This window comes from Oryctolagus cuniculus, unplaced genomic scaffold, assembly GCF_964237555.1.
Source record: "Oryctolagus cuniculus unplaced genomic scaffold, mOryCun1.1 SCAFFOLD_69, whole genome shotgun sequence".
NCBI classification, from domain to species: domain Eukaryota; kingdom Metazoa; phylum Chordata; class Mammalia; order Lagomorpha; family Leporidae; genus Oryctolagus; species Oryctolagus cuniculus.
Window position 1 is genome coordinate 308,541 of NW_027208355.1, and position 144,179 is coordinate 452,719.

The following is a 144,179-nucleotide window of genomic DNA, read 5'->3' on the forward strand; positions in this document are numbered from 1 at the left end:
TGAATTGACAGCACAATGAAAAAGCTAACAAACATGGTCACATGCTCAGGGTGCTAGTACTGGTATGCACTATGATTTGATGATATAATTGGGAAATATTCAGAAACTCAAATACAGGGCCAGCGCCACAGCTCACTAGACTAATCCTCCACCTGCAGCACCAGCACCCCACGTTCTAGTCCTGGTTGGGGCACTGGATTCTGTCCTGGTTGTTCCTCTTCCAGTCCAACTCTTTTCTGTGGCCCGGGAATGCAGTGGAGGATGGCCCAGGTCCTTGGGCCCTGCACCCGCATGGGAGACCAGGAGGAAGCACCTGGCTCCTGGCTTTGGATCAGCGCAGCGGACCGGCCTTAGCGGCTACTTGGGGGTTGAACCAAAGGAAAAAGGAAGACCTTTCTTTCTGTGTGTCCCTCTCTCTCTCTCACAGTCTAACTCTGCCTGTAAAAATAAATAAATAAATAAATAAATAAATAAATAAAAAATAAACTCAAATACAAAGTAAAGCTTAAAAACCTTTTACTTATTAGATATAAATTACATTGTGGTTACTGAGGGTAGAAATGCTATTTTGTAGGAGTAATAATAAAGTGATAAACACATAAAAGAGAATTTGTTAAAAAATAGTTCATTCAATTACCTTTAAAGTGGAAAATAAGGGGAAAAAGTGAATGGAAATAAAGCAAAGGTCTTGGAAATTACCAGGAGCATCATAGAGAACAATATTCATATTTACAGGTATGCTTTGAACATTCAACATGGCAGTTTAATTTATAATTCTCTAGAATTTCAGCCAAACTAAAATAATATAACCTCTGGGAACTAAGAAATATTGAATGGGTCAAGATGACTCTAAGAATCTGGGGACATGAAATAGTTGCAAAGACACTTTTGATTATTTCCATGTCACAAAGAGAAAGCCCCCCAATAAGTCCTGGGATTAATAATAGCAGTTCTGATTCACAATCAGATACTAATGATAAAAATGGATCACACAAGTACATTAAAAACAATGATAAATAAAATAATGCATATTTAATAATATATAAGTTAAATAATAGTATGATCAGCAGATATGAAGATCCTTGTGGATTAAGAGTCTCATAAATTATTTTACTCCCAGAAAATGTTTAAAATCATAGATTTTTTGAAAATTTAAGTTTTTGTGAAATTGATTAAGCCACAATAAAAGTTTACCATGGTTATCTATAGTTTTATGTACTAGGATTGACTTGTACTACACATCATTGATGTATACATATTATAGAAATAAAAGTGACCTTTCTACTTTTTACTTGTTAAACCTTATGATAGCGGTGCATTATACTTGTAATTATACAGTAAATTGAAAGTATTTTATTGCAAAAGTTAAAGAAAAAAGGAAAAGAAAGCGAGAGGATTAAGGGAGGGAGGCTGAAGTATGATGGTCTTCTTAGAACCGTATCTATGAAATACATTAGATCTATTTTTTAAGGATTGATTTATTTATTTGAAAGTCAGAGTTACACAGAGAGAGAGGAGAGGCAGAGAGAGAGAGATAGAGATAGATAGAGAGAGAGGTCTCCCATCTGATGGTTCACTCCCCAGTTGGCCACAACTGCCAGAGTTGTGCCCATCTGAAGCCAGGAGCCAGGAGCTTCCTCTGGGTCTCCCATGTGGGTGCAGGGGCCCACGGACTTAGGCCATCTTCTACTGCTTTCCCAGGCCATAGCAGAGAGCCAGATGAAAGTGGAGCAGCCGGGTCTCGAACCAGCACCCACATGGGATGCCAGCACTTCAGGCCAGGAAGTTAACCCGCTGTGCCACAGCATCAGTCCCTGAAATCTATTTTCTTATATTAATAAAACATAAAAAATTAAAAAGGAATATGCATGTGAGTATATAACCTATATTCTGATGATGGGAAATAGCAGTAAGCAACAATGTAGGAGCAATAATAGCAAGACAAACACAAAAGAATTGGGTGAAGCAATATGTATTAGATATACACAAAACTTGAGAAATAACAGAAAAAAGTCAACAATAAGTAAAGAAAATACCATGTCAGTTACCAGAAAAGAGTCAAAAGTTTATCACCACGAAAGGGAGAATGATAATATGTGCCCATATATATGTGTGTGTGTGTATAGACACACACACACACACACACACACACACACGTGTGGAGAATCATTACCCTTTACTAAGGTGGCTCTGAGGCACTGTGAATCTGAAGGTTTCCAGGACAGCTTATAAAATGTTGGAGCTGAGGATGACCTCACAATAAAAATTTATGTTGTCATGACTACAGGTTCACAGGGCTGGAACTGGTCTAGATTAGAATATTTTGAAGAAAAGTGAGCTCAATGATTTTGAAGACCAAACAAAATCCTACATTTCTACACTGAGATTGTATTTCAATGTACCTGAATATCTATAAGGCTAAAATGCAAACTCCTCCTAATGAGGGAGATGAAATCAGCCATAGATTGTGCTTAGATACTAAGAACATATTTGATTGGACACCTTCCTAATCTATAGAACTGATGGCCTAAAACTGATAAAGAAAACTAAGGTAGCCTGAAGCCTCTGTGCAAAGACTGACATAAATTAGTTTATTGACAATTTACTCAGGTAGTAGTAACAAATTCAAATATAATATGAAAAATAGACAAATGTGTAATTTCAACACATTGTATTTTGATAATTGTGTTTATTAATGAAAATTTCAGTAGAAGCAGAAATAGGATCACAAAGAGATGTAATGGGTATAGATAAATAGTTTTTAAACACCTTTAAAAATACAGAAAATTTGCAGTCTCTTAAGTCACGGAAATGCTAAGCAGTTTAATTCAATAATATCTTGAAAATTTTATTAGTATAAAGGGATCTTTCATGTATTTCACAGCTACAAATTTGATGATAACCATATTTCCCTTCCCCCTCCCTCCATCCATTCACTTCCTTCTTTGTTTTCTTTAATTTTTTCAAAGACAAAATTTAATTCCACTCTTTAATCATAGGTTTAATTCATTGCTAACTTTAATATTCAACAAGTGAAAAGTAGAAAGACTAAAGTTCCACAGGAGTATGAAAAAGGGATAAAAATAATAATTATATACTAAGATGTCAGTTTCATTTCTGTATATTTTTGGTATCCTATGTTAATTGACACATATCAGAAAATATATGATATTTGTCTTTTTTGGACTGGCTTATTTCACTAAGCATAATGATTTCCAATTGCAACCATTTTGTTGCATAAGACAGAATTTGATTCTTTTTTTTGCTGAATAGTATTCCATATTGTGTGTGTGTGTGTGTGTGTGTGTGTATCACATTTTCTTTATCCAGTTATCAGCTGGTGGTCTGAAACCTAAGATAACAATGTCTTAATCTAGTGATTGGGAATTTTAAAGTGATTGGCCAATTATGAGTCTTTAGAAATAAAGAAAATGTAAAACCAGTGCACCCCAAGAAGGTCAAAGATCTCTATGATGAGAATTACAAAACATTAAAGAATAAAATAGAAGAATATACAAAAAATGGACCAATCTTCCATGTTCCTGGATTAGAAGAATCAATATCATCAACACATCAATACTTCTGAAAGGAATTTACAGGTTCAACAGGATATCAATCAAAAAATAAAGAAAATTCTTCTCAGATAAAGAAAAAATGTTGCTAGGGCTGGTGCTGTGGTGCACCATGTGGGCTCAGGTTTGGGTCCTGGCTGCTCCACTTCTGGTCCAGCTCTATGCTGTGGCCTGGGAAAGCAGTGGAGGATGGCCCTGGTTCTTGGGCTCCTGAACTCATATAGGAGACTTGGAGGTGGCTCCTGGGAGTCCTGGCTTTGTATCGGCATGGCTCTTGCCATTGCAGCCATCTGGGGAATGGGACAATGGATGGAGGACCCCCCCCCCGCCTCTGCCTCTGCCTGTCATTCTTTCAAATAAATAAATAAATCATTTAAAAATTATGCTGACATTCATATGGAAACACAGGAGACCCCAAATAGCTAAAGCAATCTTATACAACAAAAACAAAGCCAGAGGCATCACAACACAGATTTCAAGACATACTACAGGGCAGTTATTTTCAAAACAGCCTGATATTGGTACAAAAACATATGCATAGACCAGTGGAAAGGAATAGAAATGCCACAAATCAATCCAAGCATCTACAACCAACTTATCTTTGACAAAGGAGCTAAAATCAACCCTGGGGGAAGGACAGTATCATCAACAAATGGTTCTGGGAAAACTGAATTTCCACAAGCAGAAGTATGAAGCAAGACCCCTACCTTAACACCTTATGCAAAAATCCACTCAAAATTGGTTAAATACCTAAATCTAAGACATAAAACCATCAAATTATTTGAGAACATTGGGGAAATCCAGCAAGACATTAGCATAGGCAAAGAGTTCATGGAAAAGATCTCAGAGGCATAGGTGATCCAAGCTAAAATTGACAAATGGGATTCTATCAAATTGAGAAGCCTCTGTACTGCAAAACAAATAATCAGCAAAGTGAAGGGGCAACCAACAGAATGAGAGAAATTATTTGCAAGCCATGCAACTGATAAAGGATTAATAACCAGACTATATGAAGAGATCAAGAAACTCCACAATATCAAAACAGACAACCCATTTAAGAAATGGGCAAGGGACTAAACAGAGATTTTTCAAAAGAGGAAACCCAAATAGCCAACAAGCACATGAAAAAATGCTCAGGATTACTAGCCCTCAAAGAAATGCAAATCAAAACCACAGTGAGGTTTACCTCACTCCATTTAGAATGACTTTCACACAAAAATCATCAAACTTCAAATTCTGGCAAGGATGTGGGGAAAAGGCACCCTAATCCACTGTTGGTGGGCATGCAAGACAGTATGGAGAATTCTCAGAATCTAAATAGTCCTATCATAAGACAAAGCCATCCCACTCCTGGGAATTTACCAAAGAGAAATGAAATCAGCATATGAAAAAGTTATCTGCACCCCCATGTTTATTGCAGTTCAATAGCTAAGACATGGAAACAACCCAAATGCCATCTGAAGATTGGATAAAGAAATTATGGACTATATATGGATACTACACAACAGTAAAAAAAGTGAAATCCAGTCATTCACAACAAAATGGATGAGTCTGGAAAACATCAAACTTAGTGACCAGTCCCAAAGGGACAAATACCGTATGTTCTCCCTGAACTGTGATACCTAATAGAGAACCTGAAAGGCTCTCTCTCAAGTGAAATTGACACTTTGAGAAGCAGTGACTTGAACAGCCCTTATCTCGACTGTTTAGGAACAGTGTTTATTTTTCATGCTATTTGTCAAACTCTTTACTTAGCATAGAGTTAAACTGTGTGTATAAAGTCAATTGAAAATAGATCTGGGCCAGTCGGGGCTGCAGCTGAGGCGGAGGCTGAGGAGGAGGGTGATCCCCAGGCGACAGGTACGGCGCTGCGGCTCTGCCCGGTCCCGGCCTTGGCGCGTGGCCCGCACCCCTCCCGCGGGGGTCGCCATGCCTGTGGCGTTTCTGGCAGCGCTCAGGGCCTCGCGGGCGCCCGGTCAGGAGCCACCTGTGCGGCTGCATCCGCTGGTGCGTCCCTGGGACCCGCGGCGGGCGGCGTAGCCAGCGTGGCCCCAGCCACAGCCGCTGCGCGTGGTTCCTCTGGCGGTGGAGCGTGCCCGCGTGGCCAGCGCGTGAGGGGGGCGCGGACCGGCGCCGGGCCGGGAGTCTCTGGGGCCGCAGGGGAGTGGCGGCGAGGCACCCAGGGGAGTGTCCGGCGGGGCAGGCTCGTGGAGCCGCTGCGCGGTGGCCTCTCCGTGCGGTGTGCGGGGTGCGGGGGTCCCAGCGCTGTGTTCCGGAGGTCACGTGTGGGAGCCAGGCCTCTGGAGCGGTGGGGGTGCGTTTGCGGGATGACCGACAGCGGTCGGGGCTCCGTGATCCTCGGGGCGCTCCCCCGCCTTTGACCTCACCTGGCGCTCCTGCAGGTGGCTTGCCAGACTCGGGGACGCTGGGACGTGTCAGGTGTGCCCCTGCGGTCCGCTGGCATGGGGAACCCCGCAGTGGGAGGGTTTGCGGACTCCTGGGACACAGCCTGTCGCCTCCTGGCCGGTTGCAGGTGCAGTGGAGTAGCGAACCCTGTTTCAGGAAACCGACCCCGGGCGGCAGGTGCCTGTCGCAGGAGAGCTTGCGTACCCAGCAGGCTGGATTCAGGCAGAGGTGGAGCAGGCCTCTTGCAGGAGAAGCCTCGCTGCTCCCAGGAGCGCGCTGGATTCCCAGCTCCCTGACCGCTGGCCAGAGCCCACCGGAAGTGTTGCAGGGGGCCCGGCGGGACCCAGGGATCCCTTTCTTTATTGGTGCCTGTGGGATTGCTACAAAGGTCGCCCTCCTGGGGCTTGAGGATAAGGTTGTGCAGGCCCTGAGCTGTGAGAGTTTGCTAGGGCAGCGAGGCACCGTGAATTCTCTACAGGGTAACCCCCTGTCCGGTACGTGCTGCGTGGACAAACATCTTTTCTTAACGTGGGGCGGGGGTTAAGCTCCAGCCTGACCCCGCTTGCAGTTCCCACCTCCTCCTGCCGCAGGCGACCGCGGTTAGCAGCTTGGCTTGGGTCCCCTCCGTTCTGTTTTCACATGCCATCCACACGTGTGCCCAGGACGGGTGGGCCTCCTGGCGCTCTCCTGCCTGCGTTTCCACGGGCTCAGTTTTCTATCGCTGTGGGCAGGGCCTTGACAATAGGACTTGTGGTTCTGGTGGCCTGTGGGCCAAAACCAAGGTGTCAGCAGGACCACGCGTCCCTCCTGGAGCCTCCAGGCTGGAACCGGCTTCCTGGCCTTCCCAGCCTCCGACACTTCCTGAGCTCCTTGGCTGGCAGCCCGGTGCCTCCCCAGCACTGCTGAGTGGAGCCTTTTGCTGCCTTTGCTCTGGTTCTCCTCTCCCTTTGAAAGCTTCACATGAAAAACAAAAACAAAAACAACTGTTGCAGATAATGTCAGGTAGCCCTGTAGTTTTCAAAAAAGACTTATTCATGTGAAAGATCCAGTGACAGAGAGAGGGAGGAAGCTCCTACCCTCTGGTTCGCTCCCTAAATGGCTGCAACAGCCAGATCTGGGCCAGGCTGAAGTCAGGATCTTCCATGCAGGTCTCCCCCGTGGGAGGCAGGGGCCCAAGCACTTGGGCCATCACCTGCTGCTTCCCAGGATGCATTAGCAGGGAGCTGGGGCTCTCACCTGGGCACTCCCATATGGGATGCGGGTAGGGTATTCCAGGTGGTGGCTTACTCCAGAGCTGTTCCTATGGCTTCACTTCTGAGTGCCCACCCGAGCTGTCCACAATAATCTTTTCATGTGGGGTTGTCTTTTTTTCTTATTGGTTAATAGCAGTGTTTTTTCTTTTTATGCATTTGGTATTCTAAGCCTTTGTGAATTAAAAATCAAAATTATTATATAATATATTTTAGAGGGAGAGGGAGGAAGGTAAGAAAGGAGGGGGGAGAGAGAGAGAAGGAAAAAGAGAGAGAGAGAAATTTCTCAGCCACTGCTCCACTGTCCAGATGCCCACAACAGCCTGGGCTGGGCCAGGCTGAAGCCAGGAGGATCCGGGAACTCAGTCCAAGTCTCCCACGTGGATGGCAGGGACCCAAGTCCTCCACTTCCCATGGTGCACAGCAGCAGGAAGCTGGAAATCGAACTGCAGTGTGGGAAGTGGGTGTCCCCAGTGGAGTCTTACCTGTTGGGCCACACGCTGCCCCTCCCCCACCTGCTGTGGAATTTGTGTTGATTGTAGCTATCTGATGGCCTAGGACATCCTGTTCCCTGGCTGTGCAGGATACGAATTTATGTTAGTGCCTGACCAGCTCAGTGATTGTGACCTCGGAAAAGAATGGCAGGGACTGGCGCAGCTTCAGTAAAGTCACCGCCTGCAGCGCCAGCATCCCATATGGGCTGCTCTACTTCCAATCCAGCTCTCTGCTATGGCCTGGGAAAGCAGTAGAAGATGGCCCAAGTCCTTGGGCCCCTGCACCCAATGGGGGAGACCCGGAAGAAGCTCCTGGCTTCAGATGGGTCCAGCCCTGGCCATTGTGGCCATTTGGGGAGTGAACCAGCAGATGAAAGACGGATCTCTCTCCCTGCCTCTACCTCTCTGTAACTCTGCCTTCCAAATAAATAATCTATAAAAAAAGAAAAAAAAAAGGAAAAGAAAAAGAGAAAGAATAGCAGAAAAAAATAGATCTTAGTAAAAAATAACAATAGGAATAGGAGAGGGAGGAGGAAGAGGGGTGGGTAGGAAGGGTCACCATATTCCTAAAGTTGTAATTATGAAGTGTATGAAGTTTGTAACTATAAAGTAGTTCTACATACTTTCCATAGACTTACTTATAACAATACAGTTTAAAAACTCACTATGAGACCACAAATCTCCTTAAGCTGGGAGGTAAAAATACTATCTTAAGTGTTAAAGTGATCATACAGATAGGATTAAGGGTCTGGTAACAATCATAGATAGAATTAAAAAGGCGAGTGCTCCAACATGGGAAGCAGTCCACACAGCAGACTAATAGAATGACAGTTGCTTTAAGTAGCACTCAAACCTCAGAATCAGACCTTATAGCATTCTGGTCAGGCTGAAAAGTCCACGAGAGCATTTCAGGCACAGAAAGACACAATACTGTGGCAAAAAATGTCCTACATGAAGGATCTCCGTGGGTGAGACCCCAGTGGAAAGAAGTGGTCATCAAAGAACTAACTACTTTTCTCTGAAAGGAGGAGGGAACTTCCACTTTCCTTATGGCCCTGTCTAAATACTGATCATATTCTTAGAATTGTATGTTTTTAACTACATGGCATCTGTTCTTTTAATATTAATAAAATAAATTATTAAAAATATATACTTCATTCTGTTGAGTGTGACTAGGTATCACATTGAGGTTTTAATTTGCATTTCACTGGTGACTAATTATGGTGAGCATTTTTATGTTTTTTTTTATTTTTAAGATGTTTGTTGCTATTTATTTGAAAGCAAGAGTTACAGAGAGAGGTTTTCCATCTGCTGGTTCTATCCCCAGATGGCCACAATGACCAGGGCTGGTCTAGGTCAAAACTAGGAGCCAGGAGCCAGGAACCAGGAGGCAGGAACCTTATCTGGGATTCCCATGTAGGTGGCAGAGTGAAAGGACTTGGACATTTTTTAGCTGCTTTTCCCAAGCCATTAGTAGGGAGCTGGATTGGAAGTAGAGCAGCCAGGTCATGAATTGGTGCTCATATGAAATGCTCCATTATTGGCAAAGACTTTACCTGCTGTGTCACAATGCTGGCCCCTCATGTGCTCTTATTTATATGTGTTCTTTTATGAAGTGTGTTCAAATAATTTTTCTTTTTTATTGGTTTATTTTATTGTTGAGTTATAAACATCTGTATGTAAGTTGTATGAAGATGTATGCATTGCAAATTTCTGCTCTGTGTGATTTGATTATTTTTTCCTAACAAAGTATTTATTAATTATCATGTTGTGCTCAACATTAGATGATATGTAAAATGCAACTGAGAAAGGGATATCAAAGAACTGTGCTTTCTCTTTGAACCAGACATGAGTAATAATGAGATGGTAAATTCTAAGCAGAGAAGTATTTGGTTCATTGTGTTTTTTGTATATTTTCCTTTGTTTCAGTTTCCTGTAATAAACTTCATATCTATTTCTTTGTATCCTATCATTCAATTTAATTATCACATATCGTTAGGCAGCCTTTAAAAATTTTTCTATTAACTATAAAGAGCATACTCAGTTAAGAATTCTTTATCACTTTATTTTAGAAGAAAAACATCACATATTCATGAAACTATTGTTAAATCAAATAGACATAGTTTTCATTTACCCACACATGAATATAAAATGCACTCAATTGGTAAATCACACAGAGATTACAAAGGGAATACAATTTTCATGTAAAATGGTTGCTAGCTGCAGCTATCGCAATTCAGCAATAATAGTTATCAAGACAATGTACATTAAGAAAACAAAAACTTAAAGCTAATTATCTATAGTAAACCAAAAGAAATTTGAAATGGAATTATTTGATTTAAAGTAAATGAACCTGCTATGAATTTAGAAAAATAACTTTGATTTTAAATGGAATAAAATAGAATTAGTTAACCGTGACTTGTTTCAAAGGGGAAACAAATACAGGGATTGATTTACTTGGTGAGAAAGGCACATAACAATTCAATTAAAAATCTGATCCAACATCAGCTGATTCCTTTCTGACTCCAGAGTAGTTAGTTCCTATATATCCTAACCACTGCAGTTTTCTCCTTTCCTCTCCTCCATATGTGAGGTTATGTTATGAGTTTTGCAGTTTATATAGACTAGGTAGGAAATTTCTCTTCTGTTCCTCTTAAAAATGTTTATTTAAAAAGACAACCTGAGGCAATTAACAAAGCAAACATAAGCAGTTTTTATCCACTCCATTAAAACATAGACACTGCTCACACTTTTGTCACCAAATTATGGTGAAGTGCATAGATAGCCAATACATTCAATTTTCAACAGTACTCAAAATCCCAACAATATACCTTATAACAAACTTTTTTTTATTTTTAATTTTTGACAGGCAGAGTGGACAATGAGAGAGAGAGAGAGACAGAGAGAAAGGTCTTCCTTTGCCGTTGGTTCACCCTCCAATGGCCGCCATTGCCAGCGCTCTGTAGCCGGCGCATCGCACTGATCCAGAGCCAGGAGCCAGGTGTTTCTCCTGGTCTCCCATGCGAGTGCAGGGTCCAAGGACTTGGGCCATCCTCCACTGCACTCCCGGGCCACAGCAGAGAGCTGGCCTGGAAGAGGGGCAACCGGGACAGAATCCGGCGCCCCGACCAGGACTAGAACCCAGTGTGCCGGCACCGCAAAGCAGAGGATTAGCCTATTGAGCCATGGCGCCAGCCTGACAAACTCTTAACATTAGTAAAAATAAAATTTCAGCAATTATAACTTATCAAATCAAACCATAAGGGGAAGAGTAATGATTTAATTCTAGATGCCGTCCTTGTTTGATGTGCCTGGTACCCTAAGAGCATTTTAATCACAGCTAGAAAAGCCATTTCTAAACTTTCAAATTTTACATTGTTTTGGTATTAAATATGCTATTAACATGCTGTCTTTAGCACATTGGATTGAACAGTATATCCTGATTAGGCTGCCATTTATGATGCTATTTTTCTAAGGTTTTGTCTAGTATAGTAAATTATTTTGAGACATTAAAATAATTCTGCTGAAAATAATTTAACATAACAAAACTTCTCTCTTTTTTTAATTTTTTTATTTTACAGAGTTATAGATAGTGAGAGAGAGAGAGAGAGAAAAGTCTTCCTTCCATTAGTTCACCCCCCAAATGGCTGCTAGGGCCAGTGCTGCGCCTACCTGAAGCCAGGAGCCAGGTGTTTCTTCCTGGTCTCCCATGTGGGTGCAGACACCCAAGCACTTGGGCCATCCTCCATTGCCCTCCCGGGCCACAGCAGAGAGCTGGACTGGAAGAGGAGCAACCAGGACTAGAACCCAGTGCCCATATGGGATGCTAGTGCTGCAAGGTGGAGGATTAACCAAGTGAGCCACGGGCCAGCCCCCAAAACTTCTCTGACCTTGCTCTACCGTGATTGATTTTAGTGAAACTGCAGTGACCAAGTTACAAAATGTTCAACCAAGTTGTTTTTATGAGAATTATGTTCGCATATTCATTCATACAAAAATTCAAGATAGTGTAATAGAAACAATAGTTGAACATTGTGGCTGTATGCATCTCCCTTTATACTATGTATTTAGAAACTGTTAAAAAAATCTTAGGTACTAGCAGTTGTGGCAAAACTAGGCAAACTTTGTAGTTGAACCATTGAAAAGGCCCTTCTTACAAGATAGTTACATGACCTTTTCAGGAGTGTGCTTTTAATTAAAGAGATTAATAAAGTGAATAGCTGTTAAAAAATCCAGAAAAGCCCAAATTTTACATTGTGGCTAATTGCATTTATACATCAGGGTTAATGATATCTAATCCCTGTCTGCATAGATTTAATTCAATTATCCATACTGCATATTGCTTTAATAGCTATGTTTAAAAAACTACTCTTTACTAAGTAGGGTCAGTTATTGTAACTTAAAAATTAATTTTTAGGGGCTGGTGTTGTGGCATAGTGAGCTAAGCCTCTGCCTGCAGCACTGGAATCCCATTTGGGCACCATTTTAAATCCTGGCTGTTTTACTTCTGATCCAGCTCTCTGCTATGGCCTGGGAAAGCAGTAGAAGATGGCCCAAATCCTTGGGCTCCTGCACCCATATGGGAGACCCAGAAGAAGCTCATGGATCCTGGCTTTGGATTGACATTGCAGCCAGTTGGGGAGTGAACCAGAAGAATTGCAGACCTCTCCCTCTGCCTCTCCTTTTCTCTCTGTGTAACTCTGTCTTTCAAATAAATAAACAAATCTTTTTTGTGTGTGTAAGGGTAAGGGTTTATTGGGGACAACCCAGGAGACTAGAGGGAAGGGGCGAAGAAGGACAAAGAAGGTAATAGAGAGAAGAGAGGGGAGCAGGAGAGAGGAGAGAGGGAGAGAGAGAGACAGCAAGGATGAGAGGAGCTGAGAGAGAGAGAGAGAGAGAAAGAGAGAGAGAGGAAAGAGTGAGAGAGAAAGAGAAGGGAGAAGAGACCAATAAGCAAATCTGGAAAAAAAAAAAAAAGAAGAAGAAGATGATGATGACCGAAGTATTTCGATACTGCCACCCACATGGGAGTCCCAGATGGAATTTGTTGGTCTTGGGTTTAGACTAGCACAGCCCTGGCTGTTGCAAGCGTTTGGGCAATGATCCAGAGGATGGAAGACAGCTCTCTTTGTTGCTCTGACTTTCAAATAAACAAATATAAAAATATTTTTAAGGGTTCATAAATAAAATTAAATATATGATTTTATTTTGGTGCAGTAACAATTTGGAATTCATAAAATGCATTTTTAGCTTACACACTTTCCATATATTAAAAAAATGTCTTTTTTGCCAAAAAACTATACCAAAGTAAACTCATACTTTTAAGTCTCTTTCCATTTACTTTCCAAATCTCCCCATGTTTCACCCACTGCAATGTAGGGCAGCCACAACTGATGTTCCCATCCAGGCAGTAGACTTACATTCTGAGTATTTATGGAGCCTGAAAATAAATTTTGATGCAATTTTAATTTAGAACCAGAGTGAAAAGTTTAGAATACAGTGAGAGTGGACATGAGTTTTAAGTACTCTTTTTCTTTAGTTTTTTTTTTTTTTTTTGACAGGCAGAGTGGACAGAGAGTGCTTCCTCCTGGTCTCCCATGTGGGTGCGGGGCCCAAGCACTTGGGCCATCCTCCACTGAACACCCAGGCCATAGCAGAGAGCTGGCCTAGAAGAGGGGCAACTGGGACAGAATCTGGCACCCCGACCAGGACTAGAACCTGATGTGCTGGCACCGCAGGTGGAGGATTAGCCTATTGAGCCACGGTGCTGGCTTCTTTAGGGTTTTAAGCTAGTTGACTGAATAATAAAAAAGTATTTAGACAAATATTTCTTCTTAAGTGTTTTTATTGAGTTTTAGAAATCCTGATTAAAACCACTTGCTAGTTAAATATCTTCATTGTCCCAACTTGGAGAAATGAATGTCTAGGTTAAACTCCCATGCAGTGTTGGTTAATAGTTTCTGTAATGCCTTTCAAAAAGCTTATTGACTACATTTTGCCCTATTTGAAAAATTAAATCAATGAAAATGAAAGATAAATTATGTATGTGGGGATTGTCCATAAGAACACCTGTAAAATTTATGATCTGCAATCTCAGTGTGCAAAGTTTTCCTCATTTAGACTGTTTAGCCTTGGCTTTCTTTCCCCTTTATTATGATACATCAGTGTGAATCTTAGAGATTGTCATGCTTTCTCTTGTCCAATGAAAGCTGGGTTAGATTAGCACTTCTCTACATAAGATTCTAGATTCCTGAGTGCTTATTAAGCTAGTTATGGGGGTCTGTGTGCTTGAGTCACAATTTGAAAGAAAATAATTGGTAACTAAAATGTTAACATTATTGTCATTAGCAGTATTACTAAGTATTTTCTTTTTATCTTATTGTTCATTTTATTCTTATTGGCTTTTGATGTTTTGAAAATTTACAGCATAAAACTGGGAAACTATGGACTGTTGTGCATTTGAAGGTCTATATATTTATTTTAAATTTCATGTCTGTGAACAGTGCTAGTATTTCCTTTGCTTTGTTTTTAAGTACAATCAAATTACACAGGGAAGTGACAGCTCGCAATGCATGTACCTGAGTGTAGACAGGCAATCTAAACAGTAAAGTTGGGCACTCTGGGTTTATTGGTAAACAGTGCCAAGTCTATGAGGGAATGGATAACAAACATCTTTAGCTTCCAATCAGTGAAATTTCTGTTTAAAAGTCCAAAATTTGGGGATTGGCATAGCGGTGTGGTGGTTAATGTTGCTGCTTGTAATGCTGGCATCCCATATGGGCACTGGGTTGAATCCCAGCTGCTCCACTTCTGATCCAGCTCCCTGCTAATAGACCTAGGAAAGTGGTGGAAGATTGCTTAAGTACTTGATCCCCTGCATCCACATGGGAGACCCAGAAGCCTCTGGCTCCTGGCTTCAGATTAGCCCATTTCCAGCCATTATGACCATTTGGGAGTGAACCAGTAGATGGAAGATATCTCTCTCTCTCTTCTTCTCTACCTTTGCCTTTCAAATAAATAAATACATCTTTAGGGAAAAAAGTCTGGAAATGAACAAGTGCAGATGTGCTGTGTTATTTATTTTTAGTCATAATGTACAACCTTAAAATAAGAAAGAAAGGACTCTGAATCCTGGATGGTACAGAAAGAACATGGGATTCATAGGAGATTGCTTAGCCTGAACAAGGGCACATTGAGAAGATTTTGGAAATATGGAATTAAAAGATAAGTATTCTTGCAAAAATATTTAAATCCAGGTATAGTTTTTACAGTCCATATTTTCTATCAATTTTTAAGACTCATCATGTCATCCTAGAGCTCCTCATGAAAACACAGTATTATATTTTTCTAATATAAGAATATTCTATGAGCATCACAGTTACCTGATTTCATGAATATTTATTGTAATTTTTCCACATGTCAGACATGTCCTAGAAACAAAGTGGGGGAAGTGACTGGGTCTTTTCTTTGCCCATTCCTTTCATTTAGTCTTGCCCACTCCCTTTAATATTTCATTGACCTACTGGAAACAAAGGCCAGTTGCCCCAAACTCACCTCATTGTCATCTTTTTCTCTGGATTCTCTTAGGTTGTCCTTGAATGTTTTACTCTAGAGCCTGAAAATCCTTCAGAAATGTAGTTTTAAAGCTAAGTTTTACAGGCTTCAGTTAAACATGTTTCACTGGAAGATAATATATCTATGCAGTATGTGAATCACATACTGCATTGCTAGAAGAGTGGGTCTGCCAGATAAAATGCAAGACACACTAATACTGTGTGGAACATCATCAAACCAAAAATAACATTGCCTAGCAGAAATTCAAATTTAACTATGGGCTTCATCTTTCTAAATCTGACCACTTTGTTCAAACAACATATAAAAGCTTTTCAAATTAACTAATGAATTGATGACAAACTGCTGCTTATACTGTATCATGATTAGTCCCCTTTTAACCTAGGGTGTGAGGATATTTTGATATTTGCACTTCCATCAACCAGTTATCTATCAGTCCAATTAGTTATACTTACTATTGTGAAGTCTATATATGTATAGGCTTCACAAAATACTTTTTAAATACAGTTCTATCTGTATTACCACAGTAACATTTTAGGGAAGAGAAAAACTTCCCTTGCCAGCTGTGGCTATTAGTAATTTCAAACTATAGTTTCTAGTTGAAAGACAGGCTCAATGCTTCTATAACAATAATCACTTCTTTATCTTTTCTCGAGTGGCCACAGCTCAAGCACCATGATTCCAAAGGGTAGGATTCCTTGTGTGATGAGACTAGATTGATCACACTATTTGACAAAGTAATTTCATTTCTAGAAGTTTATTCTAAGGAAACAAAAGGAATAGACCACAAAGACATCTACACAGGGTGTTACTTACAGTGTTTCTTGTAATAGCAATCAATCAACAAATAAATAGAAAAACAGAGGACAACATTCACAATGCCATCAGAAATGATTAGCTAAGTCAGTGATGGCACATCCAACCAGATTTGTCTCCTAACTAGATCTTACCATTTATTCTTATGCAGCTACTATCCAGTCTCAGCAAGATAAATGAACTTTCAGAGACTAACAAGCAGAGACTAACAAGAGACCTTGGGGCTTAAAAAAATAGTATAGAATTATGTAATATGTGGAAACATTCTTATTATCAGTATTAAAAACCCCACAGAGAAATGAGTCAGAAATATGAAGAAAATGTAAAACACCAAAGCCAATAAATAGCCATTACACTCTCCCTCATCCTAAGCAGGTGGCTGCAGCCTCCAGGTGGGATTCTCCCAGGAAGACCCGTGGGGAGGCAGGAGGGTCCCAGCAGGTGGTAGGGTCCCACTGGTGAAAGGGTGCAGCCCTGGAGGAGGTCCTTGGCCCCTGAACCCAGGCCTCACCTCTACCATCTGGAGCGGCCTGGAGTTCCCATCTCTGCTGTAAAGATGCTGATTTGTTGCATCTTCTGGGTCCTGTGTGTTGACGGCTATGTGAGCTGTCCAATCAGGCGCGGTGACATCACTGCCACATAATCACACTGGATTGTGACACCACAGAGTTCCAAATTCCTGGAGGAGAGAGGTCCAAGGAGGAGCCTCTGCTGCTTGGAGACTCAGGAGCTAGTGCGGCATCCGCTGTTCTCTGACCTTTTCCACCCAACACAGCCCATCTCATATGCCTGGGAATGGTGAGTGTGTGGGGCCAGGTCACCAGAGTGGGGGAAGGGGAAGCTGGTGGTACCTGCTGGCAGGATGCGGGCTCCAAGAGGGCGTCCCTGGAACCTGTGGGCCCGATCTCGCTGTCCCCATAGCACACTCCTGGGTTCCTTGTGGTCTAGAAGATGCGATCTGCCCTTGTAGGCCCCTTCCCTGTTCAAAGAGATGTCTCAGCCTCAGAGGCCTCTGTGAGGAGCTGTTTCATGGCAGCCCCACGTCTCCCCCAATCGTGCAATGGGGACAGGGCGTAACCATGGAGAAACAGTGCTGTGTGTATGGTGTGCATGCAGTTGAGGAGTTGTCATTTATAGGATTGTCAGTTCCTCTGTTCTTTGTGTGTGGGAAGCAGGGTCTCAGTTTCTAGGACCCGGCCTTCCTGCATAGCTTTCCAGGAAATACCCCATTAGTGTAAATATATGGTTTTACTAAGGAGAAACAGCGTAGTGGGGCCAGGGCTGTGGTGTAGAGGGTAAGCTGCACCTGCAGCGCTGGTATCCAATATGGGTGCCAGTGTGAGTCCTGCTGCTCCACTTCTGATCTAGCTCTCTGCTATGGCCTGGGAAAGCAGAAGATGGCCCAAGTTCTTGGGCCCCTGCACCTGTGTGGGAGACCTGGAAGAATCTCCTGGCTTCTGGCTTCGGATCTACCAAGTTCAGTCCATTGCAGCCCTTTGGGGAGTGAACCAGTGGATGGAAGACCTCTGTCTCTCCCTCTCTGCCTTTGCCTCTCTGTAACTCTGCCAACATTGTAGAATGCCTAATGATTTCTAAAATTTACAAGGAGGTGGAAACTCTTTGAGTTTGTTAAAAGCTTTTCTGTGAGACTGTCAATAAATCTTGAGAAAAGTTCCACTTTATCACATAAAATTAATCCATTTTTAGGGATTATATAAATTGGTTGTTATATATTTCAATTAAGTAGCAAACATAGTAGAAAAATGTCTTGAAAAAAATTCACTCAGCTCATGAACAAGTATACAAAGAAATTCTCCTCTGTCACAAAACAGCAAGTACTAATTTTCCAACCTTAATTTTTCAGAAAGTATAATCTTTAACCCTAGAAGGAGTATAACAATCAGGATGCCTAACTCTATATAGAATTACCACTGTGACATGACCTAAAACAACTCACTTTACTTCTCTGGGACTTAACACTTAGCATCCTCATGTGCAAAATGAGATTTGGATAAGACAAGTTGTACTCAAGATAGACATCAAGGATCTCTCAGATCCAATAGACATCGAGGCTCCCTTAGGCTCCAAAGTGGCACTTTAAGGTATCGGTGAAAATGTAAATCAAAGCTTGCATTCTTATACACACATATATTTTAAACTATTTCTGCAAATTCAAATGTGTACCATACCACTTTTCAACACTTGGGGATAATTAATGCATTAACTCATGATGCTAAGTTGAGTTTGGTGCAGCCTTCTTTTCTTAACAGGTCCAGTAATTCACGCTTTTAGCAAATCTATACCAGATTAAAATGGTTAGGTTTATACAAACCTTTGTTTTAATGCAAGCAATGCCTAAATGTTCATGAAAAATTGAGAGTAGAGACATCATGAGAGCAGGTGCTAGTCAAATGACTCAGTTGAAAAACTTAGCAAAACCTAGTAGTTAAGCAGTGGTACTATTACATATTTTCCCAATATCATGTTGTAGATAAGATTGGTACTTCTTTGAATTTGTGGTTTATTCTTCTCTGACAAGCTGAGTGAGTTTAATTTGTCAGTAGAGAAGTGAAACTGTTGTAAACAGAATTATTGAAGTAATATTAATAATTAGATGAATTTAATTTATCACAGTTTGATACCAAAATATCAGTCTTTTTATAATGGCATTATTAATACCATGTCAATTTCCATTTAAAAGCATTTTTTGTAAACTAATGATGGATTTCTTAAAAAATAATTTATTTGAAAAGTAGAATCATTGAGAGAGAGAGAGAGAGATCCTCCATCTACTGGTCCACTGCCCAAATGGCTGCAGTTGCCTGGTCCCAGCCAGGGCAAAGCCAAGAGCATGAGGCTCCATCAGATTCTCCTGTGTAGGTGGCTTAGACCAAGTACTTAGGCCATCACCATCAGCAAGCTGGGCCAGAAGTGGAGCTGCTGGCCTCTAACTGGCTCTGATTGGATACCAGTATCACATGCAGTGGCTTAACCTGCTGAGCCAGAGGCTAGCCCCAAACTACAAGGAATTTTATCTAAATTGAACTTTTTAAATTATAAAGAATCTGTTAATACTGTGTCTCCCTGTCACCCTGAAAAAAAAAATGAGGCCAGTGTTGTAGCACTGAAGTGTAAGCCACCACCTGCAAGTCCCAGATGCTCCCGCTTCCATTTCAACTCTATGCTACTATACTGGGAAAAGCAGTGGAAGATGGCTCAAGTATCTGGGTTCCCACCACCACATGGGTGACCCAGGTCATCGAGTTCCTGACTCCTGGATTCAGTCAGGTCCAGCCCTGGCTGTTGCAGCCATTTGAGAATATTTAAACCATCAAGATGAGAGACCTTATAATTCATGGAAAAGAAGTATGCTTGTATTTCAAGAAAATTTTGCACCACAATTAACCTACCATTCATTCAATATTTCTTGTTTGATATTGCCTAATTCAAACTAACTCCATATACATGTAAAGAAATACTTTGTTTTTCTAATGTGAAACAATTTAAGATATATTACTCACCAATTTATGCAATGTACTGCTTCCTAATAGCTCCACTTGGCATTTCAAAATGTCAATTCAGGTATTTCTGGATTATAGTTGTATTAATATACTACTTTCAAAGATCATAATATTAGTTGTGATACTAATTTAAATATTTTAATATCCCTTAACCTTATACTACAAGTAAGATGGTGTTTTGAGTTTTTTTTTTATAATTAGATCTATCTATGTATCTATGTATGTATGTATGTATCTATCTATCTATGGGTTACAGTGTGAGATTTTAGTCCCTGGCTACAATATGTACCGATCAAATCAGAGTAAACAACGTTCTCCCTTCTATGACACCACACTTCATGATCAGAGCCTTGGAACACCTTTCTTCCATTTGCTAATAAAGTATGGAATACATTACTGTGGGGGTATAGTCAACCCATCAAGCTATGTAACATTGAAACTCATTCTCATAATCTAACTCTGATTTTGTAGAATTACTCCAAGTAGATTTTACAGATTTTTAATTAATTACTTTGAATGAAAAGGAGACACACAGAAAGATGGAAAGGAAGGAGAATGTGCCCACCCACTGGTTCACTTCACAAATGCCTAATAAAGGTGTGGCTGAGTCAGACCTCAACAACAGTTTAGACATGACACCCCATGCACAAGTGACAAAAACAGAAATAAGGAAGTAGGGCTGCAAAAAGCTAAATAAACAAATTCTGCATACTAAAGAAAAACTGAAAAGAGAAGGTAAGGAATGGGAGAAAATATTGGCAAACCTACTTTTATTAAGGGAGTAATGCAAAGAACATGCAGAGCTCAAAAGCAAATATAATTTAAAAATTGACAAGAATCTGATCATTTTTTCCAATGAAGACATGCAAGCAGCCAACAGGCATTTGAAAAGGAGTTCAGCACTGCTAAACAAGACCACAATGATTATCACCTCAGATATGTAAAAATGGTTATTAACAAAAAGTAAAAAAAGATAACAAGTATAAATTAGATGTGGAAAAAAGAGAACACATAAGTTGTGGAACTGAAAATTGGTATTTGCATTAATGAAAACACTCTGGACAGGCCGGTGTTGTGGCTTAGCTGGTAAAGCCACTGCCTGCAGTGCTGGTACCCCATTTGGGCATCAATTCTCAACATGTAATCTAACTATTCATGTGATTGTCGTCATCGTCTTCTTCTTCTTCTTCTTCTTCTTCTTCTTCTTCTTCTTCTTCTTCTTCTTCTTCTTTTTTACCAACCTGGATGACTGGTCTGTATATTTTAACCTATCTTACCTGTTTTATTATATCTTGCTGTTATTGATATATTTTCTTAAGAATTTTTTTTTGACAGGCAGAGTGGATAGTGAGAGAAAGAGACAGAGAGGAAGGTCTTCCTTTTTGCCATTGGTTCACCCTCCAATGGCTGCCGTGGCTGGTGTGCTGCGGCCTGCGCACCGCGCTGATCCGAAGGCAGGAGCCAGGTGCTTCCTCCTGGTCTCCCATGGGGTGCAGGGCCCAAGGATTTGGGCCATCCTCCACTGCCTTCCCTGGCCACAGCAGAGAGCTGGCCTGGAAGAGAGGCAACCGGGAAAGAATCTGGCGCCCCGACCAGGACTAGAACCCCGTGTGCCAGTGCCGCTAGGTGGAGGATTAGCCTAATGAGCCGTGGCGCCGGCCCCTTATGTAATTTCATTTGTTATATTAAGCCTTACTTGGGATACTTTTATCTCTGCTTATGAATAGGATACTTTTAAAAAACTTAAATTTTATTTTAAGTCCTTGTCCCCTGTTTCATCATTAAAGTAATGTTGATTTTCCAAAAGAAATTTAAAAAGCACTATGTTCCTAAATTTGTATATGTGAAATGTATAAACTATGTATACCTAACATAAACAGTTTCTAGGTAAAAATAAATAAAGTTAAAGAATAATAACAATAAAAATGTTCTCTATTTCACTTTGGTAGATCTGATAAACATAGTTTTGCTTTTTATCCCTTAAAATTTGGACCATTCTGTAAATCCAGACCCAAAATTTTGAGTATGTGACTTTCTTCTTGGGTGATTTCTTGGAATTTTCATAAAATGATTCAGCTTTTTTGGATTCTATAGGAATTTTCATATTTTATGTTATATCTGTTTTTTGGAAACTTAATTTTTAAAACATAGTAGATTTTGTTCTCTATAGTCAAATTTTTATTCCTCAGAATTTCAGGGGTTTGGTGCTGTGGTGCAGTAGGTTAAAGCTCCAGCCTGCAGAGCTGGGATTCCCCATGGGCAACAATTTGTGTCCTGGCTGCTCCACTTCCAGTCCAGCTCTCTGCTATGGCCTGGGAAAGGAGTCGAAGATGGCCCAAGTCCTTGGGTCCCTGCATCCATGTGGGAGACCCGGAAGAAGCTCCTGGCTCCTGGCTTTGGATCAGCTCAGCTCTGGCTGTTGCAGTCATTTGGGGGAGTGAACCACAGGTTGGAAGTTCTCTTTCTGGCTCTACCTTTCTCTGTAACTCTAAAAAATAAAATAAATATTAAGAAAATAGAATTTCACACATTTCTCTTAGTATCTTGGTAAAAGCTATAACATCTACAAAAAATAATTCTATTTTCCCAGAAACCTTTGATTTAAGGAATATAAACTGCATACATTTCATAATTACAACTTTAGGAACATGGTGATTCTTCCCACTGTAACCACCCTCCCACCCACACTCCCTACCCTCTTCCTCCTTCCTCTTCTCTTGATGCGGAATGCCTTACATAGCAAGGGTGAACATTTAACCTGCTTGGCCCTAGCTGGTTTCTGTTCAGACACTTCAACTCTGTGTATTTATTAATATGCCCTTTTTATGATCAAACTTGTGTCAGAACAACAAATTATATATTCACCTAATAGTGACAGTCATGAGATAAATTTCTATTTCCTTGTCTCCTCTATTAGGCTGTAGTTGGAGGGTAGAAATATTATTTATTTACTTTGCATATCCTCATTTATTCATTCAACTAAAAGACTGACTCTGTCAAGATGCTGAGTTTTAGTATCAAAGCAAATACGTTCCTTGTCCCCATAAAGTTTACAGTCTGGCAAGAAAGAGCAATCTACCCAAAGAATATTGTCTGACATAGTAAATACTGGTGTGAAGTCAGTGGATAAAGATTTAAGCATTCCTAATCCAGCACGAATGCTAATCAGAAACAGAAGTCCATGTTACCTAGTTATCCACTTGCATTTCTGCTTGAAAAATAAAACATACCAAAAACACACAAATACCTAGGAATGCATAATATTTATATGCTATATCTTGATATTAAAAATAAGAAAAATAACCATGAAATAATAGCAACTTTGAATCTCCTTTCTTTTCTAGACACGTTGTAATCCTACATGTTTCTCTATAGTGTAAATTATTTTTGTAGGTACTCTTTGTCTCTCTCACATTTTTTTCTCTATGAGAAATCTGAGATTTTAGAAACTGAGCCACAAGGCAAATAAACAATTTCTTAAACCAGTATTATATTTTCATTTGTTTTTTATAAAAGATTTATTTATTTATTTGAAAGTCAGAGATACACAGAATAGAAGAGGCAGAGAGAAAGAGAGAGAGAGAGATCTTCCATCTTTTGGTTCACTCCCAAATTGGCTGGAAGGGCTGGAGCTGTTCCCATCAGAAGCCAGGAGCCAGAGCTTCTTCCAGGTCTCCCACGCAAGTGCAGGGGTCCAAGGACTTGGACATCTTCCACCACTTTCCCAGGCCATAGCAGAGAGCTGGATCAGAAGTAGAGCATCCAGGATTCAAACTGGCACCCAATATTGAGTGCTGGCACTGCAGGCGGTGGTTTTACCTATTATGCCACAGCACTGGCCCCTTGATTTTTTTTTTTTTTGACAAGCAGAGTGGACAGTGAGAGAGAGAGACAGAAAGGTCTTCCTTTTTGCCATTGGTTTACCCTCCAATGGCCGCTGTGGCTGGCACGCTGAGGCCGGTGCGCCGCACTGATCCTAAGGCAGGAGCCAGGTGCTTCTCCTGGTCTCCCATGGGGTGCAGGGCCCAAGGACTTGGGCCATCCTCCACTGTACTCCCAGGCCATAGCAGAGAGCTGGCCTGGAAGAGGGGCAACCAGGATAGAATCCGGAGCCCCGACCGGGACTAGAACCCAGCGTGAGGCGCCGCTAGGCAGAGGATTAGCCTATTTCTATTGAGCCATGGCACCAGCCTCCTTGATTGGTTTTTAGCTTAGACTTTTAAATGATATTGCTATGGGAAATTTTTCTAAACACTTTGCACCAGTTTTTGCTATGTAAACTCCATGTAATACTATTCCCAGAATTAAATAAGGTATAAATGATATGATGTAAGCCATTTAGCCCCTTAACCTGCCTCCCTGAATACTCAGCTCTGTTAGCTCTGTGTCCCATTCCTTTTTTGTCTCTGTACTTGGTGAATTAAAAGACTGTGTAAAGTGATTTGAAAAGAACTAAAAGGGGTCAGCACTGTGGCACTGCTGCCAATTGGGGAGTGAACCAGCAGGTGGATGACCTCACTCTCTACCTCTCCTTCTCTGTGTAACTCTGACGTCCAAATAAATAAATAAATATTAAACAAAAGAACTGTAAACATCAGTAAAACACAAATAAAAAAGGAATTCTCAAAACTGGATGTTAAACCATGCCTTCTACACCTCTGTTAAAAGTTACATTGTATTCATAGGCATCCATGATTTGGGAGAAGTTTCCAGGAACAAGGCAGTAAATAAGATTTTTCTGGAAGAGACAGAGGTTATGAGGGAGCCAGGATTTGGGGTCAGTAGCAGCAGTGGGTGTCACTCTGTAAATTCTAATTCAGGAAAGGAAGAACAGCAACTGATCCTTGAGATTTTGGGGTGGGAAGGACAGGAAGGAGGGACTTAACAGAAGCAAATGCCCTCTGGTGGTGGGCACCCACCCCAGCCTGTAGCCCTTGGAGAGGGCCAGCTGGTGTCTCTGGGATGCTGCGGCCTGGACTTCATTTCCCAGAGTCCCCAGGAGCTCTGACGTAATCTGCGTTCCAAATGCCTGTGCGCATGCGCGTTCTAGTGCCTGCCTGTGGGGCTCTGAGTTGGAGCAGAGGGAGTTCATTCCCAAATCAGGGTCAGCCCTGAGGGCTGTGCTGCTCCTTCTCGGGCATTTACTGCCTCTCCTGCTCTGCACGTGCAATCCCAGGCAGTTTCCGAGCGCTCACCCCGAGTCTGCCTCCTGCTGCTGCTTCCCTCTTCATCATCCGCCTGTGAGTCCCACGTGCCAGGGACTCTCTGCCCCGCACTCCCCGCTTCACTCCTCGTGGGTCCAGAAGAAAGGGTACCTGCTCCCGGGACTTGCTGCAGCAGGTTTGGGGTACAGGAAGGGGCGGGGATGCGTGTGTGGGAGGATGGGTGCTAGGGTGGCTGGAGACCCACAGTGAGGCTCACTTCTCAGCGATCATGGCAGCTTTCCCTGAGGTTAGAGCTGGAATGCTCTAGGGATGCTGCGGCCTGGACTCCATTTCCCAGAGTCCCCAGGAGCTCTGGCGTAATCTGCATTCTGAATGCCTGTGGGCGTGGGTGTGCTTGTGTCCGCCAGGGCTGTTCTGTCTCCCACCTCTGCTTCCCAGGCTCCCAGTGCCCGGCCTGTCCCCTGCAGAACATCACTGAAACTGTTCCTAAGGTGCTTTATTTAGTGGTTACAGGAGAGAGAGGGCAGCGGTCTGGGAACCTGCACACCCAGGGCAGCTGAGAGCACAGGGAAGCAAGGCAGGGAGACTTCCACTCTCCAGTTAAATAAGCCCGGTTCGCACTGCACTTGGTCTCAGAATGCAGTCTGAGCCGGGCCTCCTGCTGTTTCCTGGGATGGTTCCTGTGGGGTGGGGCTGCATGGCCTTCAGCTGAGAGCCTGGGGCAGCAGGGGGTGGGGGTGGGGGTGGGAAGGAGGGTCTGACTAGGCTCTGCCCCACTGCTCTCATCCTGCACCTCATCTTCCTGGTGGGGGTCCCTGTGGACACACCTGCCTGGTGTGGCCCTGAGTGTTCAGCTTTCTCCCAGAGGGAGCAGTGTGAAGCGTGTGCAGTAGCTTTGTGCATTGATCCCATTTCTGTATTTAATTATCAGATTTTCCAATCTGGAATTTGAGGCTGTTACAGAAACCTGGGGTGGGAAAAACTCCCTTCTTTCAAACAGGCACAAAGAGAGTGGAGGACCCAAGGGGTTTGTATTGATGGCCCTGGGCTCAGCTGGAATGATTTCCTGAGAATTAAGCCTAAATTCAACTTTTACAATATTTATAGGATCATCAGCATCATACCTCAGCTGTTACAGTACTGGTGGGTTTAAATGCAGCCTACATGACTTAGGACCACATTTCCAAAGGTCGGTGGGTCCAGTATGTTTGTAAAAGAGATGCCAGGGACAGATTTATGAGGAAAGATTTATGACTGGAGTTTACAGAAGCAGAACTTAGGACATCTTCCCTCCCTAGACAAGATTTCAGTGGGCAGCTGTTTCACTCGTTAATTGTGAGCATCCACTTTTCAAGGTTTGTGTTGGATGGGGTCCACTGCTCTTTCTTTGTCTCAGGTTGTGGCTGTATTTCTTCTACAAGGCCATGGAATCATAGCTGATGATTTCTTTGGCTGCTTTTCATTTTCTGTCCTCAGCTTTTTTTTTTTTCCCCTGTTAGCAAGGCTGTCAACTGTTTTACCTGCCCGGATCCCTTTGTAAAGTGAGAAGTGAACTAAAATTAATGCCAGTCTACCGTGTTGTCAATAACTGGAGCTATGTTTTTAAAGAATTATTTATTCATTTGAAAGTCAGAGTTAAAAAGAGAGAAGAGAGGCAGAGAGAGAGAGACATCTTCCATCCCGTGGTTCACTTCCCAATTGGCAGTAACAGCCGGTGCTGTGCTGATCTGAAACCAGTAGCCAGGAGGTTCTTCTGGGATGGAGCTATTTTTTAAAATAATTATTTGAAAGGTAGAGTTACAAAATAGCAGAAGCAGAGATAGATGGCTGGAGCTGTTTTGATCCAAAACCAGGAGTCAGGAGCTTTGTCCAGGTCCTTTAAGTGGGTGCAGGAGATGAGGGATTTGGGCCATCTTCCCAGGCCACAGCAGAGAGCTGGATGGGAAGAGGAGCAGCCAGGATCCCAACTGGCACCCCTGCTGACACTGCAGACAATAGCTTTACCCACTATGCAACAGTGCTGCCCACTAACTGGAGCTCTTTTTTTTTTTTTTTTGACAGGCAGAGTGGACAGAGAGAGAGAGACAGAGAGAAAGGTCTTCCTTTTGCCGTTGGATCACCCTCCAATGGCCGCTGTGGCTGGCGCGCTGGGGCCAGCGCATCGCGCTGATTCGAAGGTGGGAGCCAGGTACTTTCTCCTGATCTCCCATGGGGTGCAGGGCCCAAGGACTTGGGCCATCCTCCACTGCACTCCCAGGCCACAGCAGAGAGCTGGCCTGGAAGAGGGGCAACCGGGATAGAATCTGGTGCCCGGACCGGGACTAGAACCTGGTGTGCTGGCGCTGCTAGGTGGCGGATTAACCTATTGAGCCATGGCACCAACTTAACTGGAGCTCTTTTAATCTGAGTTTGCATAAAGTGGAGAATTATAGCATCATGAATACAGATTAGTAACAGTTTTCCTCTGCCCAGTACTTTACAGTTCCCCAGTGATCCACTGAGAATCTTATATTCCATGCTGTGTAATTAAGAAGGCCAGTTACTTGTCTTATTTTGGTTTCTGTGTTTAAACCCATGACATTTTTGACATGGGAGGATATTAGTTCTATGTTTTCATAGAGACTGGTCTGTGGAAGCATCTCTAGAAGTTATAACTGTGAGAGTGGTAAGAAAGAAGAGGGGAAGAAATAAGTACCCCTTACCCCCCACAGAGATGTCCACATAGTAGAGTAGAAGATGTGCCCTTGAAAACTTGCTGACTTTATGTGAGAAACTGTGTTTGAGTGCTTCACATGTTCTGATAGAAAGGTATTGCCACCAGGCTGCTACTTTATTTATTTTTTGGATTTATTTATTTATATGAAAATCAGAGTTACACAGAGAGAGAAGGAGAGGTAGAGAGAGAGAGAGAGAGAGAGAGGCCTTCCATAGGATTCATTCCCCCAATGGCTTCATTGTTGTGAACTTTGCTCAGTTCCTAGCCTATACCTTTCCTTTAACATAGTACTTTGCCATATAGTAGCCCATGAAAACTGCAGACTGCATAAATGAATGACTATTTTGAGGGTTGTGATTTTTTAGAGGAACACCATGAGACAGAAGGAATAAAACAAAACAAAAGTATCCTCAGTATATAGAAGGTATACTGTTTTTGGAAGCCACAGAAAAGAGGGAGAAGAAGGAAAGTAGTGAGATGGAAAGTTTGTGGCAAAGGTAATAGGCACTGGTCAAGAATTTAACAAACTCATCAGGAAAACATTAAGGCTTCCTTACTTTCATGTAGACTCTGCCCTCTAGTGTTGAACAGGGTCCTCTAAACCCACTTGTTGCACAAATGAAAACCCAAGGATTGTCTTCTCCCCGAGATGGAGTCTGCTATTGGTTTTGATTTACATTTCCCTAATGGCTAGCAACATTGGGCATGTTCATATATGTCTTGACCATTTAGATTTCTTCTTCTGAGAAACACCTATTCTGATCATTGCCCATTTCTTAACTGTACATTTTGCTTCTTGTTTGGGGATTTTACAGTTCTGCATATGTAAGTTCTGCCTATCAATCTTTTGTCATATTCAGAGTTTTCAATGTTTTCTGCCATTCCGTTCATTGTATCTTCACTGTGATGATACTTTGTTGTGAAGATGTATCTTAATTTGATAGTCTGTGTAGTTATAAGATTTTCAATTTTCTAAAATTACATAAATATTCTAAAAGAACTGTGAGCAGAAAAAGAAGTCACATCGTAGACTGTTTTAAAGTAGATCTTTCCAAGCTCTAGTTGATACATATTCATATTCTGAGTAAAGTAATGGAACAATTTGGATAGGAAATAAAAGTTGAACAACAGATGCATTATAAAGTATTCTACTGAGCTGTTAACTCTGTTAGAAAACTTCAAGAATATTGAGCAAATTTACAAAGAATAAAGCTAAATATCTTTCATAACTCATCAGATCCTGTGCTATTTCCCGAGGGCTGCTTTAACAACATAGCACAAACTGAGTAACTTCCACAGCAGAAATGTGTTGTCTCATTGTTCGAGAGGCCAGAAGTCCAAATTTGTATGTTTTTATTTTTGTTACTTGTGCTTTTGGAATCTTACCCAAAACTGTTGTCGATGCTAATGCTTTACAGTTTCTCCTATGATTACTTAGTTTTGGTTTTATATTTAGACTTTTAATTCACCTTGAGTTGCTTTTACATAGTGTATGAGGTGTTGGGGTATATTTTCAGGCTTCTACATATGGATAATCACTTTCCTCTAGACCATTTGCTAAAGGGATTCTTCTTTTTCCTGTCTGTTTTATTTCCTTTGTTAAATGTGAGTTGCCTGTAGAAACATCTGTTTATTTTGGCTACCTATTTTCCATTGAACTATGTGTCTGTTTTTACAACAGTGCTAACACTGCTTCTATTTTTTTAAAAATTGATTTATTTATTTGAAAAGCCAGACGCTTCTTCCAAGTCTCTCATGTGGGTGCCAGCACCCAAGAACATGGGCCATCTTCCACCAATTTCCTAGGTGCATTAGTAGGGAGCTGGATTGGAAGTGGAGCACCTGGTCTCCTAGCAGCATCATATGGGATGCATGCCCAGCAGGTCAAGGCTTTAACCCATTGCACCACAGCACCAGCCCCTTCCTTATTTATTTCTGCAGTGATCTTTCATTATTCATATTTTTCTACTGCCCTGCAACTTGACTCATTCTTGTTTTTTTCTGGGTCCTGGGGAATGATGGTAGGTTGCTTCTGGGATATGTTTGTTTACGTTAGTAGATACTTGGTAATCTAAAGTCATAGTTTTTAGTTTCCATATGTCTCTGCTAATCATGAGGACCTTCTAGATGACTGCAGAAAATGCTGGCAGAAATGAGGATGTATTAATTTGCTAACAATATACCACAGATAATGTGATTTAAATCATGGAATTTTACTTCTGAGGGTTGTGGAGGTTGAAACTACAAAATCAAGGTCCTAATAGCCTTGATTTTTCCAGAAGCCTATAAGCAGATATTAAAAAGAGAATTAGAAAGAATGACAACAAAATCTACAGGTAGCTATATTTATGTATATATGTATGATATTCAATATTAATAGTTGCTAAAAGAAGAATACTGATGTGTGGGAAATAAAAGCTAAACCTTACCTTACAATATTGCAGCCTCGTCTACATGAAAGATGTCTTCCTAAAATCTTTCACTGGCACACACTGTGGCATAGTAGATTAAACCTCCACCTGCAGCACCAGCATCCCATGTGGGCACCAGTTTGAGTCCCTGCTTCTGCATTTCCAATCCAGCTCTTTGTGAATGGCCTAGGAAAGCAGTGGAATATGGCCTGAATGCTTGGGCCCCTGCACCCACATGGGAGACCTGGAGGAAGCTGCTGACTCCTGGCTTCTGGCACCTGGCTTCAGATTGGCCCAGCTCCAGCTATTGTGGCCACTTAAGGGGTGAACCAGTGGAAAGAAGACGTCTCTTTCTCTTCCTCTCTATATCTGTAACTCTGCCTCACAATAAATTAATAAATTTTTCAAAAACCTTTCATATTTTAAATTTCTTACTTTTAAAATATTTATGTATTTGAAAGTCATAGTTGCACAGAAAGCGGAGAGATTGGTCTTCCATCTAACATTCACTCCCTAATTGGTCACAACTGCTGGAGCTGTGCCAGTCCAAAGCCAGGAGCCAGGAGCTTCTTTCAGGTCTCCCAGATGGATGCAGGGGCCCAAGGACTTGGGCCATCTTCTGCTGCTTTCCCAGGCCATAGCAGAGGGCAGGATCAGAAGTGGAGCAGCCGGGTATCGAACCAGTGCCCATATGGGATGAAGGTGCTTCAGACCAGGGCGTTAACCTGCCCTGCTACAGCGCCAGCCCAACACTTTAAATTTCTGATACTCTAAACTAGCTCAGAAATACATTACATGCAGTAAAGACACATTCAAAAATTATAAATTTAGTGCATTGTAGCAGAAATTTTAACAAATACTTGTGATTTTCTCAGCATTATATACTAAATTAATGACATCATGAGTCATTGTCAGAGTTTTAGCTCTTTGACAGCCACTTATAATACTTTTTCAAATTTATTGCTAGTGTGTTCTTTTCAACACATGCCCTGGATTTTACCAGTTTAATGAACATGGAGTTGCCTATTATAGGATTTGCATTTTAATGCATTTTAATGGCACATGTAATCAATATCTGAAAAGCCTCCAACACATAAATAATAACATGAATCAGGTTTTTTTTTTTTAAGATTTATTTATTTGAAAGTCAGAGTTGTACTGATAGAGGAGACGCAGAGAGAGGGAGAGAGACAGAGATAGATAGAGAGGTCTTCCATCTGCTGGTTTACTCCCAGTTGGCCGAAGCCAGGAGCCAGGAGCTTCTTCTGGGTCTCCCACATGTATTCAGGAACCCAAGGACTTGGGCCACCTTCTATTGCTTTCCCAGGCCCTAGCAGAAAGCTGGATCAGAAGTGGAGCAGCTGGGACTTGAACTGGCACCCATATGGGTTGCCAGCACTGCAGGCAGCAGCTTTACCTGTTATGCCAAAGTGCCGGTCCCACATTGCATCTTTTTAAGATGATACAGGTGTAAGTTCATGAGAAATTATTAGCATAGTAGGAGCCGACAGATATAGATGATTCAGGATGCCTTATTAGGAATGGTGATGCTGATTTTCTTATAAAATAAATAAATATAAAATCAAACATGGTCAGACATAAATGAAGACTAAATTTTATTAGTGGTGATCCAGAAAACACTGATCAGGTCTTTTCCTTCTAGTGTTGAGTTTATATTTTAAAATTCATTTTAAGTGAACAAATTTCATGTAATTTATATATATAGATTTAAGAGCAAAATGATACATCCTACTCTATCTTCCTTTGCCTCATACTTCCAACTCCCTCCTTCTTGTTTTATTTTCTTTTAATTTTTACAACTGCATGCTTTGAGTTTATTTTAGAATCACAAGCTTTAACCTTCTACAAAATAAAAAAAATCAGCACGTAGTAGCAGAAATATCAATGAGTATATTTTCTATACTCTATCAAAGAGTACAGAAAAGGGCTATGAACAATACTCAAATCTCAAAATATCAATTTAACTCAGATGCTACTTTTTGTTGTCTATATATTAATTACCACCAATCAGAGAAAACATATGGTATTTGTCTTTTGGGGACTGGCTTCTTTCATGAAGCATAATTGTTTCCAGTTGCATCCATTTAGTTGCAAAAGATAGGATTTCATTCTCAATTATGGCTGAATAGTATTTTACACTGTATATATAGCTCATATTCTTTTTCCAGTCACCAGCTGATGGACATCTGGTTTGATTCCATGTTAGCTATTGTGAATTGAGCTGTCATAAACATGAGGGTAAAGATAATGCAAGCATATTCGATTTCATTTCATTTGGATAAATTCCCAGGAGTGGGATGGCAGGATCATGTGGTACATCTGTTTTCAGATTTCTGAGGAACTTTTATACTGCCTTCCGTAATGTCTGTACTAGCTTCATTCCCACCAACAGTGGGTTAGGGTACTTTTTCTCTACCTCTCCACCAGCCTTTATTGTTTGTTGACTTTTTCAAAAGAATTCTTTATTTGAAAGGTGGAGTTACAGAGAGGGAGAGGCAGAGGCAGAGAGACATATGTATTTTATCTGCTAGTTTATTCTCCATATGGCCCAACAGGTGGTGCTGGTCCAATCTGAAGCCAGAGTTAGAAGCATCTCCCTGGTCACCCAAGTGGGTGCAGGGGCCCAAGCACTTGGGCCATCTTCTGCTGCCTTCCCAAGCACATTAGCAGGGAGCTGGATCAGAAGTGGAGCAGCCTGAACTCAAAATCACATTCATGTGGGGTTCCAGCACTGCAGGCAGCAGCTTAACCTGCTACACAAAACCTCCCTCCCCTGACTTTTGGTTTCTGTATGAGAGCCATTCTAACTGGGTGAGGCAAAAGGTCATTGTGGCTTTTATTTGCAGTCCTCTGGTGGCTATTGTTCCTGACATGTTTTCATGTGTCTGCTTGCTAATTGAAATCCATCCTTGGGAAAATGCCGATTTATATCCTTTGCCTATTTCTTCACTGGATTGTTTGTTGTTGAGTCTTGAGCTCTTTCTAGATTCTAGATATTATTCCTTTTTTCAGTTGCCTAGTTTGCAAATATTTTCTTCCATTCTGTCAGCTGCTTCATCTTGTCGAATGTTTACTTTGCAGTTCAGAAGGTTCTTAGCTTGATGTAATCCCATTTGAGTATTTATACTTTTCTTCTGTGCTTCTGGGAGCTTTTTCCAAGAAGGCTTTGTCGATGCCAATATCTTGCAGAGTTTCCCTCTAGGAATTTGATAGTATCACATCATAGCTTTAGATCATTGATCCATTTACACTGTATTTTATATAAGTTGTAATGTAGAGATCTTGTTTCATTTTTCTGCATCAGAAGGTCAAATTTTCCCAGCACCATTTTTGAAGGTTGTTCTTTGTCCAGGGATTTCTTTTAGATCATTTGTCACAAATTAGTTGGTTATGGATTTGTGGATTTATTTCTGGGGATTCTACTCTGCTTCATTCATCTACATGACTTTTTGGTGCCAGTACCAGGCTGTTTTGATTCTAGCTGTCTTGTAATAGGTCTTCAAGTTTGGTATTGTGAGGCTTCCAACTTTGTTTTTGTTGTTTAAGATTCCTCTAGCTATTGGGTATCTCTTGCATTTTCATACCAATTTTAGCATTATTTTCTCTAGATCTCAGAAGAGTGTTGTTGGTATTTTGATTGGGATCATATTGAATCTGTAATTGCTTTTGGGGTCTGGTGCTGTGGTATACTAGATTGAGCCTCTGCCCGCCACACTGGCATATCACATGGGCATCAGTTTGTATCCTGGCTGCTGCTCTAATGATCCAGCTCTCTGTGAATGGGCTGGGAAGTCAGTGGAAAATGGTTCAAGTACTTTGGCCTCTGCACCCACATGGGAAACCCTGGAGAAACTCCTGGCTCCTTGCTTCAGATCAGCCCAGCTCCAGATATTGTGGTCATTTGGATTCAATTAGCAATGTTTTTTATGAGGATTTTTGCATCTATGTTCATCAGGGATATTTTTCTTTCTTTTTTTTTTAATTTTTTTTATTTGACAGGTAGAGTTACAGACAGTGAGAGAAAGAGAGACAGGGAGAAAGGTCCTCCCTTCACTGGCTCACTCTCCAAATGGCCACAGTGGCCAGAGCTGTGTTGATCTGAAGCCAGGAGCCAGATGCCTCTTTCTGGTCTCCTATGCAGGTGCAGGGGCCCAGGCACTTGGGCCATCCTCTACTGCCTCCCAGGCCAGAGCAGAGAGCTGGACTGGAAGAGGAGCAACCAGGACCAGAACCAGCACCCACATGGGTTGCCAGCTCTGCAGGTGGAGGATCAACTCAGTGTGCCATGGCACCAGTCCCTATCAGGGATATTTTTCTATAGTTCTCTTTCTCCACTGTATCTTTTTCTAGTTTAAGAATTAAGATGATGCAGGCTTAATAGAAGGAATTTGAGAGGATTGCCTTGCTTTGAATTGTTTTTGAATAGTTTGAGAAGAATTGGAAGTAGTTCTTCTTTAAAAGTGCAGTAGAATTCAATAGTGAGGCTGTCTGATCCTGGACTTTTCTTTGTTGGGAGGGTCTTTATTACTCATCCAATCTCTGTCTTGGTTTTTGATCTGTTTAGCTTTTCTGTGTGTCTTCATGACTCAATTTTGGTATACTGTGTGTGTCCAGGAATCTGTTGATTTCTTCTAGGTTTTCCAATTTGTTAGCCATCACAACAGATGCCCACATCCTATTTTGCAGTGCTAATCTGAGTTGGGTACTCCACTTCCAAATGAGTTTCATGTTAATATCCCTGGGAAACAATGTATGATGGTTCAAATTCTTTGATTCCTGTCATCTAATTTGGAGAACTGTAACCTAAATGGGGACTTGAGAACCTGGTCTTGCATAGTTGTAGCCATATAGAAAGTGAACCAGCAGATGGGAGATCTCTGTGCTTCTCTTTCCTTCTTTCTTTGTCTCTGTGTCTCTCTGCCCTTTTTTTTTATCATATTAAAATATTTAATTATTTATTTGAAAGCATTACAGAGAAAGGAAGAGACAGAATTCTTCCACCACCTAATTCATTTTTGAGATGACTTCTATAGCCAGAGTGTGGCCAGGTTGAAACCAGGAGCTTCTCCTCTGATGTGTGTGACAGCAGCCCAGGCACTTGGGCCATCTTCCACTGCTTTTAAGTCCATTGGCAGGGAGCTGGATCAGAAATGGAATAGCTGGTACTTGAACTGGTGCACATACAGGATGCCAATGTAACAGATAGCAGCTTTGTCCACTGCACCACAACACCAGCTCCTCTTTCTGCCTTTCAAATAAATATTTTTTTTGAAAAAGAACTTAAGGTAGTAAAAGTCATCATGACTGAGCAATGGCAAATATATTGATGTAATCTACTTTTTAAAAGATTTATTTATGCATTTGAAAGGCAGTACTAGAAAGAGAGAATGGGAGAGGTTGATCTTCCTCCTGGTTTGTTCACTCCTCAAATGGCTGCTATGACTGTGGCTAAACCAGACTGATATCAGGAGCCAGGGGCTTTTTCCAGGTCTCTCACATGGGAGCAGGAGCCCCAATATTTGAGTCATCCTGTGCTGCTTTCCCAGACATGTTAGCAGGAAACTGGATCAGTTTGGAGCATTAATGTCTATGATACTCTCCTTGCAGTTAAAGGATTTAGAATACATCTGGATTATGGGTGGGCCAAGTACAACAGCTTCCAGTTGTCCAAGGTTTGGACTAGATGGGTTCTAAGAAAGTTTGTTAAAATAGTTATTAATCATAACTCTCAGTTTAAGCTTTTCTTACCAAATTTTCATGTTTGCTGCTGTTAATATCTAAGGGAAATTTGGGTCTCTGGATTGCAATGGATGAAAGCATCCAGACTAACTAACTAAGGTCAACAGGCAGCAGAATGGTGTCCTCTGAACCTAAATCGCTTTTCTTGTTTGTTAGAGGGTGACCTACTGTGTTACCCTGAGACACTGACATAGATAGTAGATATTGGAGCCCATTCTTCTGCCAAATGGAGAATGCCACATTTTGGTCCATCATATATATACATATATATATATATATATCATATATATATATATATATATATATATATATAAAGATTTACTTATTTATTTGACAGATATAGTTATAGACAGTGAGAGAAAGAGACAGAGAGAAAGGTCTCCCATATGCTCGTTTACTCCCCTAATGACTGCAATGGCTGGAGCTGGGCCAATCTGAGCCAGGAGCTTCCAGGTCTCTCACATTTTTGCAGGGACCAAGGCACTTACCGTCTTCTACTGCTTTCCCAGGCTATTGCAGAGAGCTGGCTGGGAAGAGGAGCAGTGGGGACTAGAACTAGTGCACATATGGGATGCTGGCACTGCAGGTGGAGGATTGCACTACTGCACCACAGTGCTGGCCCCAGTCCATCCTTTATTAAGGAGATCTCAGTAACCATGCTCAGGTTTTACTGTCCTATATTCATGGCCAAAGTCCTAGCAGACAACATGGTTTGGAGAATCCTAAGCACAAGGTGTGTAGGAACTTCATTTCCCATATGGCACAGTTAATAACAAAGATCCAAGAGGGAAATTACTTGCATCATAGTCTTTGAGAACTAATGGACATCACAGGTGATCTAGAGAATTTAGGAGTTTTGTGAGCGCCTAGAGTGAAAAAGTCACTGGGAGCACAAGGACAGTGCCTGGAGTTTATTTTGATGGATTTTAGCCCCTTTCATCAGAGGGAGGCCCATATAAGCTGGACAATTAATTTTGTAAATGAGGTATGCATTGCACTAAAACCCAAGTAGGATGATTAGGCTTTATGTACTTGAGAAGTGTGTCAGATCATCTCATTCATGGAGCTTGTCATCTATGTGATGCATGCTTGTGTTCCTGATAAGTGGTGGGAGTGGTTAATTTGTTTTGCAAAAATTGTGTTTGATGGCAAAGTCAATGAGGTGCCCATGTATACCTCAGAAGAAGTATCTTTTCAAGGTGAAGGCAAACTGAGACTGAGGGGCTTTTGGAAAAACTTTGAACAAAACACATTTGCCACACTTGTAATAGTTAAGACACATCATTTATCTATTGAGATGCATCAGATTTGTTAACATTAGGTATAAGGTACAGTGGACATGGTGGGTGGCATACAGCAATATGATTTTAGTAATCTATCATGAAGTGCTATTTTTTTTTAAACTGTATTTAGCAGATTAAATTGGGATGCCTAATGGGGAATAGCTGGAGTAATCACCTTTTTGTTAATTAAACATGAGATAATAAATGTTAGTGTATGAAGACATTGAGTTTCCTTTTATTGGGCCATCTTTGTTATTTTAATCTGGGATCTGTGAATTCTCATTTTCCCTAGCCAAGTTGTATCTTAAAAACTTGATTTTATTCCTCATCATGTTAACTCTGTTGCTTCTGGGATTTTTTTTAGTACATCTGACAATTGGAAATGTAGACAATAGTATAGTTAAAATGAGATATACCAAGTAAAGTATTTATTTTTCTTCTGATACATATTTTGGCATTCTTCTAAAATTCCTATTGAGTGCCCTTGTTAAATTTAGTTGAATCCCTGGTTAAGACTCATTGGAGCCACTCTACTGATTACACCTATGAAACTTTGTTCATAAATGCATATAGAACCTGGGAAAGTTGATGTATATCTTATGCTGTAAAGACATAGATGGACATCTTTTTTATCCTTTTTCATTATATAATTTAAAAACAAATTTTAGGTTTTCAATAGGATCAAATTATGTACTTTTCAGAAATGTACACATGCAGGCCACTATAATTTATGATTTTACGTTTTCCTTCTTCAGATTTTTAAAAAGCTTTATTGACATTAGTGCTGTGATATAGCAGGTCAAGCCCAGCTCTGGTCATTGTGGCCAGTTGGGAGTGAACCAGTGGGTGGAAGGTGTCTCTGTCTCTGCTTCTCCCTATCTGTAACTCTTCCTCTCAGATACATAGATAGATTGATCGATAGATAGATAAATACATAAATCCTGTAAATATTTAAAAATAAAAAATAAAGAAGACTGACCTCCCTCAATTTGCAGAATAAAGTCACTGAGTTCAGAGATGATACAGGAATTTGAACAGCACAATTCAGACATTATATCTAGTAAAAACTGACCAAAAGCTGTGGGCCAAGTGTCAGTGCCCATTCACAGTACCACTCAAATCCTCAAGAACTTGATCATATGAAACTTCTCTGGAGACACATGGAGCCCCAGCCATGAGCTCCCCTCCTACCTTTGTCACAACACTTGCCCTCCCTGCCATTGTGGCAAATTCACACGCACGGTGGGTGGCAGGCACTGTGTTGGCAGCCAGGGCTCTTCATGCAGCCCGCATAGTGCTGCCCCTCCTGCCTCTGACTACCATCTCCCTGTTCTCATTTCAGACAATGCTGTCATTTCTGGGCTCTGCTACCCCTGAGATCTGACCTTAACCCAATATTCTTACCTGACACTGGCGTGGCATTCACAAATGATGTAGGAGAATCTCTTGTGCACCTACATCCTTTCTCACATGGTTTTGTAGTTGTCTATGTCTTGTCATCTGTCCCCCAGAACTGGAAGTGCTGTTAGGGTAAGCATTATATTCCCACCATTCATGTTCTATCATTACACCCAAGAGAGTACCAGGCATGATGCAGACAAGTCATCCCTGTCTCCCTCCCTTCTCTGCTCCACACTCCCACAGTGCTAAGGGCCCTCGATCTTCTCTTCCTCCACCCCTCCCTCTGCACAGCTACCACCACCATGAGACCCCCACACACCATTCTCCTCCACCCCCTATGACCCCATGTGCTCTTCAGTTCCAGTGGCTCCAAACAGAAAGATGCAGCAAGCTTAGTTCTGTCCATGAAGCCAAGATACTGTGATCTATCATCACTCAGTGAGTTCTGGATGTTGGCCTTGAATGCTCTGATGGTGCTCAGTTCTCCTAGAGCATTGTAGTCTCCCAGAAATCAAATGTCTGCCTGCATATTACATTCAGATAGGGCCACGGAGCTCCGCAGCACTCTTGTTGGAACCCTTTCAACTTATTCACAGTTCACATCTATTGCTTTCCTCTTCTCTGTGTGCCCAGCCACTCCTGCCAGAGCAACCAAGACAGAGTGAGTTTATTTAAGAATCACTATGCTGAGCCTGTGGCAGGACACCTCACTTGAACCTTATAATGCATATTTTGGCTATTCTGGGAAAAATTTTTACTCATGTTCTCCTTTATTGTACTTTGAGTACCTGAGGTTGGTGGACACATGAACTCTGAATTTGTGAGGTATTCCAAATTCAGCTTTGAATTAAATAATTCTTTGGGCTTTAAATTTAACTTTTTAAAGACTGTTCTTACAGCCTCTGATTATGCCTTGTGGTTTCAAAGTAACTGCATCATAATGAGGACCATTGTATACAGTAGCAGTTAAAAATGTTTGGCTTGATGATAGAAATAGGGATTACAGATCACATATTCCTATGAGATTGTGTCCTGGATTTATGGGCATTTTATAAGTGGATTGGAGGAAGTATGTAGTACTGATGAACATTAATATGCTGAGAACACCTTGTCCTTTAATAATACAATCCAAAATCAGATTTACACATGACTTTTCTCCTGCTTTCATCTGCCATAGTAAAGCATTGAACTCCTGTTGATTCTACCTTTTAGATCTCACTGTAATCTGTTGCTTCTTCTGCATTCCCACTGCCACAGTTCCTTGGTTCAGGTCCTTCTAAATTACCTTTAATAGACTTTTTCATTATCCTCCCTACCTTTTGTTTCCTTACTTTTGTGTCCAAAGTCTTTTGTCATTCAGCCTACTCTCCCTGCCTACATCTTGCTGCTGAGTATCTCTTACTCCAATTTCTAGGGAAATCAAGTGGCTGCTAATTCTTTCAACATACCACACAAAGGAATGCTCAATAAATGCTTATTAAAGGGACTGGTGCTGTGGCTAGCCAGATAAAGCCACCGCCTGCAGTGCTGGCATCCCATATGAGTACAGGTTCAAGCCCTGGACGCTCCACTTCCAATCCATCTCTCTGCTGTGGCCTGTGGCTTGGGAAAGTAGTAGAAGATGGCCCAAGCCCTTAAGCCTCTGCACCTACATGGGAGACCAGAAGAAGCTCCTACCTCCTGGCTTCAGATTGGCACATTTCTGGCCATTGCGGCCAATTGAGGAGTGAACCAGTGGATGGAAGACCTCTCTCTCTCTCTCTCTCTCTCTCTCTGCCTCTCCTTCACTCTGTGTAACTCTTACATTCAAATAAATATTTAAAGAAATGCTTATTAAATAAAGAAATGGAATGCCTTCCATAGGTAGGGTGAACATTTAACTTGTTTGGCCCAAGATGATTCTGGTTTATACATATCAACAGTGTATAATTATTAATATGCCCTTTTTATGATCAAACTTGTGTCGGAACAACAATTACATATTCACTTAAGTGTGGCAGTCATCAAATAGATCTCTATTTCCTAGGCCTATCTATTAAGTGTTTCTTGGAGCTCAGAAATCTTATTTATTTATTTTGTATATCTTCAAATATTCATTTAACTAAAATACTATCTCTGTCAAGATGCTGAATTTTAATTTCACATCAAATATGTTTCTTGCCCCATGAAGTTTTCCATCTGGCAAGAAAGAACAATCTACCCAAGGAATATTGCCTGACCTTGAAAATACTAGTGTGAAGTCAGTGGATAAAGATTTAACCACTCCTAATCCAGCAACAAATTTAATTCCATGAACTCTAATTCAGAGAAGTAATCATAAGCAAAGAACTTGATGTCACCCAGTTATCCATTTGAACTTCTACTTAAAAAATAAAACAATCCAAAAAACACACAAATACCTAAGAATTCATAATACATACATTCCATTTGATATTAAACATAAGAAAAAATGACCATGGAATAATAGCAATTTTGAATCTCCTCCCTTTTTCAGACAAATAATAATCATATGTGGTTCTCTACAGTGTAAATTATTGTAGGCACTCTTCCCTCTCATTTTTTTTTTTTTTGCCCTATGAGACATTTAAGGTGTTAGAAACTGAGCCCCAAGACAAAAGAATGATTTTTTTAAAACCAGTATTATATTTCATTGGCTTTTAGCTTAGACTTTTTAATGATATTGTCATGGGCTTTTTCTGAACTCTTTCCACTCAATTTCCTGTTTGAAAATTGATATTATTGCCCACAGAATTGATCTAAGGTATAAATGACATGATGTAAGACATTTAGCCCCTTAACCTGGCTCCTTGAAGATACTCAGCAATGTTGGCTCTGCATCCAGTTCCTCTGTTTGTCTCTGTACTTGGTAAATTAAAAGAAGGTGTAAAATTTGAAAAGAACAATCAATACAACACAAATAAAAATTGTATTCTCAAAACTGAATGTTAAACTGTGCCTTCTACACCTGTGCTAAAAGTTACATTTTATTCATATTCATTTATGATTTCAGAGAAGTTTCCAGGGACAATGCAGCAAATAAGATTCTTTTCTGAAAGAAGACAGAGGTTATAAGAGAGTTAGGATTTGGGGTCAATTAGCAGCAGTGGTTGTCACTGTAAGATTTTGCTTCTGGGTCTGGCGCTGTGGTAAAACCACTGCTTAAGTGCCAGCATCCAATATGGGCACTGGTTCAAATTCCAGCTGCTCCATTTCCCATCTAGCTCTCAGCTGTAGTCTGGGAAAGCGGTGGAAGATGACTCAAGTCCTTGGGCCCCTACACTCGCATGGAAGAATTGGCAAAAGCTCTTGGCTCCTAGCTTTGGATCGGCTCTGCCCTAGTGGTTACAACAAATTTGGGAGTGAACCAGTAAATGAAAGACCTCTCTCTCTGTGTCTCTCTCTACATCTCTCTCTCTGTCTTTCACTTTCTGCCTCACCTTCTCTCCTAACTCTGACTTTCAAATAAATAAATAAATACATCTTTAAAAAAAGAGAAGAGAAAATTCACATATAAAAAGAAAAGATTTTGCTTCTGGAAAGGAAGGACACCAAATGATCCTTGAGATTTTGGGTTGGGAAGGACAGAAAGGAGGGACATAAACAAAAGCAAACGCCCTCTGGTGGTGGGCACCCACCCCAGGCTGCAGCCCTAGGGGAGGGCCAGCCTGTGTCTCTAGGGATGCTGCGGCCTGGACTTCATTTCCCAGAGTTCCCAGGAGCTCTGACATATTCTGCATTCCAAGTGTCTGTGCGCATGCGCGTGCTAGTGCCCGCCCATGGGCCTCTGAGTTGGGACCAGAGGGAGTTCATTCCCTGATCTGAGTCAACCCTGGAGGCTGTGCTGCACCTTCTCCCACATTTACTGCATCTCCTGCTCTGCACGTGTGATCCCAGGCAGTTTCCGAGTGCTCACCCCGAGCCTGCTTCCTGCTGCTGCTTCCCTCTTCATCGTCCACGTGCAGGGACTCTCTGCCCCTCACTCCCGCTTCACTCCCCGTGTGTGCAGAAGAAAGAGTACCTGCTCCCGGGACTTTCTGCAGCAGATTTGGGGTACAGGAAGGGTCAGGGACGCATGTGGGAGAAGGGTGGGTGCCAGGGTGGCTGGCGGCCCCCAGTGAGGCTCACTTCTCAGCGATCATGGCAGCTTTCCCCCGAGGTCAGGACTGGAATGCTCTAGGGATGCTGTGGCCTGGACTCCATTTCCCAGAGTCCCCAGGAGCTCCGAGGATTTCTGTGTTCTGAATTCCTGTGCGCGTGCACGTGCTACTGCCCACCAGGGCTGTTCTGTCTCCCACCTCCGCTTCCCAGGCTCCCAGCGCCCAACTGTCCCTCATGTGCTTTATTTAGTGGTTATGGGAGAGAGAGGGCAGCGTTCTGGGAACCTGCACATGCAGGCAGCTGAGAGCACCGGGAAGGAAGGCAGGGAGAGACTGCTCTCCACAGTTAAATAAGCCCGGTTCCCACTGCAAGTGGTCTCTGAATGTAGTCTGGCCGGTCCACCTGCTGTTTCCTGGGCTGGTTCCTGCGGGGTGGGGCTGCATAGCCTTCAGCGGAGAGCCTGAGGCAGCAGAGGGGTGGGAAGGAAGCTCTGACTGGGATCTGCCCCACTGCTTCATCCTACACCTCATCTTCCTGGTGGAGTCCCTGTGGACACACCTGCCGGGTGTGGCCCTGAGTGTTCAGCTTTTTCCCAGAGGGAGCAGTGTGAAGCGTGTGCAGTAGCTTTGGGGATTGATCCCATTTCTGTATTTAATTAACAGATTTTATACAATCTGGAATTTGAGGCTGTTACGGAAAGCTGGGGTGGGAAAACTCTCTTCTTTCAAAGACATAAAGACAGTGGGGGGTCCAAGGAGTTTATTAATGCCTCCAGGTTCAGCTGGAATGATTTCCTGCGAATTGAGCATCAAACTCAAGGTTCTTAGAATATTTGTAGGATCATCAGCATCATACCTCAGCTGTTACAGCATTGGTGGGTGTAAATGCAGCCTACATGACTTAGGACCACGTTTCCAATGGTTGGTGGGTCCAGTATGTTTGTAAAAAAAGATGCCAGGGACAGATTTATGACTGGAGTTTACAGAAGCAGAACTTAGGACATCTTTCCTCCCTAGACAAGATTTCAGTGGGCAGCTGTTTCACTCGTTAATTGTGAGCATCCACTTTTCAAGGTTTGTGTTGGATGGGGACCACTTCTCTCTCTTTGTCTCAGGTTGTGGCCATATTTCTTCTCCAAGGCCATGGAATTGTAGCTGATGATTTCTTTGGCTGCTTTTCATTTTCTGTCCTCAGCTTTTTTTTTTTTCCCCTGTTAGGAAGGCTGTCAACTGTTTTTACCTGGCACTGATCCCTTTGCAAAGTGAGAAGTGAACTAAAATTAATGCCAGTCTACCGTGTTGTCAATAACTGGAGCTATGTTTTTAAAGAATTATTTATTTATTTGAAAGGCAGTTACACTGAGAGAGGAGAGGCAGAGAGAGAGAGAGATGTCTTCCATCTGATGGTTCACTCCCATTTGGCGGCAATGGCCAGAGGTATGCTGATCTGAGCCAGGAGCCAAGAGCTTCTTCCCAGGATGGAGCTATTTTTCTTTTAATTATTTATTTATTTGAAAGGCAGAGTTACAAAGTGGCAGAAGTAGAGATAGATGGCTCTAGCTGTGTTGATTTGAAGTCAGGAGCCAGGAGCTTTGTCCAGGTCTCCTACCCCTAGGTGCAGGGGATGAAGAATTTGGGTTACCTTCTTCTGTATTCCCAGGCCACAGTAGAGAGCTGGATGGGAATTGGAGTAGCCAGGATTCCAACCAGCACCCATATGGTTTGCTGACTCTGTAGAGAATAGCATTTGTAGAGAGTAGTCACTCTTGCCTCAGTGCTGCCCACTAACTGGAGTTATTTTAATCTGAGTTTGCATAACGTGGAGAATTACAGCTTCATAAATACAGAAAAGTAACAGTTTTTCTCTGCCCAGGTCTTTACAGTTACCGAATGATCCACTGATTATCTTACATTCCCCAGTGTTTAATTAAGAAGACCAAATACTTTTCTTATTTTGGGTTCTGTGTTTAAACCCATGACATTTTTGTCATGGGAGGATAGTCTATATTTTCATAGAGACTGGTCTGTGGAAGCATCTATATAAGTTATTAATGTGAGAATGGTAAGAAAGAAGAGGGGAAGAAAAAAAATGCACCCCCACCCACAGAGATGGCCACATAGTGTAGAAGGTGTGCCCTTGAAAACTTGCTGACTTTATGTGACAAACTGTGTTTGAGTACTTCACATGTTCTTATAGATAGTTGTTGTCACCAAGTTACTGCTTTATTTATTTATTTGAAAAATCAGAATTACACAGAGAGAGGAAGAACGGCAGAAAGAGTTAGAGATGTCTTCTATCTGCTGTTCACTTCTGCCATTGGCTGCAAAGGCCAGAGCTGTGCCGGTCTGAAGCCTGGAGCCAGGAGCTTCTTCCAAGTCTCCCATGTGGGTGCAGAGACCCAAGGACATGGGCCATCCTCCACTGCTTTCCCATGCCAAAGAAGTGAGCTGCATTGTAGGTGGAGCAGCTGAGTTTCAAACCAGTACCCATATGGGATGCTGGCACTACAGGCAGTGGGTTTACTGGCTACGCCACAGCACTGGCCCCCAAGTTACTAATTTATGAAACTCATTTAGAACAATGAGGGCATCTAGAAAGTAAAAATAGAAACTGAATTCCGGTTTGAGGTATTAGGGTGACAGCATTTCTCCTCTTAACCCCAGTGTGTTTGAACTATTCTCCTGTGCACTTCCTATCACAGAGCTTGTGAATGGACAAGGAGTTTTGTGTTTTTGCTGGGAAGAGCTGCTTCACACCCATGAAACAACAGTAAAACCTTTTTCTGAGCAAACATGCTGTGTGCCTGTTAATAGGACTTGGAAGCAGCAAGGATTGGATTCCTAGATTCATCTCCCTAACTGGCTGTCCTTGGCACATCAGTCCCTTCACTACTGTCAGTTTTGGCAATGTACTCAAAATTTGTAAGAGACAAATATTTCATATGAAGTACATAATCTGGTAACATAGCAGTGATGGCTTTAAGGAAAGATGCCTTGTGAGGAAGCAGTCTGATGGTGTCCATTCATCTTCCCATTAATTACATTTATGATGTCTACCACAGGTTGGGAGAAAGGAATCCTCTTTCTGAATTGCATTAATGCGGGAACACTCATCTACAGTTTATCAAAGATTTTCTGTGTGAGAGAATTGCCAAAATACTACATTGTGTATGGTTTATTTTTATGATTTATTTTATTTACTTGAAAGGCATATGTACCGAGAGAGAAGTTTAGGCTGAGAGATCTTCCATCAATAGGTTCACTTCCCAGATGGCTGCAATGGCTGTGGCTAGGCTAGGCTGAAGCCAGGATTTAGGAGTTTCTTCCTAGTCTCCACTTGGGGACAGGGGCCTAAGCACTTGGGCCATCCTCTGCTCCTTTCCCAGGTGCATTTGGAGGGGGCTGAGTTGGAAATGGAGCAGCAGATCTTCAACCAGTACTGTGTGGGATGCTGGCACTGCAGGCAGCAGCTTAACCCACTATGCCCACCCGAGGTTGTTTTTTTCACAGGGAATGAACATTTTTTTTTTCCTAACTCTCAAGATAAAGATTATAGTAGATAATAGATAATGATGTTTGGTTATAATTTGAGTTTCATTAGCTTTTTCTTTAGTGTAGATTTTTGAAATTAGGAGTCCTACTATTCATCTTATGCTCTCCTTGCTTTGATAAATAAAGTTTCTCCTATCTTTTAAAATACTTTTAAAAATATGTTTTAAAAAAGGCTTACTTTGTGAATTTGAAAGGCAGAAGGGGAGAGAGAGAGAGAAGAAAGAAAGAAAGAAAGAAAGAAAGAAAGACAGAAAAGAAAAGAAAAGAAAAAAAGAGGAAAGAAAGGAAAGAGGAAAAAAAGGAAAGAGGAAACAAAGAAAGAAAGAGGAAGGAAAGGAAAGGAAGAAGGAAGGAAGGAAGGAAGGAAGGAAGGAAGGAAGGAAAGAAAGAAAGAAAGAAAGAAAGAAAGAAAGAAAGAAAGGAAGGGAGGGAGGGATCTGTTTTAAACTTCCCCCAATGGTTGCAGAACTTCCCACAGTGGTTGCAGTGGCCAGACAGCACCAGATTGAAGCCAAAAGCCTGGAACTCTTGGACTTCCATGTGAGTGGCAGGAACCCGACTTTTGGCCCATCTTCTGCTTCCTTTCCCTGGCATATTAATAGGGGACTGATTTGAAATGAAGCAGCTGGGACTGGAACTGGTGCTCATGGGATGCTGGCATTGTTGGTTATAAACCATGTAAGGCTGATCAGAAATTTCAAGTTGAAAGACTATATTGATTTATTGTTCTTTTAAAGATTTTTTTTTTTTGACAGGCAGAGTGTACAGTGAGAGAGAGAGACAGACAGAGAGAAAGGTCTTGCTTTTCCATTGGTTCACCCCCCAATGGCTGCTGCAGCAGGTGCACTGCGGCCAGTGCACCGTGCTGATCCAAAGCCAGGAGCCAGGAGCTTCTGGGTCTCCCACATGGGTACAGGAGCCCAAGGACTTGGGCCACTTTCCACTGATATCCCAGGCCACAGCAGAGAGCTGGATCATAGAGGAGCAGCCAGGACTAGTACCAGTGCCCATAAAGGATGCTGGCGCTCCAGGCCAGGGCGTTAACTTGCTGCGCCACAGCACCTACCCCGATTTATTGATTTTTGAGCTGTGTATTTGATTAATCACTGCTAACCAATGAAGATAGTGCTGGAGGATATTTGTTCCTATTTTTATGCTGTTAAGTATGGAAGTGTTTTCCTAATTTCATTTTCAAATAGCTCATTGTTAGTATAATGGAATGCTTTTGATTTTTAAAATGTTATTGAAACAATTTTTGATTTTAATGTGTACTAGTCATTCATTATTATAGGGTATACTGCACTATTTGATTAGATGAAAGTGATTATGCTAAACACCTACTGTTTCTGTTTCTTCTTCATGATTTGAGGCTACCAGCTCCTCTTCAGTTCTTTACAAAGGACCTAATATGGTATATTATCATCATCTAATGATTTTGTGGAACACCAGCAGTTACTTGTGAATCACTGTAGTTTGGTACCTGTCATCCAATCCTCGTCTGTCCCTAGCCTCTACCCTTCTCTGACAAGAACAATTCTCTGTTCAGATGCATTATTTTTTTTTCACTTCCATACGTGATAAGGTACATGTGACATTTGTGTTTCTGTTTCTGGCTTATTTCAGTTAATGTAACAATATTTATTCTTTTTTGTGTCTAAATAATGATCCCTTGTACATTTTTTTATTCAGCTAGGTTGGTTCCAAATCATGGCTGCAGTGAACTGCGTTATACTGACAATGGGAAAATTGCTGTCTCTTTGATATGCTCTTTTCATTTCCTTATAATTTCCTTCTAATAAAATTTTCTTCTAATATATAGCGAAGAGCAAAATAATTCTGTCAAATGGTAGATTTATTTTTCTTTTTTGAGGAATGATCATTCTTTTCTCCATAACAGCTATACTAATTCATGTTTTCACCCTCCATGTGTGAGGATTTTCTTTTCCAATATCATCTCTAGGATTTGTCCTTTTTTTGTCTTTTTGGAATAAGATGATAGGATATTGGGTTTTTGTTTTCTAATCAGTTTATTTGTTTATTAAAGATTTATTTATTTGAAAGGTGGAGTTACAGAAGGAAAGACACCATCTGCTGGCTCATACCCCAAAGATTTGCAACAATTGTGGCTGGGGCAGGCTGAAGTCAGGAGCTTCATTTAGGTCCCCCACATGAGAGGCAGGGGCCGAGTCCTTGGTCCATCTTCTGCTTTCCCAGGTGCATTAGCAGGGAGCTGAATTGGAAATGGATTAGCTCGAATTCAAACTGCAACTCACATGGAATGGTGGCATCACAGGTGGCAGTTTACCCCATTTTGCTGCAATGCTAGCCCCTTTGTGAATTTAATTCCTCAAAAAGTGGTCAGTAGTTTTGCATCCATCTCGCTTCCTTTCCTTTCTGTTATTATTCAACTTATTGGAGTCTTATTTTTGTCCCCACTATTCCTCTCAAATTGGTCTTCCCAAGGTCATTAGTGATATCTGTGTTGGTTACATGCAATGTTTGCTTTAAATACCTCATTTACTGAGTGCACATCATTCACGTAGCACTTCACTGAAGTTCTACTATGCGCCAAATCCTCTTCTAAGCACAGAATACAGGCCACTTCTCTCTTAGGAGTTAATATGACAATATGCTAACAGGAAAATGTAAAATATAGTTTCCTTAAGAATAAGTTGCATTATGAAAGTGAAGCAGAGGGGCCGGCACTGTGATGTAGTGGGTAAAATTGCCGCCTACAGTACCGGCATCCCACATGGGTGCTGGTTCGAGTCCTGGCTGCTCAACTCTCTGCTATGGGCTGGGAAAGCAGTGGAAGATGGCCCAAGTGCTTGGGTCCCTGCACCCATATGGAGGACCTGGAGGAAGCTCCTGGATTCCAGTGTTGGATCTGTGCAGCCCCAGCTGTTGCAGCCATTTGGGGAGTGACCCAGCAGATAGACCTCCCTCTCTATTTTTCTCTGCATAACTCCAACTTTCAAATAAATAAGTCTTTAAAAAATATAACATGAAGCGGAGTAAAGAGATTGAGAACAAAGTGGTTTGGAAGGCAGCATACATTTCTTAGCTCCCTCCTCAAACACTGCACCCTCACCATTCATCACCTCTCATCTCCTTGGCTTTTCTCTATCATTTCAATTACTCTGTTTCAGTTCATTTGCCATTTCTTCTGCCTAAAATTAGATGTGGATATTGCTCAGGTGTTTACCATTGCAGTGCTTGTCCTCATACTTTACAAATATGTGTAGTGCCTGGGTAAACTCATCTACTCCTCATGACTTAATACTTATTATTTTGTTAAAGAAATTTACATTTATCCTGAACACAGAACTCATATGCAACTATGACCATCACAGGTTCCTCAAAAGCAATATCAGAAAAATTAAAAGTAAAATTTGCTTTCCCTTTGTTAAAGCTTACCTCAGAATATATCACTGACATTCTTTTTTTAAAATATTTTTTAATTTAGTATATATAAATTTCCAAAGTACAGTTAATGGATTACAATGGCTTCCCCCCCCATAATTTTTTTTTTTGATGGACAGAGTGGACAGTGAGAGAGAGACGGAGAGAAAGGTCTTGCATTTTTGTTGGTTCACCCCCCAACGGCTTCTGCGGCTGGTGCACCACGCTGATCCAATGCCAGGAGCCAGGTGCTTCCCCTGGTCTCCCATGTGGGTGCAGGGCCCAAGCACTTGGGCCATCCTCCACTGCACTCCTGGGCCATAGCAGAGAGCTGGCCTGGAAGAGGGGCAACTGGGATAGAATCAGGTGCCCCGACCGGGACTAGAACCCAATGTGCCGACGCCACAAGGCGGAGGATTAGCCTATTGAGCCACGGCACCGGCCGCAGTTATCTTTCATTATTCACTTTTTTTCATTATTCACTGCCCTGCAACTTGATTCATTCTTGCTTTTTTTCTGGGTCCTGCGGAATGGTAGTAGGTTTCTTCTGGGATATCCTTTTTTGTGTTAGTAGATATTTGGTCATCTAAAATCATAGTTTTTAGTTTCTATATTTCTCTGCTAATCATGAGGACCTTCCAGATGACTGCAGAAAACACTGGCAGAAATGAGGATGTATAAATTTGCTAACAAAATTCCTCAGAGAATTTGATTTAAATTGTGGAATTTTACAACTGAGAGTTGCAGAGGTTGAAAATATCAGATCAAGGCCCTAATAGGCTTGATTTTTCCAGAAGCCTTTCTCCTGATGTGACAGACATATATATCATTTGACCTGCTTAAAAGCACTTTCTTCAGATAGAGTCACATTGGTGGTTAGCACTTCAATGTTTGAGTTTTAGGGAGGCACATTTCAATCCATAACAGCAAAAGGGGCCCTGTGGTCTGCCTGATAGACAGCCAACTCTGGGGAGGACAGAAGTTTTGAAATGAGTGTAGGATTTCTTACAGTATTACTTTCAGTACTAACTCCACCAAAAGTTGTGCATTCATGTACACACAAACAAAAATACCTATACACATTAACACATTCTACAGTGGAAGTGCCTGATGGTTGTGTACAGGTAACATCAATATAATGCTTCATAAGATGCATATGATAGTCAATATTTATAATTGCTAAAAGATGAATACTGATGTGTGGAAAATAAAAGCTAAACCTTACCTTACAATATTGTAGCCTAGTCTACATAAAAGACATCTTCCTAAAACCTGTCACTGGCCCACACTGTGTCATAGTAGAATTAAGCCTCCACCTGCAGCACCAGCATTCCATGTGGGCACCAGTTTGAGTCCCTGCTTCTGCACTTCCAATCCAGCTCTTTGCTAATGGCCTAGGAAAGCAGTGGAATATAGCATGAATGCTTGGGCCCCTGCACCCACATTGGTGACCTGGAGGAAGCTGCTGACTCCTGGCTTCTGGCACCTGGCTTCAGATTGGCCCAGCTCCAGCCATTTTGGCCACTTGGGGGGTGAACCTGTGGGTAGAAGCCTCTCTCTCTTTCTCTTCCTCTCTATATCTCTAACTCTGTCTCACAATAAATATTTTTAAAAACTTTGCACATTTTAAATTTCTGATACTCTAAACTAGCACAGAACTACATTATACATTGGAAAGATACATTCAAAAATTATAAATCTAGTGCATTGCAACCAATTTTTAACAAATACTTCTGATTTTCTCAGCATTATGTACTAAATTAATGACATAATGAGTCATTGTAAGTTTTTCAGCTCTTTGAAAGGCAGTGCTATAAAGTGAGAGAGGGAGAGATCTTCCTTCTGATTTGTTCACTCCTCAAATGGCTGCAATGACTGTGGCTAGGCCAGACTGATGTCAGGAGCTAGGGTCTTCTTCCAGGTCTCTCACATGGGAGCAGGAGCTCAAATAATTTGAGTCATCCTGTGCTGCTTTCCCAGACACATTTGCAGGGAACTGGATCAGTTTGGAGCATTAATGTCTATGATACTCTCCTTGCAGTTAAAAGAATTAGAACACATCTCGATTATGGGTGGGCCAAGTACAACAGCTTCCAGTTGTCCAAGGTTTGGACTAGATGGGTTCTAAGAAAGTTTGTTAAAATAGTTATTAATCATAACTCTCAGTTTAAGCTTTTCTCACCATATTTTCATGTTTTCTGATGTTAATATCTATGGGAAAATTGGGTCTCTGGATTGCAATGGATGAAAGCATCCAGACTAACAGTAATAAGGTCAACAGGCAGCAGAATGGTGTCCTCTGAACTTAAATAGCTTTTCTTGTTTGTTAGAGGGTGACCTACTGCGTTACCCTGAGACACTGACATAGACAGTAGATACTGGAGCTGAAATAGAGTATGCCACATTTTGGTCCATCCTACATATAGTTTTTAAGGTTTTATTTATTTGACAAGTACAGTTCAGACAGTGAGAGGAAGAGAAAGAGAGAAAGGTCTTCCATACACTGGTTCACTCCCCTAATGAATGCAACAGCTGGAGATGGGCAGATGCTAGGCCAGTAGCCAGGAGCTTCCAGGTCTTCCTCATAGGTGCAGGGGCCCAAGGCTATCTTCTCCTGCTTTCCCAGGCTATTGCAGAGAGCTGGATGGGAAGAGGAGCAGTCGGGACTAGAGCTAGTGCATATATGGGGTGCCAGCACTGCATGTGGAGGATTACACCACTGCACCACAGTCGCAGCCCCAGTCCATCTTTTATTAAGGAGACCTCAGTAACCATGCTCAAATTTTACTGTCCTATATTCATGGCCAATATCCTAGCAGACAACATGGTTTGGAGAATTGTAGGCACAAGGTGTGTAGACTTCATTTCTCATAGAGCATAGTTAATAACAAGATTCCAAGAGGGGAAATTACTTGCATCATAGTCCTTGAGAACTAATGATCATCATAGGTGATCTAAAGAATTTAGAAGGTTTGTGAGCCCCTAGAATGAAAAAGTCACTGAGAGCACAAGGACAGTTTCTAGAGTTTATTTTGATGGATTTTAGCCCCTTTCATCAGAGGGAGGCCCATATAAGCTGGACTGATTTGTAGCAAAGGTGACAATTAATTTTGTAAATGAGGTATGCATTGCACTAAAACCCAAGTAGGATGATTAGGCTTGTATGTACTTGAGAAGTCTGTCAGATCATCTCATTCCTGGAGCTTGTCATCTATGTGATGCATGCTTGTGTTCCTGATAAGTGGTGGGTGTGGTTAATTGTTTTTGCAAAAATTGTGTTTGATGGCAAAGTCAATGAGGTGCCCATGTATACCTCAGAAGAAGTATCTTTTCAAGGTGAAGGCAAACTGAGACTGAGGGGCTTTTGGAAAAACTTTGAACAAAACACATTTGCCACACTTGTAATAGTTAAGACACATCATTTATCTATTGAGATGCATCAGATTTGTTAACATTAGGTATAAGGTACAGTGGACATGGTGGGTGGCATACAGCAATATGATTTTAGTAATTATCATGAGGTGCTTTTTTTTTTAAAAAATAGATTTAGCAGATTAAATTGGGCTGCCTAATGGGGAATAGCTGGAGTAATCTCCTTTTTGTTAAATAAATCTGAGGTAATAAATGTCAGTGTAAGAAGACATTGAGTTTCCTTTTATTGAGCCATCTTGGTTATTTTAATCTGGGATCTGTGAATTCTCATTTTCTCTAGTCAAGTTGTAACTTAAAAAGTATTTTATTCCTCATCATGTTGGACTAACTCTGCTGCTTCTGGGATTTTTTTGTACATCTGACAATTGGAAATGGAGACAATAGTATAATTAAAATGAGATATACCAAGTAAAGTATGTATTTTTCTTCTGATACATATTTTGGAATTCTTCTAAAATTCCTTGTTAAATTTAGTTGAATCCCTGGTTAAGACTTTTGGAGCCACACTACTGAGTACACCTATGAAACTTTGTTCATAAATGCATATAGAACCTGGGAAAGTTGATGTATATCTTATGCTGTAGAGACATAAGATGGAACATCTTTTTTTATCCTTTTTCATTATAAAATTTAAAAACAAATTTTAGGTTTTCAATAGGATCAAATTATGATAAATTTAAATATAATTCCCAAGAATTCTTTCCACATTTGAATTTCTCCACTTATACTATGTTTCTTTAGGTTGTAAATATGTCAAGCATTAATGAGGAATTGATTATTATGTGGATATCTCTTGTGGTTAGACAAGTTCTGATGTAACCCCTCTGTGTCCAAGGAGGCTGATTTTCTAGCTGATGTATGGATCATCTTCATTGCTTCTAATGGAGACATGCATTGGTATCTGGGAATCTAGCCTCATCTGCCCATGATGTCAGCACGTCAGGACCATGGGAAATCTCCTCTGGCTTCCTTCTCAGCATGTGCCATTCCAACCACTCCCACCATCTTCACAGAATTTCTGACTCTGGGGCTTTCCTCATATTGCTCAAGAACTGTGGGGTTGGTTTCTGTGTCTGTGGATGTTAGTGTGAGGGTGAAAGGAACCTTGGAGAGCAGGACAGGTGTCTGTCTGTTGGTGACATAGGTGACAGTCATAGATCTGAGGTGTTAAGTTATGTCATTCAGGTGCACCCTGTAGATCTTGGCTGGCCTAGGAAGGGACACCAATGCCACATCCTCAGTTCTGGAGGTGGAGAAAGGGTGAATAAGGTTGAGATTTTAAAGATATTTTTGTCAAAAATTGGTGCACTGAAACAAGACCAATGTGTCTCCAGTTGTACAGAGGCAGCTACAAAAGTTCTGTAGAAAGACTGTTTCATCCAGAGCCAGCACTGTGGTGCAGTAGGTTAATCCTCCATGTGGGGTGCCGGCATCCCATATGGGCACCATTTCTAGTCCCGGCTGCTCTTCTTCTTATCCAGCTCTCTGCTGTGGCCTGGCAAAGCAGCAGAAGATGGCCTAGGAGCTTGGGCTCCTGCACCTGGGTGGGAGCCCAGGAAGAAGCACCTGACTCCTGGCTTTAGATCAGCACAGCTCCATCCATTGTGTCCATTTTGAGAGTGAACCAATGGAAGGAAGACATTTCTCTCTGCCTCTCTCTCTCACTGTCTGTAATTCTACCTGTCAAACAAATAAAATTCTTAAAATAAGAAAGAAAGTCTGTTTCATGCAAGATGGCAATGTGATGGAGCTGGGTGTTCAGGCCATTTGAGATGAAACCTGTATGGGTGACTGTCGATTGCAGCTCTGTCACTGTTTTGAACCGTCACTCACATGGGATACAGGCAGCAGCTTTACCCACTAAGCCACAGTGCCAGTCCCCAAAATAACTTTCATTAATGTAATTTTTACTGAATGTAATTCATTTCAACAATAACAAAGTTTTACTGTTTTTTTATTATTACAATATCATTTAATAAAATTTTGGCAATGCTTTCATTAAACCAAAGATAATTTCTGATTAATCTCTGCCACTTAATAGAGGTGGGTTCAGTTGCCATATATTTGCATGTTTAAATAATTTTTCTTCCGTGGTGAAGTTTATGTTTTCTTTATTTATGTATTCATGATTCTTTATTCATTCTAGCACTCCTTTTTCTACAGTGCAATGTAGAAAGAAAGCCATGAAATTTTCTTTTAAATCCTTGCATTTATGTTTTCTTCCAGGTATGATTCAGGGCACCTCCAGATATTTCAAAGAGCAAAGAAAATTTATACATCACCTGCAGATTGTGTACTTTTAAAAACATATTTATTTTATGCATTTGAAAGACAGAGTCACAGAGAGTAACAGAAAAAGAGAGAGAGAAAGAGAGTCTTGCATCTGCTGGTTCATTCCCCAAAAGGCCACAATGGTCAGAGCTGAGCCAATCTACAGGCAAGAGGCAGGATCCTTCTGCATCTCTCACATAGGTGCATGGGTTCCACGCCCTTGAGTCATCCTCCAGTACCTTCCCAGTAAGATTTGTAGGAGCAGGATTTGAGGTAGAGAAGCCAGGACTCAAACTGGCACTCATATGGGATGCTGGCTCTGAGGGCTGGGGCTTTATCCCACTGTGCAATAGCACTGGCCCTGTAAGTGTTTTTTTTTTTTAATTATTCTCAGGTTGCTGTCAGTTTTCTTTTTAGATTTATAATAATTTGTTAATAAAAATGGAAAAATAAAGATAAATTTTATTCTTAGGGAATATATAAAAACAAGACAAATGAATTTGTCATGACTATCAAGCATTGAAGTACTCTAACATAAGGCAATTTGTTCTCATCTTTCTGTTGCCATAGCAAATACATATTATTTATATTTTTAAATGAGGCTTCAAGGATAATATTCGAAATTGGGGGTCATGATGTCAAATACAGTCGTTATTGTTATATAGAAGATGTAGTGGGCAGTGTTTCAGTACCACCATGGAAATAAACACTGAACATTCTGCAAGGGTAAGAGTTAGCTAGTGCTAAAACACAAATCAGTTGCATTTATTTTTTTAATTGTTAGAGTAATGCAGACCTTCATAATTTGGGGAGCTGACCTTGATTCAGAGATAGCATAAGGGCTGTGTGAGGAAAAAAATCTATTGCAGGTTCTTTTATGTTTTAAGTTTTTATTTAAAAATTTATTTTTTATTTGAAAGTCAGAGTTACAAAGAGAGGCAGAGAGAAAGAGAGAGGCGAGATCTTCATCTGCTGGTTTACTCCCTGGCTGCCCACAATGCCCGGAGCTGTGCTGATCTGAAGCCAGGAGCCAGAGCTTCTTCTCAGTCTCCCACATGGGTTAAAGGGCCCAAGGGTTTGGTTCTTCTTCTACTGCTTTCCCAGGTCATAGCAGAGTGCTAGAGCAGAAGTGGAGCAGCTGGGTCTATAAATGGCACCCATATGAGATGTCAGCACTTTAGGCAAGGGTGTTAACACACTGCACCACAGCTCTGGCCCCAAGATTTATTTATTAACTTATTTGAAAGGCAAACAGAGATATAGAAGGATGGGTAGTAAGAAAGAGATACCTTCCATCTACTGGTTCATTCACAAAATGACCACAGGCATCCCATGTGGAGCACCAAGGACTCAAACTGTTCACATGGGATGCCTGAATTGCAGGTGGAGGGTGCAGGCTTATCTGCTGCACCATAATACTGGTGCCTACTACAGGTTCATGAACAAATCTCTGCATTTCCCTCAGTCACAAATGCAGATTATAGTACAGAATTTCTCAAGGAAATTTCTTTGGAAATTTGATGCAGAGATAGAGTATCTGAGCTGGCTTCATAAACACTAAGTTAAGTCTGTAATGTCTCTTTTAAAATATTTTTTTCTCTGCCATAATTGCATTGACTGTGCATGGTGTTTTCCTGGAAATTCTTCTCTGTTCAATCTCTTCATAGCTTCCCTGATGGATTCTTGTCTTTTTCCCTGAATACTTCTGCATTCTTCTGAACATTGCTCATTCCAGAGTGACTATTGTCCCCCTTTCAGCCTACTGTGCAATTGCCCTTGACATAGTCAGGCCTTTCTGAACAGAAATTCCTGTTTCCCTCCAGCTTGGGCATTTTTCACAGCCTTTATACCACAGGTTTGATCCCCTGTTGAATGCTTCTGTGTGGCTGTCCAAATGCTCAACAAATCTGAAATGAAATGGCATCCTTCCTTCTTCCTCCATATGCATGCAGAAGTTATACAACTGCCATTTTTTGTTATGTGACAGAGTTGACATGTTGACCAGGAGTGTTCTATCACAGGTGATGATAGCATTTGAAGACCTGGCTGTGTACTTTACCTGGGAGGAATGGCAGAACATGAACCAAGCTCAGAAAATCCTGTACAGGGATGTGATGCTGGAGACCTACAGCAGCCTGTTCTCCTTGGGTGAGTGACACTCATCACATGCCCAATGGTAACATTTTCTCACTATTTGACAAATAAGTGAGCACTATTTATCAACTTTATAAATGAGGGACAGGAATAGAATTTGAGTCCATGAAGAATCTGATTATATACCATCTGAGAAGGAATTCAAATTGGAACATTTGTTGCATAGCTCCTGGACCAAGCTGTTCACCTTTAATTAACCCAAGATAGTGATTTCACAAAGTGTTACATTATTTCCATTAATAGGGCATTGCATGACCAAACCTGACTTGATCTTGAAGTTGGAGCAAGGAGCAGAGCCCTGGATGGGGAAAGAATGCTTACATCATAGCCTTCCAGGTCAGTGTGTACATAATGGTCAGGGAGGCCAAAGTAGAATCATTGCAGCAGATGTTGAGTGGTGCTCTTTCTATGAATTTTTTCCAAGTCTTACTTCAGACACAGTTATTCTACAGTATCTGTGGAGATCAGTATCTCATAAAGGCAAAGGAAATGAAGTTTCATGTGTAAATCAGCAACTGATCAAAATCTCCAGAATTGCATATTATCACAGAGGAGTGTTTATGTAAAAAATGAAAGGAGGTCACCAGGAATGACAAATTCACAATGAGATAGAAATAAATTTTTAAGAAATTAAGCAGATTCTGGTCTGCAGAAACAAATTTTTTAAATTGCTTGTGAATGTATACCGAAGGTGGTACATTGGGTCTTTCTGTAACTATTGTAGTTCTCAGAGGCTGAGGATATCAGGTTGCCTTAGAAATATCAGAAACTGTAATAGAGTGCAGATAAAACAGTTTTTCATTAGAAAAATCCCACAAATGCTGTTTCCCTGGGAAGACAGAACATGAGACAACCACAGATGCAAATCTTGTCCTTTAAATGTGATCCTGCTTGGAATACAGACACATTAAACTCTTCTCCACCTGCAAGAAAATGATCCAGTAAAAGTTTCCCATATTGATGTTTGAAATATCAGAGAAGTACAAAACAGACAATTTTATAAAAATGAACTGGAATGAATAGGACAAGGAAAAATTGATTTCTTGGCAATAGGTGATTATTTTTACCAAACATATGTCCTTTCTTTAAAATCTTATATAGTTGTTTCACCTTTGTGAAAGGCAGAAAGTCAGTGAGAGGAGAAACAGTGAGAAAGAGATTTCCTATTAGCTGCCTCCCCAGATACCTGCAACAGTTAGGTCTGACTAATTTGAAGCCAGAAGCCTGGCATTCCAACTATTCCAATCTGATGTATCACAGGGTCCCAAGCACAAGAGCCATTATCTCCTGCCCCCTGGTATACATTAGTAGAGAGCTGTATTTGAAGCAGAGTATCCTGGGCTTAAATTGGCACTGTTTTTGGATGCAGACATTCGAAGCAATGACTTGTATTCATTTTGTTAATTCTATCCCTGTTAAATACAAGTAACTTCATTCCTTTTACATGAGTATGCCAGGAAAAAGAATTGTTTGATTTATTGACAGCACTGTTTTTTTTCTCACTTCAGTTGCCATGAAAAGGGGTGACCTGATTAGGAAAAAACAGAAAAGTCAGGACAAAAATCTGAATCAGAATGTTATGAAAAACAATAAGACATCAACTCCCAAGATAATTGAATTAAGAAAAACACTTCATTTAAGTTCAAACCATATTCCAAAACTGAGTATCAAAAAGAGAATCTATTCAGGAATGAAACCTGAAGAACGCAATGTATGTCACAATGTGTATCCGCACTGTGGGCCTGTTCAGCTACAAACTGGAGAAAAATTTGTTGCTACTAATGTGCCTGGGAATGCTCTCCAGATCTGTGAGGCTCTTAATCAACAGCACAAAAATCAGACTGTGCAACAGGCATTTGAACCAATCGGAAAAGGGAAAGTCTTCAAAAGGAAAAATATATTTTGTAAATCTGAGAGGCATTTTATGGTAGAAAGTAAGAAATCAACTGCCACCATTGGCAAGACAACTCAAATAGAACAAGATTTCCTTAAAAATTCTAACCTCAGTATGCATCAACAAAGTCCCAGAAGAGAGAAAGTTTATGAATATAGTAGTTCTTTGGAACCTGTCATTGATCAATCACCTCTTAAAATAAATCATAGACCACATATAGGGAAGAAACCCTATGCATGTAAGCCTTGTGGAAAATCATTCAGTTATAAATTCTGCCATGCAATTCATTACGGTACTCACATAGTGGAAAACTCTCATGTGTTTAATCAACATGGAGAAGCCACTTACCAGAAGTCACAACTCATAAATCATCAGAGAATTCACTCAGGTGAGAAACCTTATGAATGTAATGACTGTGGAAAATCCTTTGGCCAGAAGTCACACATCATAAAGCATCAGATAATTAACACAGGGAATAAACTTTATGAATGTAATAACTGTGGAAAAGCTTTTGGCCTTGAGTCACACCTCATAAATCACCAGAGAATTCACACGAGAGAGAAACCTTATGAATGCAGTGACTGTGGAAAAGCCTGTAGCCAGAAGCCAAACCTCATAACTCATCAGAAAATTCACACAGGAGAGAAACCTTATGAATGCCATGAGTGTGGGAAAGCTTTTGGCCAGAAGTCACACCTCATAACTCATCAGAAAATTCACACAGGGGAGAAACCTTATGAATGTAATGACTGTGGAAGAACCTTTGGGAAGAAGTCACACCTCATAAATCACCAGAGAATTCACACAGGGGATAAGCCTTATGAATGTAATGACTGTGGAAGAACCTTTATGTGGAAGTCACATCTCATCCTACATCAGAGAATTCACATGGGGGAAAAACCTTATGAATGTAATGACTGTGGAAAAGCCTTTGGCCAGAAGTCCCATTTCATAAATCATCAGAGAATTCACACAGGGGATAAGCCTTATGAATGTAATGACTGTGGAAAATCCTTTATGTGGAAGTCACATTTCATCCTACATCAGAGAATTCACACGGGGGAAAAACCTTATGAATGCAATGACTGTGGTAAAGCCTTTAGCCACAAGCCAAACCTCATAACTCATCAGAAAATTCACACAGGAGAGAAACCTCATGAATGCCATGAGTGTGGGAAAGCCTTTGGCCAGAAGTCACACCTCATAATGCATCAGAAAATTCACACAGGGGAGAAACCTTACGAATGCAGTGACTGTGGAAAAGCCTTTCACCGTAAATCAACCCTCACAAATCATCAGGGCATTCACACAGGGGAGAAACCTTATGAATGTAATGACTGTGGAAAGGCTTTGGCCGGAAGTCCCATTTCATAAATCATCAGAGAATTCATACAGGGGATAAGCCTTATGAATGTAATGACTGTGGAAAATCCTTTATGTGGAAGTCACATTTCATCCTACATCAGAGAATTCACACGGGGGAAAAACCTTATGAATGCAATGACTGTGGTAAAGCCTTTAGTCACAAGCCAAACCTCATAACTCATCAGAAAATTCACACAGGAGAGAAACCTCATGAATGCCATGAGTGTGGGAAAGCCTTTGGCCAGAAGTCACACCTCATAATGCATCAGAAAATTCACACAGGGGAGAAACCTTATGAATGCAGTGACTGTGGAAAAGCCTTTCGCTGTAAATCAACCCTCACAAATCATCAGAGAATTCACACAGGGGAGAAACCTTATGAATGTAATGACTGTGGAAAAACCTTTGGCCAGAAGTCCCATTTCATAAATCATCAGAGAATTCATACAGGGGATAAGCCTTATGAATGTAATGACTGTGGAAAATCCTTTATGTGGAAGTCACGTCTCATCCTACATCAGAGAATTCACATGGGGGAAAAACCTTATGAATGCAGTGACTGTGGTAAAGCCTTTGGCCACAAGCCAAACCTCATAACTCATCAGAAAATTCACACGGGAGAGAAACCTTATGAATGCAATGAGTGTGGCAAAGCCTTTGGCCAGAAGTCACACCTCATAACGCATCAGAAAATTCACACAGGGGAGAAACCTTACGAATGCAGTGACTGTGGAAAAGCCTTTCACCGTAAATCAACCCTCACAAATCATCAGGGCATTCACACAGGGGAGAAACCTTATGAATGTAATGACTGTGGAAAGGCTTTGGCCGGAAGTCCCATTTCATAAATCATCAGAGAATTCATACAGGGGATAAGCCTTATGAATGTAATGACTGTGGAAAATCCTTTATGTGGAAGTCACATTTCATCCTACATCAGAGAATTCACACGGGGGAAAAACCTTATGAATGCAATGACTGTGGTAAAGCCTTTAGTCACAAGCCAAACCTCATAACTCATCAGAAAATTCACACAGGAGAGAAACCTTATGATTGCAGTGAGTGTGGGAAAGCCTTTGGCAAGAAGGCATACCTCATAAATCATCAGAGAATTCACACAGGCAGAAACCTTATGAATGTAATGACTGTGGAAAAACCTTTGGCCGGAAGTCACACCTCATAAAACACGATAATTCACACAGGAGAGAAACCTTATGAATATAATGACTGTGGAAAAGCCTTTCTGAAGAAGTCATCTCTCATCCTACATCAGAGGAGTAACACAGGGGAGAAACCCTATGAATACAATGACTGTGGGAAACCATTTGGTCACAAATCAAGCCTCATAAGTCATCAGAGAATTCACACAGTGTAGAAAGATTATGAATGTAATGACTGGAAAAGCCTTTCTGAGTAAGTCAGCTCTAGCACCCACATCAGAGAATTCACACAGGGGAAAAGCCTGATGAATGTAAAGACTGGAAAGTCTTTACCCATAAGTCAAACCTCAAAAGGCATCAGAGAAGTCACACAGGGGATAAACCTTCTGAATGCAATGACTTGGAAAAGCCTTTGGCCAAAAGTCAAGCCTTGTAAATAATTAGAGAAGCCATACAGGAGAAACCTTATGAATGTAATGACTGTGGAAAAGTTTTCTTTGCAAATTTCTATGCAGTTCAGAGCTCAATGAATATCAAAGAAGTCACAGGAGAGAAACTTCATGATGGCAATGACTGCAGAAGCCTCTGTTCATATGATAAACATCACAAAGCATCAGAGAATTCACATGGGGAGAAATGTCATGAATAATGATAGTAGAAAGCCTTTTGTTATAATTTTAAACTAATAAAACATCACAGAATTAACAGGGAATTTTCCACACAATTGCCTTTTTGTGCAAGTTCCTTTTCATTAAATAACAGAATCCATTAAGAGGAGAACAATAAGATTATAATCAGTGTGGATATGCCTTTGGTGCCAATTATACCTCATCAAGCATAACAGAATTCACATGGGGAAAATCTTATGAATGTAATGACTCAAAGTCTTTTACCATAACTTAGCCCACATTACACATCATCAAATTCATACAGGGAAAAAAACCTTTGAAAGTAATCTTGTGGAAAAGCCTTTACTTAGAAGTCGTACCCCACAAGACATCAGAGAATTCACATGGGGGAGAATTCTTATGAATGTAATGAGAGTTGGAAAGGTCTGCCAAAATCTCAGCTTACAACATCAGAATTCACAAAGTGGAGATCTTATGAATGAAATAAATGTGGGAAAGCTTTTTGTCATAGGTCATACCTCATAATCCATCATCTAATTTGAACGGGGAGAGACTTTGAGAATATAATAAGGGATTGGCTCTGTGGCTCATTTGGTTAATCACCCCCCTGTGGTACCGGCATTTCATATGGGCACCGGGTTCTAGTACTGGTCACTCCTTCCAGTCCAGGTCTCTGCTGTGGCCCGGGAAGGCAGTGAAGGATGGCTCAAGTCCTTGGGCCCCTGCACCAGCATGGGAAACCAGGAGGAAGCACCTGGCTCCTGGCTTTGGATCGGCATAATTCCAGCTGCAGCAGCTATTTGGGGGAGAACCAATGTAAGAAAGATGTTTTTCTCTGTCTCTCTAACTCTATCTGTCATAGAAAGAAAGAGTGAGAGAGGGAGGGAGAGAGAGAGAGAGAGAGAGAGAGAGAGAATGTATATATTGCATGTGGAAGAGTTTCCCTTCCCTGTAGTATGTCCTGAAATCTGGTATTGTGATGCCTCCAGCTTTGTTTTTGTTGTACAAGATTGCTTTAGCTATTCGAGGTCTCCTGTGCCTCCATATGAATTTCAGCATCATTTTTCCAGATCTGAGAAGAATGTCTTTGGTATCCTGATTGGAATTGCATTGAATCTATAAATTGCTTTTGGCATAATGGGCATTTTGATGATATTGATTCTTCCAATCCATGAGCATGGAAGATTTTTCCATTTTTTGGTATCCTCTTCTATTTCTTTAAGGTTTTGTAATTCTTATCATAGAGATCTTTGACATCCTTGGTCAAGTTTATTCCCAGGTATTTGTTTTTGTAGCTATTGTGAATGGGATTGATCTTAGCAGTTCTTTCTCAGCTATGGTATTGCCTGTGTACATAAATGCTGTTGATTTTTGTGCATGGATTTTATTACCTGCTACTTTGCCAAACTCTTCTATGAGTTCCATTAGTCTAGTAGAGTTCTTTGGATCCCCTAAATAAAGAATCATATCATCTGCAAAGAGGGATAGTTGACTTCTTCCTTCCCAATTTGTATCCCTTTAATTTCTTCTTGCCCAATGGGTTTGGCTATAACTTCCAGTACTATATTGAATAGCAATGGTGAAAGTCGGCATCCCTGTCTAGTGTAATGAATGTGGAAGACATTTTCTGGGAATTCAGGCTTGTATGAATATAGAATTCACAACAGGTCATATTTTTTGAATGCTGTAAGTATGAGCATTCCATTAGCCAGAAATTAGACATCAACAGACTTCAGAGAATTCATAAAGAGAAAAATCAATGTAATGAATGTGAAAAAAATCCTTCTGCTATAAGTCAGTCTTCTATTCACATGAAGAGGCTCAGAAGTGAGAAAACTTGTAAAAAAAGAAAAGTTTTGTGTGACCAGTCACCTCTAGATGGTAAACTGATAACTCACACAAAGCAATAAGCATATGAATGTAATGGAATTCGGAGTACCTTTACTGTAAAGCAAATTTCCAGAAAACAAGATTACATTTACAGAAAAGTCTCTGAAACTGTGAAGTGTCTGAAGGAATTGTTTTTTTGGAATCACACCTCAGCAAGTGTGATGAATTGCCATGAAGACTGGTTAACCATTCTTGAGAGATTCTTTCTCTTATACTACCTTCCTTTTTTAGTTTCCCATTATTATGAATGGAACCAGACAAATGAACTGTGTTTTCATGTATAAAGTTTGCTGACAAATATTCAACAATTGCAGCAGTTGATACAACAGTTATTTCAACAGTTTTTTGAAATGCCATCTTAATCTCTTAGTAGAGTTCTTTGGATCCTCTAAGTACAGAATCATATCGTCTGCAAAGAGGGATAGTTTGACTTCTTCCTTCTTGATTTGTATTCCTTTGATTTCTCTTTCTTGTCTGATGGCTCTGGCTAAAACTTCCAGAACTATGTTAAATAGCAGTGGTGAGAGTGGGCATCCCTGCCTGGTGCCAGATTTCAGTGGAAATGCTTCCAACTTTTCCCCATTCAATAGGATGCTGGCTGTGGGTTTTTTATAAATTGCTTTGATTATATTGAGGAATGTTCCTTCTATACCCAATTTGCTTAGAGTTTTCATCATGAAAGGGTGTTGAATTTTATCAAATGCTTTCTCTGCATCAATTGAGATAATCATATGGTTTTTCTTCTGCAGTCTGTTAATGTGGTGAATCACATTGATTGATTTGCGAATGTTGAACCATCCCTGCATACCAGGGATGAATCCCACTTGGTCTGGGTGGATGATTTTTCTGATGTGTTGTTGTACTCTATTGGCCAGAATTTTATTGAGGATTTTTGCGTCTATGTTCATCAGGGATATTGGTCTGTAATTTTCTTTCAGTGCTGCTTCTTTCTCTGGCTTAGGGATTAAGGTGATGCTGGCTTCATAGAAAGAATTTGGGAGGATTCCCTCTTTTTCAATTGTTCTGAATAGTTTGAGAAGAAATGGGATTAGTTCTTCTTTAAATGTCTGGTAGAATTCAGCAGTGAATCCATCTGGTCCTGGGCTTTTCTTTGTTGGGAGGGCCTTTATTACTGTTTCAATTTCTGTTTCAGTTATGGGTCTATTTAGGTTTTCGATGTCTTCATGGTTCAATTTTGGTAGATTGCGTGTGTCCAGGAATCTATCCATTTCTGATAGGTTTTCCTGTTTGCTGGAATACAGGTCCTTGTAGTAATTTCTGATGATTCTTTTTATTTCTGTGGTGTCTGTTGTTATGTTTCCTTTTTCATCTCTGATTTTATTGATTTGGGTCTTTTCTTTTTTTAGTTAGTTGGGCCAATGGGGTGTCAATTTTGTTTATTTTTTCAAAAAACCAGCTTCTCGCTTGGCTGATGTTTTGTAGTGTTTTTTTTTTTTTGGATTCAATCCTGTTAATTTCTTCTCAGGTTTTAATTATTTCTCTTCTCCTACTAGATTTGGGTTTGGTTTGCTGCAGTTTTTCTAGGTCCTTGAGACGCGCTGAAAGCTCATTTATTTGGTACCTTTCCAATTTCTTGATATAGGCCCCTATTGCTATAAATTTACCTCTCAATACTGCTTTTGCCGAATCCCATAAGTTTTGATATGTTGTGTTGTTGTCTTCATTTACTTCCAGAAAGTTTTTGATTTCTCTTTTGATTTCTTGAATGACCCAGTGTTCATTCAGGAGCATGTTGTTCAGTCTCCATGTGTTTGCATACTTTCTGGGGTTTCCTGAGTTGCTAATTTCCAGCTTCATTCCGCTGTGGTCTGAGAAGCTGCATGGTATGATTCTAATTCTTTTAAATTTGCTGAGACTTGCTTTATGGCCTAGTATGTGATCAATCCTAGAGAAGGTTCCATGCACTGCTGAGAAGAATGTTAAGTCTGTAGATGTAGGGTTGAAAGTTCTGTAGATATCTGTTAGATCCATTTGGGCAATAGTGTCAATTAAATCTGCTGTTTCCTTGTTGATCTTCTGTCCGGATGATCTGTCTATTTCTGAGAGTGGAGTATTGAAGTCCCCCAGTACTATTGTATTGGAATCTAAATCTCCCTTTAAGTCCCTTAACATATCTTTTAAATAGACCGGTGCCCTGTAATTAGGTGCATATACATTTATAACAGTTACATCTTCCTGTTGAATTGAACCCTTAATCATTATATAGTGTCCCTCTTTGTCTCTTTTAACGGTTTTTGTATTAAAGTTTATTTTGTCTGATATTAATATGGCTACACCTGCTTTTTTTTTTTTGGTTTCTGTTGGCATGGAATATCTTTTTCCAACCTTTCACTTTCAGTCTGCATGCCTCTTTGTTAGAGAGATGTGTTTCTTGTAGGCAACAAATAGTTGGGTTGTGTTCTTTGAGCCAGTCAGCCAAACGGTCTTTTAACTGAAGAATGCAGACCACTAATGTTCAATGTGACTATTGATACGTAGTGACTTTGCCCTGCCATTTTCCCGGAAATATTTTCTAGTATATGCTTTGAGCTTCCCATGCTCTTTTACTGGTAGGTGTTCTTCCTTTCCCTTCTTTCATATTGATGGCCGTTTTTCTGTGTTTCTGAGTGTAGCACATCTTTATGTATCTTTTGCAGGGCCAGACGAGTGGCCACAAAGTCTTTCAGTTTCTGTTTGCTATGAAAGGTCTTTATTTCACCTTCATTCACAAATGAGAGCTTGGCAGGATATAATATCACCTCACCCCGGTTAGAATGGCTCACATACAGAAATCTACCAACAACAGATGCTGGCGCGGATGTGGGGAAAAAGGGACACTAACCCACTGTTGGTGGGAATGCAAACTGGTCAAGCCACTATTGAAGTCAGTCTGGAGATTCTTCAGAAACCTGAATATAACCCTACCGTTCGACCCAGCCATCCCACTCCTTGGAATTTACCCAAAGGAGTTTAAATTGACAAACAAAAAAGCGGTCTGCACCCTAATGTTTATTGCAGCACAATTCACAATAGCTAAGACCTGGAACCAACCTAAATGCCCATCAACGGTAGACTGGATAAAGAAATTATGCGATATGTATTCTTTAGAATACTATACCACAGTAAGAAACAATGAAATCCAGTCATTTGCAACAAAATGGAGGAATCTGGAACACATCATGCTGCGTGAAGTAAGCCAGTCCCAAAGGGACAAATACCATATGTTCTCCCTGTTCGGTGACAACTGACTGAACACCAAAAAGGAAACCTCCTGAAGTGAAATGGACACTATGAGAAATGGTGACTTGATCAGCATAGCCCTGTTAATGAACAACTTAATACATTATCTCTCTTAGTATTTTTTTTTGTCTGTTCTACTTAATATGACTGGTTTAATTCTGTAATTAATACACAGTTATTCTTAAGTGTTGAAATTAAACTGAAATGTGATCCCTGTTAAACATAAGAGTGGGAATAAGAGAGGGAAGAGATGTATAATTTGGGACATGCTCAAGCTGATTTGCCCCAATTGGTAGAGTTAGAAACATACCAGGGGATTCCAATTCAATCCCATCAAGGTGGCATGTACCAATGCCATCTCACTATTCCAAGTGATCAATTTCAGTTCACAATTGATCATAATGAAAGGACTAAGAGTCAAAGGGAGCACATAAACAAGTCTAGTACCTGCTAACACTAACCGATAGAATAAATAAAGGGGAGAGTGATCCAACATGGGAAGTGAGATACACAGCCGACTCATAGAATGGCGGATGTACTAAATAGCACTCTGGCCTGAGAATCAGCCCTAAAGGCATTCGGATCTGGCTGAAAAGCCCATGAGAGTATTTCAGGCATGGAAAGCCAAGACACTCTGGCAAAAAGATCTCTGTGAGTGAGATCCCAGTGGAAAGAACAGGTCTTCAAAGAAGGAGGTACCTTTCTCTGAACGGAGGTGAGAACCTCCACTTTGACTATGACCTTGTCTAAACAAGATAAGAGTCGGAGAACTCAAGGGGCTTCCATAGCCTTGGAAACTCATGACTGGTGCATAGGGAGATTACTGATGCCATAAACAGGAGTGTCAATTTGTAAAGTCAACAGCAGGAGTCACGGTGCACTTACTCCTCATGTAGGATCTCTGTCCATAATGTGCTGTACATTGAGATTTAATGCTATAATGAGTACTCAAACAGTATATTTCACTTTGTGTTTCTATGGGGGTGCAAACGGTTGAAATCTTTACTTAATGTATACTAAACTGATCTTCTGTAAAAAAAAAAGAAAAGTAATTATCAATTATCGACTTGACTCTCACTGGGATTAAACATGACAATAGGTCTGATCTGATTTCATCATCATTTAAAAAATCATCTATTATTTTTCACTTTATGTTTCTGTGTGGGAGCAAACTGTTGAAATCCGTACTTAATGTATACTAAGCTGATCTTCTGTATATTAAGATTATCGAAAATGAATCTTGATGTGAATGGAAGGGGAGAGTGAGTGGGAAAGGGGAGGGTTGTGGGTGGGAGGGACGGTAAGGGGGGGAAGCCATTGTAACCCATGAGTCGTACTTTGGAAATTTATATTCATTAAATAAAAGATAAAAAACATTATTGTAGTGCAAACGAGTGATGTTGATATAGGGTAAGTTACATAGTTTAAGTTCATGATCTGGAAGCCACACTTTACCCATTCCATGCTCCTATATCCATCTACCTGTCAATCAGATGACCCCTTCTCCAGGAAATATTTCTCTTTACCCAGAACATGGAGGTGGTACCCTGTGCTTTCTAGTCACCTATAAGTTTGGGTAAAGAGGAGGTGGTATCTTCTCCTGGAGCAATAGCCAGCCGGGTATGAAAATCACCTTCATCTTCTCTGGACCACTCTCCAAAGAAATTCCTCATGTGCCTCTGTATTTTCTTCACTCAGAACTCAATTTCCACAATATTGCTAAGCTCTCACCTAAATATGTGTTTTTATCATGGAAACTATGAATATTATGTTTGAAAAATTTTACATATGTGCTTATGTTGAAGACTTTGAAATATGTTAGCTTGGGTTTACCATGTAATCCTGGCTATAATCACAAGTGCCAATAAAGTCACTCATGTCACTCAGCTCTATCACTTCCTAATTCATGATTCTGGACTGCCTCTCTGAGCCTGTTGGATCTCCCCTCCTGCTCAGTGAGGCCTCAAATTAACTAGTTACACACTGCTGAGAGATGGAATCATCACAAAAATGTGGGGACAGCATGGACCATAACTGGAAACAATCCTTGGTCCAATGTAGGCTTTGTTCCTAGTCTGCCCCATGAGATCTAGTCACTACCTCCACACCCACTGTCTGCATCACTCATGGAGAAGCAGGGTTCTTCACGGGGACACAAAACATGTGACCTTATCATATTCTTAGGACACACCATTGACAGTTCATATTCTACAACTGGTGGATCACATCCCTTTCAAAATTCTGACCTACATACACCTTTACTTTTTTTTTTCCACTAGTTATATGAATCTACCTCCAGTACCTACACGCCCTCAGACTATTATCAGTGGAGGGGACCAACACAACACATCCTCTTATTCAGTATATATGGGAGAACTCATGTCAATGTGAGGTAAAAGTTGCTGCCTTTCTCAAACATCTTGCTGGAGGCTTTGTTTTGGCTGTACCCTGGTAAGGTTAATTGCAATCAGAGGTTTCTTTTTTTTCTGCAAGACTCCTATATGTTAGCATTAATAGGGTATGATTCCTGTTATAGGGTTGGAGCTCCCATTACCCACCACTATCGTCTAAGACAGGATGTGGCCAAAGACTGCTCAGTGGCTTTTTAGAATTTTTTGTTTGTTTTGCTGTTCAATAATACATGTCAGCAATTCCCACAAGAGATTGCTTTTGCAGACAGCTAAGCTATGTGCTTGAGATGGTTATCTACATATGCTTAGGTGCCTCAAGGAATAACCCTATTACTGCAATTTTCTGATTTTATGATGTAAAAACAAAGTAGAGCTAGGAGTCAGGGTTCACTTGGGACAGGATTCCAGTCAAGTTTGCACATGTAATAAGTTCTGTGTCTTTCTTCTGAATATCTCATGTGTGACTTGGTTTTCTTTGGTCTCTTTTCTGTAACATTTGGTTTCCTGACCAGGAAGGTGAATGAGCTGGCCCATTGTGCCATTTGTACAGGGGACAAATGGATCAGAGGTGACCACTGCAGGACAGATGGCTAGACACCATTTCCAATACTTTTGGAGAGAATCCTCCCTATGCAAAAACTTGCTGTCACTCTGGCCACTGCTGCTCATTCAGACTCACAGAGACTTGGGGCAGTTGGACCTGGAAACACCAAATGAGATAAGAATCACCTGTAACCAGAGTCTAAGACATGCCTGACCCTATGGGTGGATGGCAGACTCTCCAAGAAATATTTATTTTAGGTTTCAAGATAGGACTCACCTTTAGGTGGAGGGAATGTTTTACCCTCTGAAAGGTGTTTGAATGTATGGCTGCTTTTGAATGCATTGGCAGTTTGAATCTGTTGTCCCCAGCAGAAACTATGAGCTATGAGTGGGCCAGAAACTGAAGTTCTCTGGTGATCCTCATATGGTCAAGGGTAGTTGGAGTCACATTCTGACATTGCTACAGTGAATTATCACCTAAATTCCAATAAAGAATGTGCTCAAATAGGCATCTGGCTGATCTTTATTGGAGGCACAACTCCCTTGTTTATCCTGTGTCTACAATCATAGTATGGTTGCATAATGGATGGGTCCCTTTCTGTGTTAGACATGTTAAAACATTTTAAAACAAGTTTTGTGAGGATTATGGAATCAAACCAATCTGTGTTACACTTAGAACCTTGTGTAGGTTTGAGTGACCCACTTTCAGTATTGGCTGGCCCTCAGAAGGAATGAAACATGTTGCCATAGATCAAATAGGCTGAAGAGTCCTTACAGAACATCTCAGATACCCATATCAATTTCCCTAGATCAAATCATGGCTGTCCATGGCTTCTTTTGGTCTGGGATCCAAAACTTTCTCACTCTGACTCTAGGAAAACCCTCACCAAAGATTTTCCAGGGCAAAACAGTGGAGGACACAGTCCTGCCACACTCTTACCAATTTCAGTATCCATGCTCCACTAGCAGGGCTTGTGGACACCTAGCCACCCCTGGATCTGTCCGAAGCAATTCTACCTCCTATGGCTCCATGTCTCCCAACTCCCAGTAAATCAATGTCTCTGGGCATCACAGAAAAACCTTCTACTACTAGCCCTGCAGATACCATTGAGAAAGACAAGGGCAACCCCTGTCATTGAAGCGATGGCAATGTTCAGCCAGCAGTTGTCATGATCTACTACCAACCTTTTAAATTGGAAACATCATATACCCTCTTCCTTGGAGTAACTGCAGGCACTTTAATTTTATTTGAGACCATTTTCCAAACCCATCATCTAACATAGAGAGACTGTCACCAACACCCCCGACCCTGTTCAATACTGAAGAGAGATGGAGAATTCTCAAGGCCCACAAATGGACTCAAAAACAGTACCCAGCTTGGACATTCCATCCTGACACATAGGTCCCCCAGGTTGTTCCTAGCCAGGCTCCATACTGGAAAGTTTACCAGCCAGAAGAAAGAGCCCTCCTAGACCACTACTGAGAGATACTCTTGAGGGGTCTCTGGGTGGCATCCAGAAAGCTCACCACACAGCCAAAATTATAACTGCCATCCAGAAGATTAATGAGGCACCAGGAGATTTTTATGAGTGGCTAGTTGAGGCATTCAGATTTATTCCCCTTTCAACCCTGAAGCCCCAGAAAATGAACAGAAGGTCAGCAGCACTGTTGTGCTCAAAGTGCCCCCCTGACATTCATCAAAAGCTCCAGAAACTCAAGGGCTTTGCAGGCATGAATGCTACTCAGTTTCTGGAAGTGGCAAGCAAGGTCTATGTTAACTGAGACCAGAATTATGATCCGAGGCAGGTGGCACTTAGCCTGCCACACCCCTCTCCAAGTACCAGAACTCTGTTGCCCTGCACCTATAGTAGCAGGGAGGATCAGAACAGGGGCCCATTGTGTATCTTTAGTGCTGAGGCTTGTCATGTCTGGTACTCTCATGTTCTGGTCATTGCAGTGTTTGACACAGTATGAGGCACTTGGCAATTTGCATTAGATTTGAGTGGGTATTCATTATACTAACTTTAACACAAAATGAGAAGGCTTGAAAGTTGTTACAAAATTATGCTGGTGGAAAATGACTGGCAGGAGGTGGAGGTTTATGGGGACTTGGTACCTTGTTCAATAGGTGACAACAGTGGCTCATCTGGGTCTATAGCACACTTGGTACAGACATGTCTTCTTCAATCATGGCTTGGAAAAATCAAGAATAGCCAGCAATAGCAGTTTTAGATTATTTGTGGGTAGTGAGGGTTTGAGGATGCTGAGCCTGGATGCTCTTGACAGGGGGAACTTAACTGTAACAGGGCTGGCAGAGCTCCATCATGCCACTGTTGTCCACCGCCTCTCCCTCCATGTTCTGTAGCAGTTAGAGGCCACCAGTGTGTCCAGCATCTGACTAAACTGGTGTTCATTCTTTAGGCAGAAGGCACCCTTGGAAGAGTGGGAGGATTCTGGATCCAGGTATGTGGGAATTGCACTTTTTGTGTCCTGCTGATATGGGGACAGCCATCCCCATGTGTGTGGCCCTGATCTCTACTATCTTCTGCTGAGACTTATGACAGTTGATCCCTCAGTGCTGCCTATTGTGTGCTGAGACTGTGTAAATTTCTCCCATTCCTTAATATGACTTTATGGGGTGAGTGGGCATGTGCAATTTGTGTGTCTGTGTTTGGATCATGGGTCTTTAGGCAGTCAGCACTGACCTCAGTAGTGGGCAATGAGGCCTGCAATGAATGCACTAAACAGATGAATCCTGTGAGTGTGGCAGTTTTAGTGGAGGCTACCCAATGCCAATTGGGTGAGAAGCTGCCTCTTTGTGGACAAGGGAGGTGAGACATGGCCTCTTCCTGTTTAGCTCTCTGACACTTCTATTGGATAAGTCACCCTTCCGGGTGTCTAGCACCTGTCATCCACCTGTCTCTAAGGCTGTCTATGCCTCTGAGCAGATGGATAGGAGCTCTGTAAGGAGAAGTGTATTGTGATTCTTGGAGCTGTGTGATGTTGAGAGATTTATCTGCCAATTTCAAAGAAGTCTGGCCTCTGACAGCTGGTGGCTGTGGAGTTTCAAATGATGAGCTGAGGCACAGCCATCTTCATTTGGAGAGAGTTGCTGGATAGCTCCAACCAGTGCTTTTTATTATTTAATCTAGTATTCAACTAGTAACATAACAATTAGGAATGCACAGCCAGACCAATCACTGTAAAAGAATAGCAAGCAAGCGGAAACAAGTGAGATAAGTATCATGTGATATATGTATTTTGGGAAGCCAAATTTCAAGTTGCTCCTGGTAGTGATGTTGCTCCTGGCTCATCTTCTATGCACTTGGGGTATGATAAGAAGTTTTCCTAAAGCAATATTTATTAATAACACAATCTGATTACTGCAGCCACATCCCAATTCAGAATGTATACCTTCACAAGAGAAAGACTAAGGAAGAGCCTAGTGAAAGCCGGATGGAAAAAGTGCTGGAAGAAGTTAGGATTGAAAGCGAAAGTGAAAGCTGGAGGAAACATAGACTCGGATGCGGACTATGGCAGGGAAGCTAGGAGATTAAAAGCGAAAGTGAAAGCTAGAACAAACAGACTTGGATACGGACTGTGGGGAGAAGCCAGGAGAAATGAGAGGAGAATATTGTTGGAAGAAAAGTTAGGAAACATACCGGGTAGAGAAAAATGTTAGGGAAAATGAAGCCGCGGGGGCAGGCTGAGGTGGAGACGTAAGCTAGGGGAACAAAGTCAGCCCGGGGAACAAAAGGCGAAAATCTAATACCAGAAGCAGAGACGTAAGCTAGGTTGGAATCCGTCCGATTAGCCTGGGGAGCAAAAGACGGGAAGCCAAACCGGGAGCAGAGACGTAAGCTAGGTTGCATTTCGTCAGATTAGCCCGGGGAACTTAGACTGAAAACCGAGAAGTGGAAACGTGAGCTAGGCTGTGTGATTCGCGTAAGCTGCCGCACGCAGAGAGAGCGCGCGGGGCATGAGCGGGGAGAGCGCATGGGGCATGAGTAGATAGGAAGTGCGGGGCTGGCGCGGGGCCGTGGTGCGGGCGCGAAGGGGCACAGAGACCGCGGAGCGCGCGTGAAGCAGGGAAGCTGCGCAGATAAGACAAGCGCTGGCTGAAACCGCGCAGAGCCAGGAAGCCACCACGGGGCGAGGCGCTGAGAAGCCACCTCGGGGCGGGCGCCGGGAAGCCACGGGGATAAGAGAAACAGAAGTATAGAAGTAAAATGAGAGAAATAGGAATGCTGGCAGATAGAAGTAAAATAGGAGAGATAGGAATGCCCGGAGATAGAGAAATAGAGAAAAATAAGGCCTCCCCACAACACGGCAATGAGAGAGCTTGGATTCGGTCTGCCTGATTAGTAAGACGATAAGCACCTGCAGGCAGTATGCACCGCAGGTCACCGAAGAAAGGCACGGATCAACATCAATAAGTCTCCCCACAATACGGCAATGAGAAGGCTCGGATTTGGTTTGCTTGATTGGTAGGGCTTGTAAGCACCTGCAGGCAGTTCTAGCAGAGCAGAGCATGCGCTGCAGGGCACCGAACTCAGGCACGCATCAGCACCTAAAAACCTCCTCACAACATGGCGAAGAGAGGACCCGGATTCGGTTTGCCTGATTGGTAGGGCTTGTAAGCACCTGTGGGCAACTCTAGCAAGCAGAGCAGAGTGTGTGCCATGGGGTACCGAAGACAGGCGCGTATCAACGCCAAAAAATAAAAAGAAAGGGGGAATTGTGGGGAGCAACTCGGACTAGACTAAGTTACTGGAATTAAGACTTATTCTATGCGTCTGCTCTCCCACAATATGGCACTGGGAGAGGAGTAAACAACTTCTACACAGCTGCCTCTCGCCAATTTGATTGACTGAGCTGCAGGAGCTGATCTTGCTCCTGATTGGAGGAGAGCAGCGTGCTCGGTGTGTGGGTCGCAGAGTTGGGATTGGTGGAAGAGGACTATAAAGGAGGAGAGAGACAACATGCACCAGGAACATCTATCTGAAGGAACACCTGAGCAGCCCCCGAGAGAGCCGGCCAGCAGTGTGCCGCTCCCCCGCGGAAGTGGGGAAAGTGGCAGGGGGGCCTGCCCCTCCATGGAGGTGGAGAGATGGCAGCCAACCCGGGAAGAACCAGCAAGAAACCCGGGAAGGGCCGAGCAGACAAAAGAACAGCGCAGGTTCCTGTGTTGTTCCTCCGCGAATGGGGGAGCGACACACTAGCCATCAAGGAAATGCAAATAAAAACTACAATGAGAGCTTGGTGCCGTGGAGTAACATGTAAAGCCACTGTCTACACTATCAGCCTCCCTATTTGCAGTTTGGGTGCTGGATGTTCCATTTCTGATCCAGCTCCCTGCGTATGCAACTGGGAAAGCAATAGAAGATCACCCAATCCTTGGACCTCTGCACCATGTGGGAGGTCCAGATGAAGTTCCTAATCTATGCCATTGGCCTGGCAAAATCCTGATAATCGCAGCTATTTGGGAAGTGAACCACTGGATGGGAGATTCTCTCAGCCTCTCCTTCTATGTAACTCTTTGAAATAAATAGATAAATCTTTAAAAAATAATTCTACAACAGTCCATCATTTATCCCAGTTATAACAGCTATCAACAAAAATTTAAAAAAAAATTGGCTAGGATGTATGGTAAAGGGTACTCAAATACACTTTCGATGGGAATGTAAAGTAGTACAATCATTTTTAAAAAAGACAGTATGGAAATTCCTCAGAAATCTGACAATTTATCTTTTTTTAAAACTTTTATTTAATGAATATAAATTTCCAAAATATAACTTATGGATTACAATGGCTTCCCCCCCCATACCGTCCCTCCCACCCACAACCCTCCCCTTTCCCACTCCCTCGCCCCTTCCATTCACATCAAGATTCATTTTCGATTCTCTTAATATACAGAAGATCAGCTTAGTATACATTAAGTACGGATTTCAAAAGTTTGCTCCCACACAGAAACATAAAGTGAAAAATAATAGATGATTTTTTTTAAATGATGATGAAATCAGAGCAGACCTATTGTCATGTTTAATCTCAGTGAGAGTCAAGTTGGGAATTGATAATTTCTTTTTTTTTTTTTTTTTTACAGAGGATCAGTTTAGTATGCATTAAGTAAAGATTTCAACAGTTTGCACCCCCATAGAAACACAAAGTGAAATATATTGTTTGAGTACTCGTTATAGCATTAAGTCTCAATGTACAGCACATTAAGGACAGAGATCCTACATGAGGAGTAAGTGCACAGTGACTCCTGTTGTTGACTTTACCAATTGAATCTCCTGTCTATGGCATCAGTAATCTCCCTATGCTCCAGTCATGAGTTTCCAAGGCTATGGAAGCCCTCTGAGTTCTCCGACTCTTGTCTTGTTTAGACAAGGTCATAGTCAAAAGTGGAAGTTCTCTCCTCCGTTCAGAGAAAGGTACCTCCTTCTTTGAAGACCTGTTCTTTCCACTGGGATCTCACTCGCAGAGATCTTTTTGCCAGAGTGTCTTGGCACTGCAAGGCAGAGGATTATCCTAGTGAGTCGCGGCGCTGGCCGACAATTTATTTTACATGACCCAGACATCCCACTCCTGGGAATTTCACTAAAGGAAATAAAAACAGCATATGAAAATGTTCTCTCTATCCCCATGTTTACTGCAGCTGAATTCACAATAGCTAAAATGTTGAATCTACTCAGTTGTCAATAATCTGATGACTGGATAAAGAAAATGTGATGTACATACATTATGGAATACTACTCAGTCATAAAAAAGAATCAAATCCTGTCCGTAATAAAATGGATGGAACTGGAAACCATTATGCTTAGTGAAATAAATCAGTCCCCAAAAGACAAATACTCTGTTTTCCCTGATATATTGAAACTAATATACAGAGTATAAAAATGTAATATTTACAAATGAGTGAAATTAGCATTTTGAGATATGATTTTTCTTTATGGTCCTTGTCTATACAGTGAGAAACAGTGGTATTTCCTACTTACTATTTGTTGAATTCTTTACTTATTGGAGGGTTAACCTAGGGATTATAACATAAACTGGCCAGCGCTGTGGCTCAATAGGCTAATCCTCCACCTTGTGGTGCCAGCACACCAGGTTCTAATCCCGGTCAGGGCACCGGATTCTGTCCTGGTTGCCCCTCTTCCAGGCCAGCCCTATGCTATGGCCCAGGAATGCAGTGGAGGATGGCCCAAGTGCTTGAGCCCTTCACCCCATGGGATACCAGGAGAAGCAACTGGCACCTGCCTTCGGATCAGCATGGTGTGCCGGCCACAGCGCGCCAGCTATGGTGGCCATTGGAGGGTGAACCAACGGCAAAAGGAAGACCTTTCTCTCTGTCTCTCTCTCACTGACCACTCTGCCTGTCAAAAAAAAAAAAAAAAACAAACCATAAACTAAAAGTATGTCATTGTAAAATTTGAAATAAAAAATAAGAAAGGAAGGAAAGAGGAGGTTGGACGCATGGGTAGAAGAGAGGGTAGAATGGGAAGTATCACTCAGCTCCTAATATGTATATATGAAACACATGAAGTTTGCTCACCTTATAGAAGTAAAATATTTTTTAGAATAAAAATAAATTAAAAGAAAATAAAGATTACAATTGGATTTTCAATAGTATCAAAAGGAATAAAGTACTTAGGAATAAAATTAACCAAGGAAATAAATCTAAACACTGAAACTTAGAAAGGATTATACAAATAAATGATCATACAAATGAATGGAAATTTATCCTGTGTTCATGGATTTATATATATATATATATATAGATGAAGTTTATATATAATATACAATTTTATATATTATACATATTATATATCATTATATATATTTATATATTGTATGTGGCATTTATATACATTTCATATGTATATTTATTATATATCTATGTATTATACATTTATATTATATTTTTATATAATATGTAATTAAATATTTATATATTATATATTTCATATATATTTATATTTATAAATGAAATCATAAGATTCTAAGTGAGCTATAGATTGAACTGATTCTTTATAACACCCTAATAGTTACTTTTAGCAGAAAAATTTAAAAATTATAGAGAAAATTCATATGGAATCTTAAAGGATCCAAAGACTCAAAATATTCTTGAAAAAAAGATCAAGGGACCGGCACCATGGCTCAATTGATTAATCTGCCTGTGGTGCTGGCATCCCATATGGGCACCAGGTTCTAGTCCTGGTCTCTCCTCTTCCAGTCCAGCTCTCTGCTGTGGCCTGGGAGGGCAGTGGAGGATGGCCCAAGTGCTTGGGCCCCTGCACCTGCATGGGAGACCAGGAAGAGGCACCTGGTACCTGGCTTTGGATCAGTGCAGTTCCAGCCATGGTGGCCATTTGGGGAGTGAACCAGCAGAAGGAAGACCTTTCTCTCTGTCTCTCACTGTCCATATCTCTACCTGCAAAAAAAGAAAAAGAAAAAGAAAAAGGAAAAGGAAAAGGAAAAGAGAGGAGAGGAGATCAAAGGAAATCAAAACTGGAGATCTCACATTTCCTTATTCCAGAAGGAAAAGTAACAAAAAGTATCATATTAGCATAACACAGACCAAAGGAGTGGAATAGAGAAGCTAAGAGTGGGTACTTGGCCTCTCAGTCAAGATTCTTTTTACGATGCAGACATCCCATTTGACAGTGTTTGGCTTGAATAATCAGCTCTGGCTCCTGACTCCAGACTTCTTGTCAATGCAAAACAAGGGAGGCAGTGGTGAAGGGACAAGAACTGGGGTCCCTGCAACCCACAAGGAGGCAAGGACTGTGTTTGCACCTCTGGCTCTTGCTCCAATTCCAGTTCCAGGCCAGACCTGGTCATTGTAGACATTTGGTGAGTGAACCAGAAGATAGCAGCTCACTCACTCGCTCTTTTTCTCTCCTTCCCTCAAATCAAAAAAATTGTAATATTAAGGTTAAATATATAATAAAATAAGCTATGCTAATAAAAGAATATCAAGATTTGATAATTTCACTGATATAGAAAAACTGACTAAATTCAGCTTACGAGTAAAACCCTGAACTAACCATAACTGATGAGAATCTCCACCACAAGAAGGACACCTATGGAAAATCTGCAGTAAATTCTTATAAAATGTGAACCAGGCACTGATACTTTAACACTTCCATTCAACCATGTAGCAGAGGACTATGCTAAAGAAATTCAAACAAACAAACAAAACCCTCCAGGTTGTACACAGAAGAGCAAACATGACTTGTAATGACTAAGATATATCTTGAGAGCAAAAGACTTCCTGAGTATTCACTAAAAACACAAAGTGAAATTCAGTGATGTTCAGAATATAAAATATATAAGCATCAAATATGTTCCTGTATACTAACAATGAATGTTATGAAAATACAATTAACATTAACATTCAAGGTAGCATCAAAGTGAAAATACCACTAACAAATTTAAGAAAAAACCTTGGATTGTATACTGGATAATACAAAATATAAGAACATACAATTCTGGGAGGTCCTGATGATTCATGGACAATGTTTAGTATGAAAGAACTATGATATTTAAGAAATGTTGCACCCCAATTAACCTAACATTTAATTCCACATTGCTTATTTGATATTGCCTAATTCAAATTAATTGTGCATATAGTTAAAGAAATACTTCATTTTTCTTATGGGAAACAATGTAAAAGATGTATTTATCACCAATTGAAGGTAAAGTGCTACCTCCTAATTGCTCCACTTAGCATGACAAAATATAAATTCAGTTATTTCCAGATTATGTTAATCTTGATAAGCTATATCCAAAGACCATAATATTAGATGTGATACTAACTTAAATGTTTAATATCATTTAACATTATACAGCAAATAAGATGATGTTTTCAATTTATTTCTTGAAAATAATGATGCATAAGTATGGGCTACAGTGTGAAATTTTAATCCACACATACAATGTGTACTGATGAAATCAGAGTAAGCAACATTTTCCCTTCTTTGACATTACACATCATTACCAAAGCCCTGGAACACCTTTCTTGTATTTGCTCATAAAATATAAGAATAGATTACTGAGGACTATAGTCAGCCCACCATTGTATATAACACAAGGTATTGAGTCCTATAATCTCACTCTGATTTGGTACCAATTACTCCAAGTAGTTCTTACAAATTCCTTAATTAACTAGTTTGAAAGAAAAATAGATACACAGATAAACAGAGAGGAAAAGATAATACTCCCATGCACTATTTTACTCACATATGTCTAAAATAGCTGTGGCTGTGCCAGACCTCAACAATGATTCAGATAGAACATCAAACACATAGGTGACAAAAACAAAAATAAGGAAGTAGGACAGCAACAAACTAAAGCAAAAAAAGAAGTCTGCATACCAAGGGAAACACTAAAAAGAACACAATAAATGAGACAAAATATTAGTAAATCTCAAATGTTTACGGGAGTAATACAAAACACATATACAACTCAAAAGCAAATATAATAAAAATGGACAAATGATCTGATCAGGTTTTTCAACCAAGTTATTCAAGCAGCTAACAGGTATTTGAAAAGGGGCTCAGCACTGCTAATCAGGGCCACAATGGTTATGAACTCACATATGTAAAAATGTCTATTATAAAAAAGCAAAAAGGATAAAATGTATTGAACCAGATGTGGAGGAAAGGGAACACATTAAATTGTGTGTGGTAATGTAAATTGTCACATCCACAATGGAAAACACTATGGAGTTGTCTAAAAGAAAATTTGAAATCAAATAACAAATGAAAAAGCATCCCTACTACTGGATATGTAATCAAAGGAACTAAAATCACTATCTCAAAGATACATCTGTTCATGTGAACATTATGCTCAAGAACAAGGTATGAACATAGCTGCATTGTCTGTCAATAGATGAATAGAGAAAAAGTGATACACACACACAATGGAATCACAATCAATACTAAAAAAGAAAATTCTGCCATTTTGTCACAACGTGGACCAAAAGCTATGAATGTGGACATTAGGATGCTTGAAATAAGACACAGAAAAATAAACACTACACAATCTACTTACATGAGGAATCTAAGAAAACCAAACGGAAGCACAGAACACAATAGTGGTTGCCAGGGTCTGAATATGAAGGAAATGAGAAGATGGTAATTGAATGACACATGTTTGCAATTAGGAGATAAATTAACTTCTTGAGACCTAATATACAGCACAGTACATTGACTATGTGAACAGTATTAGATACTCACAACTTAAGATCTTAATTTTTTTACAAGCTATAAAAGGTGATATTTTGTTAATTTGATTGTCCTATCGTTAAATAATATACATGTACAAGAGAATACAGAAGTTTATGAAAAATAGACTTAAAAGATAACTTGAATTTTCCATAAACTTTTAAAAGTCCCCTCATGAATCAAAACATCAGGTTTCAGACTTTGAATATATACAATTTTTTTTGTCAATTTTATTCGGATAATCTTGAAAAATTGGACTGTTAAATTATGAATTTGGCCGGTGCTGAGGCTCACTAGGCTAATCCTCCACCTGCGGCGCTGGCACCCAGGGTTGTAGTCCTAGTTGGGGTGCTGGATTCTGTCCCAGTTGCTCCTCTTCCAGTGCAGCTCTCTGCTGTGGCCCAGGTGTGCAGTGGAGGATGGCCCAAGTCCTTGGGCCTTTGCACCCACATGGGAGACCAGGAGGAAGCACCTGGCTCCTGGCTTCGGATCAGCACAGTGCACTGGCCAGAATGCATTGGCCATAGCAGCCACTTTGTGGGGTGAACCAATGGAAAAAGTAAGACCTTTCTCTTTGTCTCTCTCTCTCACTGTCTAACTCTGGCTGTCTGAAAAAAATATATATGTAAATTTAAAAAAACTTAGGAATATAGATTTGAATCATTGGTATTAGGAAGGTTATCATGGAACATAAATATGTTTTAAAACACTCATAAATGTGACTATCTAAAATTTCTAGTTGGAAGGTTCAAAGACAGATGATCACCTGTCAAGGTAAAGTATAAGGGCTAAGATGACATCCAAGTACCGAATTACAGTGGCCTCCTGCCCCTCTAACACTTCAACAAAAACCCTGAGCCAAATAAACCTGCTTTGTTTTTGATTTCCCTACTCTATAACACATGTCAGCAATGTGAAGTGAGGTCAGACCCCAGAAAGGGCTATGCTGAGAGGTAAAGGTTAAGGTCTGAGACCCTGCTCCGACTCCTTTGGAAATCTTGGGGAATCAGGTCACCCTGGGAAGAAAAGAGGAACTGAGGACCCCATATATGACAGCCCCTCACCTGCGTGAACCCTATTCTCACAGCCTGGATTCTCCCTAGCGACCACCTGGTCCCCACTGCACTATCCAGGAAGACGTGAGTCTGCCACCACACAGCTGCCCAGAGATGACTCCTGGGCTCCTGAGCCGACAAGTACCTGCCAGGAAGGGACAGGACTCCTGGAGTCTGGGTGCCAGCTCAGCTCTGACCCTGTGGACAGAAGGGCTGAGGGCAGTGCTGGGCTGGCAGTGAGATGGGGCCACAGACTCCAGAGTCCTCACCGCTTGCCCCATCTCTGCACTGCTGCCCTGCACTCATCTTCTCACAGCTTCTGAGGGAATGAACCTCCCAGCAGCACAGCCCCCTCCTCGGACCTCTCTTTGCCACAGAACTGGACAACAATTATGGCATCAAGATCCTTCATGATTACGTAGCATTTATGCCATTGCACGTGATTGGACAGTTCAGATACTGTGAGCACATACAATGTCACAAAGGATGCAACCAATCAACATCCTCCACAGCACTGATGTGCCAGATGGGAAAAAATAAGAGAGGAGTCCTGGGTTCAGTACCAAAACTTCATTCTCCAGGGCTCCACCCTGCCTGCAGTGGGAGGGCTTTTCACCTCTGGTTCTGCTTCCTGCTTGGCGCCCTCCTGCTCTCTGGTCCCTGTCACTCAGAGGATCCTACCCAGAGGTTGCAGGACCCTGCTTCAGGTTAGTCACAATCTAATAGCTGTTTATTGGCATCTGAGCCTTCCTTTTCAACTTACATATGACATATTTCTCTGATGAGTCATTTGTGTTTTTTAAAATATTGATTTAAAGACTGTTTAAAGATATCACATAATTTAACATCAATCATTTTCCCCTTTTTGCCAATTTTTTTTCTCATTTGCCTATTGTCCTTAAATATTATTTTCTATTAACTTCTTGCTGGTATGTAGTACTATATATATTTAATATTGATATTTGTAGTAAATCATTTATCAGTTTTATTTATTTTTGTATTTCATGAAATAACACTGTATATAAACATAATCCAATATATTTGTATTTTACTGCTCAGAAATTGATCTTCACACCTTATAATTTCTTTTTTGCTGTTATATTTCACACACTATTCCTGCAGTAGAAAGTTGTAGAGAGATAGTGCAGGCATCAGGATCTAGGTTACTCCCAAAGGAGAAAAATTTCAATGACCCTAATACTTGTGTTGTTTGTGTAGCTTCCACTTTATGTTGATTAGATTAAAAACTCCCTGTCTTTGTTGTTGTGTTTTGTTTGTTAGACTGTTTTGCTCAGAGTTATTTTTAATTGGATGCTGAACTTTATTAAATGCTTTTATACATGTTACCTAAATGAGCATGTGATTTTCTTCTTGTAGTTTTTTACCTGCCTGGGTGACTTGTACAGGAATCTTAACCACTCTTGCATGTTTTATTATATCTTGCTTGCTATTAATCTATTATGTTTTCTTACGTGATTTCGTTTATTTTATTAATATTTTGTTTTGGATACTTCTAGCTCTTTTTATGAAAGGGATATTTTTATTTTTCTGGCATAATGGAAAGAGTTTATTGGAAAAAACCTGACAGACTGGAGGGAAGGGATGAGGCAGGAAAAGAGGGAGAAGGAGAGCAAAGAAAGAGATCCAAAGACAGAGAGAAAGAGATCAGGAGATGGAGAGAAAGAGAGAGCAAAAAGGGAAACTTTCAAGAAACTTCTTGTTTCAAGAAGTGGTAAACCTGCATCATTTCAATGTAATGCTGATTTTCCAAAATACATTTTAAAGTATTCTCTGCTTATTTCCACTTTGAGTTGGTCTGGGAAACATAGATTTGTCTTTTTTTTTCCTTAAAAGCTTTGAATATTCTGTAAGTTGGGACCAAAATTTAGATTTGTGTGACGGTTCCCATGGTTTTCTTGGATCTTTATAGATGGGGGATCCATGTGATTTTTTTCTCCTCATGATTAGATGAGTCTATGGGTTTTTGGGAAGAGGGCCACCATTTTTATTGTATCACATCAAGAGTAAGGTACCATCAACATGACATCACTGTTGATGTTGATCTGGAACACCTGGTGGCAGTAGTGTTTCTCAGTTTTCTCTAATGTGAAGCTACTCTGTGCCTACCTCAAGCCCTTTTCCATACTGTACTCTTTTGAAGTAGTTCACTATGCATAGCCCATGCTTAAGGAGTGGAGAGTTACACACATATCCTTGAAGGTAGAATTTATTTGGGATTCTTTTGCCTGGAAAAATGATCTCCTCATTTATTTATTTATTCAACCATTCATTTATGTCACTGTTGATCCAGGAATATTGACTTTATACTTTGAATATTATCCAGTAGGGGCCTTCAAAGATTTCACAGAAGATGCATATCATGAAAAAAGAAATATTTGCATGAATTTAAACATTTTGAACCAAGAAATATATCATAATTCAATTTTCTATGAAATTTTGAAGTTTCTATACTTTTTCATTGGTGTTACTACTTAAGTTATTCTAGTTTTAGCCATTGAGAAACTTCATCTGATTCTATTGTCATTCTCTCTCATGATGGGGTCATTTATTTGTTAGGGACACATCTTTTATTCTCTGGCACTGTAAGATGTCCCAAGCTCATATTTATATATGTCCTTGCCTGACTGAGACTCAGCCATTTTTCCAAAGAGCCCTGGATTCTGTAATTGGAGAATTGCTTTAGAAATCAAGATCTGGGCACTATGTATGTTCAGTGCTCCTGGGCTGTTGTTACTTCCAAGACCCATCAGCTGTCAGAGCAAGGAAATGTATGTATACCACTCTGTGTATATATGTATGTATAAATATTCCTATACTTAACTATCTGTATGTACATATGTATAAAACTAAATGTGTTCATATTGTTAACTCCAACCCAAATCCTTGACCATGAGAATCATCTTAGCCATCTTCCTTTGCCTTTCTGTAAATGTCCTTTCCAGAACACTGTTTTAAAAAGATTTTCAGAGGCCAGCGTTGTGCTATAGTGCATTAGACTGCTAGCTGTGATGGTGGCATCTCATATGAGCACTGGTTGGAGTTCTGGCTGCTCCAGTGTTGATCCTGCACCCTGTTAATGCACTCTGGCAAAGTAGCAGAAGAAGGACAAAGTACTTGAACCACTACCAGCCATTTGGGAGACCTGGATAGAGTTTTTGGCTCCTTGCTTCACCTTGGCCCAGTCCTAGCCATTTTGGCCATTTGGAGAGTGGACCATCAGATGGAAGATCTCTCTCTCTTTCACTCTTTCTCTCCCCCCCCCTCTCTCTTCCTGTCTCTATAAGTGCCTTTAAAATAAATAAATATTTTAGAAATTTCCTTAAGTTTATTCTGAAAACACATCTCTGTTTACATGTGTATGCATTATATGTTCATCATAGAACATTTGAAAATTTAATATAGTCTATTAGAGGTGATAAAACCTCCTTTTATATTCAGTCACTTAACATTTGCACACACATACATGCATATATATGTATAATTTATAAACAAAACTATGACTAAATTAGATATAGTATTTTGTATTCTACTTTTCCTACTCAATAATTTGTAATGAGCTTTTCCTTCATTTTGTTAGCTATTTTTTAAAGTTCATAATTTTAATTGGCTGAAAATGTTAACCTCTCCTTTTGATAACTTAAGTTTTAACAATTTTGAAAAAAATAAAATAACAATTTTGGTATTATGAATAAGTATAGGAAAAACTCTTCAAGATAAGTCATCATACATGTTTCTGATTTTTTAGACTATTTTATATAAGTTGAATTTCTTGGCCCAGAGTAATTACTGAGCCCCAGAGTAGGGACACTTAAAGCACTATGGCAAACAGTGCCAAGTGTCCCTCCAGAAAAGACAGCAGTAATTGAGTTGCCTACCAAAATTGTATAAGATTCATTTTATTGAGAATATGCTCAGTACTAAGAGATACTGGAATAATTTTAAAAGAATCATCAATTGAGTCAATAAAATGTCATCTCTTGTTTTGCATTAAATTTGTTTTATTATAAGTGTGTTTGAGCTTTATTTCCTAAGTTCACTGTCCATTTATATTGTCAATATTTCTTCATTTCTATATTGTCTTTACCAATTTTTTAAGAATTTTTTATTTAAATGAGTGGAACAAATATCATGTATTTCACATATTTGGTTTTAGAGTAATCATGCTTCCACTCTCTCTCTTCCACCCTCCTACTTCCTTACTTATGTTCCTTTTATTTTATACAATGACATAACTTTTAATTTACTTTATACTCACGCTCCAGTAAATAAAGAAATCACCTAGTAACAAGAAGTAAGTAGGTAACTAAAAAAATTAAAAATAAAACATTTCCTCAAGAGTATAGATAAGGGCTAAAAAATCAAATGTAAAAATCAATTTTGATCCTGTACTAAATTTTTTACTCTGTATATTAGCTGCCACAAATCAGAGAAACATTTTATATTTATCTTTATAGCACTGGCTTATTTCAATAAACATAACAGTCTCCAGTTGTATCCCATTTTTTGTAAAAGAGAGAATTTCATTCTTTGTAATGAATGAGTAGTATTCCATTGTGTGTGTTTGTCTGAGAGTGTGTGTATACATATGCATATATTTCACAACTTCAAAATTAGCCATTGGTTGATGGCCACCTGGATTGATTCCATATCTTAGATATTTTGAATTGAGATGCAATATAACCATTAATGCCCAGATAACTCTTTCATATGCTGATTTTACTTTGAGCAAATTCCAAGGACTGGGATTTCTAGGTCATATGGGATATCTATTTTCAGATTTCTGAGGAATCTCTATACTGTCTTGCATAATGGCTGTGCTAATTACCAGTCCCATCAATAGTAGATTAGGGTACCTTTTTCACCACATCCTCACCAGCATTTGTTGTTTGATTTTTGATGATAGCCATTCTAATTGTGGTGAGGTAAAACTTTGTTATGATTTTTATATGCATTTTCCTGATGGCAAGTGACTCTGGGCTTCTTTCCATGTGTCTTTTGGCCATTTGTATTCCATTCTTTTAAAAATCCGTTTATATTGTTAGCCCCTTTCATAACTGGATTGCATGTTTTGTTGTTGTTAGTATCTTGAACTCTCTCTATATCCTATTATTAATCAATTATGGAATATATAGTTTGCACATATTTTATCCCATTCTGCTGATTTCCTCTTTAAGTTGCTGAGTGTTTTTCCTTTCTAGAGCAGAAGCTTTGTTGCTTCATGTAATCTCATTTGTCTATGGTTGCCTTTATTGCCTGTGTTTCTGGGGCATTTTTCCAAGATGTCTTTGCCTGAGCCAGTGTCTTGTAGTTTTTCCCCTTTGTTTTCCTTGAGTAATTTGATGGTTTGGGGTCTTAGATTTAAGTCGTTGATCCACTATGAGATGATTTTGTAGAGGGTATAAGATAGAGGTTCTTGTTTCATACTCATATATTATCCTATGATTAACTGTTTTATAGAATAAAATGCATTGCTTTATCAAGTTTAGAGTTTTTGTCTTATAAACCACTTTTCTTAAATGATTATTTATATGTTTTTAAAAGTATTTATGCAGTCTACTGCTTTTTTCATTTCTTTGTCAATGAAAACTATGGATAAAAGTTACAACTGAAAACCAGAAAGATTGTGAAAGGCAGAGAGGAGGCTTATATTTGGGAATTTAAACCATGGAAATGGCCTCATGAAGAACGGACAACCTTACTGTGTTAATAAAGTTAAACTATGTTCCATTATATGTATATATGAAAAACATGAAACTTGCATACCTTAAATAGAGTTGAAAAATCCATTTTTCCAGAAGAATTAGTTATTTAGCCTAGATTATTTCTTCAGAACCAGTGGTCATTTAAACTGAAAGTCATTGAATAAAATTTATACCTAAATTAACATAAAAAGGTTTTGTACCTAAATACCATTATTTCTAGAGTGGCTTTGAGGGCACAGAAGTGTTAATTATTATGATACTCAATTTTATTTTTTTTAACTTTTATTTAATGCATATAAATTTCCAAAGTACAGCTTATGGATTACAATGGATTCCCCCCCACCCCTTAACTTCCCTCCAACCCGCAACCCTCCACTTTCCCACTCCCTCTCCCCTTCCATTCACATCAAGATTCATTTTCAATTCTCTTTATATACAGAAGATAGTTTAGTATATATTAAGTAAATATTTCAACAGTTTGCACCCACACAGAAACACAAAGTGAAAAATACTGTTTGAGTACTAGTTATAGTATTAAATCTCAATGTACAGCACACTAAGGACAGAGATCCTACATGAGGAGTAAGTGCACAGTGACTTCTGTTGTTGACTTAACAAATTGACACTCTCTTTATGGCATCAGTAATCACCCTAGGCTCTTGTCATGAGTTGCCAAGGCTATGGAAGCCTTTTGATTTCACTGACTCAGATCTTATTTAGACAAGACCATTGTCAAAGTGGAAGTTCTCCCTTCAGAGAAAGGTACCTCCTTCTTTGATGACCCATTCTTTCCACTGGGATCTCACTCGCAGAGATTTTTCATTTAAGTCATATTTTTTTTTTTCCAGAGTGTCTTGGCTTTCCATACCTGAAATACTCTCATGGGCTTTTCAGCTGGATCTGCATGCCTTAAGGGCTGATTCTGAGGCCAGAGTGCTGTTTAGGACATCTGCCATTCTATGGGTCTGCTGTGTATCTCGCTTCCCATGTTGGATCATTCTCTCCCTTTTTTATTCTATCAACTAGTATTTGCAGACACTATTGTTTTTTATGTGCTCCCTTTGGTTCTTAGGCCTATCATTATGATCAATTGTGAACAGAAATTGATCACTGGGACTAGTGAGATGGCATTGGTACATGCCACCTTGATGGGATTGAATTGGAATCCCCTGGTATGTTTCTAACTCTACCATTTGGGGCAAGTCAGCTTGAGCATGTCCCGAATTGCACATCTCTTCCCTCTCTTATTCCCACTCTTATATTTAACAGCGATCACTTTTCAGTTAAGTTTCAGCACTTAAAAAGAATTGTGTATTGATTACAGTATTCAACCAAAAGTATTAAGTAGAACAAACAAAAAAATACTAAGAGGGATAACATATTAAGTTGTTCATCAACAGTCAGGGCAAGGGCTGATCAAGTCACCATTTCTCATAGTGTTCATTTCACTTTAACAGGTTTCCACTTTGGTTCTCAGTTAGTTGTCAGCTATCAGGGAGAACAAGTGGTATTTGTCCCTTTGGGATTGGCTTATTTCACTCAGCAAAATGTTTTCCAAATTCCTAACAGGGATCACTTTTCAGTTAAAATTTAAACACCTAAGAATAATTGTGTGTTAATTACAGAGTTCAACCAACAGTACTAGAACAAAAAAAATACTAAAATGGATAAAGTATTACATTGTACATCCACCATCAGGACAATTTTCTAATAATATGCCATAAGTGTTTGGCTCTGGATAGTCAAAGATAAATACTTTTCTGTTGTAGAATTTCATAGCTGGAAGATACACTGAATGACCAGCTGTCAAGTCAAAATAATCTGGGGTTGGTGTTAAGCCACTGCTTGCAATGCAGGCATCCCATATCTGAGTGTCAGTTTGACTTCTAGATCATCTGCTTCCAATAAAACTCCCTAGTAATGTGCCTAGAAAGGAAGAAGATGGCCCATATTGTTGAGCTCCTGCCACCCATCTGGGAGACCTGAATGGAGTTCCACATTCCTGGTTTTGACCTGGAGCAATGCTAGTAGCCATTATGGCCATTTGGGTAGTCAATCAGCAGATGGAAGAGAAATCTCTCTCTCTCTCTCTCTCTCTCTCTCTCTCTCTCTCCATTTCAAAAAATTTAAAAATGTCAAATTTATCCTAATTGATAAGTGTGTTAGTATATTTGTGTCCTTTATACCACATCAAAGACATGGCTTTTATCTTACAGAAAAAAAAGAATAAAATTTGTAAGTGCCTTTGTCAAGTGGAATTTTTAAAAAGATTCTCATTTAGCACATCTGTAAGAGATGTTTTATGTTTTCATGTTTTTCTTTCTGTAGTTTAAGATAATGTGAAACCCCTGTTACCATTCATTTTCCTCTTCAGGGGCTAGTGTAATTTTGAATGTTCTGGGGGTGATTAAACACATTACTCTGTATAAACAAATTTTGCACTTAAAGTGTGTTTTAGTTCTAGATTTTCAGCATGTGTTCTGTTCCATTGCTTTAGCTTGCTTCTGTGTTGTCACCATTGCTGAATTACCTTGTCTGACTGTGTACATCCTTTGTTTCCTCTCAAATCTGTTTTTTAATGTTCATTCTTACATTACCTTCTCTTAATGTACCACTCTTGTATTACCTATTTAATTTTCTTTCCCGATAGTCATTTTTTTTCTCCTCTAATTCATTTTTACTGAATTCTAATTGTTTTTCTTTTGGGTATTTACATAGTAATCTAATTATTATTCATACTTGAATTGTTCTGATTCTGAGAAATTTGTTATTTCACAATCTAATGTTTTATTTATGTCAGATCATTTATTAATGCTATATTTTTTGTTTTTGCTGTTTGGTGATCATGTCTTTCCTGTATCTTCAATTTGCTTTTCTTTTTTTTAAAATTTTTTAACAGGCAGAGTGGACAGTGAAAAAGAGAGACAGAGAGAAAGGTCTTCCTTTTTTGCCATTGGTTCACCCTCCAATGGCCACCGCGGCTGGTGCGCTGCAGCCGGTGCACCGCGCTGATCCGAAGGCAGGAGCCAGGTGCTTCTCCTGGTCTCCCGTAGAGTGCAGGGCCCAAGCACTTGGACCATCCTCCACTGCACTCCCTGGACACAGCAGAGAGCTGGCCTGGAAGAGGGGCAACCAGGACAGAATCCAGCACCCCAACTGGGACTAGAACCTGGTGTGCTGGCGCCACAAGGCGGAGGATTAGCCTATTGAGCCACGGTGCCAGCCTTCAATTTGCTTTTCTATTCTCTGTTGCTCTGTGGGTGGATTGCAACTGTGCCTATTCCATGTTCATATTGAAGCACAATGCTCTATGCTGTTTTATGGGGTGGCTTCTATGTAGGTTGTTAGGGGACAGGCAGGGAAGAATCTTCTAGCTTCACGATTCTAAAGTTATGTATGATGTTTATGAATTGGACTAAAACTTGGCTATGCTCTATTTTCTGGAAGCTTCCTTTCTTATATTTTTCCATCATATGTTAGAACTTTCTCTTTACCTTGATTTTAGTTTTGCCAACATTCACATTGGATTCTCCTCCCAGTGGAGCTTCCTCGTTGTAGATTTCTCCTCAGAAACAAGTGCATGTGCTTATGACTTTTGTGAATTACTTCTTCCTAGGCTCCACCAGCATCAATGAACCTTACAGAAAACCTGCTACTCTTTAACACATCTTAGCTGATTTCAGTTTTTCTCTTAAAGGCATCCCATCAAATTTCTCCTCAGGATGAAGACTTCAATGTTGTTGGGAATTTTGGACCTGAGGTACTACTTCTTACCTTTTTAAAAAAATATTTTTTGTGGCTATGAGTATTGGCCACATACATATTTAGTCCTTTTGAGGAGATATTTACTGACATAGGGAAAGTAGGTCCTGTGTGGGTAATAAGTCACATCTGGAATGTCAGAGACATAGTAACATCAAAGTATGCATGTACTACAAACCATTTGAAGAGTAGCTGGTTTGAGGTGCAACAGACAAAGACACCACTTTGGATGTCACATACAACAGGAGAGTGCTGGGGATAAGTCCCACCTCTGCTTCTCCATCTTCATACTAATTATACTGGGAGGCAGGTGATGACCATACTCTGTCTCCCCTCATGGCCATCGTGTTTCCCTTTTTTCTCTCTGGTCATTTCCTTCTCTGCCTCTTCTCATCTTTCTCGCTGTGGCGCTCTGAGGTGTGACACGGACGAACCCTCTTCCTCACCAGGCCGGTGCCTTTCTTCTTCTGCCCGCCCTGCTCCATTTCTCTCTGGCCACCACCGCCACTGCCGCCCAGCTGGTGTCAGTGCCTTGCTTTTCCCCCCCACATCGTTCCTGCAGCTTATGGCTCAGGGCACCTTCAGTATTTCTGCTCAAAGTAACCACATACCTCTTTAAAAATTCCTCCAAGAAAGAGAAGATGCTTTACCTGACTCTTTGTGCCTTTATCTCATGGTGAACTTTCTGAGCAAGTATACAACTACCCAGAAGGCCTAGAAGTGCTGTATATAGAGCAGTTCCACTTCACTGCTGAGCCACCTTGAGAACCTAGCTGATGATAGGTTATTTGGTTAGAAGACAAGGAAGAGAGGATTTCATCTTTGAAGTATCAGATTCAGAAATGATTACCTCTGACCACATCCTGTTTACCAGGACTGAATCACATGGCTCAAATGAAACTATAGTGGATAACTGGAAAAGACTTTATTTTTATGTTTTAAAAGGCACCCAAATACACCATCCAACACCTCTATGACCAGCACCTGCATGCAGACAGTAAGAACTTTTTGCTATACTATACTGAACTCTTAATATTCATCACTGAAAGCACAAGAAGTAGTGTCTTTTATTCAATATTTGTAATTTCAATTGTGCATTCCCTCTTGATTAAGCTCACAAATTAGTTCACTATATATTTGTAAAGAACTTTGGGCAGGTGATTGGCACAGAAGTTAAGATGCCACTTTGGGTATGGGCATTCCATATTGGAGTACATGCTTTGAGTCCCAGCTCCTTTGTTTTCTATCCCTTGCCATAGCAATGTGCACCCTAGGAAGTAGCAAGTGATGACTCACATACCTGGATCTTTTTCACCCACATGGAAGACTGAGCCAGTTTCAAGTTCTTGACTCCAGTTTTGTTCATTCCTGGCTGTTACACATATTTGGGGGAGTGTACCAGCTGATAGGAGATCTCCCTGTCTTTCCCATTCAGATAAAGTGAAAATAAATAAAAAAATAAAAATAAAATAAAAATTCTGGATGCTATAATAAAATCTAAGTTACTAAAAAAGCAAAATATTATAGACCAGAAACCATAATGATGGGAAAAATTAAGTGTGGATCTTATAGTGACATTTCCAGCTAACTTGGATGAGAAGGCAATAAAAAACTGCTCAAAGGGGGATCTGAAAATTCTGAATGTGGTGAGAACCATAAATAATAAACACACAAGTACTAGAGTGAGTATATGCCTTCAAAAGATTTGTTCTTAAAATAAAATTCAAAGAATATAAAAATCACATATAAGGAAATAAACAAGTATAGCTTTAAGGTTTAGTTTACAGCTTTGCATGTATGCCTTTTGATGAATCTGAATTATATACAGGACCAATCTAAGACTATTTTAACCATATTATCTTCTACACCCCATCCCCAGTAGTTTATTTCCAGTACTTTTAAAATTGTCAACATGGCTAATTAAATCTCTGTGCATCGACTTACATTCTGAGTATTTATGGAGCCCAAAACCAAATTTTGATGCAATATTACTTTAGAACCAGAGTGAAGAGTTTAGAACACTGTGAGAATGGACATGAGTTTAAAGTACTCTTTTTCTTTATGGTTTCATCTTATTTGACAGAATAACAAAAAATAAATTTTAGGCAAATATTTCTTCTGAAGTGGTTTTAATGAGTTCTAGAAATCCTGATTCAAACCACTTGCTAGTTAAATATCTTCATTGTCCCAACTTGGAGAAATGAATGTCTAGATTATACCGCCATGTACTATTGGTTAATAGATTCTGTAATGCCTTTCAAAAAGCTTATTGACTACATTTTGCCCTCATTTGGAAAATTAAATCAAAGAAAATGAAAGATAAATTATGTATGTTGGGATTATCCATAAGAACAGCTGTAAAATTTATGATGTAAAATCACAATATACAGAGTTTTCCTCATTTAGACTGTTTAGCCTTGGCTGTCTTTCCCTCTTAGTATGATAAATCAGTGTGAATCTTAAAGATTGCCATACTTTCTCTTTTCCAATGAAACCTGGGGTAGATTAGCACTTCACTACATAAGATTCTAGATTTCTACGTGTTTATTAAGGTACTTATGGAGGTCTGTGTGCTTGAGTCACAATTTGAAAGAAGTTAATTGGTAACTAAAATGTTAACATTGTCATTAGCAGAATTGCTAAGTATTTTCTTTTTATCTCAGTGTTCATTTTATTCTTGTTGGCTCTTGATGTTTTGAAAATTTACAGCATGATACCATAAGAAACTGTGGACTGTTGTGCATTTGAAGGTTTATATATTTATTTTAAATTTCACATCTGTGAACAGTGCTGGTATTCTTTTGCTTTGCTTATAAGTATAATCAAATTTTACAAGGAAGTGACAGCTGGCAATGCATGTACCTCAGTGTAGACAGGCAATCTAAACAGTAAAGTTGGGCACTCTGGGTTTATTGGTAAACAGTGCCAAGTCTATGAGTGAATGGATAACAAACATCTTTAGTTTCCAATCAGTGCAATTTGTGTTTAATAGTCCAAAATTTTGGGGTTGGCATAGTGGCGTGATGGTTAAAGTTGTGGCTTGTAAGGCTGACATCCCATATGGGCACTGGGTTGAATCCCAGCTGCTCCACTTCTGATCCAGCTCCCTGTTAATGGACCTAGAAAACAGGTGGAAGATTGCTCAAGTGTTGATCCCCTGCATCTACATGGGAGACCCAGAAGCCTCTCGCTCTTGTCTTCAGATTAGCACATCTCCAGCCATTTGGCCATTTGGGGAGTAAAGTAGTAGATGGAAGATATCTCTCTTCTTCTCTAACTTTGCATTTCAAATAAATAAATTAATCTTTATGGGAAAAGTCCAGAATTAAACAACCACAGATGTGCTGTGTTATTTATTTTTATTCATAATGTACAACCTTAAAATAAGTAAGAACAGACTGTGAATACTGGATGGTACAAAAACATCATGGGATTCATGGGAGATTACTTAGCCTAAACAGTGGCACATTGAGAAGATTTTGGAAATATGGAATTAAAAGATAAGTATTCTTGCAAAAATATTTAAATCCAGGTATAGTTTTTATAGTCCATATTTTCTATCAATTTTAAGACTCATCATATCATCTCAGAGCTCATCTTGAAAACACAGTATTCCATTTTTTCTAATAAAAGAACATTCTATGAGCATCACAGTTACCTGATTTCAAGAGTATTTATTGTTGTTCAGCAACAGATTTCTGTCCAATTTAATAAGCAATGATTATTTTGATTTTTCCATATGTCAGACATGTCCAAGAAAAGAAGTAGGGAAAGTGACTGGGTCTTTTCTTTGCCCATTTCTTTCATTTAGTCTTCACACTCCCTCTAACATTTCCTTGACCTAATGGAAACAAGGCCAGTTGCCCCAAGCTCACCTCATTGTCATCTTTTTCTCTGGATCCTCTTAGGTTGTCCTTGAATGTTTTACTCTAGCACCTGAAAATCCTTCAGAAACACAGTTTTAAAGCTAAGTTTTACAGGCTTAAGTTAAACATGTTTCACTGAAAGATAATATGTATTTGCAGTATGTGATACACATACTAGAAGGGTAGGTTTGCCAGATAAAATGCAGGACACCCAATACCACGTGGAACATCATCAAACCAAAAATTACATTGTTTAGCAGAAATTCAAATTTAGCTACGGGCTTCATCTTTCTAAATCTGACCACTTTGCTCAAGCGACATATAAAAGCTTCTCAAATTAACTAATGAATTGATGACAAACTGCTGCCTATATTGTATCATGATTATTCCTCTTTTAACCTAGGGTGTGAGGATACTTTGTTATTTGCACTTCCATCAAACAGTTAACTATCAGTCCAATTAGTTAGACTTACTATTGTGAAGTCTATACATGTATAGGCTTCACAAAATACTTTTTAGTACACTTCTATCTTCAATTTTACATTACCACAGTAACATTTTAGGGAAGAGAAAAACTGCCCTTGTCAGCTGTGGCTGTTAGTAATATTCAAACTATAGTTTCTAGTTGAAAGACAGGCTCAATTTTTTCCATAACAATAATGACTACTTTATCTTTTCCCAAGTGACCACAGCTCAAGCACCATTACTCCAAAGGTTAGGATGCCTTGTGTGATGAGAGACTAGATTGATCACACTATTTGACAAAGTAATTTCATTTCTAGGGGTTTATCCTAAGGAAACAAAAAGAATAGACTACAAAGATATCTGCACAGGATGTTATTCACACTGTTGCTTGTAATAGCAATCAATCAACAAATAAATAGGAGAAATTGAGGACAACATTCACAATGCCATCAGAAAATGATTAGCTAAGTCAGTGATGGAACATCCAACCAAATTAGTCTCCTAACTGGATCTTACTATTTATTCTTATCCAGCTACTATCAGTCTCAGCAAGATAAGTGAACTTTTTAAAACAGCAGAGACTAAAAAGAGACCTCCAGGCTTAAAATATACCAATATTTTCTGATCCTTATTATCTATTCATCTGACAAAAGCATTTTAGTTAACAACTAAAATACAAACACTATATATTCATTTATTATATACAATGGGTACTTCAAAAAGATTGAAGAAAATGGAATATAAAATACATTTATTTTGGTGCATGAAAACTTGAAATCCATGCAGATAAAGGGATGTTCAAAAAACTCAATGAAAATAAGTGTTACAAAATCTATATATGAATTTTAAGTTTTTCTGAACCAAAATAATTTGTTTCATTTTATAAGAATTTTTGAAGTATCACTGTATATATTTTTTAAGATAGGTATACATTATGGAATGGCTAAGGAAAGTGACAACATACATATCACCATACATATCACCTTGCACATATTTTGAGTTAGAACTACTTAAATCTATTTTCTCAACAATTTTGGAGAATATTATTCATTGTTATTAACTATATTAACCATGTTTCACTTTTATCTCCATCCTCCAAGTCAATCAATGTTTAAAATTTTTGTTTTAATTTTATTAATATATTAGAAAGTAGATTTAATGTATTTTCATGCACAATTTTATGATAACCATACTTCCTGACTACCCTTCCATCCTCCTTCCCTCAATCCCCCTCCTTCCTCCCTCCTTCCTTTTTTTTTTTTAGATTTTTGCAAAGACACATTTTCATTCTACTCTATAATCACTGGCTTAATGTGTCACTAACTATAAAAGTATCAACTTCTATCCTTTGATTATACACCCACATTTTCTGCCCCTCATCAAGTTCTTTAAGTTTGCTGTTTGTTTTCTCAGCTTAAATGTTCTCTTCCTTGCTTCCTTATTGAAGATCATACCACATTATGTTTTAACCTCAACTATTACCCATGAATGAAAATGTTCAAACTATTCTATCTAAAGCAACCTTTTTCTCCTGGGCTAGTATCTATTGAATTACCATGTTTTTTTTTTTTTTTTCTTCAGAGCATTGAAAAAACTTAATCTATTTTTACCAAAAATATATATTGGCTGTACTGCCTCCTTTAAATATGCTCTATGATTGAACAGTTCTGCCATTCAAGCCACTCCAGAATGTGTAGTGAATTAATAGAAAAATCAGGTATATGAATCTCATTAGCATCAACACATGCTGGCAATTAACAGTCAGCCCCATAAAGGAAAAATTCTGACAGTCACAGTAATCTTGTTTCTTTTGAAAATTGATTTAGAAGTATACAAAACATGTAGCTGGCAGTACATAAGGAAATGTCTACCTTGGAATGTCTCAGAAATTTTACATGCTCTTCTAAAAGAAATCAGGAGAGATATTGCTCTTTGAGGATGCAATATTTCTCTTTTTTTAAAGATTAATTTTATTTATTTGAAAGACAGAGTTACAGAGAGAGGTAGAGACAAAGAGAGTGGTCTTCCATCTGTGGGTTCACTCCCCAAATGGCTGCAGCAGCAGGAGCTGAGCCATTCTGAAGTTGGGAGCCAGGAACTTCTTTTGGGTCTCTCCCATGGGTGCAGCATCCCAAAAACTTAGGCCATCTTCTATTGCTTTCCCAGGCTACAGCAGAGAGCTGGATTGGAAGTAGAGCAGCTGGGACTTGAACCAGCACCCATACGGGATGCTGGCACTTCAGGCCAGGGCTTTAACCCTCTGCACCATAGCGCCAGCCCCATGATGTGATATTTCTTGAGGGGCCACAACCCTTTTGAAAGCATGAAAGGTGTAGTTGCTATGCTCTGATTGCATGCATATAAAAGTGTAAAGAATGGGTCTCTAATGGATCAAGCACTAATTTACCAATCAGAACATGGGTTTCAGGTACAGAAATGAAGACACATGCAGCCTGTGATGGCTGCAAATACATTGGATTGGGGACACTTGGAGACAAGCAGGGCCTATTCATAGAGGGAATGAAAACACACTAGGGAAAAAGAGAGTGCAGTAAATCAATGCTTAGAGATAATTCATAGCCTTCTATGATTATGTTAGAATAAAACACTGAGAAGCAGTCCTTACAGCTTCCTCATTAAGAATTATAAAAAGACTCAAAAAATATTGAATTCAATCAAGAAAAAGATAATAGCAGACATTATTAAATGCTGTAAAAATAAATATCACAAGCAAATAAACAAAGATATAATGATTTTTAAAGAAATGTTAACAAAGTTATTAAAACTAATAAAAGCAATTAAGGAAACAAAGGTAAAAATCACATTAAATAGCCTATTTCAGGAATTAAAACACATTCTTTAGTAAAAATTACAGCCTTTACCAACCTACTAAAGGAAATGTGTCAAATTCTTAGGAGTAAAATCAGACTACACACATCAAAATCCACTATATTTTGAAAATGAAATTCCCAAACACGAACATAACATGAAATAGGAAAACTCCTACATAAACCAAGTAAGTTGAATCACATTTTAAAATGGAAACCAACCAACAAAAAAAGTTAAACAATCAAAATTTCTGGTCCATGTTTACAGGTATATTCCAAACTTCTAGGGAAGAAAAAACAAACATGCTTCCCAGACCTGTGCAAAGTGGAAATAAGCACAGAATATTTTTAAATTTATTTTTGGAAAGTGAGGATTACATTAATGATGATGCATGTGTACCAGTACGTGAAGTAATTTTTTAAAAGCATACCTTTCATAAAGAGATAGAAATATTCTAAGCAAAGTATTATTATAATAAATGAAATCACATAGGAAAACCAAGTAAGACGATTACAAGCAAGAGACAGTAAAAATATGAGAGTTGTCGAGATTCCCAGAGTTGTCGAGATTCCCAAAGAAGTCACCCAAGTAGGTGAAAAATACAAAAAGAAAATCACATGATTGTTTAGGTTACATGTGAAAACATTTAATAAAGTTCAACATCCAGTGAAAAAACTTGCTATCCATCAAACAAATAAGCAGAAACTAAATTCTTCAATCATATCAAGATTTACTCCTAAGATTTGACAAGATTAAAAGAACTAGCACAACTAATACAGGATCATTGAGAACTTTTTCCCTGGAAGTAAGCCTCGACCAGGAGGGCACTACTATTTCTTTTCAACTTCCTATTGGAAACATAGTCAAGGAAATAAAGTGGCAAAAAGGAAACACAATGTGTAAAGATCAATTTCTAAGGAAAAATTATATATATAAATACATGTGTGTACATATACACACATAATTATATAGGATGGCCCTTAAATACATAGATAATTCATAAAATCTAAAAATAATAAAACTGATACACAAACTCAACAATATTACTGGAAAGATTAATGTATAAAATCCACTAATTATTAAGCACTAGCAAGAAACAAACATAAAATAATATTAATGGGCAAGAGGCAGAATAGAAAACAAATAAGTACAGCAGAGAGGTTAAAAAAAGGATTGAATTATGTAATATGTAGAAATATTCAAATATCAGCATTAAAAACCCCACATTGAAATGAGTCTGAAATATGAAGAAAATGTAAAACACCAAAGCCAATAAATAGCCAATACACTCTAATTCACCCTAAGCAAGTTACTGCAGCCTTCAGGTGGGATTCTCCCAGGAAAACCCATGAGGAGGCAGGAGGGTCCCAGCAGGTGGCAGGATCCCGCTGGTGAAAGGGTGCAGCCTAGAGAAGGCCCTTGGCCCCTGTACCCAGACCTTACCTCTCTGCCCATCTGGAGCAGCCTGGAGTTCCTGTCCCTGCTGTAAAGATGCTGATTTGTTGCATCTGCTGGGTCCTGCGTGCTGACGGCTATGTGAGCTGTCCAATCAGGTGCGGTGATGTCACTGCCACAAAATCACACTGGATTGTTACACCGTAGAGTTCCAAATTCCTGGAGGAGAGAGGTCCAATGAGGGGCCTCTGCCGCTGGGAGACTCAGGAACTAGTGGGGTATCCGCTGTTAGCTGACCTTGTCCACTGCAACACAGTCTATCTCAGATGCCCGGGAATGGTGAGTGTGTGTGGCCAGGTGTCCAGAGTCGGGGAAGGGGAAGCTGGTGGTACCTTCTGGCAGGACGTGGGCTCCCAGAGGTCATCTGTGGAACATTGGGCTTCATCTCGCTGTCAGCACAGCACTTCCCTGAGTTCCTTGACTGGCACCCTGGACCCAGGCACCCTGCCCCTTTCCTGTTAGCAGAGAAGTCTCATCCCCAGAGCCATCTGTGGAGAGCTGAGGGGTTGCAGCCCCGCATCTCCCCGATTGTGCAGTGGGGACAGAGTGGTCACTAGGCAGCAGCAGTGCTGTGTGTATGGGGTTCATGCACGTGAGGAACTGTCATCTATGGGGTCCTCAGTTCTCCTTTCTTCCCATGTGGGAAACAGGGTCTCAGTTCCAGGACCTGGCCTTTCTGTGTAGCTTTCTAGGAAATACCCCAGTAGTTCTAGTATGTGGAATTATTAAGTAGAAACAGTGTAGAATGCCTACTGATTTCTAAAATTTACAAGAAGGTTGAAACTGTTTAAATTTATTAAACAGTTTTTATGTGAGACTGTCAAGAAAACTTGAGAAAAGTTCTACTTTATTACACACAATGCTTTTTTAAAGAGATCATATAATAGATGTTTTTGCACTGATATTTGGTAAATAATGACAGATTTCCCATGAGACTTTTTGTAAAGGAATTAGGACACATATTAATTTCTCATTTAATGTCTTCATTTTTAAATATTGTTTATAGCCATTCACTATATTCCTACTAAACTAGGGTCTTTTTGCATTTTATTTGTTAAACTTTTTTTTGGTGAAGTATTAAGACTTTTTTTTTTACTGTAAAGTGTATTTAAAATGTTATCTCAAAAACTAAAGAAAAATACAAGGAAGAAGAGTGGGAGAGAGAGAAGGATATATCATTATTCTTTTAGAATTGTGTATACAAACAATATTGCATATTGGTAGTTTAAAAAACTACCAATTTGAGAAATATTTAAATATATAATTTGACAAATATTTAAAGCAAAATGAAACATTGTAGATACTTTCATTTTGATTATGATTCTTATCTATGAGATTAGAAAGAAATCCTATTTTCTCATTTTAAAATATCCTAATATATTAGAGTGTTTAGAGTTCTTGGCTCCTAGCTTCAGCATGGCCCAGTCTTGGCCATCATGGCCATTTGGAGAGTGGACCATCAGATGGAAGATCTCTCTCTTCTTCACTGTCTCTATAACTGCCTCTAAAGTGTATAAATATGTTGAAGACTTTCCTTAATTTCATTCTAAAAATGTGTCTCTGTTTACATGTATGCATTATACGTGCATCACAGAACATTCAGAAAATTTAGTATAAGCTATGGGAAGAGATCAAATCTTCCATATTCAGTCACTTAACATGTACAAAAAGATACATGCATATAGATGTATACTTCTACAAATAAAACCATGACCAAAATAGACATGGCATTTTGTAGTCTACATTTCCTACTCAACGATGTGTAACGTGTTTTTCCCTTCATGTTGTTAATTATTCTTAAAGTTCATGATTTGGGTCATTTTTTTTCATGAAAGATCTCTGTGAGTGAGATCCCAGTGGAAAGAACGGGTCATCAAAGAAGGAGGTACCTTTCTCTGAAGGGAGGAGAGAACTTCCACTTTGACTATGACCTTGTGTAAATACGTTCAGAGTTGGTGAACTCAGGGGGCTTCCATAGCCTTGGCAACTCATGACAAAAGCCTAGGGTGATTACTGATGCCATAAACAAGAGTGTCAATTTGTTAAGTCAACAACAGGAGTCACTGTGCACTTACTCCTCATGTAGGATCTCTGTCCTTAGTGTGCTGTACATTGTGATTTAATGCTATAACTAGTACTCAAACAGTATTTTTCACTTTTTGTTTCTGTGTGGGTGCAAACTGTTGAAATCTTTATTAATGTATGCTAAACTGATCTTCTGTATATAAAGAGAATTGAAAATGAATCTTGATGTGAATGGAATGGGAGAGGGAGTGGGAAAGTGGAGGGTTGCAGGTGGGAGGGAATTTATGGGGGGGAAGCCATTGTAATCCATAAGCTGTACTTTGGAAATTTATATTCACTAAATAAAAGTTAAAAAAAATTCGTGATTTGAATTGGCTGAAAATATTAACCTCTCCTTTTTACCTCTTAAGCTTTAACAATTTTCTATGATGAATAATTATAGTAAACACTCTTCATAAGTCATATGTCTGGTTTTAAGATTAGACTGCTTTGTGTAAGTTGAATTACTAAGCTTGAGATTAATTACTGGGTCCCAGAGTAGGGACATTTAAGGGTTATAATAAATAATGTTAAACTTCCCTACAGAAAAGGTAGCAGTAATTTAGCTACCTACCAAAGTGGTATAACAGTCATTTTTTTGAGAAAATGCTTAGTAATAAGAGGTATTGGAAAATTTTAAAAGAATCATCAATTGAGTCATTAAAATGTCATCTCACAGTTGTTTTGCATTAATTTTTATTATGTGTGCTTGAATTTAATTTCCTAAGTTCATTGCCCAATTATATATCTTCATTTCAATACTTCCTTTAACAATTATAAAATAATTTTTATATAAATGAATGGAGGGCCCAGCACTGTGGCATAGCAGGTAACACTGCCATGTGCAGTTCCGCCATCCCATGTGGGTGGTGGTTCAAGACCTGGCTGTTCCACTTCTGATCCAGCTCCCTGCTGTGGCCTGGGGAAGCATTAGAAGAAAGCCCAAGTCCTTGGGCCCCTGCATCCCTGTTGGAGACCTGGAAGAAGCTCCAGGCTCCTGGTTTTGGATAGGCCCAGCCTCAGCTGTTGTGGCCCATTGGGGAGTGAACCAGTGGGTGCAAGACAGCTCTCTATCTCTCTGCAACTCTTTGAAATAAATCTAAAAATCTTTAAAAAATTTAAATGAATTGAACAAATTTCATATATTTCACATATATGGTGTTAAGAGAATAATGATACTTCCCAATCTACTCTTTTTCTCTCTGTCTCTCCCTCCCTCCCTCCTCCTTTCTTTCCTATTTTCCCCTTAATTTTTACAATGACATACTTTTAATTTACTTTATACACAAGCTTAACCCTCCACTAAATAAATAATTCAACCAGTAACAAGTTGTAAGTCAGTAAAATAACAACAACAAAAAAATTCAACCAAAAAAAACAAAAAACAAAAAACAAAAAACAAAAACCACTGTTCCTCAAGAGTATAAACCAGGACTGAAAAAATCAAATGTAAAAATATCAATTTTGATCATACGCACTACATTTTTTACTCTGTATATTAGCCATAACAAATGAGGGTAACATATGCTATTTACTTTTATGGGGCTGGCTTATTTCAGTAATCATAATAGTCTCCAGTTTCATCTAGTTTCTGGCAAAAAAAAGGATTTCAATTTTTAATAAAATTTTTTTCATTAAAATTTTTAATGAAAAATTTCATTTTTAATTCCATTGTGTGTGTGTGTGAGTGTGTGTGTGTGTGTGTGCATCTCACAATTTCATAGTTATCAGTTGATGGACATCTGTGTTAATTCCATATCTTAGGTATTGTGCATTGAGATGCAATAAACAGAGGGTACAGATAATTTTACATAAGCTGATTTCATTCTCTTCGGGCAAATAACCAGGACTGGGATTGCTAGTTCATATGGGAGATCTATTTACAGATTTCTGAGGAATCTCAATACTGTCTTCAAATGTTGGCTGCACTAATTTGCATTCCCATCAACAGTGGATTAAAGTTCCTTTTTCATCACATTCTCACCACAATTTGTTGTTGTTTGATTTTTGTATGATACTCATTCTAATTGTTGTGAAGTAAAACCTCATTATGGATTTTATATGCATTTTCCTGATGGGAAGTGACCCTGAGCATCTTTCCATGTGTCTGTTGGCCATTTGTATTCCATCCTTTGAAAAATCCGTTTATATCTTTAGCCCATTTCTTAACTGGATTGCTTGTTTTTCGTTGTTGTTGAGTTTCTTGAGCTCTTTATATATCCTGGTATTATTCCTCTATGGAATTTATAGTTTGCAAATATTTTATCCCTTTCTGTTGATTTCCTCTTTAATTTGTTGAGCATATCCTTTCCAGTGTAGAAGCTTCCTAGCTTCATGTAATCTCATTTGTCTATGAGTGCCTTTTTTGTCTGTGTTTCTGAAGTGTTTTCCAAGAAGAAGCTTTTGCATGAGCCAATGTCTTGTAGTGTTTTGTCTTAGTTTTCCTTGAATAATTTGGCGGTTTCAGGTCTCATATTTAAGTCCTTGATTCACTAGGTATGATTTTATGTAGGGAATAAGATAGGTGTTCTTGTTTCATACTCATGTATACAGAGATCCAATTTTTCCAACATCATTTGTTGAAAAGAATGCCCTTTCTGCAGCAAGTGATTTTAGGTCAATTGTCAAAGATTTCTTGGTTGTAGATGCATTAGTTAATTTCTGGAGTCTCTAGTCTGTTCCATTGGGTGACCTGTCTAATTTTGTGTCAATACCAAACTGATTTGATTATAATTGCCCTGTAATATTTCTTGAAATCTGTTCTTGTGATGCCTCCAGCTTTACTTTTAATGTTTATGATTGCTTTGGTTACTTTTGGTCTCATGATTTTGTAAGACTTTTAGGTTGATTTTATGCACATCTGAGAAAAATGTTTCAGCATTTTGATTGGGATTGCATTGAATCTGTAAATTGTTTTGGCAGTATGAAGATTTTGATAAATTATTTCTTCCACTGCATGGACATGGAAGATTTTTCCAATTTTGATTCTTTTCTATTTATTTCCTCATGTAACTTTCATTGGAGAAATCTTTGTATTCTTGCTTCAACAGATTTAATTCTTTGTAGTTATTGTGAATAAGACTGATGTTATAAGTTCTATTTCTTTTTTTTTTTTTTTGACAGGCAGAGTGGACAGTGAGAGAGAGAGACAGAGAGAGAAAGGTCTTCCTTTGCCGTTGGTTCACCCTCCAATGGCCGCCGCTGCAGCCGGCGCACCGCGCTGATCCGATGGCAGGAGCCAGGATCCAGGTGCTTTTTCCTGGTCTCCCATGGGGTGCAGGGCCCAAGCACCTGGGCCATCCTCCACTGCACTCCCTGGCCATAGCAGAGAGCTGGCCTGGAAGAGGGGCAACCGGGACAGAATCCGGCGCCCCAACCGGTTTTAGAACTCGGTGTGCCGGCGCCGCAAGGTGGAGGATTAGCCTATTGAGCCACGGCGCCGGCTATAAGTTCTATTTCAGCTATTACATTGTTTATGTATATAAAAGCTTTTGATATTTATGTGTAGATTTTATATTCTGTAACTTTGCAAATTTCTCTTATGAATTCCAATAACCTTTAGTGGATTCTTTTGGTTTTCCTATGTATCAGATCATATAATCCACAAACAAGGATAATCTGATGTCTTCCTTTCCCAATTTTACACCTTTTCTTTCTTTTTGTCTAATGGCTCTGGCTAAAACTTCCAGAATTGTATTGAATAGTAGTGGTGAAAGTGGACATCCTTGTCTGGTTCTGGATCTCAATGAAAATGCTTCCAACTTTTTACCCAAAAGTATCATGGTGACTGTTTATTTGTCATGTATTATCTTGATTGTGTTGAGAAATGCTCCCTCTATACACAGTTTTCTTAAAATGTTATCATGAATGGATTTTGTGTTTCATCAAATGCTTTCTCTGCAGCTATTGAGATAATCATACATATGGTCTTCATTCTTCAATTCGCTAATATGATGTATCACATTTATTGATTTGTGCATATTAAACAATCCCTGCATATGATGGATAAATCACACTTGGTCTGGGTGACTGATCTTTCTGATGTGGTGATGGATTCTATTGGATAGTAATTTGTTGAGGATGTATGCATGAACACTCATCAGAGATATTGGTCTACAGTTCATTTTCTTTGTATCTTTTTCTGATTTTATAATTAAGATCATGCTAACTGCTTAACAGGAGTTTGGGAGGAATCCAGTTTTTTCAGTTGGTTTAAATAGTTAATATGAATTGGAATTAGTTTATTTATTTATATGAGAAGCCAATTTACAGAGAGAGGGAGATACAGGGACAGTATTCCATCCACTGGTTCATTCCCCAAATCCAATCCAGCTGATGCTAATGCACCCAGGAAAGCATCAGAGGATGACACAAGTGCTTGAGACCCTACACCTATATGGGAGACCAAGATGAAATGCTTAGCTCCTGGCTTAAGGCTGACCCAGTCCCATTCCAGATACTGCAGCCAATTGGGGGTGAACCAGAGAATGTAAGATCTCTCTCTCTCTCTCTCTCTCTCCCTCTCTCTCTCTCTGCAGCTCTGCCTCAAAAATAAATAGGGGGAAGTGCTTGATGCAGCAGATTATGCCACCATCTTCAGTGCCCGCATCCCACATGAGTGCCAGTTTAAGTCCCATCCAGCTCCCTGGTGATATACCTGGGGAAAGTAGAGGAGAATGGTCTGGGTCCTTGGGCCCCTACCTCCATATGGGAGACCTGAGAGAAATTCCTGGCTCCTGGCTTCGGCCTGGCCCAGACTCAGCTGTTGCAGCCATTTGGGGAGTAAACCAGTGCATAGAAGATCTCTCTCTCTCTCTCTTTGTCGCTCTAACTCTGACTTACAAATAAATATTTTTGAAAGGTCACAAATGATTTTCACAGTTTTTGAGGTTGCTTTTCCTTTGTTTGTTACCAATATATTTTATTTGAAAAGCAGAGAGAGAGAGAGAAAGAGAGAGAGAGAGAGAGATCTTCCAACTTCTGATGTATTGCCCCAAATTACCACAATTGTTTTGGTTGGTCCAGGCTGTAGCCAGGAGCCTGGAACCTGATCTGAGTCTCCCATTGGGGTGACAGGGGCCCACATACTTGGGCCAATCTCTGCTGCTGGATGAATTAGAATTAACATTAGCAGGGAGCTGGATTACAAGTGAGTCACTAGACACCCAAACCAGCTCCAACAGAGGATGCCAGCATCACAGGTGGTAGCTTAACCAACAGTGCTACAATGCAGGTGCTTGATGTTGCGTATTCTTAACTGGAATCACTTTGTATCATTTTCTGTATGGGCCTCCATAATTTTTCTATGTTTCTGTTTTATTTAATAGAAAAATATATTGTATTAATTCAGAAATTATTATTTTAAAGTCTTAAAAACCAGTTTTTATATTTTACATTGTAATCATCATTATAATTCTTAAAACAAACTTCAGAGACAAATCTAACCTTTGCAAACAATATTTTGCGGCTATTTACATTTGAAGCATCCTGTTAATAAAACTTCCTGGTATCCTGTGATTGACAGTTTTCACAGAATACAAATTCATTATCCTATCATGTTTAGAGCTTTTGCCTTATAAGCCACTTTTCCTAATTGATTGTTTATATTATTAAGGAGAATTCATGCATCCTACTGTTTTTGCCATTTATTTTAAAATGAAAACTATGGAGAACAGTTACTGAAAAGGATGTGAATGGGAGAGAGTTGGCTTGTGTGTGGGGATTTAAGCCATGGAAATGGCCTCATGAATAACTAACAGCCTTACTGTATCAATTGACTTAAAATATGTTCCAAAATCTGTATATATGAAATACATGAAGCTTGCATACCTTAAATATAATTAAAAAAAAAAACAGATTTTGGGTCTGGCCCCATGGCTCACTTGGCTAATCCTCTGCCTGTGGTGCTGGCATCCCATTAGGCATTGGGTTTTAGTTCCGGTTTTTCCTCTTCCAGTCCAGCTCTCAGCTGTGGTCCTGGAGGGCAGTGGAGGATGGCCCAAATGCTTGGGTCCATGCATGGGAGACCAGAAGGAAACACTTGGCTCTGGGCTTCAGATTGGTGTAGCTCTGGCCATAGTGGCCATTTGGGGGTGAACCAATGGAAGGAAGACCTTTTCTCTTTGTCTCTCTCCCTCACTGTCTAACTCTGTCAAATAAATGAAGAAAAATAAAGAAAAAAACACAGATTTTTCCAGAAGAATTAAAATCATTTAGCCTAGATTCTTGCTTTATCAATAAGGATCTTTTCAATTGAAAGGAGTTTAGTAAAAATTACACCTAAATTACCAGAATGTGGCCTTGTACCTAAATACCATTATTTCTAGGGCGGCTTTCAGGGCACTGACATTTTAAGAAATATGACACCCATTTCTCTAATAATATGCTATGGGTGTTTGGATCTGGATAATCTGAAAGATAAATACTTTTCTATTGTAGAATTTCATAGAAAATCATTGAATGATCCAGATGTAAAATTAAAATAATCTGGGGCTGGTGTTTTGTTCTACTGGCTTAAGCCACTGCAGCAATGCAGGCATTGCATATCTAAGTGCCTGTTTGAATCCTAGATTCTCTGCTTCCAATAAAACTCCCTAGCAATTTGTCTGGGATGGTAGCAGATGGTCCATGTGGTTGGGTTTCTGCCAGCCATGTGGGAATCCTGGGTGGAGTTCCACATTCCTGGTTTTGACCTGGGACAGTGCTGGCCATTGTGGCCATTTGGGTCTCTGTCTCTGTTTCCTTTTCTATCTTTTCTCTCTCTCACTTTTTCAATAAATAAAAAATCAAATTAATCCTAATCCTTAAGAACTTGGTGTCCTTGATACCATGTTAAAGACATGGCTTTTATCTTACAGAAAAATTTAACAAAATTTATAAATGCCTTTGTCAAGTGGAAGTTTTAAGAAGATTCTCATTAGGCACATCTGTGTAAGAGGAGTTTTATGGTTTCAAACATTTTTCTTTCTGTAGTTTCAGATCACTTGAAACCCCTCATTACCATTCATTTTCCTCATCCCTAGCTTTCTAGATAACCATAGTATTTTCCTTTGCTTTATATGTTCAGTAATTTCATAAGAACATGTCTAAGTTTAGAATGTTATGGGTGATTTTCTTAAATACATTTTGCACTGCATAAATATATATGTTCAAGTATATTTTGCACTTAAAGTGTTTTAACTCTAGATTTTCAGCATGTGTTCTGTTCCATTGCTTCAGCTTGCTTCTGTGTTGGCACTGTTGATGAATTATCTTCTCTATGTACATTTGTATCCTCTCTAATCCATTTTCTTTTTTAAGAAGAGTTATTTATTTATTGGTAATTTTCTCTGTTAATACTATGTCTTTTTGTTTTATTCTGATCAACCTAACTGGCCAGGATAGATGTTAATTATCTTTATTAATTGCCACACAGAGTTTTGTTACATTGTTTTTTTTCCTATTTTTTCAAGTTTTATTGACTTTTTTCTCATTTCCCAATAAGAGTGGCTACACACTGGGTTATGTGCATATGTGGGGGACAGACAGGCACATTTGCGTGGGTTGCGTGGCTGAGTGGCACTGGTGCAGATTCTTCATGGGGATGCACTACTCGCTGACAGACTGTGTGCTGCAGTGTGCAGTGCTGGGGTGTCCTTAGGTGTGTCTGTGGTGAATTCTCAGCAGCCAGGGGATGACCCAAGAAATATGTAGGGCAGAGGCCTCAAAGCCAGCATTGCACAGTCGTAACGAGTCTCTGTGTGGGCATCACAAGTGGTTCATTCTCCCGCCATAGGACAAGTGACGCAGAGGCTGAAGGGCACCCCAACTTCCTGTCTTTGTTTTATACTCTGCAGTACACAAGCCCCATAAGACATAACCACTAGGGGGCCTCCTCTCCACAGGCGCCGGAGCCACCCAGGGCCAGGCTGCAGTCCCCATGGGGCTGACCTTGTTCTCCATGCTGGGGGCACCACTTCTGGGACCACATCCTTAAATTTATCATTGATGCTGCAGTTTACTTGGACTGCTCTGGGAAGCTATCATAGCCCTAGTAGTTTATGAACCACAGAAATGGGCTCACAGTGGATGCAGAAGTGGGGGTCTCAGATGATGGGTCTGGCAATTTGGGGTGCATCAGGGTCTGGTGTCTGGTGTCTGGATGGAGAATCCCAGAATTTTCAAGGGGATAAATGGAAAAGACGCACACTGGATCTGTTTTGTGAGGTTGCTGAACGCACCTGGTCACCTCACAGCCTCACCTGGTGATAACCCCATTCCCGCTTGATCACCTGTCAGCGTTTAGTGCTCTGATCAGACCACAGCAGACATTTATCTTCGTGTTCTACCTGTTGTTTGGGGTTTAATTTGCTCTTTTTCTAGTTTCCTTAGGTGGAAATCAAGGTGATTGATTTGAGACAATTCTTATGTGAGGGGGCTTCAAAAATTTCAGAGAAAATTCAATTCTCTTTTTAATGTGGTTTTTAAAAGATTTATTTACTTATGTAAAAGAATTACAGGAAGAGAGAAGGAGAGGCAGAGAGAGAGAGGTCTTCTATCTGCTGATTCACTCCCAACTGGCTGCAACAGCCGGAGCTGTGTGGATCAGAATTGAGAAGCCAGGAGCTTCTTTGGAGTCTCTGACATGGGTGCAGGGGCCCAAGCACCTGGGCTGGATGGGAAGTGGAGCAGCGGGACTCAAACTGACACCCATATGGGGAGCTGGCACTGCAGGCTGCAGCTTTACCTGCTATGCCATAGCTCTGTCCCCAAGGTGTGTTTGTATAAAGAACTTGTGAAAATCCCTTACAGGCCGGTGCCGTGGCTCACTAGGCTAATCTTCCGCCTTGCGGCACAGGCACACCGGGTTCTAGTCCCGGTTGGGGTGTCGGATTCTGTCCCGGTTGCCCCTCTTCCAGGCCAGCTCTCTGCTGTGGCCAGGGAGTGCAGTGGAGGATGGCCCAAGTCCTTGGGCCCTGCACCCCATGGGAGACCAGGAGAAGCACCTGGCTCCTGCCATCAGATCAGCGCGGTGCACCAGCTGCAGTGCACCGGCCGTGGCGGCCATTGGAGGGTGAACCAACAGCAAAGGAAGACCTTTCTCTCTCTCTCTCTCTCACTGTCCACTCTGCCTGTCAAAAAAAAAAAAGAAAGAAAGAAAATCCCTTACAGACATTTACTGCTATTTTTTTCTTTAGTGTCTAAAGATACATTACATAGATTCTCTTATGTTGTATTTTCATTCAGCATTTATAACTTCTAATGTCTTTATTCAAAGTCTTGGACTCAGTTTTACAGAAATGTGTCCTACTGAGTTGCTACGAACTTCAGTGTTTTCCTGATACTTCGGTGTGATAGTTCTTTTGTATTTGGCTTGTGGTCATAGAATATAATTTGCACTTCTCCCTTGTTAAAGTGTTTATCCAGATTCTTTGGTCATTTTAGCGGAGCTTTTGTCTTATTGCCAAGTTTTAAGAGGTTTTTGATATACATTTTTAAATCTGATAGTCTATTTTGCAAATGAATCTCCAATTGGTGGCTGTATTCTTCATTTTGCTTATCAGATCTTTTGCAAACTACAAGCATTTTATTTATTAAATTATAGCATTTTGATAGATTATGCTTTTGTTGTATCCAAAAACTTTTACCAATGATAGGGGTTTTGGCCTAGCAGTTAAGATGTCTATGCCTTGGACTGGTGTGTCTGAGTTTGCAACCTAATTCCTTCTGATTCCAGCTTACTGCCAATACAGACAGCTGCAGGCAATAGTGATAACTCAACCAGTTGGGTTCCTGCCACACATTGGAACTCCAAGTTGAATTCTGACTGGCTGTTGTAGGCATCCAAGACATGAACCAGTAGATACGAGCTATTTGTCTATTTGTCTTTTTACATTTTTCTGTGTCTCTCTCAAATAAATAAATAAAATGATAAGCAACTGAATAAAAATTTGCCACTAAAACCACCATTTGTTAGGTTTTCTCCAAATGTTGTCATCTAGGAATTTTATACTTTCCTCACACTTAAGTGTGCCATCCATTTTGAGTTAATTCTTTTGAAAGGTGTGAGGTCAACATCTAGAATAATTTTTTTAAATTTTATTTGACAGATAGAGTTAGACAGTGAGAGACAGAGAGAGAGACAAAGAGAAAGTTCTTCCTTCTGTTGGTTCACCCCCCAAATGGCCGCCATGACCAGAGCTACACTGATCCAAAGCCAGGAGCCAGGTACTTCTTCCTGGCCTCCGATGCAGGTGCAAGAGCCCAAGCACTTGGGCCATCCTCCACTGCCTTCCCGGGCCACAGCAGAGAGCTGGACTGGGAGAGGAGCAACCAGGACTAGAAGCTGGTGCCCATATATGAGGCCAGCACCGCATGTGGATTAACCAAGTGAGCCATGGCGCCGGCCCCTAGAATAATTTTTTTAAATAGGTTCATCTACTTTTGCTAGAACCTCTTTGGTGAAAAATCTATTCTTTCTCTATTGGATTGCCTTTGTTCCTTTGTAAAAATTATGTTGATTATATTTATGAAGTTCTAATTCTGCAATATTTTTCCAACTTATTGACCTCTATGGCTATTTTTTTCTCTAATACCATGCTGTCTTTATGGCACTAACTTTACAGTAATCTTGAATTCCTGTATCATTAGTCTTCCAAATTTCTTCTTCATTTTATGTATTTTGCTGACTATTCTGCCTTTATTTCCAAATAATTTCTAGAATCATTTTGTTGATATTTAAAAAATAGTTTGCTTGGAATAATACAGATTTTGTTGACTTTCGAGATCAGATTGGGAAGAATTAATGAATGTTCCCAGACTTCAGCTAGAAATATCTCTGAATTTATATTTTTCAAGATTTATTTATTTGAAAGGCAAAGTTACAGAGAGGCAGAGAGAGAGAGAGAGTCTTCCATCCACTGATTCACTCCCCAGATGGCTCCAATGGCCTGAAGCTGGGCCAATCCTGAGCCAGGAGCCATAAGCATCTTCTGGGTGCCCTATGTGGGTACATGGGCCCAGGGACTTGGGCCATCTTCTACTGCTTTCCCAGACCACAACAGAGAGCTGGATCAGAAGTGGAGCCACTGGGACAGGAACTAGTGCCCATATGGGATGCTGGCACTGCAGGTGGTGGCTTCACCTGCTGTGCCACAGTGCTGGCCCCAGAGTTTATTTACATAGCTTATTATGTTTGAGAGTTTTCTGATATTGCACTTGAACATCTTCTATGTATTTTGTATCCAAATATTTAATTTTATACTAATTAAATGATATTGTATCATCAATCATATATTCTAAGTATAAATAAAAACAATTGATGTTTGTATGTTAATGTTTTAGCCTGAAATTTGGCTTTAAGTGTGTTAGTTCAGAATTTTTTTTCTCAATACCTAGGAATTTTGGAGATAGATTGTACTATAATCTGTGAAACCACTTAGTTGCTTCCCTACAACTCTATCTCTTTGGTATCCTTTTTAGTTCTTACCACACTAGCTAGGTTTAACAATATATGTTGAATAGAAAAGTTCTGAAGTAGTATTCATGCTTTGTTCTTAATGGTGGAGAAAGCTAGTTTCTTACCTTATGTATGATGTCAACTATAGGGTTGTTTTGTAGATGCTATTTATAAAGTTGTAGAAATGCTCCTTTTTCCTAATTTACTGAGAGTTATTACATAAATATGTTTTACATTGTGTTGAATGTTTCAACAATTTATAATGTATAGCTTTTCTTCTTTAATTGGTTCATAGTTTGGTTACAATTTTTGACTTTTGAATCTTGAATTGGCCTCATATAGCTCAATTTGATAACATTTCTCCAGAGCATGTTGTGTTTATTATTTTATTTAATTTGCTAATAGTTGGTTGGGGATTTTAGACCTATATTCATAAGAGTTTAGGCTGAGTTTTCTTTCATGTTATGATTTTTTGTGGTTTGGTTTTAGTGACACTGACTGCATAAAATGAATTAGGAGGTGTCCCCTCTGCTTCTTTGTTTTGGAAGAGATTGCAGAGAAATAGTATATTTCTTCATTTTAGCATTTGATATAATTCACTAGTAAAACCATTTGGATCTGTTACTTTATGCTTTGGGATGCTATTAACAACTATTACTTCAATTTCTCTAGTTTTACAGGACTTTTCAGAGGATTTCTGTCTCCCTGTGAAGCCATTTTTAATTGGGTATTTATCCATTTGCCATTAGGTTGCTTAAGTTTTAAACTTTAATATCTCATATGTTTTGGATTTTAACATTTTATTATATGTAGCATTTGGAAATATGTTTGCCCAGTCTGCAGAGTGCCTTTTAAATCTATGATCACTGCCTATTTTGTGAAGAAGCTTTTTAGTTTGATGTAATCCCACTTGTCTATACTTGCTTTTAGTCCAATGCTTTTGCAGTCATATCCAAAAATATTTGCCATGATTAATGTTAAGTTTTCTCCATGCATACCTTCTAGAATCATTTTCTTAAGATTTGTTTTATTTGCTGGAAAGGCAGAATGACAGAGACAAGGGGAGAGAGGGAAGGAAGGAGAGAGTGCAAGAGCCAGGAGTCAGGGACTTCATCCAATCTGTCATGTGGATGGCAGTAGCTTCTTTTTGAAGACCAATTCACTGTATGTGCATGGACTTATTTTGGGGATCTCTATTCTGTTCTGTAGTCTGTTTAGGCCAATAGTATATTGTTTTAATTACTGTAGCATTGTAATCAATTTTTTGGATAGGCAGAGTAGACAGTGAGAGAGAGAGAGAGAGACAGAGAGAAAGGTCTTCCTTTACCATTGATTCACCCCCCAATGGCCACTACGGCCGGCACACTGCGCTGATCTGAAGGCAGGAGCCAGGTGCTTCTCTTGGTCTCCCATGCAGGTGCAGGGCCCAAGCACTTGGGCCATCCTCCACTGCACTCCAGGGCCACAGCAGAGAGCTGGACTGGAAAAGGGGCAACTGGGACAGAATCCAGTGCCCTGACCAGGACTAGAACCTGGTGTGCCAGCGCCGCAGGTGGAGGATTAGCCTATTGAGCCATGGCACCAGCCTGTAATCATTTTTAAATTTTTTTATTTCTTTATTTGAGAGTTAGAGTTACAGACAAAGAGGAGAGACAGAGAGAAAAGTCTTCTATCCTTTGGTTCACTCCCCAAATGGCCATAATGGCCATAATTGTGTTGATCCACAGCCAGGAGACATTACCTTTTTTTGGGTCTCCCATGTGGGTGCAGGGGCCCAAGCACTTGGGCCATCTTCCACTGCTTTCTGAGGCAATGGCACAGAGCTGGATTTGAAGAGGATCAGCAGGGAGGAGATCAAATGTTGGCACCACAGGCAAAGGCTTACCCCACTATGTCACAGTGCCCACCCTTTTAGTTCATTTTTAAATCAAGAAGAATTATATCTTCCTCCAGTGTTTACTCAAGTTTGTGTGCTCATTATATTATATTTTGGTTCCATATGAACTTTAGAATTGTTTCCTGTATTTATATAAATGATATCAATCTTCTTGTAGGTATTGCATAGATCAGTTTATATGTCATTTTGCTTTTAATGAAAATAATTCTTCCAAATCATTGATATTTTGAAATTGTCAGTATAGAAATGTTTCATCTCTTTGGTTAATAATATTATGGAGTATTTTATTATATTTGTTGCTATTGTGACTGTTTGCTTTTTTCTTTCCTTAATTCTTTTTTTTTTAATTTTTTATTTGAAAGAGTTATAGAGAGGGAGAGGCAGAGAGAGAGGGAGACAGAGAGAGAAAGAGAGAGAGACCATCCATCCTCTGGTTCAATCCCCTAATGGCTGCAATGGCCAGAACTGGGCCAGGAGGTGGGGGCTTCATTTCGGACTCCCATGTGTGTGCAGGGGCCCAAGGACTGGGCTATTTTTTGCTCTTTTCCGAGGCACATTAGCAGGAATCTGGATCGAAGTGAAGCAGCCGGGAGTTCAACTGGCACATAGATGGGATGCCAGTGTTGCAGTTGGTGGCTTTTACCCATTATACCACAGTGCTGGCCTGTCCTTAATACTTTTTAAGCCATTTAGAAGTATTATTTAGAAATGTGTTGTTAATCTCCACATATACTGAGATTTTTCTGACTGTATTTCAAATACTAATTTCAAGTTTAAATCATCATCAACTGATAAACTGAATAGTTTCTATTTCATTAATTTATTAAGGTATGTTTTATTCACCAAAATTTGGTTTATCTTTTTCCATTATCCATGTGAAGTTGAGAAGAATGAATGTTCTGCTGTTGGTGGATGAAATATTACATGAATGTTAATTCAATCTTTTTGATTAATTATCCTGTTCATTTCAAATATACTTTCTGAGTTTGAACCTGCGGGATCTATAAATTACTAAAATACATGTTTGGAAGTCTCCAAATATAATATGATGTCTATTCTTCCTTGTAGTTCTCTCAGTTTTGGCCTCATGTATTTTGATGCTCTGATATAAGCTACCAACATACTAAAGAGACTTTTGTCTTATAGGACATAACCCCTTTATCATTATTTAATATGTCTGATAATTTACCTGGCCTTGAAATATCCTTTGTTTGAAATTAGCATAGATATTCCAGTGTTGTGCTTTTTAGGTTAGTGTTATTGTGCTCTTTCTCTTTTCATCTGTGTCCTTATATTTAAAGGGCTTTTGTTAGAGACAACATGTAGGAGGATCTTGTTTTTCTGTCTCCTTATCCTGTGGTTGTCCATGTCTTTAAGCTGATAGAATAGTCACATTTATAGTGATTATCGGCATTGTTTAATTCCTGTCTGTTTGTGATTCTTTTCTATTCATTATTAATGTTCTTTGTTTCCCTTTTCTGTCTTTATCTCATTTCTGCTTTCTCAGGTTTTGTTTATTTTGTAAGTATATTTTCTTTCTTCTACTTTAACAAATACACTTCTTTAAAAATTATGTTTAGGGATTGCCCTAGAATTTTTGATATGCAAAAATGCCTAGTCTAAGTGCACTTTTAAATAACACTATGCTATATCCTGGATAGTCTAAATGCCACATATCAGGAGATTATCAACATTATCCTCTCTCATATCTCTGATAATATTAATGTCATTCATTTCATTTATGTATATACTAAAATCACCTGTTTCTTCTGTTATAATTTGAAGTGTTATCATTTAGGTCAATTAAGGATAGAAGAAATAAAAATTTATTTTTACTTTCATTTATTTCCTCCTTGACACTGTTCATTTATGTAAATCTTTGTTTTATGACCTGTACTAATTTTCTTTTCTCTGGATAACTTATTTTATGATAAACCTCCCCTACTTTCTTGCCATATAATGTCTTTTTATACTTTCTGAAGAGTAATTTCATTATCCATAAATTTCTAAGTCTTTTTCTTTCAATGGTTTAAATATTTCACTCCTTGCTTACATGGCTTCTGAAGAGAAATCCAATACATTCCATCCCCCTGCCTCCTTTAAGGTTAATGTAATCATTTCTTCCAATTTATTTAAAGATTTTCACTTTATTTAGGGTTTTCTACAGTTTAATATGACTTGACCTTGTGTTAATTTGCAGACCTTTTATCCTGATTGGTGTTCTGTAAGCTTCCTGGATCCATAGTTCAGAATCTGTCTTTAATTTGGGAAAACTTCACCCATTTTCAGTCTTTTGGATATTTCTGTTGGCATGTCTCAAACTCACTGATATTTTTCACCACTTGACTGAGTGCAGTCTACTTATAAACCTAAAACAAGGCATTTTTTTTAAAATTTGTGTACAGTGATTTAGATGTTCAGTATTTTCTGCTGATTCTTTGTTAACATTATCATGCCTCTGCTTACATTACCCACTGTCTTTGCATTTGTAAACATGTTTTCATTTCAGTCCTTAACATGTAGTTGTATTTATTACATATTTCTTATCTAATAATTTCCAAAAACAAGATCTGGTCCTATTTCTTACTTTATCTTTTCAAACTGAGATTACTCTTGGCTTTTAATATGAGTTATAATTTTTTTTTAATATGTGGAACTAACATGTAAATTTGTTTCTTCTACTTTATATTATTCATTGGTTTCATTAGCCTTTTTTCCTGATTAATCCTTTTTTTCATCCCAAGAATTTTTTCTTAAATACTGTATCTATTCATAACTCTTTTCATTTTTACTCATTATTGCTCTACCAGAAGAGTCCTGTTGATGTGACATAAAATATGGCTGAGCAAAGTTTTCTTTTTATTTTTTGACAGGCAGAGTGGACAGTGAGAGAGACAGAGAGAAAGGTCTTCCTTTGCCATTGGTTCACCCTCCAATGGCCACCATGTCCAGTGCACTGCGGCTGGCGCACCACGCTGATCCGATGGCAGGAGCCAGGTGCTTCTCCTGGTCTCCCATGGGGTGCAGGGCCCAAGCACTTGGGCCATCCTCCACTGCATTCCCTGGCCACAGCAGAGAGCTGGCCTGGAAGAGGGGCAACCGGGACAGAATCTGGCACCCCGACGGGGACTAGAACCCGGTGTGCTGGGGCCGCAAGGCGGAGGATTAGCCTAGTGAGCCACGGCGCCGGCCGCAAAGTTTTCCATGATGTTATTGAATTCTGGAGATTTGATCTTTGCAATTGTTGGATTTTTTTGTTTACCTTTATGGGTGACACAATAAGACTAAGGTGATTTGGAATTGGTTCATTGCCATTCTCCAGGTTCATGGGGTCCTGACAAACTTATTTTCTCTTGGGAAGGAGGAGCTTGTCATGAAGAAACTTTGGAGCATATTTCAAAATGGTTGTTTCCCCCTTCCTGCTGCTTGAATAAAGACCTTTCTCATCTTTTTACTGTGAGAAATTGATGTGGTTCCTGGAACTGAAATTCACAAAAATGTGGAGTACCCCAAGACTGTGGCTCAAAGGAGTTTTCAGTCTCAAGCCAATCTACAATTAGCTTCCATCAATTCACCAAAATTGTCATAAAGTGTCCTTATCAGTGTAAACCTCCAGTATCTTCCTCCTCAGATAAACTGATCTCAGTGGTTGTTTTCAGTATGCTCTGTCTCTTTAGATTTCAAGCAGCACGTTTGTCCTGTGATCTCTGTTCTCTGATGGTTATGAGAAAAGTTGTTGGTTTTCAATTTATTCCAAATCTCTCTTCTCAGAAAATCAAAAATGTCAATTTTTGAAAAAGATAATTTATTTATTTGAAGGAGCTACAGAGTGAGGAGAGGCAGAGAGAAAGACAGAGAGAGAGAGAGAGAGAGAGAGAGAGAGAGGTCTTTCATCCACTGGTTCACACCCCAATTGGCTGCAATGGCTGGAGCTGTGCCAATCCGAAGCCAAGAGCCAGGAGCCAGGAGCTTCCTCCAGGTCTCCCACATGGGTGCAGGGGCCCAAGGACCTGGGCCATCTTCTACTGCTTTCCCAGGCCAAAGCAGAGAGCTGGATTGGAAGAGGAGCAACCAGGACTAGAACCTGCACCCATATGGGGTGCTGGTGCTTCAGGCCAGGGAATTAACCCTCTGCGCCACAGCGCCAGACCCATGGAATGTCAATTTTTAAGCTCATACATGTCATAGCCAAAACAAGGATTCTATCTTCTTTTCAATGTTGTCACATTTAAAAAAGCTTAAATTTAGATACTATATTTGCTTAAAAACATTAATTAGTAAAGTGCATCTCCTTATGAAAAACTAGCCAGCACAGTAATTGATGCCTTTAAAAGTCATGAAATGTGCAGCAATAATGTCACCTTTTAGTCTTACAGAATATAATAAAAAACAGCCAATACATGCCATCTTGATACCAGTTCTATCTGTTCTTGTCAATGCTGTTCTTTATTCTATATATTTTATACTTTAGAATATGCAGGTATTTCATTAATTTTTCTTCATTATATTATGATCAGTTACAACCACTCATACTTAATATATTCTTTATTGCTTTATCAGAAGTTTTCATAACTTTCTCCTCCTTTTCCTTCTTCAAAATCAAAATAAATAAAGTCAAATGCAAACCCAGATTTCTTTATTATTTGTCTTGCCTCAAAGTTTCAGGTTTTTGTCTATTTGTCCTCAACACACTCCATTCTCCCACGTTCCTTTATTTTTGGATACCGTCTACTCTTTTCTACATTATAGGTGCATAATTTCTCTGTTATTCCAAGCAAATACAGAGACCATAAAGACCATAAACAGTAGAATTGTTGTTCAACACATCTATCCTGTTCAATAATAGCAAGCAGCCTGATATGATTTAATATAAATATATCTTGATATTCAAAAAAAGATATTCAAAACTCTTCAATAGCATCTCATCATACCTGAAAAGTCCTAGACTCCTTTTCCTGTCCTATGCTGGTCTACTTGATGAAGTTGCATATTTTTATCTATCACGTCTGCTATTTCAGAGGATTTTTACTATTTTTTAAAATGCTGTTTAGCAGTAGGATCCAGGCAGTTGTTTGACTTGGGATAGAAAGTATAAAAGGCATAGAATAAAGGGCCATGTGAGTTTTGGAGGTGCAACATATGGGGACAGAATAGATGAGACATCCATTACACCTATATGATGCTTTGAGAAAACATGAGATTTCATGGAGACACAAAAAAATGAAAATTATGTATAAGGAAAAATTCAGATTCCTGTCATCACATCTATCCAAATATCAAAATTTATACTCTGATTTCCTCTCCTAGTTTCTATAGATTAACTGAGTAGATTTTTGCAGTTGTTCTGACTTTTCACTATACTCCTGGATTTCCTCTTTCTTTCATAATAATATTGTTGTTTTGATACATGTGATTTTCTAGTAATTCATCTCGTGCTAAAAGGGAATATGAAAAAACTCTCAACCTTATTTTTTCATTTTTCTATGAAATACACAAATTATCACAAACTCAGAAGCTTATGTTTTATAAATTTGTTATTTCACAAACTCTTTGTGTCAGCAGATCGGGGTATGAGGGAGCTGGCCATTTGCAAAGCAGCAATCAAGAAGCTAGCCATGGCAGGGTTCTCATTAAGTGCTCACCTTGGATCAGCCTGTTTAAAAGCCTACTCGGGTATTTAGGTAACTTTAGAAAGAATCTGTAAGCAATAGAATCTTTTATAGTATGAGGGAAAGAAACACATCTCTCTAACAAAGAGGCATGCAGACTGAAAGTGAAAGGTTGGAAAAAGATATTCCATGCCAACAGAAACCAAAAAAAAGCAGGTGTAGCCATATTAATATCAGACAAAATAAACTTTAATACAAAAACTGTTAAGAGAGACAAAGAGGGACACTATATAATGATTAAGGGTTCAATTCAACAGGAAGATGTAACTATTATAAATGTATATGCACCTAGTTACAGAGCACCGGTCTATTTAAAAGATATGTTAAGGGACTTAAAGGGAGATTTAGATTCCAATACAATAGTACTGGGGGACTTCAATACTCCACTCTCAGAAATAGACAGATCATCCGGACAGAAGATCAACAAGGAAACAGCAGATTTAATTGACACTATTGCCCAAATGGATCTAACAGATATCTATAGAACTTTCAACCCTACATCTACAGACTTCGCATTCTTCTCAGCAGTGCATGGAACCTTCTCTAGGATTGACCACATACTAGGCCATAAAGCAAGTCTCAGCAAATTTAAAAGAATTAGAATCATACCATGCAGCTTCTCAGACCACAGCGGAATGAAGCTGGAAATTAGCAACTCAGGAAACCCCAGAAAGTATGCAAACACATGGAGACTGAACAACATGCTCCTGAATGAACACTGGGTCATTCAAGAAATCAAAAGAGAAATCAAAAACTTTCTGGAAGTAAATGAAGACAACAACACAACATATCAAAACTTATGGGATACAGCAAAAGCAGTATTGAGAGGCAAATTTATAGCAATAGGGGCCTATATCAAGAAATTGGAAAGGTACCAAATAAATGAGCTTTCAGCGCATCTCAAGGACCTAGAAAAACTGCAGCAAACCAAACCCAAATCTAGTAGGAGAAGAGAAATAATTAAAACCAGAGAAGAAATTAACAGGATTGAATCCAAAAAAACATTACAAAAAATCAGCCAAACGAGGAGCTGGTTTTTTGAAAAAAATAAACAAAATTGACACCCCATTGGCCCAACTAACTAAAAAAAGAAGAGAAAAGACCCAAATCAATAAAATCAGAGATGAAAAAGGAAACGTAACAAGACACTACAGAAATAAAAAGAATCATCAGAAATTACTACAAGGACCTGTATTCCAGCAAACAGGAAAACCTATCAGAAATGGATAGATTCCTGGACACATGCAATCTACCAAAATTGAACCATGAAGACATAGAAAACCTAAATAGACCCATAACTGAGACAGAAATTGAAACAGTAATAAAGGCCCTCCCAACAAAGAAAAGCCCAGGACCAGATGGATTCACTGCTGAATTCTACCAGACATTTAAAGAAGAACTAATCCCATTTCTTCTCAAACTATTCAGAACAATCGAAAAAGAGGGAATCCTCCCAAATTCTTTCTATGAAGCCAGCATCACCTTAATCCCTAAGCCAGAGAAAGATGCAGCACTGAAAGAAAATTACAGACCAATATCCCTGATGAACATAGACGCAAAAATCCTCAATAAAATTCTGGCCAATAGAGTACAACAACACATCAGGAAAATCATCCACCCAGACCAAGTGGGATTCATCCCTGGTATGCAGGGATGGTTCAACATTTGCAAATCAATCAATGTGATACACCACATTAACAGACTGCAGAAGAAAAACCATATGATTATCTCAATTGATGCAGAGAAAGCATTTGATAAAATTCAACACCCTTTCATGATGAAAACTCTAAGCAAATTGGGTATAGAAGGAACATTCCTCAATATAATCAAAGCAATTTATAAAAAAAAGCCACAGCCAGCATCCTATTGAATGGGGAAAAGTTGGAAGCATTTCCACTGAAATCTGGCACCAGGCAGGGATGCCCACTCTCACCACTGCTATTTAACATAGTTCCGGAAGTTTTAGCCAGAGCCATCAGACAAGAAAAAGAAATCAAAGGAATACAAATCGAGAAGGAAGAAGTCAAACTATCCCTCTTTGCAGACGATATGATTCTGTACTTAGAGGATCCAAAGAACTCTACTAAGAGACTATTGGAACTCATAGAGGAGTTTGGCAAAGTGGCAGGATATAAAATCAATGCACAAAAATCAACAGCCTTTGTATACACAAGCAACGCCATGACTGAGAAAGAACTGCTAAGATCAATCCCATTCACAATAGCTACAAAAACAATCAAATACCTTGGAATAAACTTAACCAAGGACGTTAAAGATCTCTACAATGAGAATTACAAAATCTTAAAGAAAGAAATAGAAGAGGATACCAAAAAAATGGAAAAATCTTCCATGCTCATGGATTGGAAGAATCAACATCATCAAAATGTCCATTCTCCCAAAAGCAATTTATAGATTCAATGCAATCCCAATCAAGATACCAAAGACATTCTTCTCAGATCTAGAAAAAATGATGCTGAAATTCATATGGAGGCACAAGAGACCTCGAATAGCTAAAGCAATCTTGTACAACAAAAACAAAGCCGGAGGCATCACAATACCAGATTTCAGGACATACTACAGGGCAGTTGTAATCAAAACAGCATGGTACTGGTACAGAAACAGATGGATAGACCAATGGAACAGAATTGAAACACCAGAAATCAATCCAAACATCTACAGCCAACTTATATTTGATCAAGGATCTAAAACTAATTCCTGGAGCAAGGACAGTCTATTCAATAAATGGTGCTGGGAAAACTGGATTTCCACGTGCAGAATCATGAAGCAAGACCCCTACCTTACACCTTACACAAAAATCCACTCAATGTGGATTAAAGACCTAAATCTACGTCCTGACACCATTAAGTTATTAGAGAACATTGGAGAAACCCTTCAAGATATTGGCACAGGCAAAGAATTTCTGGAAAAGACCCAGGAGGCACAGGCAGTCAAAGCCAAAATCAACTATTGGGATTGCATCAAATTGAGAAGTTTCTGTACTGCAAAAGAAACAGTCAGGAGAGTGAAGAGACAACTGACAGAATGGGAAAAAATATTTGCAAACTATGCAACAGATAAAGGGTTAATAACCAGAATCTACAAAGAGATCAAGAAACTCCACAAAAACAAAACCAACAACCCACTTAAGAGATGGGCCAAGGATCTCAATAGACATTTTTCAAAAGAGGAAATCCAAATGGCCAACAGGCACATGAAAAAATGTTCAAGGTCGCTAGCAATCAGGGAAATGCAAATCAAAACCACAATGAGGTTTCACCTCACCCCGGTTAGAATGGCTCACATACAGAAATCTACCAACAACAGATGCTGGCAAGGATGTGGGGAAAAAGGGACACTAACCCACTGTTGGTGGGAATGCAAAGTGGTCAAGCCACTATGGAAGTCAGTCTGGAGATTCCTCAGAAACCTGAAGATAACCCTACAGTTTGACCCAGCCATCCCACTCCTTGGAATTTACCCAAAGGAGTTTAAATTGGCAAACAAAAAAGTGGTCTGCACCCTAATGTTTATTGCAGCACAATTCACAATAGCCAAGACCTGGAACCAACCTAAATGCCCATCAACGGTAGACTGGATAAAGAAATTATGGGATATGTATTCTTTAGAATACTATACCGCAGTAAGAAACAACGAAATCCAGTCATTTGCAACAAAATGGAGGAATCTGGAACACATCATGCTGAGTGAAATAAGCCAGTTCCAAAGGGACAAATACCATATGTTCTCCCTGATCGGTGACAACTGACTGAACACCAAAAAGGAAACCTCCTGAAGTGAAATGGACACTATGAGAAATGGTGACTTGATCAGCATAGCCCTGATTGTTAATGGACAACTTAATACATTAGGCTATGGGTGGGAGGGATGTTATGGGGGGGAAGCCATTGTAATCCATAAGCCGTACTTTGGAAATTTATATTCATTAAATAAAAGTTAAAAAATTTTAATACCACTTTAATTTTTTTTCACTTAAAAATATAAACTAGAGATTACTGCATAATAGTGTAAATGTTCCTTGCTTTTTAACAGTATATTTGAATTAACAGAAACTCCAAATTTAATGAAATTCAGCTAATCATTACTTTTCTAACTTAGCAATCTTTATTTTTTATTTTTTAACATTTATTTAGTAAATACAAATTTCCAAAGTACAGTTTATGGATTACAATGGCTTTTCCCCCCAATAACTTCCCTCCCATCTCCCACTCCCTCTCCCATTCCATTCACATCAAGATTCATTTTCAATTCCCATTCCATTCACATCAAGATTCATTTTCAATTATCTTTATATACAGAAGATCAATTTAGTATATATTAAGTAAAGATTTCATCAGTTTGCACCACACAGAACATAAAGTGTAAAATACTGTTTCAGTACTAGTTATAGCATTAATTCACATTGGACAACACATTAAGGACAGAGATCCTACATGAGGAGTAAGTGCACAGTGACTCCTGTTGTTGACTTAACAAATTGACACTCTTGTTTATGGTGTCAGTATACACCCTAGGCTCTAGTCATGAGTTGCCAAGGCTATGAAAGCCTTTTGAGTTCGCCGACTTTGATCTTATTCCGACAGGGTCATGGTCAAAGTGGAAGTTCTCTCCTCCCTTCAGAGAAAGGTACCTCCTTCTTTGATGGCCCATTCTTTCTACTGGGATCTCACTCACAGAGATCTTTCATTTAGTTTTTTTTTTCTTTTTTTTTTTCAGAGTGTCTTGGCTTTCCATGCCTAAAATACTCTCATGGGCTTTTCAGCCAGATCCAAATGCCTTCAGGGCTGATTCTGAGGCCAAAGTGCTGTTTAGGGCATCTGCCATTCTATGAGTCTGCTATGTATCCCACTTCCCATGTTGGATCATTCTCTATCAATTAGTATTAGCAGACACTAGTCTTGTTTATGTGATCCCTTTGACTCTTAGACCTATCAGTATGATCAATTGTGAACTGAAATTGATCACTTGGACTAGTGAGATGGCATTGGTACATGCCACCTTGATGGGATTGTATTGGAATACCTTGGCACATTTCTAACTCCACCGTTTGGAGCAAGTCAGCTTGAGCATGTCCCAAATTGTACATCTCCTCCCTCTCTTATTCCCCCTCTTATATTTAACAGGGATCACTTTTCAGTTAAATTTAAACACCTAAGAATAGTTGTGTGTTAATTACAGAGTTCAACCAATAGTATTAAGTAGAACAAAAAATACTAATACTACAATATATATTTTTCTACAAACTTTCTAATAATCACAATAGCCTTGGGATACGTTTGCTTAAAACTTTCACATCCTTAACTACTTAAAAATTCATAATAACTAGGACCAGCATCCTAGTGTAACTGGAAAAGCCACAGCTTGCAACACTGGAATCCCATATGGTCATCGGTTCAAGTCCCACCTGTTCCACGCCCTATGCAGCTCCCTATTGGTGGCCCTGGAAAAGCAGTAGAAGATGGCCTAAGGGTATGGACTCCTGCCACCAATGTGGGAGATCCAGATGAAACTCCTGGCTTCATCCCAGCCCATCCCTGGCCACTGCTGCCATTTGCAAAGTGAATCAGCAAATAGAAGATCTCTCACTCTCTCTCCTCTTTTTCTGTTTCTGCCTCTCTCTTTGTAACTGCCTTTCAAATTCATAAGAAAATCTTTAAAAAATACAGTGTAACTAGATTTTCCTCCTTCAGTGTAATTCTGAAACAAAATGACTCATAAATTACATTTAAGCAAAGTGAGAAATATGGCCCTTTTGATGGCAACAAAACAAAGAAGCTCCTGCCTCTCCCTAAGTGGATGTCAAGGCAAGTGTTTAGAAGAACAAGAAAACAACACTGAAAGGTATCCACAGCCACCCATGATGGAGAGACAAGGAGAGAGGGAGAGAAAGGAAGAGCGAGGGGGGAGAGAGAAAAAGAGAGAGGAAGGAAGGGAGAAAGAGCAGAGAAGGAGAAATAGTAGTAGTGGTGGTGGTGGTGGTAGTAGAAGTAGAGGAGGACAAAGAGGAAGTAGAGGAATAGGGAGAGGAGGAAAAGAAAAAAAAGTAGGGAGAGAAGAAGGAAGGAAGGGATGAAGAAAAACAAATAAAACAGTGTAACTCCAGAGGAAGCCCAAAGATCCTTGAAAGTGCACCTCCAGGAGAAACAAGTTTGATCAGCATGCCATAAATTCCCCCTGACAACAGAGCCTGCCATGAGGAAGACAGAAGGCCACACACACTTGCATTTGTCTAGATGTCAAGGCCAGCTATCACCAGATCAGACAAGCTGTGAAGCAACTCTGACTAGGATGTGGCCAAGGTGAATGTGGGGAGCAGCTCGGACTAGACTGTTACTGGAATTAAGACTTATTCTATGCATCTGCTCTCCCACAATATGGCGCTGGGAGAGAAGTAAACAGCTTCCGCACAGCTGCCTCCAGTTCAACCAATTAACTGTAGGACTTGCTCCTGATTGGAGAGCAGCGTACTCGGCGTGTGGGCAGCCGAGTTGGGATTGGCGGAGGAGGACTATAAAGGAGGAGAGAGACGGCATGCACCAGGAACATCTATCTGAAGGAACATCTATGGGGAACATCTAAGGGAACCCGTGCAGCCCCCAGAGAGCCGGCCGGCGGTGTGCCGCTCCCCTGCGGAAGTGGGGAATGCGGCCAGGGGGAACTGCCCTTCCACGGAGGTGGAAGGGATAGTAGCCAACCCGGGAAGAACCAGCAGCAAACCCGGGGAGGGCCGAGCAGACGAAAGAACAGCGCAGGGTCCTGTGTCGTTCCTCCACGAAGAGGGGGAGCGACATAATGGTGCCGTGACTCGGATATGAAGCCTAGGCAGGGTTTAGTGTCGTTCCCCCATGAAGACGGGGAGCGACATAATGGTGCCGTGACTCGGATAGGAAACCTAGCTCGGATAGGAAACCTAGCTCGGATAGGAAACCTAACTCGGATAGGAAACCTGACTCAGATAGGAAACCTAGGACGGATATGAAACTTAGGAGGGAAGAAACGGGAAGAACTGGGAAAATACCGGAGAGAGAGACTAGCAAACAGCCTAGGGAAAAGCCGGACGAAAAGGGTGCCGGAAGAAGCTATTGAAAGCCTAGGCATAGACTCGGATACGGACTACGGGGGGAAGCTGGGAGAAATCTCTAAGGTCGAAAGCGAAAGTGAAAGCTAGAACAAACAGACTCGGACGCGGACTGTGGGGAGAGGCCAGGAGAAATGAGGGAGGAATATCGTTGGAGGAAAGTTTGGGGAAACCTACCGGGTAGAGAAAAGTGTTAGGGAAATTGAAGCCGCGGGGGGCAGGCCGAGGCGGATATGAAAGCCACTTTGGGATTCTCAAGTTAGCCCAGGAATAGGGGGCGAAAAGTTGAAACCAGAAGCTGAGACGCAAGCCAGGTTGGGATCCGTCTGATTAGCCCGGGGAGCAAAGGACGGGAAGCCAAACCGTGGGGCGGAGACGTACGCTGGGTTGAATTCGCCAGGCTAGCCCGGGGAACTTGGATTGAATGCTAGTGGTGGAGACGCAAGCTACGCTGTGTTACTCGCGGAAGCCGCCGCGTGCAGAGAGAGCACGGGGCGTGAATAGATAGGGAACGCTGGCGTAGGCCGTGGTTCAGACGCGAAAGGGTTAAGCGTGGAGACCGCGGAGCGCGCGAAGCCGAGCCGCGCAAAGCCGGGAAGCTGCGCAGATGAGAGAGGCGCGCGGGCTGAAGGGGCGAGGTGCCGGAAAGCCGCAGGGATAAGAGAAACAGAAGTTTGGAAGTGGAGTGAGAGAAATGGGAATGTTGGCAGATAGAAGTAAAATGGGAGAAATAGGAATGCCCGGAGATAGAGAAATAGAGAAAAATAAGGCCTCCCCTCAACATGGCAACGAGAAAGTTTGGATTCGGTCTGCCTGATTAAGTGAGGCGATGAGCACGATGAGCACCTGCGGGCAGCTAGCAGCTTATGCGCCGCAGGTCACCGAAGACAGGCACGAATTAACATCAGTAAAGCTTCCCCACAATGCAACAATTAGGAGGCTTGGATTCGGTCTGCCTGATTTAAGGCGGTAAGCGCCAGCAAGCAGCTCGACCAGAGTATGAGCTGCAGGTCACCGAAGATAGGCACAAACCAACACTAATAAGTCTCCCCCACAATACGGCAATGAGAAGGCTTGGATTCGGTTTGCCTGATAGGTTTTGTAAACACCTGCAGGCAGTTCTAGCAGAGCAGAGCATGCGCTGCAGGGCACCGAACACAGGCACGCATCAGCGCCTAAAAACCTCCTCACAATGGCGAAGAGAGGACCCGGATTCGGTTTGCCTGATGGATAGGACTTGTAAGAGCCTGTGGCAACTCTAGCAAGTAGAGCAGAGTGTGTGCTGCGGGACACCGAAGACAGGCGCGTATCAACGCCAAAAAAATAAAAAGAAAGGGGGATCTGTGGGGAGCAGCTCGGACTAGACTGTTACTGGAATTAAGACTTATTCTATGCATCTGCTCTCCCACAATATGGCGCTGGGAGAGAAGTAAACAGCTTCCGCACAGCTGCCTCCAGTTCAACCAATTAACTGTAGGACTTGCTCCTGATTGGAGAGCAGCATACTCGGCGTGTGGGCAGCCGAGTTGGGATTGGCGGAGGAGGACTATAAAGGAGGAGAGAGACGGCATGCACCAGGAACATCTATCTGAAGGAACATCTATGGGGAACATCTAAGGGAACCCGTGCAGCCCCCAGAGAGCCGGCCGGCGGTGTGCCGCTCCCCTGCGGAAGTGGGGAATGCGGCCAGGGGGAACTGCCCTTCCACGGAGGTGGAAGGGATAGTAGCCAACCCGGGAAGAACCAGCAGCAAACCCGGGGAGGGCCGAGCAGACGAAAGAACAGCGCAGGGTCCTGTGTCGTTCCTCCACGAAGAGGGGGAGCGACAGGTGAACATCCTGATCAGGCTGATGGAGAGAAGAAAGCATTTAATCAAACAGCTCTGGATTATGATTCTTGGATGTTGACAGCAAAATTGGGATCATCTAAACTTGGTCCAGAGGACTAATTAGAAATAACCAATTTCATCATTAACCCAAAAGCAATAAAAATACAGCAGAGAGTAAGTTTGAGAATGTCTTCTAGATCATGGTAAAGGATTTAAGTTTAGTTCTGAGATAATGACAATCAGAAGATTCTGTAAGTGGAATGACAGGTTTTAATTTCATCTGAAAGCAAATTACTCTATTTTCTATAATGACAATAAAATCAGATAGAGATAATTGAAAAACAGAAAATTATGCAATTGAAGTAAAGACAACAACCAATAATAAAAATGGTGATTACATGGACCAGAGTGTTAGGAAAGGAGAGGGTCAAAAATTGTCATATATGAGAAGTATTTCAAATACAGCAACAAGGAGGCATTATGTATTAATTAGTTTATGTGAAAGGAAGAGAGAGAAAAGGTGGTTGATGAGTTGATGAGGATCGCTATGATTATTTAGAGTTGAACAATTGAAAATCGAAATTCTCAGCTATTGAGATGAATGTCAGATTAGAGAATGTTCTTATTAAACATTTAAATGGGTTATTGTACAGCAGATTAATAGAAGTGAGTAAAAAGAAGAGGTCCAGATAAATATATAAATTTAGTATTTATTGGTACATAGCTAATTTTGTTTAATTTTATTATTTTAAGTATTTATTTATTATTTGAAATGCAGAGTGACAGAGAAAGAGACAGAAAATGAGTGAGAGAGAGAGAGAGCTCTTTTTTTAAAGATTTATTTATTTATTTGAAAGTCAGAGCTACCCAGAGAGAGAGGAGATAGAGACAGAGAGTAAAGATGTTTTGCATCTGCTGGTTCACTCCCCAATTGGCTGCAATGGCTGGAGCAGTGCTGATCTGAAGCCAGGAGCCAGGAGATTCTTCCAGGTCTCCCAAACGGTGCAGGGGTCCAAGGACTTGGGCCATCTTCTACTGCTTTCCCTGGTCATAGCAGAGAGCTGGATCAGAAGTGGAGCAGCTGGGATTTGAACCAGTGCCCATATGGCAAGCCAGCACTGCAGGCAGCAGCTTTACCTGCTACACCATAGCACTGGCCCTGCTGTTAATCTGCTGATTTACTCCCCAAATAGGCGTAAGAGTTAGGTCTGGCCTAGGCTTAAGCCAGGAGCCAGGAATTCCATTGTCCCACATGCGTAGTGGGGGCCCAAGCTGAACAACCTACTTCATGCTTAAGCAATTGCTAAAATGACAATATATACGCACCAATTAAAAAATAATAAGTGTTCATGGCTAGTACATTGTAACTCGACCAAAGCAGGATTATTGCAAGTCCATTGCAAGCTCTACATCACAAGATACATGCCAGAACATGGAACTGTTGAGTCCCCTACATCAGCTTCAGGTCTGAGCCAGCTTCAGACCTGAGGGCTGGTGGCTCACTCCTCCAACCTGGCATAACTTCTAATGACTGCCCCCACTACCTTGCTAGGGTGGTTGCTGATTGGCTACAGCATTTGTGATGTCATACATGGCCATTGGGTTTTCAAACTGTCCAATCAGGTGTGAAGGGGTGGGGGCACATTATGTAACCATGGGGGATCTTCATGTAACAGGTGTAACCAGGCTCAGTTGCACAGAGCAGTCTGGGGTGGCACAGTGTCTCTCTCTCTGTGAAGAGGAAACCAAGAAATGGTGAGTATGGGAGAATGAATGTTCAGAGAGCAGGGAAGGTGGAGCTAGTGGAACCTGTTAAGGTACTTCTGTAGCTAATTTTTTTAAAGTTCTTATGAGAAAAACTAATTCTACTAAATATATCTTTTTTTGCCTTTTTGAGGTAATCATGTGTTTTGTCTTTATTATGCTAACTTTATGTTAATTGATTTACACATGGTGAGTTATCCTTGCATTTCTGGAAATCTGGCTTGAGCATCTTTTTCAATGTGCTGTTGAATTTGGTTTGTTCAGACTTTGTCCAGAATGTTCCCTCTGTATCTGTCAAGGATGCTGGCCTGTAGCTTTCTTCTCTTATGAATATCAGCACAGCAAGTGGGGGCTTAACTTGCTACATGACAATATCAGCCTGTAACTTGGGTTTTGAATCAGAATAGCTGGTCTCATAAAATGAGCTTTGGAGTGTTTTCTCCTCTTTGTCTCACAGAAGAATTATAGAATTGTTATAATTTCTTATTTATGTAGTTTGTAGAATCCAGTAGGTAAGTGTACAGGTTTTAGATTTACTTTAATTGGATCTATTTTATTATTTGTTTAATGTCTTTGCTGGTTAGTGTCTGTTGATATTTTCTATTTCTAACTAGCTCAGTTTTGTTAGTTTGCATATTCCTAGGGATTCATCCATTTCCTCTGGATTATCAGATTTGTCTGTGCATGTTCATCCATAGCATTCTCTTTTTTTTTTTTCCTCTTAGTGTTTTTTTTATCTTTTATTTAAGGAATATAAATTTCCAAAGTACGACTCATGGGTTACAATGGCTTTCCCCCCCATACCGTCCCTCCCACCCACCACCCTCCCCTTTCCCACTCCCTCTCCCCTCCCATTCACATCAAGATTCATTTTCGATTCTCTTAATATACAGAAGATCAGCTTAGTATACCTTAAGTAAGGATTTCAACAGTTTGTTCCCACACAGAAACATAAAGTGAAAAATAATAGATGATTTTTTTTAAATGATGATGAAATCAGATCAGACCTATTGTCATGTTTAATCCCAGTGAGAGTCAAGTTGGGAATTGATAATTTCTTTTTTTTTTTTTTACAGAAGATCAGTTTAGTGTACATTAAGTAAAGATTTCAATCGTTTGCACCCCCATAGAAACACAAAGTGAAATATACTGTTTGAGTACTCGTTATAGCATTAAGCCTCAGTGTACAGCACATTAAGGACAGAGATCCTACATGAGGAGTAAGTGCACAGTGACTCCTGTTGTTGACTTTACAAATTGACACTCCTGTTTATGGCATCAGTAATCTCCCTATGCACCAGTCATGAGTTTCCAAGGCTATGGAAGCCCCTTGAGTTCTCCGACTCTTATCTTGTTTAGACAAGGTCATATTCAAAGTGGAGGTTCTCTCCTCCCTTCAGAGAAAGGCACCTCCCTCTTTGAAGACCTGTTCTTTCCACTGGGATCTCACTCACAGAGATCTTTTTGCCAGAGTGTCTTGGCTTTCCATGCCTGAAATACTCTCATGGGCTTTTCAGCCAGATCCGAGTGCCTTTAGGGCTGATTCTGAGGCCAGAGTCATAGCATTCTCTTATAATCTTTTGTATTCCTGTGGCATCAGTTGTAATGTCACCCTTCTTACTTATGAATATTTTTTGGTCTTCACACTTCTTTTCTTTGTTATTCTGGATAAGGTTTCATTAATTATCTTTTTGAAAGAAAAACTTTGGATCAGGTACTTTGGTTAGCAATTAGGATGCCATTTAAGATGCCTTCAGGGGCCGGCGATGTGGTTCACCTGGTTAATCCTCTGCCCGCTGTGCCAGCATCTCATATGGGTGCTGGGTTCTAGTCCTGGTTCCTCCTCTTCCAGTCCAGCTCTCTGCTGTGGCCCAGGAAGGCAGTGAAGGATGGCCCAAGTGCTTGGGCCCCTATACCTGCATGGGAGACCAGGAAGAAGCACCTGGCTTCTGGCTTCAGATTGGTGCAGTGCCGGGCATAGTGGCCATTTGGGGAGTGAACCAATGGAAGGGAGACTTTTCTCTCTGTCTCTCTCTCACTGCCTATAACTCTACCTGTCAACAAGTATATATATGTATAAATATATAAAATAAAAAATAAAAAGCTGCCTTCATCCTATATTGGAGTAAGTTTGGATTTGAGTCCTGGGTGTATTCCTGATTCCATCTTCCTGCTAATTGCACGATGGGAAACAGCAGGTGATGGATCAATTGGACACCTACCATCCACATGGAAGGCCTGGATGAGTTTCTCACTCCTGCTTTTGGCCTGGCTCAGCCCTAGTATTTATGGACATTAAGGGAATAAATCATAGTTGGATGATATTTCTGTATCTGTTCTGTCCCTCCCCATATACATATACATATACATATACATATACATATACATATACACACACACATATATATACACATATCTGCATTTTAGATAAATGTTTTAAAAAGCATTTAGTTATGTCAATCTTTTCTTTCTATTGTTTTTCATGTTTCTTTTATCATTTTCTAATCCTTGCTGTTAATTGTTTGCTAAATTTGTTGACTGTTCTTTTTGCTCCTTCCTATAGTGGTAATGCTCAGTTGTCTATTCAAAGTCTTTCTTTTTTATGCAGACTCTCATTGCCTTGGACTTCCTATTCAGGAAAGTTTGGGCTGAATCCCATAAGTTATGGGACAGTGTGTTTCCTTTTTTCCCTCCTGTCACATAACATTCCCACTTAAAACTTATTGGTCAGAGCAGGTTTCACAGTGTCCCACCTCCATACAGAGATCAGAAAGTATCCCACATATCTGGAATAAATGAAAGATAGAAAACTGTGGCCAGCAATTCTAGTGACCACCATGCTGCATATAAAAACTCCTGCCCTGAATAGTGGAAGGAATGCAGGAGCCAGATGGTAAAGAGGCACATGAGTGGGCCCAGAGTTTAGAGTGATTCCTAGTTAACGCATGGGGCAAAAATCAGGGAAACACTGAGAGCCTTTCTCACTTGGACCAGGACCCAAACAGGTCCTGTTCTTGGCAAACAAACCAGTTGTGTTAGAAGATGGGAGTATGTGTAGCTTTTCAACAGGGTTGTTGAGGCTGTATGGCACCTGTGTTTCCAGAGAGCTCCAGTTAATGGGTAGAACAGTCACAAAGCAGTATTTCTCTGGCTCTGTATTCAATTCTTTTAATAGCTCTGGGAGCCCATAATAGACATGGTGTTTCTGGTGTGTTCTGAAGGTGTCCTGCTTGATTTTTTCCTGGTGTCAGCCATTGGACCCCAGGCACTCTGTCTTTGTACGTTTCTTGTTATTGCAGATGTCAAAAGCACAGCTCTGCCGGCATGTGCTCCAAGGCCCTCTGGGCTGCAGAGCTGCGGTTCTACCTTGCAGTTGTCTGTGGTGAGAGTGCCACCTCTGTCCTTGCAAAATCTTCCAATGCTCTAGGTGTCCTGCTGCCCTGACAAGAGGATTGGGCAGGCATCCTGGCAGAGATGCTGGCATGCCTGGCACTTTGGTCACTTCCCACGCTGACTACTGCTGGTCTTCTTTACTCACTCAAGATCCTAGGTCTTTGGGGCTGGCACAACAGCATGGCAGGTAGAGCTGCCACCTGCAGTGCCAGCATCCCATGTGGGTGCCAGTTTGAGTGTCAGCTCCTCCACTTCTGATCCAGCTCTCTGCTACAGGCTGTCAAAGTAGTAGAGGATGGGCCAAGTCCTAGCGGTCCTGTGCCTGTGTGGAAGACTTTGAAGAAGGTCCTGGATCCTGGCCATCTGGGGGAGAGAACCAGCAGATGGAAGAACTCTCTCTGTCTCTCTGCCTCTGCCTCTCTGTAACTCTGCTGTTCAAATAAATAAATAACTATTTGTTAAAAAAAATTCTAAGTCTTCTTTTGACTTCCTCCCAACCACAGGCCTTTGTACATGTGGCCCCTACAATAACTTTGTCACCATTGCCCTTTCTAAAATTAATCATCTCTTGCTAAGAACAATGGCTGGAGCGAGGTCAACCTGAAACCAGGAGCCAGGAGCTTCTTCTAGGTCTCCCACACAGGTACAGGAGCACAAGTGCTTGGGCCATCTTCTACTGCTTTTTTCAGGCCATAGCAGAGAGATGGGCTTGAAGAGGAGCAGCCAGAACTAGAACTAGTGCCCATATGGATGTTGGCACTGCAGGCAATGGACTAATCTAGTGCACCATAGTGCTGACCCAACATTTACTTTTACATCTTATTTTTTCAGTTGTAATGATTGGACTATTGCTGAATAAGTTCCTTTATATCTGATGGAAACCCTACTATGGCTCCTATATTATAATGCTGAATACTACTTATAGTAAAATACTATAATTTATATCATAATGTGTGCATTCCTTTTAACTTATTTTCATTTACTACTATCACCTATATACATTATCAGTATTCTCCTATAGGCTGATCATCATACTATGAGCATCACATTACCTTGATTTGCTTTTTCACTGTTACATAATCAACTTCATTATAAATTTTATGAACTCCTGGCAACTTTCCTGTTCATAGGTTCTCAGAACACTCTTTTGCCACCATATTCAATTCCCTTTTCAGGTGATATATTTTTGCCATTTTTGGAGCTCCAGGTGATTTTAAAATTGTTTAATTTTGAATTTCAAAAATATAACTCTAGATATAGTACATTTACTTTATCATTATCATTGGAATTGGCATGAAATTCATTTATGTTTATTTGAAAATTGTTAAATTTTTCATTATTGTGTAACTGAAATGGACTACTTGTCTCTAAAATCCATTATATATGTGTACATAATATACAGTACTGGCTGGCACCACGGCTCACTAGGCTAATCCTCTGCCTTGTGGCACCGGCACACCAGGTTCTAAATCCAGTCAGGGTGCCAGATTCTGTCCCGGTTGCCCTTCTTCCAGGCCAGCTCTCTGCTGTGGCCAGGGAGTGCAGTGGAGGATGGCCCAAGTGCTTGGGCCCTGCACCCCATGGGAGACCAGGATAAGTACCTGGCTCCTGCCATCAGATCAGCGCAGTGCGCTGGCCGCGGTGGCCATTGGAGGGTGAACCAATGGCAAAGGAAGACCTTTCACTCTGTCTCTCTCTCTCACTGTCCACTCTGCCTGTCAAAAAATAAAAAATATATACAGTACTATATATAATATATATACATAGTCACTTTATTATGGTTCTTATCAAATGACAGTTTTACTCACTGTAGTCACAATTTAAGAATTTCACATCCCTGAACACAACATTTTCTCCTCTGTAAATTACCAAAATGCATATTAGTGATAAAAATTTAAGTACTTTTAATATAAAGTGAATACATCAAGGGTGAGCATTTGACCTGTAGTTAAAATGTTCATGTTCAAATTTGAAGAAAATGTGTTGAATTCCTGGCTCTGTCTCCTGACTCCAACTTTCTATCAATAAAGACCTGGGATATACTAGTTATGGCTCAAGTAATTGAGTTCCTGCCATCATGTGGGAAACATAGATTGAGCTCCCAATTATTTTTGTTGATTCTTGTTCTGCCCCCAACATTTTGCAGGCATCAGGTATTTAGGGGAGTTTATCAGTGGATGAGTGCTCTCTCTCTCCCTCTCTCTCCCTCTCTCTCTCTCTCTCTCTCTCTCTCTGTGTGTGTGTGTGTCTACATTTTTGTCACTCTGTTTCAGGATATTTTAGGAAATGCAAAGAGATAATACCTCAAAATATAGCATTTTTGATCCCACCTAACTCTTGATGGCCTAAGTAATTTCATTTATCTTAATGTAGAGATTTTTGTATTTCTCTAATTTTTAATAAATTTAATTTTCACAGTAAGCACTCTATAGCAATTTTTAAGAAAGTTATTATAATATTGCATATGAAAAAATGCAGCCTGGATTTTCAATATTCTGAAATAATATGAAGAATAAAATGAGAGAAATATGTATGAATATGTTTATATAAACATGTGTTCTTTTTCCCACAAATTCATGCAGTGTACAAATACATATTGAAAACCCACACTGTGTAAGACATTATTGTACTAGGCTCTGCAAATAAAACAAATTTTCTGTTATTATTTGGATTAGAGTCTAGTGGAGAGGAAATTAAAATATAATTACAACTCTGAATTTAGATGGATTTAGTAAGATAACAATTTAATGATCACATAATAAAATTCAATCCACACTGGGTCAAGGGAACATTTTCCTGAAGATAACATGAGTAGACTGAGACATAAAGGATTAAAACATAGCAGTTAAGAAAAGAATGAAGAATATTCCAACCAGTGTATACCACATGCTGAAGCTCAGCTGAAATTTACTTGTAGCCAAGATGAAGTAAAAATTGTTCTTTAACTCCTTACATGAGACAATCAGACACTAAAGAGAAAACCAGCATTTATCACCGATTTTCATAATAAAGGGCCTGAGGCAAAGAACACAATATATGAAAGATAAAAGAAAAATAAACTCTCAAATTCTGCAGCTCCTAACAGAGAGATTCCATGCCCTGTCACAGGGAGAGGGAACTGAGGTGGAGTGTACAGACTCTCTGTATTGATGTGATAAAGCTGGGTATTCTGGAACATCATGTCAGTGAGCTATCATAGGGAAATCTGGAGAGGAACAGAGTAATGAGAACGAACACTGGAGACATTTGGATGGCCTTGTTTGATGTTTAGTGGAGTCATAAACAGTGCATGCCCACTAGAAAAAAAAAATGAAGACTGTGGGTGTGACATCTATAAAGATTAGAGGAAATTCTTCCTTGTGCCCATAGAGAGCTGAGATTAAACATCCATTCTCAGCAGCCAGACTGAAAAACTCCCAAGTCATGGGACAATGATTAGAGTAATGAGAAAAGGTTTTTCCTTAGGACTAGGAATTTAGACATAGGCTGAGCGTGGTTCTGCTCCACCCAACAAATCATGAAAGCAAGACTAGAAAAGATCAAACTGTATTTAAGGTGCTTAACTGATCAAAAAGTAAATCTCAAAAATGATAAGTAGAAGTGTGGAAGATATTTTTTTAAAACTAACTTAACACTCATAAAGATAATTACAGTGTCAGAAATCGTCACTGTACTGGATAGGCATTAATGTAAATTATATATCACAAAAATGCATAAGTTTGAGACTGTGACGATCTTTGATAAAACTTCAAGTGAATACAGATAGCCCGCCAAATGGAGACATAGGAAAGTTCTGAAGGAAAAAATGGCAACTTTTCCTAGACTTAAAGTATATTATGTTTTTATTGTATCACATATAATGTAGTATAGTTACTTCCAGATGGACTCTAATGAATTAAAATCATATACTATCATAGGTAAAACAGCTGTATCATAGCAAAACAAAGAGTTGTAGTTAATAATTCCTTCTGAATTAGATATAAACTAAATCATAAAATAATTTATTAATCTAAATAAGGCAGAATCGAATAATAAACTATGAAATTACACCAGTTTGATTTCAGATAAGCTGAACTACAATAATATGTAAGTACCACACTAACACTTAAAAACTGAAAAGTGAAGAACATGAGCCTTACCAAGGTTAATTTCATAGCCATACTCCCATAAGCAATTAAAAATTTATTTCAAAATTATTTCCAACTAAAGACACTAGAAAAAGAGGAGCGACTTAAAGTCTCAGCACCAAGTAGAGAGTGAAAATAAGTATCTGCTGTGATCTGAACATACCATTTAAATGCTGAAGAAGATATAATAATTCTAAATATTTATGCATCTAATAAAGTCAAATGCATGCTATAAAGTAAGATAGTTTAAAAAATTAGAAATATCATTTGAGATTCTAGTACTTCTCATTCAGCAAATGACAGAACAAGAAGAAATGCAGTAAGAATATCCAATTCAAAACACTACTCTCAAGTAACCATAGAACACTTACCAAAGTGGATGTCACAGAGCATAAAACATACACTAATAAAAGGATAAAATCAAATGATATGTTTTGCTCTATGAATACAAACCAGTCAAATCAGAAAGAAATAACACAAACAGGAATCAGGAAAATATTCAAATACTTGGAAAGTAAGTAGCACACATTGCAATAAACCTGAGTCCAAGAGCAAGTAGACAGAAAGTATTTAACTGAATTGAATACAACATAAGAGAACTTGTTTAATGTAGCTATCAGGGCACATTAATGAAAAGTTTTAGTGTTAAATGTCTGTAGAAAGGGGTTCAGAAGCTTTTTTAAAGAAAAAAACACAATGAAAAATTTTGAAGCCCGTGATATTAGTCTGAAATCAATGAACTTGATTTCCAACTAAAGACACTAGAAAAAGAGGAGCAACTTAAAGTCTCAGCACCAAGTAGAGAGTGAAAACAAGTATCTGCTGTGATCTGAACATACCATTTAAATGCCAAAACATAATCATGGATGGTGTTATTGCCTGATAAAGCTGTAAGGTGCTCAGGCAGGATCAGAGGCTTATAAAACAGACACAGTGAGAATCTTTACCCTTTATCCACTTGAGGATTCTGGGAAAAGCCATCTAGGAACCAGGAAGCAGGCACCCAAGAGGCCCTCAACCCTGTCAGGGCTGCATCCTGAGACTCTTACTTTAAGATCTGTGGTGATTTCTTTGGTTTATAAGCTGCAAAGGCTATGATAACTTCCTAGAGCCATCCCAATCAACTACAGCAACCACGATACAATCAGTAAACTTTAGCCCCAGGAGCTGCAACACCTCCCACAGGGACCCCAAGGCACCTCTGGCCTTAACCACCTCAACCCTGGCACAGCTCCCCGAGCTCTGTTCCAGGAGCAGGGTCACCAGTACCACTGAGAAGAACAAAGCCAGCCCCACAGGGAAAGAGGTGGAGCCTGGGGCTGGAGTCACTCCTGGGTAAAGGGACCTGTGGCTGTGAGGTCCAGGTGGCTCCCTGAAAGACCATGTCCACCAAGGCCAGCGAGTACACCTCTGGTGTACTTCTTGTTGCTATCAGAAGATTGCCCACGTGTGATCGCCTCCTGAACCTTGCTGGCTGTGAGGCCTCAGCCTCATGCATAACTCAGCTCACCCCTTGGCTGCCTAGAATTAATCTCAGCACCAAGCATGACCCACAGCACTGCACGGTGCAGGACATGGCAGCGAGCATGGCCTCGAGGTCATGAAGGTCAAAAAGCTGCACCACTGACCCTGAGCCAAGCAACCTAAATGTGCTTGTCTCTCTCAACACCTGCACACCAGCCTGCTTTCATGACCAACTTCATTGTGACAGAAGAAAAACTTCAGTAAAACTGAGGAAAAAATGGGAAAAGCCACTGTAACAAAACCATGTGTGGAAATAGTGAAGGTGATAAACATCTATCCACTCAGGTTGATCAAGAAAAAGTGAAAATGCACAAATTATTAATGATGAAATAATGTGATATTAGTACAAATTCTTGAGATATTAATACAGATTTTCATGAAGAATCATGCTAACATAAATAAAATAGACAAGTTCCTTGAAAGATAAACTCAGTCAAGAAGAAATTCACCACCTGTATTAACTAATATCTATAAAGCAAAATACAGTCAGAGTTACAAATCTTCCTAGAAAGCATCACCTGGCCCAGATACCTACACTGATGCATTCTTCCAAGTGTTTTAGAAGGAAATAAAAAATATAATTCTACATGCTTTTCAAAAGATGAGGAGGAATACATCTGAACTAATCCTATAATGAAAATATTATCCTGAAAAACAAACACAGTGATTGAAAAAATCAACTTTCCTCATGAGCAATAATGTAAAAGTCCAACCAAATTTTGAAATAATCAAGATATTCTCATATGGGTGAATGTATGAATGAACTGTGTTGTATCATACAAAAATAGTTTGTTGCTAAAAGGAAATGAGCTAACAAATCATGAAAACACACAGAGGAATCTTTGGTGTATTACCAAGTAAAAGAAGTTGACGCGAACAATTATACATGCTCATCACTATGTGGCATTTCAGAATGGCACAATTATGAATCTAGTAAAAAGATTAGTTGTTGACAGGATTGTAGAGGGAAGAAATGGGTGACTAGGCAGATAAGATTTTAGAGTAATGAAATGCTGCATAATAAAATGATGGACACACATTATTCTAACTTTGCATGAATTCATAAAGTTTTCAATACAAAATCCTAGTGTCAATTATGGATTTGAGGTGTTAATGATGTATCAAATGTAATCATAACAACTATACTACACTGGTCAGGTTCATATTAATAAGAGGAGTGACTATGCCACTGTGGCAGCAGATATTTTTGGAAAATCTCTGTACCTTCCTCTTAATTTTAATATGAACCTAAGATATCGCTAAAGATAAAATGTGTTAAAAATTTGGGACATCAGTCTCTCTCGGCTCGCCTCGTGCGTGGCTGGGCGTGCCGCACTCTCCTAAAGGTGGACCTCAAACTCCAGCAGCTTGACGTCTTGGCCAGCCTCCATGGCCAGGTTCCGGGACTGCTGGACTGGGACATGAGGAACAAGGCCTTTCTGGCCTTCACCACATCGCACCTGCCTGTGGCCGAGCAGAACCTTGCCAGGTACAGGCTTCAAATAGTCGAACCACCAAGGTTACCTTTGGAGAAGAAGCCCCATGCTGACAGAGATGGTCCAGAGGTTGAGCCCAACCTGTGGATGTGGGTGAACCCCAACATCGTGTACCCACCGGGAAAACTGGAAGCCCAAGGGGCTAGCGAGAAGGAGGAACCGGCAGGCGTGGTCCCTCGCCTTCAGCTGCCCTGCCATCAGGAAGATGCCTGCTCCCCAGAGGCTGCGGGGCCAGCGCACTGTCGCCTTCCTCCCCGAGCAGTCTCCGTCACCAAAGCACTTTTCGTCTTCCCCCAGCAGCTGGGAGCTCATGGAAGAGGAGGAGGCCGAGGACCAGGATGACAGCTCCTGTGTGGCTCTCCTGTCCCCTCACAAAAGGGCCCCCCTCCAGAGCCGGAGGCTTCAGCAAGCCAGCAGCCAGGAGGGGAGGCTCTGGCCCTGGCCCCTCTCAATTACTTCCACCTAATTGCCCTGGCATTAAGAAACAGTTCCCCCCGTGGCCTCAACATGCAGCAGATCTACAGTTTCACTCGACAACACTTTCCGTTTTTCCGAATGGCTCCGGAAGGCTGGAAGAACACCATCCGCCACAACCTGTGTTTCCGAGACAGCTTTGAGAAAGTGCCGGTCAGTATGCAGGTCGCGGCCATCACCCCATCCCGCTCCTGCTTCTGGAAGTTGACTGAGGAGGGACGCCACCGCTTTGCCGAGGAGGCCTGCGCCGTGGCTGTCACCCAGCTGGAAAGTATCCAGCAGTGCATGAGCCAACCAGATATGATGCTCTTCCTCTTTGACCTTTGATGCCCCAAAGCGAGTCCCCTGCCTTATTAGTTGCCCCCAGCAGCCTTGTGTGGATATGTGTGTGTGGTCTCTGAAGATGGGGTGAAGGGCAGAGGTGCAGTTCCAGCTTGGGGTGGGGAGCAGCCGACGTGTGCTACCGAGGCAGTGGGGCAGCTGCTGGTGTGCAGACCCAGATGCCACGCTTGTCTCAGAGGAGGAGAGTCCTCGCCCTTCGCCAGACCTGAGCGAGTGCTCATTTTCTGGATTTTGAAGATAATCATGGGAGATGCTGGCTTGTGGCAGGCAGCCCT

General features: G+C 40.0%; 1 protein-coding gene, 1 long non-coding RNA gene and 1 pseudogene across 3 annotated transcripts in view; all 3 read left to right on the forward strand.

Annotated features, from left to right (window-relative positions):
• Positions 1–20,953: 20,953 nt before the first annotated feature.
• LOC103346293 (zinc finger protein 585A) lies at positions 20,954–84,045 on the forward strand. Its single transcript, XM_070067836.1, is given in 13 exon segments — positions 20,954–24,871; positions 26,858–26,973; positions 57,143–57,269; positions 57,519–57,611; positions 58,784–60,514; positions 60,517–61,350; positions 61,353–61,655; positions 61,658–61,724; positions 61,726–61,929; positions 61,931–61,964; positions 61,966–62,092; positions 62,095–62,152; positions 62,154–84,045. Coding segments are annotated over 12 exon segments (3,819 nt in total). The 5' UTR covers positions 20,954–24,871; positions 26,858–26,922; the 3' UTR covers positions 62,344–84,045.
• Positions 84,046–89,626: 5,581 nt separating this feature from the next.
• The window catches only part of LOC103346818 (uncharacterized), a 69,774-nt gene continuing 15,221 nt past the window's right edge, over positions 89,627–144,179 (forward strand). The window contains exon 1 of one of the 2 annotated variants that reach the window (XR_011386109.1): positions 89,627–101,072. This is a non-coding gene — a long non-coding RNA (uncharacterized lncRNA). Of the gene's footprint in view, positions 101,073–125,890; positions 132,540–144,179 lie in introns of those variants that run through there. The other variant, XR_011386111.1, reaches the window with a different exon arrangement.
• LOC138848322 (forkhead box protein R1 pseudogene) overlaps positions 137,631–144,179 on the forward strand; it is a 6,758-nt pseudogene continuing 209 nt past the window's right edge.